Here is a 103099-nt window from a genome sequence, read left to right on the forward strand (position 1 = left end):
TAAAACGGATGGTGTATGTGCTTTGAAGCTCAGCCATATGGCTTTTTATCACAGAGAATTACTTTGACCAGAGGGTAAAAACTAGGCTTCTCTGGCTCTGCTGTGGCTTGATTCATTTGTGTTACTATTGTCATATTGCCCCTGCTGCGCATAATGTTAGATCATAGCAAACTAGCTTGTTATGACCTATACGTAAAATTATAGGTAATGTATCCTATATAATATAATATGTGCTTGTTCACAGAAAAATACAGCTAGAGTAGGTTTTCCATGCTTAAACCATCATGAAAGAATCAAGTTATAATTCTAAAGATAATTTAGATAATTTCTAGATTTACTGGATGAAGCATTGGATCATTACATTGATTGCCCTCAATAGCCATGATGCCCAAATCAAATTACTTTGTATCACTGGTTTGCAATAGTTTCACTACAGTACACTCACTGACAGCTTATAAAGTATAAAGCAGGCTGCAGACCGCAAAAGAAACGTTGCTACCTTAGTGCCCACTGGTCTCTTACTCTTAAGCTCATGCAGTATTAAGTGGGAGAGGGAACATATGTCTAGCCTCCAAGCTTTATTAAATAGAGCAAGCAGGTTACACCACAGCATCAGACCCTTGGCCCTTAAACACACTCATCTCTTAACATCAGGCCAAAGGTCAGTGTTGTTTTGCGCCAGTGTTCTCATAACTTGTGGGCAGAACTAAACAGAACTCAGTGACTCTCTGACCTTTGTCCAAGGAGAAGAAAGTCTCCTGAGAATGACATGTCTGTCATGTGGGATGACTCTTCTTCTTCTTCTTAATGACTAATTCTATAGAGTAGTCCTAGTTTGTCTCTGAGCCAGAAGCCACAGAATAACATATAACTAGAGAAGACCTTAATTTACTTCATTCACAGTGAATGTGTGCCAATGAAATAAAAACAAACAAACAAACAAACAAAATCTTTAAAAAATAATCCATTTAAAAAAACTAAATTAAAAAATCAGAGGGAAACCCTGATCGACAAATCAGGACAAAAATGCTTCACTCTCAGATAGAGTCTGACAAACATTAACATATGTGGTGATAAAGAACAGACTTCAATAAGCAATCTGAAGGCCATCTCAGCTGAGAGGGGCTGGTACTGCTGCCCATGTCTTCAATCTCAACTTGCAAGAAACCATCTGCTTATAGCCTCATGCATCTTGAGGGATTAGTGCACGGTGAATGGACTGCCTGTGTCCTGCCATTTCCAGATCTCTCCTGGATGACTGCTCCTCTTCTTATGCACTTTCACTAACCGCAATAGGTACTGCATGAATGGAACAGACCTCAGATAGCAGTCTCAACATGGAGGAGATACCCAGCACTACACTTTTGAACTGAAGTGGTCTGAGCTTATAATTGTCCAGACAAATTTCAATGCTTAGAACTGCTTCACAACCCCAATGAAGAAGAAGGTAGTCTGCCCTTTTCATTCCTACCAACACACAGATAACATGAAGATATAACATGGTAAGTGGTATTTTTTTTTTTTATGAAAGAAACTGATGTAAGGTTTGAACGTCCTTGAGCTTTGAAAAAAGATTGAAATAACACCACAACATCTGTTTCTTTCTCTATAAATATCTACAGGCATAAAATGGAATGACACAGCCCAAAGGTGAATCGGCAGCGGCAGTTGATGGTAGGCGATGGTATGTGATGAAGTGGTGGGGTTGTGGGGGAGGGTGCTCTGACCGTATTGTACTCCATGTGTCCTGGTGGTGCCTCTATTCAGCCCACTCTATACACTGTGCTGTTCACACATTAGAGCCACAGACCCAAAGACAGCTCAGGAGCTGCTCTCCTAGGGGCCCATACCCCTCACCACCTTGGTCTCCCCAAGCTTCTGCTGCCAAAAATGGGCATGGGAGTGTGGTGGGTGTGGTCCTCCTCTCTGGCTAAAAACGCCAAGCAGTTTGTCTCCATAGTCATGTACAATGCTCACCTTGGAATGCAATGCGGGAAACAGAGGTGTGAAGTTGTAGACGCAGTGGATGATGAAAGTTGTATTTCACAGTAGAGACAAGAGACTTCTGTTAAGCATCAGAAGGCAGATTTAGGAATGAAAGAAGGAACAAGAGTCAAACCTAATCATTAGGTGAGACAAAATTGCTGCTGGTTTATCCTTTCACTTGACAAGCAGACTTTTTAAAGTAAATTCTGAATAAATCAGATATGAAAGAACACAGGATAAGAGCATCTATATATATATATATATATATATATATATATATATATATATACAGTGATTCATAGACTCCTTCTCCAGCTTTTTCTGTATTGGTATTTTCCCATCTTTTAGAGAGTTCTTTTGAGGATTTAAATGAGTATCGAAAGGATCGTTCCCACCTTACGGAAACTGCACATCTGACAGAATCCCCTTGATAAATACTATTACATCCCCAGTCCTTTTTTATTTTGCACTGCCCTATCAATCAGATGCAATTCATGCATTATATGCCCCAAATAGAGTCACATGCAGTCTTCTCTGTCAACAAGAATGCTCATTCATGGCAAAAGCATTTTAACCAATACAGAAAAAATGCAACTGTAGTATGTGGCTGGTTTATAATAGAACCCATTACAAATCAAGCCCACAATACCAGTTTGTCTATAACCATATATACCACTTGTGTTGCAAATGAAAGTATGGTCTTGGTACATTTTATCTAGTAAAATACCTTTGCTTCCCTTAATGTTAATCACTGCCATTGTCTTGTGATGCAAATGTTTGTCGAAGGCCAGAGCATCTCTCTAGCAGAACACTGAAGGTGATTTGTGTCAAAGCATGGGACCACATTACTGTGCAAATGAAATGCAGAGAAATCAAAGATACAATTGTGCTCACAGGCAAGAGGGAAACAATGGCTTGATGCAGCATGACATTAGACAGCCATGCCTGTCAGTAGAGTTTGTCCTGAACAATTAAAACAAATGCATAGCTGAACCCAGAGTACATTCTCAAGTCAGTCTCACAGAGGCCAAATCAGGTCGCAAAATAACAGTAACCCAAGTGATAAACAAGTAATTAACACACAGCAGTTGTGGTGCTGGCTGAATGTCAGCCCCCAGGCAATTCGAACCTGCAGGCCTCCAAAAACGACATGGACATCATGCTCAACCACGGGAATGGCTTTAAACACTTATTAAATTAATAGTAAAGACATGGGCACCATGTGGTGAACAAGTTATGTGATGAGCCTGGAGCATAAAAATGCTCTCGAGTTCTTCAATATATTATTGCCTTTTTGTGTTATTAGACTGCAGCAGTTGTTAATTGACTGCTTCCTCATCTAATTTTCTTTTAAACCACTCCAGGCCAAATAACTGCAGCACTTGCATCATCTGTAGGCTTCAGGACTAAGGTTGCAGTATACTAGTAAAAAGCAGGAGTAACTTCACCGTGCTAATGATGAGAAACATTTGCAGTCTACAAGAAGTCCCTTCAGCTTCCTGATGTCACACTTTGTGAGGAGGAACTGGATTCTATGTCTGATTGGATAAAAGAAGGAGCTGAAACAGCATCCTGCTAAATTATTTTCTCAGACTGAACTGGAGGTGTGAATCCTAGCCAAAGTTTTGGTATTGAATGCATCTAGGGGTTTTATCTACTTATATGTAGTATGCTTTGTTTATAGAATACTGTATATTTTCTTATATATACTGTACATTTCTTATATATACTGTGTATTTCTCATCTATGTATAGCACTCTGGAACTAATTGAGGCCATTTCCCAATAAGCATCTTTAAATGTATTACATGTAAGTAATCCTAATGCAGTGACTCTTACGCACCTCATTCTACTTAATGAGGAGATGATTAGGTGGTCACCCAAACCAGATCTTACTGATTAAACAAAATAGTGGTATCAAGATGAATGGAGGCTGTGATTGAAAATTAGGGTTATTCCACCAAATATTGATGTCTCAACTCTTCCTAAGTTAAAACACAGTGTTGCTTAAAAGTGAATATGAACTTGTTTCTTTGCATTATTCAAGGTACATATATTAACACAGACACTAAAATGATTGGCACAAAAGGATCAATTATCATTACCCATTCCTCCTCATGCATCTCTGCAGGAGTTGTCTAATGTATTACTTGTAAGAGATGTAATCAGCTTTACATTGGAGAAACCAAAAGAAGGCTTGCTGATCAGTTTTTTGAACACCTTCACTCCATCAGAATTAAGGATTTGTAATTTTCAGTGGCAAGGCATTTTAATACTAATGGACACTGCATTAATGATGATTAATGATTTGTTTGCATTGTCAGGTGTTGCTATGGCAACAATGAAATTATGAAACTCATCTACACTCTTGGAACTTTACAACCCCATGGAATGAATATTATATATATATATATATATATATATATATATATATATATATATATATATATATATATATATATATATATTGTATAGAAAATAAAAAAATCCTTTGGTAAGTGGGTGATCATGTTTTTTGGGCCTGATTTGGGCCTTCTGCCAGAGATCTGGGAGTTTAAAGGTGTGATGCGTTGCAGTTTTGTCACTGTTCCTAGAATTTCATTCTGTTGAAACTGACATTGTTTTTAAGGGGGAACTATTGGAGCTACTCCTCCATCTTAGGGAATACAACCCAAGTGTGCTTATCACTACTGGGAGAACACTGGTGTTAACCTTCTCTCTATTTCTTCTTTCAGTGCTCGGTATTTTTCACTTTTCATATTTCTTCCTTTGGATGTATCCATCACCTGGGACTGATACATCTATTATAGCTGTTGTGTTCTGCATCTTGTCCACTATCATGATGTCTTGTTATTTTGCTACTTGTTTATGCTTGTTTATGTGTCTGGATCTGGAGGTCCAACAGGATCGTAACCTTGCTGTTCTCCACTTTATGATTACTCCCACTTGGTTTTGTCTCTCAGTGTGTCCTTTCCCTGCCAATAGCTACTAGGTTCTGGATTGTCTCAGAGGCTCCATTACATAGTCTGCATCTTGGGTCTTCTCTGGTGTGACACACCTCTGCTTTGATTGACCTTGTCCATAGTATTTGATCTTGTGCTGCCATGATTAGTGTTTCTCAAAAGTCTTTTAGTCCTGCCTTTTTCTAACTGTTGGTAGGATTTCTTTATGTCAGCCACCTCTGTTATGTCAGTGGTACATTCAATGGATGGACTTTTCCTGCCATGGCTTATCCTGCCATCATCTTTCCTGTATGCACCAACTTCATGTGTTTGTAACATTCAGGTAAAACATTACTGGAATATACTGAGGTTGCTAGGGAAAAAGGCAATATACCATCTTTCTTAAAGTGTACATAAATATCAAAGCTATGTTAATTAAAATTGCAAACTAATGCATGAAGCTTAACAGATCAGTGTACAATTACTGTACAATTATTGTATACGTTGAGGAGATTGTAATGGAAAAGTTTCCACTGCAGTGCAAGACTGTATAGTCCATACATAAGTTGAAAACTTTAGTGCTTTCCTACTGGGTACAAACCTGGATTGGAATTTACTGTAGAGAGTCAAGATTTATAAATAGGAAAGGAGAAATCAACTCATGTTAGCAAGTGACTAACAAGGTGATTTCACTGAGACACTAATTCAATTCCTATGTAGCCAGGCTGAAAGATTTTAAAAAGGCAGGAAATCTTGAAAAACCAGTGCTCAGAAGAAAAAAAAAACACTTAAATGTTATATGTGATGCAAGCATGTAATCATTTCTGGCTTTGAGGAAACAATAAGACACATGCAGCCTTGCTACACAGAAGATCAGTAGTCTCTATCAAACCCCACAACCACGTGCCTAAAAAGTTGAGTCCTGCTTAATGTATCTGCCATTAGAGCATGGTGGGACTGTGAATGATATGACTAAAAAGGAACTGTCTGTAATGATGAAATTAGGCCTTCTTTATTTTGGAAGAACAAAATATAATAAAAAAAGAAAAAGAAATGAGAAAATCCACAAGAAACAGATATGTAATGTCTACCACAGTAGATTGTGAAAAAACACATTTCATAATGCCACAAAGCATTCTTTGTGGTTCAAGATCCAAGCTGTAAATATTTTTATAGATTCTATATTTATATCCAAGTAATAGTCCAGTTGAGAATCTAAGTTTTTTTTTTTTTTTTTTCTGGGACCCTAAATATAAAAATAAAATATATAAACACATATAAAAATATATGTGACTGTATTTATACTGACTATTATTTAATATAATATTGATCAGGTGATGGAACAATGCACTGAACTTTCATACCACTGTGGTATTCATTGTATCCATTATTTTAGAGAGATTTAATTTTTTAAGAGGTTTTAAACATTGGCTATTTGCCTGATGTTAAAAGGTATGCAACCAGTGAATATGGTACAGTGTTTCCAACAGGATGTAATACTCCAGCGATTAGGATTTAATCTCTTCATTTAAAAAATAAAAAATAAAAAATTAGCAAAATTGTAGTTTGCCCCATTTTAAGGACATTTGGCTTCAAAATACTAACAAATTGAAGGGGAACAGTTAGCATAAGCTTATTTGCATAAAGCTAATCCCAGTGCACCTACTATATATATTTTTTCCTTTCTTTCTCTATTTTTTTTCTTCTAATGTTAACATTTTTTTTTTTTGCTGGGACATGCCAATTTTCCTGCAAACATAAGAAAGCTGTTTGAAAAATGGCTATATGATTGTGTGATGTATGATTGAGTTTGGTGTTTCAGCACATTGTGAAAAGGCACATGGCCCCCTCAGGCAATGGCATGAACAGATGTTACGCTAAATATATCATTTGATTTCACAGCAGGTACATAACCAACATCTTCTTTTGTGTCACACCAGTATGTCTTTTTCCCCAAATATTCCATAGTTAGCTGGCTATTCAAATGGATTGTTGTTTCAATTAGGGTAGGATTACTCCAACTGTTTAGATGTAAATTATTTCTGTTTACGTGCAATCACCTCATCTGTATACAGAAAGGCTCTTTGGTCCTGATTGAAGCCTGCTGTCAGAGGAATGTCAGAGTGTACCATGGGGTTCAAACACTTCTTGAGCCTAGCGTACTTTTCAGTCATAGGAGCTGGCCATAAGGAACAGAATGAATTTGACAAGCCTGCTGTGGATGAGGCTATGAAAGTTCTGAGCTAAATGCTCCCCACTGGGATGAACCATATAGGATCTGTAGGGTTTGTTGTTAGATGTCTCAAGACAGGGAATGGCTCAGTTGGGGAATAGCTTGTGCATTTCTGAGACACTTGGAAAATGCTACTCTCATTTCAGTATCTCTTAGATATGCACCATGGAGCCAGTCCCTGGCAGCATGACTCCTGAACCCCCGGACTGAAGACAGTAGTGATACATTTGAATGCGCCTCTGCTGTGAATGAAATTTTGGCGGCTCTTCTGGAGGTAAGCCGCCTTGAAAGAAAAAAGGCTACTTGCCAGCTCTGGGAGAGGTCAAGAGAGTGAGCAAGAGAGAGGTGGGGAGAGGGAGTGAGAGAGAGGGAGCAAGGGAGCAAGAGAGAAAAGAGAGAGAGAGAGAGAGAGAGAGAGAGAGAGAGAGAGAGAGAGAGAGAGAGAGAGAGAGAGAAGGGGGTGAGAGGAGAGAAGGCTGGCATAGATGACCATGAAGCACCTGATCTGCTCAGCAATCTGACAGGCAAGATGGGATGTGTAAAGGCCTGTCATGAGATGCCCTCTATTCCCTTCAGCCAGCATGAGTCATATCTCACCACAACCCCCCAATGCTTGGGCAGCTATCAAAAATCATGGCATTTGTAAGTCACTTCTTCCTTTTGCAAACACTACTAATATGTCTCAATGACCAAAAATGGTCTATGACCAAAAGCTTTTCAGGTGCATGAATGAGTGAACATGTATGCATATATTTCGACCCTAAAACATGACTGACAATCCTGCTTAATAGAACTCAGCAGATAATTCTGCATTAAGGCAAAAATTATTTATAGTACAAGTTGCATTTTATGCATGCATATTATTTGTAAAACAATGAGATTTTTGCAACCCTTTTAGACAAATGAGAGATTAATTTATCCAGTCATTACCAGCCTTTTGGCACAAAACAAATCTAGAGAGAGGGAACTCACAAAAGAGAGTTTTAATTTCCATGAGCGAATAGTGGCATCGACTTATTAGCATTCTCACACTTTCCAAATGAATGCAAACAATTATTTTTTAAAACCCAGCAGCAAATGGGCCCCCATGAATCAATTTGTTATTTAATGAAGCATGGTTAGTGTGTCAAGCTAATCTTCTTAGCAGGAATTAATAGATCGAGGTTAATAGACATGTCTGACCTTGATGAAAGCCTCGCCTTGGTCAGAGGCAGTGTTCACACCTTAGTGCTATCCTTTGATAAACAAAAGTTTCACTAGAGCTTCTCTGTTTTTTTGAAAGCAAAGTGTTCACCTGTGAGCACCAAGGGGCATTTATGTGGTTGCGCATGGGAGTGTGAGCACCTTGTCTAATGGCTGATCTGAATTGGCTTTTGGTGAGGGGAAATGAGGGTGTTGCAGGTAGCTGGATAGGAGAGATGTAATTAGGCCACTCATGGTCATGCAGTCGCCTCCGTAAGTGCGCCACTCGAGTGGAACTCGCCAGTCCCACCCAATTGAGAGCATAAGTCGCAACGCTCATGGTGATCTGGGGTCCTGAACTTCAACCTGTCATTTCAGTCTCCGGAAAACTGCTAAAGTTGCTCAGAGGTGAGTGGCTCACTGTGGTTTCCCAATCCTGTTATTTAAAATGGGGGACTATTCAAGGTCTGTGGAATGCAATTAAGTGCCATCAAAGCAGCATGAATGATTCCTTGTGAGGTCTCAGCTGAAAGTCTTCCAACCAAAACAATCACCATGCAGAAAACCTATGAATTATTTTTTAGCATGTTTGTCAGACAGAAAGCTGGATAAATCTCAGAAATACACATTTTTGTAGCAGTGTTCAAAATACATAATGTGAAGCAAACTCCAAACACAGAGGAGTTATAGGGATTTGGCATATACATTTAGACCCTATTGCTCACTGTAAGGCATGTCTAATTGTATTGGGGGAAAAGGCAGAAGAGGAGAGAATGACACAGGTATCTGTTTTCCTCCTCACACTCACAAACACATGCACTTCTTCTTACACACAAACACATGCACTTTTCCATCTGTTTTTCACCTCTGTATAGTGAGGTGGGAATCACTTTGACTATGGTCTGTGGGCGGATTGTGTCTGCTTGTTCCTACCAAGCATGGGCGGTGTCACAGAGGGTTCCGGAACCTGCTTCGTTGCTGGGGAGGGAAGAAGAGAAGCAGGGGGTGAGGCGTGGAAGGGGTGGTTGTGCTTTAAGAAGGGAGTGGGGTTCCTGGCAGGCTACACACAGACAGCTGCAGACTAGTGGGAGACCTGATGGGGAGGGCCCTAAATCTATGCCAGTGAATGGTAGATACTACTCGAAATGGAGTGGACCTGATCTGAAGAAGACTCTTCTCCTCTTTTCTCTAACCTTTCTCTCTCTCTCTCTCTCTCTCTCTCTCTCTCTCTCTCTCTCTCTCTCTCTCTCTATCTCAATCTCTTTCTCACTCTTAATGCAAGCCATCGCACATGTCTCATAATAGGCAGCAGCACTTGAGGTCATTAAAGAATAACATGCAATTTGAAAGTGCAAATGAATGTTTCATATTAATGGTAGTTTGGAAAGAGAGACGCATATCACTCCCATGCATTCTGGCTCTTTGGGTCATCCCTCTAAGCACATGCACGCAGCCACATACACGCCCCCCCCCCCACACACACATCATCAGCTTGGTGCACTTACCATGCCTTTGGCTTAATGATACCTGGCAAATATCTCATGAATAATGAATATGCTGCCATTTACCACACATGACTGTGATATAGAGGGCATTGCATAGATATTTACCACTAGCACCACTGTCCCATGTCAGCAATGCAACAGTAATGAGTGAGCTGTTTAGCTGCGGCTTACTGAGGGACTCTCCTCTGCGTCCTGCAGGTAGTGTGCGGGCAACAGTGTGCCAGCAGATAGGTGAGCGGATTGTTGACTGTATAAACAGGGGCTCTGGCAGGGATTCAAAGGCTCCCATGGTTTAGTAGGCCTTCTGCCAGTCTGGCACACGAAAGGTTTATTTCCCCCACAGCATTCGAATGCATTTGACCAGCAGGCACACACGACTGGCTTCTGAGGCTCCCTCTATTGCATGCTTAGCCCTCCCCTCTTGGATCCACTGATTCACCTTTGTGCTTGACACAATAGCCTTGAATGCTGATCACATGGCGGGGGTGATCACAAGCTTGCCACTGGGCTCTACATAAGCTCCTTGACCAAAGGGAGCTGGCCTGCAGGCTATTAATGCACCTCAAGTGCCCTGCCATGCTCCCTCTATGAAGATATTACCACTGAACTTGGCAATCCTTGCCTTGGTCACCCCCATGAAGACTTGGAATATGTAAATTTAAAGATCTGTATGAGGCAACAACAGCAGTATTGTGAACAGGATAAGCTCTGGTAGTATAAGGGATTACATGAGGTCCAAACATTTTTATGATCTTGACTCTTATGATGATAGAGAAGTGAAGAAGTGGTTGGAAAAAACAACACAAAACAAAACAACAACAACAACAACAACAACAACAACAAAACCTCTCAAGCTGGTCTGGCATACAGGCACTTGGCTGATTTTAATAATGTATGCCCAGCATTTGTTGTCAAAATAACCTCAATCCAAGGCAAATGCTATTCCCAGCTTTCAGCCTGCGTGGCCCCAGGGAGAGACCACCTGGGGCTCACCTTACAGAAAGCCAATAAAAACCCACACAAAGTCTTAACATTGGGCCTTTAGGTGGCCATGGTATTGCATTAAAAGATCTCCATCAATAGCTGTGGGTAAGCAGCAGCAACCTACGAGCACTGGACTGAAGGTAGCTCTTTTGTACAGGCTTTTGGTGAAGATGGTGTATTTTAGTCAGGAGCTAGGCAGAGCAGAGCCACCATAGGACCAGACTGTGGAGTAGGACTGGGTGTAAGCGGGGGGCAGCTGTCCCTCTTGAGGCCCCTTTCTTTCCTGCACAGCCATCCTTCTCTAGGCTCCTTCTCCAATAGGAAGGAGCAGGAATCCTGCCCTGATAGTAATGGAGAAAACATCCCCAGCCCTCAGTGCCTATTCACTGGGGTTTACAGCTGGTTTTTTTTTTTTTTTATTTTTTTTTATAAAGTACAGTTTCTCACTGTGATTGTACTTCAGAATTGTTTTGTGTTATTACAGCATCATTGATGCAACATCACTCTTTTCCACAGAAACCCTTATATTTCTAAATGTAGATTAACCCTCAGGATATTACTAGGAAACAAACATTTAGTTAGGCATAATCGCCACAGCAAGTGTACTCAGATTACCACAGCACCCAAAACAATAAGCACCTAGCTCTCTAGCTCCATTAAAGAGCTGTACTTGCCTGTTTCTAAGTGGAAACCCAAGCCCAGCAACTCCAGACAGCGTCCCCACATATTCAGATCTATACAAATGGAACTCCTACGTAATGAACTGCTGCCTCTCAGATGGTGAACCTGGTCCAACATAGCTCACAACCAAACATGTGTTTATGTAAAAGATTGAAGCTCTCATTCCCCAAAAGACTACTTTCAAAAGTTTGTTTGCATGCTGTCTGAAAAATGTACTCATTTAGATAGCAAACTCTTCATCTGTTCTGTTATTTGCTGGAGGCAGAATTCTTGCATTGCATCTACATTAGTGATAACTCAGTACAGCGGCTCTCAATCATGATGATCTGCACATGGCTTTAGTAAAAGCTTTATGGCAGGGTTAGTCATAAAACAGGAGCTGCTAGGAGGTATATGATTTAACCCAATTTAATAACAACTGGCAGAAGTACACAGTCCATAATACCCAGGCAAATTTAAAAGAACAGGCAAGGACCAAAAATAGAAGCAGGCAAAATAGGTAGACAAATCCAAAAGGTAATCTGAAGGGCAAAAACAAACAAAAAAAACCCAGTAATAACTGTATAGATAAAAAATAAATCAGAATGTTCAGAATTGCAAGGGAAAAGACATTTTGTGGTGAATGTGTTAGGAAGCAAATGAGAGTAGTTAGTAATCAGGAGTGCTAGATTGCAAAAAAGGTAGCGCTGGGTGTGGTCTGGGTAGGTGGATGCTGGGAGTTGGAGTTTGGTACATTGGCATGGGTGTGACATCACTCCCCAAAAGAGCCTGAGCTGGCAGCAGAATGCAGGTAAGTGTGAGGATGAATTCAATGACAACCTCTAGACAGTGGGGCAGGTCTAATGGGGTGGTTTGGAATAAGGTCAAAAATAAGGCCTGAGAATAAAATATCAATTGGCACCTGTGCACCATAACCCTTCCTATCTACAGGATATTGAAGTTTACTTCTCCAGTGATGAGAGTAGAGAATTCTATGAACAGCATAAGCAGAGGCTCCTCAACGTCAACAAAGGAGGAGTTTAGTCAGGAGGCATGCCAATAAATGATCCGGCTACACAGGGCTTTAAAAGTGACACATGAAATGAAGGAGCAATATGGTAATTGGAGTCTTTAGGTAGGTAAGCTTGTTAATCTCTTTCTCAACTAGAAATAGCCCCACATATCAAGTTTTCACTTGTAACAAAGGCTGAAGGCAGCCACCCTACCCAGGAATCAATACCCAGCTCTGACAGGAGGTAAACATGAGCTCTGACCACCAGACCAAAGAGCCAGCTCCCTGGCATAGCAGCCAGAGCACCCTTTTAGCCTTCCTAAGTGACAGTCTCCTTCACATACTTCGCTCCAGGACAGGTACATCCCATGAAGACAACCAGACCTCATCTCCTAAACAATAGACAGCCATGAGGTTGTGGTGTCTGCCTGTTGTTTTTGCTTGCATATGACAGCCTCCAGGTATTGATGGGTGTTCTCCTAAACCCATTCACTAGGCTTGATCCTGTCACTACCAGATGCATTGGTGGTAGAAGGATTACACAGAACAAAAGAACGATGGTAACACAGCATACACTAACCAGTGGATGAGTAGACTAGAATTTTGTGTGATCTCTTCACCTAGTTGGGCTTGACAGTAACTGCTAAGGAATTTGCACAGTTCTTGGTTGAATCTCTACTTGACCATTAGACTATGGGTGTTAACATGAGTTCAGAATGCCATTAACTTCTAGTTTATTTATGGAGTTGCAACAAACCTGGGATATAAACCACAGTCAGAAATAATATCCCCAGGGAAGCCGTATATATGAAGTTCAAGTAGGAATTAAAATTTAGTGGTAGAATAGGCAGAGGATAGTACAGGCAATGGAACAAACCTAACAGATTTAGAGAAATAATCTACAATGGTGAGGATGGTAGTGTTACTGTAGGAGGAGGGCAAATCAGTGATGAAGTCAATGTGATGAAGATTTGGAAGTTGAATCAGCTAAAAAGCAGTGACCTCCTGCCTGTCTGGGGTTCAAGTGTTTCACGCTCCTGAGATACTCAAGGTTCTTATGGTTGGTGAGGACCAAATGAGAGTGTGTTAAGGCCTTATGCCTCTATCCCTCAAGTGTAAACTTAGTTTGCTAAGAGTTCACAGTTACATATGCTGTAATTGCTCTCTGCCCAAGAGCAACTTGAGTGAGTGACCTAAATTTTGCAACAAAACAGGCCTTAACCAACTTCTGGCGCATTGACCTCAATCACAAATGGTTTCTAAGGGTCAGGGTACTTAAGAATGGGAAAGGATATGAAAGTTTTTTAGGACTGAGCCCTGGCATGAGGGTTTATTGCTAATTTCTTGCATCTTCCTTTGAGGAGTGACATGAGGGGGTAGACTATACTACTGAAACCCCTAATAAAATGATGACATAAACTGGCAAAACCTAGAAAACATTATAATTTCTTCACAGAGCTGGGCTGGGACTAGTTCCTATCACTTCTACCTTGTAGTCCTCTGTAGCAACCCCCTCTGGACCAATGATAAATAGAGAAAGAGGGCCTGGTGGTGGTACTTTCATTTTTCATAGTTAACATAGAGGCTATTCCCTGGAAGTTGATGAAGAACCTGACTTACATGTATTGTTTCTGGGATGGAGAGTAGATAATAATGTTGTCTATATAAATACATCATTAATAAAATATTGGAAGTCTGAAGGGCCATTAGATAATCCATGTGGCATAACCAGGTACTTATAGTGTCCAGAAGCAGTGATGAAGGCCGCTTTCCAGTTGTCCCTTTTAAAATGTAAACTAGATTAAAAATGGTCAGAAATATCTAGGTCAAGTTTGGTGAAGGAACTTGCTCCCTGAGGCTGCCCAACGGCTGGGGGGACTATGAGTGTTAAGGATACTTCAGAGAAATTGCATTCATATCATCATATTCTACGCATGGCTGGAGCCCACCACCCTTCTTCTCAACAAAGAAAATCCTGTTGAAGCCAGGGCACCAGTGAGTCTATTATATTCCAAAGACAATGCCTCTATGATGTATTCTTCCCTGGCCTTACTCTAAAAGCTTGATGAAACAGTAATAGAGACAATGCAAGGGAAGTGAGAAAATGTGCTGTTTACTAAAAACCTCTAACGAGTCATAATATTGACTAGGGACCTCTATGGAGGTTAGAATAAGTGGGCTCTCAACAGTTGGTAGCTAGAATTATCTGACTTAATCAAACAATTTTTGAAACAATGATCAGACTATGCAAGGGCCTTAGATTCCTCCGTGAAATTGCAGAGGTTGTGCTTGCATAACCAGAATAAGCCTACAACAATGGCATAGTGCAAGGAGCAAGCTACCAGCAGACACAGTTTCTCAGTTTGTACGGTACTAGACAGGAGCAGCAGTCCAGTGATGTTTGTGATGAGGATGGTTCTGATAGGTCTTCTGTTGAGAGCTTGCACATTAAGGCTGGGCTCTAAGGTTTCAATGGACAGTCCTAATTGGTCCAATAGTTGTTGATTGATGCTGAAAACTGCTGACCCCTCTCCTCTGCTATAATGTGACTGCTGTCAAGCTGCATGTTCAACACTGGCTTTTTCTTCACAAGTGTCAAAAAACACTTTAAAAGTTCTTAAAAAATTACTGTAGGTATTATTAACATTGCTGCCGAAAGTGCATTCAACCAGAGGGATTCCTGTCATTTTTGTCAGGAAGGACTAGTTAATAAGAAAGAGAAGTGTCAGAGGTTTCAGTCCTAGGTGGAATTACAGGACATACCTTGCTGTATTGAGTGAGTTCCACAAGTGCTGAACCTAACAAAGCAGGTTGCTGCACCTGGCAACTGCTCAACTATGGGAGCAAGGGATGCAAGCTTGTGTTTTAGTAGCTGTGCCTTGTACCCTGAAAGAATCCGTTAGGCTTCTGGATCCTGCAGGCTCCATTTGTGCCAAAGCCTTCTATCAGGATTAGTTATAAATGTGGAGCCACTTGCAATTGTATGATTTACCACAGTTTAATAACATCAGGCATATCACGGCAAAGAACATGCAGACAAAAAGAAAGAAAGGGAAGCAAATGTGAGTCTCCAACTGAAACGTTTAATGAAAGTAAAGAAAATGAAACTGAAGAAAAAAGTGCGCCATTACAAAGAAGCCAATGTAACATCAACAACAAATGGTAATAGAAACTAAGCAGGTTAAATAAGAAAAACATGACAACATATAATCATATAAATAACTTATAAACAACACACACCACATGAGGGAGATGTGGACAGATGGAACAGTAAAAGTGACAATTAACATAAGAGCAGTTTAAATAAAAGTCCTCATGCACTGCCGAATGCCAGTAGCTGTCAGCAGGAGGACTGCATCGTGACAAGGCACAAGTACAAAGTCCGTAATCTGTAGGCGAATCTAGAATAACAAACAAAGGTCAAAAACAAAAGCAGACAAAACAAGAAAACAAATCCAAAGAGTAATCTACAACCAGAACGCTCAGAAAAAAGAATGCAAAGGAAAAAAACACACAAAAATGATGAATAGATGGTTGTTAGGATACCTTCCCAGTACCAACATGAAATTACTCAGATCCAATGTTTTGTCTTAAAGTGATTCAAATCTAATTATTTCAAGGCTGTGTGGACACAAAAATCCACTGTTTTTAAATCAGATTTGAGTAGTCTTAAATCAGACTTGTTTGGTTCAGCAGGCACAACTGGGACAATTTAACTCTTTCAGTTACATCATCCACTTTGAGCTTGTAAAGTTCTGCTCATGTTATGGAATAGTATAGTTCTAAATGTTGCAATCATCCTAAATGCATATGCAAACTGTCCTACTATTGATCTCTTTGCATTAATTTAAAGAAGGGATGTAATAAAATGTCCATGATGATCTTTATATTTTGATCCTTATATTTTTTTGAATGCATTCTTTGATTTTCAGTAATATACAACACACACACACACACACACACACACACACACACACACACACACACACACACACACACACACACACACAATCATGCACATTCCAGAATTTTGAGGCAATATTCTGTTATTCAAAACATGAAACCAATTCAGTGAACTTTCCCTTCCTGGAATGTAAATTAGGTCCCATAGCATAAATACAATCCTCTAGCACAATCCTCTAAAGAAGGATTTGCATAATCTAATTTTGACTACAATACCATGGAAAAAGTAATAATAATAATAATAATAATAATAATAATAATAATAATAATAATAATAATAATTACACTGGGCTTTATGTTTTGAATTAAAGGCCATGGGTAATTGTTTTTCTTGCAGGTGGCTTTGAAGCATAATGGCCATTACTCCAATGGAGAAGAAACATGATGTAAAAGCCTGTGACCATAAAATTAAGCAAACATTGCAGAACAACAAGCCACCTGTTTGGAAGGATAAATGCAGAACTACTTAGGCCTATGTTCCTGAAATGCCACACCTCCACACCCCGACATGGGCCAATAAATAGGAAAAGGCTGTAGGCAACAAATACACATCCCAGATATTAAGATGAATCTGCTGCTCTCAAAGGTTCAAATGCACCATTGTATCCACTGTCACTTAATGTATCCTCCTCTGAATAGTAACCTGCTCCCCCTGCCTACACCACCTTCTCAGCTAACAGGCTTAGGCAAATTAATGGAGGATTTAAATAAATCACAATCAGCATAATACTTTGGCTGCTTTTGGTGTTCTGAAACTCTGTTTATGGACATTAGAGTTAATTTTGTCCTGCTATTGACAGCTGCTCAAAATATATAACCCAGGTATAGACAGCTTACCGCAAATATTTCCAAATGCCATATACCACTGGAAACTGAAAGGGAACAAATGGGCAATATATCAAAGTGCTTGGACTAAATCCCCTGTTTGCTGTACTGCAAACTGTACTTTTCTCAAGTTTGCTCATTAATAATGGTAAGCAGAACCTCGCTTTCTAAAACAACACAGGAATATTACACATCTGAAGTTCCAAATGAAACATGATACTCAATATATGCTTATTAACCAGTATCAGAAAATGATCTTAAAGTCTTCTACAGCAGGGCCAATGAAACACAGAAAATCAATGTTGAGAGCAATTTAATTCACCAAATGGTGGTGGTTTTGAAATCGAGTTATATTTCAGGATTTCAAGCAAGGCCAAAACCAGGATAACAATGCATGGCTTAATGGAACAGAGCCAGTAAGATCCTCAGAGCCTCCACTGACAGCTATATGAAGTAACTGAAGAATCAATGGCTCGTTAAAAAACCCCGCCCACCACTTAAATCAGTGCAAATGACTGACATTTATTATGCGCCTGGTGAGTTTTTAACCCTCTTGTTCCACGTCACACTCCCCTCCCTAACTAGGAAGTGAGCACTAGCAGTGGCTCTCTGTGGGTTGCCACTCCCACACCCACCCACCCCGCTGCGAGTCATCTGGAGGGAAACGTGGCTTGTGGCTAATGTGCCAGAGTCCCTGTGCCTGGCTCCAGACCGGTACCTGCTCTGCCCGCTCTGCTTGCTATGCCTGCCCTATCATGCTGTACTGCAGTAAGTCAGGCTGCACTGGCTCCACAGCACAACTCTTTCCTCTCAGCCAGGGCTACTTCTGCAGCCTTCCACTGGCTCTCTGCTGCAGCCCGGCATCGTGGGGGAGATGGAGGGGTCATAAATCAGCCCCAGGGAAACAGAGGGAGTGCTGGGTCTGAGGATAGCAGTGGGATGGCTTCCAATGCAACCCGAGCCCCCACCCCTCAAAGTTTACCAATCTGTAACTGTGATGGAGTGCAAGTGGAGGATAGAGCTGGTTTGTTGATTTTCAGATGTGTAGATATGGTACAGCATGATTGTACAGCTACAGTGATGCATACAGTCCATATGAAATAATACTAATAATTGTCATTTTTATTTTTATAGCATGCTTTTATGACAGTCTCACCTCAAGCTGCTTAATAAAATAGACATGTTTTGTTTTGTTAGTTGCTTTTGTCCAAACAAATCCGGTCAGTATATGACCAAATGTTTTTCATACAACATACGACAAATAAAACATTTTTATGCTGCCACTGGCAAATACAGATGTCTGAATATACATAAACCAGTGGTTTGCATCAATGGTTTGTATGCCCTGTAATTACTCAAGATAGATTAAAAAAAACCCCAACATTTTATGCATAGTTACCATAAAATCAAATTCCTATCACAAACTCGAAAACTAAGATATACAGACTGGTGTGTAAAGTCGCTTTTTGGGGTAACGGGTGCACACGTGCCACACAGTAACAGAGGTATTAACAATTACCCCCCAGCCTGGTGCGTTGAACTCATACCATTTATAGCAGAGCGGATACAAACAATCTTCTTATGAGATTTAACTTCAGCCGACGTGGACTTCTGGATCAGTGTGCTTTCGCAGAGTAGTGTTCCAGTCCGCGTCGTCACTAAAGTAACAAAACACTGAAAACGGTTAAAACGTTGTGTCACTGTCGTTATGGCAGACAAAATTGTACTGTAATGGTAGCGTAATGGAAAATCCTGCCTCGTGCTCTGTTCGGAATACGTAAAGGCGAGGAATGAAAGCGCTTTCAATAAGGGCTCTGCCTTGAATTAATCACTCACTGTTTAATGGATCTTTGCTGTTCGTGCTTGACGCAGTGAGGAACTGCAGCTCTTTGTATTCTGAGGCCAAGTGAAATCTCTGGATTTTGCGCCTAGTAACTGCTGCCTCCTTGAAAAAGTCTTGGGGTTCATGGTGACATAGGGACCCCAGTTTTGGTTCCGGTGAGACCTATAGGGTTCCTGCTCCGCTGTGTGAGGTAGGTAAGTAAAAATGTTTTGGAATGCAGCGTGAAATGAGACTCTCGGTATGTTAAAATGTCGCATCTACAGCAAAACATCGAAACGATTGCAAAAAAAAGCAAATGTTTTTGTTCTTTAAGTAATATGATAGTAGGTATATATCGAAGCGCAAGTGTACTCCTTGAATTTGGATTTTAGGTTTTGTTAGTTAGCTTTGCGCGTTCGATACATCCATACAATGGGCAACAAATAGCTCAAGGTCTCGTTTACTCAGGACTTGACAATCTTACGTGCTAATATTTTTGTGCTAAGTGGTATTGTAACACAGAAAAACTTACACATCAACAAGACGACAATATTTTGTGTGCTTGCGGGTAAACTGACAAGTAGGTAAAACTGTTGGTGAAGGAGGGCGTTGTGTGCGCGTTTCACACAAGGACCGTGAAATTATTTACATGTACTTTGTGCATTTAGTAGATCGCCACTTGTAGGTGAGGGCTTTGCTGTAGGTAGGGGTCGTCACAGCGTTGCGTTCCACAGAGATTCCACAGTTACGTGTTTTACGGGCTTTTAGTTCGTGCTCGTTTTCAGTAAGACAAGCGCAACGCAAACGGAGTGAGAACGCAAACATCTAGAGAATGTCGCCAAATGTTTCAGTACCTTGGACAGCAGACTGTTCCGCTAACCGCTAGAGTTCGCCTTCAACCATAAAAACTGTGACAGCTGATAGCCCTTTTCTTTTCTCAATTTCTGGGATTTTGGTCAGCAGCGTGAGTACTGTATGTTTCATTTTTGCATGGCAAATATATTTTGTGATAAAGAATGGAATGCGATGCAGGGCAAGCAATGCAATTGATATTCTAAATTTTATTAATCAGTGCCCTTTGGATTCTCGGATTTCGCTTATCAGAAACAGTTCAAGCATGGTGGCTGTTGTGTGAGCTAAATAGTATCGCAAAAAGTGGGGATATCTGTTGTGCTTAGGTTAAAAAAGGCTGAAACATTTCGCTACATGTTGAAATCAGATTCTCCGTAGAATTTGAATGGACCTCTAAAAAACCGATAAAGAATTTAAACTAAACTGGAATTTGATTTAAAGCTAACCTCATGTAACACTGACCATCATAACTAAAAGCTATGAGATTTCAGAAAAATTTCCCTGGCAAAAACAAAACAAACAAAGCACACACACACAAAAAAGCAAACTAATAAACAAAACAAAACAGGGATACGTTCCCTCCAACGTGGTTCAATTACAAGTTATTTTGCAGCGTTATACTTACTTTAACTGTAGGAGGTAATCCCACACTGTATATTGCATTGCGCACAAACTAGATTTTACCGTTAAGTAAACTTCCAGAAATGGTTTCAGGTACAGGATTAGGATTATAAAAATCAATATATAAATAAAAATGCCAAACTTTGCCATCCTGCATTTTGTGACTTTGTTCAAGGTTTACAGAAATGTCTTGCGGAAGCCGACAGACGAACCTCTTAAGAAATGCTGTTTTTAAGTCCATGTAATTTCTTGTTGCCTGCCAAGTCTGGTAGTTCATTTGAACTTTACACTTACATGACAAAGGTGACCTTAGTATCAAAAAGATTCCATCACTAATGTACTGGGGGTATTTATAAGACACGAGGCGACATAAGAGAGCATAGTGCTGTAATGACGTGCTATGTGCACCTTTGAACTATAATCTCAAATAAACTACTGGACACAAGAAACAGTAATCCTAGCCACAGTGTCACCAACTGCTTGTGTAAACGTCCATGCTGTATCTAGTATATTTTTCCTTACGTTCTAGCGTGAATTGCAGGTTTTGTACTTACTGCCTCGCGTATTGTATTGGTAGGCTGTTGACATTCATGTGCGCGGTGCAAATCCATAGAGACTAATTACAAGTCAAATATACAGCTTCCTTTCATCCGATGTCATTTTCTGTTCACTTAACCGGTACTTTGCTGTTGTTTTTAATTTTTTTGTTAATTTTCGAAATTGCTTGGTATCTATGATACTAATTCGTCCCACCGATTTCCATTCTAGCCCTTGCGTAATAAGCAGTTAGTGAATTCCACCCTTTAACTTGAACTGTATCGCCGGCATCGGTTCTTTTTTTTTTTTTTTCAGGAAAAAAAGCTACAATTCCTGCTATAGCAACTGATCTAAATGATGTTCGAGTTGAGCTACTCTTTACCCTCTCGCATTGGGATTCAGAGAGTGGCCGTTTAAACTGTCTATGGGCTACGTTGGTTTTGAAACGTTCGCGTCATTTGTTAACTGCTTGCGCGAACACCCGGCTTTTAGTGTGCGCGTCTTTCTCCCTTATCTTGATTATGCAGCTTGAAGATTGAGTCAGCTGTTTTGTATGCAAGTTGCCTGAGCAGGAGTCGTGGTGGAGGGAAGAGCAATCGTGCCGCGTATACTGAGAGACTCAGACTTACAGTCTCACAAGATGGGCAAGAAGAGCAGATATGAAACTGTTCTGCTTAGTTACATTTACTTTTGCATAATAAATGAATAAACCCACTAAACACAAATACAAGTTGTTGTAAGTCTGCGTTTTAATGCTGAAAACATCAGCAGTCGAATAATGGGATGGCCACGCTGTTAATGGTGCGACATTTAAGTGCATACACGGCACCAGGCGCGGCACTGAGGGGTGCAAGAAGTAAATCGCAAATGACGCAAATAATGATGGTTGAACTGAAAAGGCGGTACACTGACAATTTATAATCCCAAAGAAGATGAATGATCATTTACTTTAATATATTTTGGCGTGTAATGGGAGAAAACGCCCCCTTAAGGAAAAAAAATTCATATCTCAAAAGCGAAATGTTTCAAGGATTAAATTTATGCAAAATGCCGTCAAAGGACATACGGCGAAATGAAGATTCAACGTCAGTATAGGAGTACTAGACCATTTGAAGGATATCCTTTCTCCAAGTATGCATTTCAGAGAACACTTAAGGCAACTTTCTTACAGTGAAACGGGCCATTCGTTACTGTTTGATTACATAACATATTCTGACCAAGGTCTGCAAGTGAAATTTAAAAGTGCAGTATGTTTGGTGTATATAGAAACCTGGTTCCAGAAAATTAGTCAACTTCAGTAAGAACACTGCACTTAAAGAACGTTTTCACCATTATATGCATATTCTAGTCTCATGAAAATTTGGTATTATCCAGTTCAGGCCTAATTTATAAAAGTGTAGTATATGCTGCAAGCCACTGTCATATAATAGCCATGTACTGGATATTTGTGTTTTGTCTGTAGGATATCTAAGAACTAGTCAATTGACCAATTGTACTATATTTATCAGCACATGTGTGTAAGTAACACTAAGAAATTTTCTGTTTAGCTTGTATTTAACTGTTTAATGTATTTAAGGCAATGCTTCTATTGTCCCCTGCTTTATTTCATATTGATGTCCTACATTAAGATCTTGTACATGATAATGTAAAATGAGTATGCTACTCAACATGTGCAAGCCTGAACTGAATTACACAGAGTAAAAATATGTTTCCAGTTGAGACGAAAAGCCGTGGATTTGTGGAAAATATGCAATATTATGGCATGACTAGAGGCATATAAAGATGCCTAATATCCATTCATATGGCAGCAGTTTTTAGTGCAGACAGGGAATGCTGAATAGAGTTAAGATGGAGGGCTGTCTGTGGAGCTGAAAAGCCTTGCAGCAGCTATTGTGTTGAAGTGGCATATGGGCTTTGATTTCTCTGCCTCCTTGGGGAAAGGAAACATGCCTTTTATAGATGTTTCTACACACTTAGAAAGATGTCTTTTAAGACAGAATTGATGGAAAACATAGCATGCCACTAATTTGCATTGTGGTAATGTCCCAAATTTCTGCAACATATTGCCTTAATCACCAGTCCTATATCAGTTTTAAAGGGCCTTTACCAAAACTGAGCTTAAAAGGCTTAGAGCATGGACTTTCAAGCCCAGCTTTTGAAGTTTCCAGAGTGCAGTGCTTTCTGAGGGAAGTGCACCGTCCTGAGAACATGCGTTCCCCACCCCCACCCCCACCCCCGAATGGAAGGTGCCATCATCATTCATCAGATGGTGAACCTCAAGCCTCAGGACACCACGCAAATGGGCAGACGAGCCATTGACAGTGGCGGAAAAGCACTTGGAGAGAAAGGAGAAAATAAGGCTCCGGAGTACATTCTCAGAGCCACTCACTCTGCATTTCAAAAAAGCGCTGGCACTCGCAGATAAGGCTGAAATGACAAAGCCAATGTCCTCTGCCCTTCAGTCCTGCTTCGTTTCAATCTAGCAAAGCAAAGATGGCACAATTGCTGAGATGGTATCTCCTCAAGAGTGTACACATGGCATTAGTGGCGTTCCTCTTGAATAAGCAGCTCATGTAATTTAAGTGTGTGAGTTGAGATTACTGAGCTGTGGCCTGTTCAGACCCAGCCAGCTGTGTGGTAAAGTTTGGACATTTTACCTCAATGGCACTGATGACTCTGTCAATGTCAAGTGCATTTCAAGAGCCATCAGAACTCTTACTTTCCATGAGACCCAGGGGAGAAATGTTTAGCAATTAAAATTCAGATCTAAAGACATTTAAAATTGCAGATACTGGAGTTAAATACAAATACAATCTTATTTTGTCTTGTCTAAAGGAAGAATGTCAACCAGCCACTGGTTCATGATTACTCTTCTGGGCAAAAAATGAGTTCAAACAGGCAACAATATAACACCTATTCCCCCACCTCTCCACTATCGTCTGTGTAAAGTAATTAGTGGCTTGGAGTCTGGATTATAGAATAGCACGTCTTTGTATGTACAGGCCTCAGGCCTGTCTTGATGAATACACTGCGCATGAGAACCCATTAAAGCTGGCGACACATAACGGGTTTGTCAATGCTCACTTCAGAGCCTCTTTCATTGACTGGGTTTTTGAGTGAGTGCATGAGTACATGGAACAGCTTTCCCTCCAATCCCCTCTAAATACATAACCAGATAGATAGATAGATAGATAGATAGATAGATAGATAGATAGATAGATAGATAGATAGATAGATAGATAGATAGATAGATAGATAGATAGATAGATAGACAGATAGATAGATAGATAGATAGATGGATAAGAATGCCACAGACAGATTGCAGTTAGGATTTGAGGGTCAGTTGCTGCATAGAATATAATACATTACTTGTACAGTAATGTATTATATACTATGCAGCAACTGACCCTCAAATCCTAACTGCAATCTGTCTGTGGCATTCTTATCCTTGCCAGGAAATCAATGTAGAAAACAGAATGCAGAAGATGGACAGTATCGGTACCCATGTATCTATAGTACACCCATCATCAGTACTATTTCTGATTTATAATTAATTATAACATTTTATATTTTATAGCTCAACCACTACATTATAAAACTCAGAGTCAGATGTTACAGTAGGTTTAAAAGTTACTGTTAGACAGTGAGGCTAGTGGATACTTAGGAATATCTAAATGCTTGGATAGGGGATGACATGACAGGAACATACTGTACTGTACATCTTCAAATCTAACCAAGAAGCAGGTGCTTCTTTGAGTGTCCATAATAATAGCTGCAAAGAAATGCTGTTCTTTGTGCTGCAGGGATTTTCTATGCAGGGCAGTAATGTTTAGAGCTCAATGTGATTTGCAGTCGCTGCTATTTACTCATAATAAAGACTTATTTTTAGTTGTTATGTTCATGTCATCTTGAAACTAAAGTACACAACTATGATAGAATCAAATATTGGCTTGCTATAAAACAGCTAGGATGCAAGGATGAAATGATCAGTGACAAATGATTGGCTGATGCCAGTGGGCCATTTTGTACTAGATTTTAAAAACACACTCAATTTCTAGTTTCTATCATACATATTTTTGTGTATATGCATTACACTAGAAAAATATTTGGTTTTATTTAATATGTTTTCCCAGAAATGTATAGAGACTTAACAACAAACAAACAATAGATCAATTGACTTGTGTGCTGAAAATCTTGGAAGACAGACCAAAGCTCAACTGTCCTTGTCTTGCATTATATATGGAATAACACCTTTTAAAATATTTCCCAGACACTGATTAAGCCTTGAATTCATTTGAGGTACTAATGGTTAATTTACATTTGAATGTATTCCCTGTCATTCAAAGAGCCATTAGCTATGTATGCTCAGCATCCTGCAAATGGCCATTGATAACACAAAGACTTTGAATTTTTGCATGAGCCCATCCTAAGCAAAATGGGCTGGGTCTGAAAACAGCAGCCCAATAAAGCAGACATCACAATTGTTTAATAACAAATATTTCTACTTGTGATGACATCACATCATTGTCTTTATATACAATAGAATCAATGCCCTTTACCCCTGTGTATACCACACACCCAGGCAAATGCAGTAAATGCATACTGCTCAAGGAAACATGCATGTACTAGTCACTGTAATTAGTCCCAGTGGGAATAAACCCTAGGAGAGATTGTGAAACTCCAAATGAATCCTTTTTAGCCATTTCATGGATTTATTCATATTAATATTTCCATGAATGACAATACATTCTAGGATGTATCTCTCACATATTCATATTTTGTTTTGTTGTCAATTTGATTATTAAAACATCCATCTTTTCTGTAACAAAAATAAATTCATGGAATGGAAATTTTCAGTACTCAAACAGGAGGCTGACGATTTAAACCCTGATTTGAATGGTGACATCGGTGTGGCTGTTGATGTCCAAAAGAGCATAAACGACCCTGCTCTCTGGGTGGGAAAGATGGCATGTTTTCTCTCTGCTGTCGATCTACAGCCATGCTGGCCTTTCCTGGCTATTTGCCAGCTCATGTATACAAAACTACACAGTCAGCACTCTCCTCAAAGAGTGTTCACCTGCCCTGCAATGCTGCATGAGCAGCAATTTGAAGAGATATGGTTGTTCACTTCACATGTTCTGGACACGTTCAAGCACACGCTCACCTTCACTGATCCTGATTGGCTGGTGCTGTATGATAGCAAAAGTATAGACATAGACATAGTATAGAGGGTTTGAACTGCAAATGACTTACATTGGGGAAACAAAAAACAAGCAAACAAACAAAAAAGTCAAATATATGGAAAAAAAGAGCACTGAAAATTCAAGGTTAATCATGTGGTTTGTAATCTATTAAGAATGAAGAGGAAGGCTTCTTGCCCGTAGTTAGGCCCAGACTGGGAGAGAGAGCATTCAGATGCTAATCCTCTTTAACCATGATCAATATGTTATCTCACTCTGCATGTCAAGTCACTGCAGTTGCTCTACCAAGATGGCAATTCTATGCTGCCAAGGTCTAGTATGTAATGCTCTCTGTGAACAATGCATTAAAATAATTTGATGCCATTTCTAACAGTACAATATAGAAGTCATCTTTATCAATTTAAAATGTCAGTCTAAAATGGAGAAAAGTCAAACAAACTATGCAATTTTATTTAAGTAATTTAAGGATTAGTTCTATACAAGGCTTTAAAAAATGAAGCATTTCTGTGTGAGGCTTTTAAAAATCTTTCGATACACATGGGTGGCTTTCTTGCCATTCCCCAACTTTCAGTGTCTGCTAGAATGAGAGAGCATCTGGTTTTTAAACCACAGCTCACAGCAAAAGTTGGGAGAGTGCTGGCCGCTTTTGCCGGAATGGAGAGAGACTCTGCGAGGAGAAGTCTGCATGCGAGGACAGGTGTGGTTTGATGGAGGCAGCCAAACAGCCATCTGCTCCCAAAAGCTTCTAGCCCCTGGAAAGGAACTGTCTCATACTTGCAGATCTGATTAATGTCTTTGTCTGCTCACCAAAAGACAAATTCTGACAGATGTGGGTTGTAGGAGATTCCGTAGTGTTCTTGCAAATCATACAATTCTACGCAAATGTATGAAGTTATTATGAAAGGTGAAAAAATATTTTTGTTTCTTTACTGTGAATATGGTAATGAACAGGCAAAAAGTACATATTGTATGTCATTGTGTCAGCTGTGGAACTGTTTTCCTGCCACTAAGAAAAGCATCATTTACAAGCCCAATATTCCACTGTCATTTTATCCCAGCGTTCACGACAACACCACGTGCCAGCTGTATGGCTTGTTTCTAAACCTCCCTAGAGATTCTTAGCCAGGTAAACTGATACATGATACATGATGCAATCTCGCTTTGATTTCTTGACAGATTTATCTTGACTATAGCAGCAGATATGAAAGGGAATGTTTTGTTCAGGCAGGAACCAGGTGGAAAGAGCAGGTCAGTTCACTGGTCATTTTATTCAGATACATTGGGAAAAAGAGTGTAAAGAATCAGTTATCTTTTGAAAACAGGACATTTAATAGTATTTATCAAATCTTCCATGCCTCTTGTAGACTGCATGTACAACCCAGTACATTGACTATGTTGTGTTTTTTTCAAAGCAATCTAGATCGCCAAACGCCAAATTGCCAAATTGCACCAACTCTGTTTCCTAGACTGAAGGAGCAGTTAAATGCATATATACTTGCAAAGATTAATATCAGAGAAAGACAATAGCATGTTATACTCTACAGGTGGATGTACTTGTGCACAGTGGGTTAGTTCCCATAATGCAGAATTTCTATCTGTTACTGGGCCACAGTGGGGCTGTTGAAAGGATAGACAGCAGTGGTGCCTCATCTGTTACCTCACTGATATCTGGTTAACTATACCATCTGCTGAGACTGCAGGGGTCCAGCATTCTCAGCTGTTTGGTCTTCTTAAACATACAGTACACCCAGAAGAGCATTTCTTTCCTGTTCTTAGGTTATAGATGTGGAGGACATGGGATGCTATTGTGAATCCAGTTTAGAAATAGCTAATGTATAAAGTGATTATGATAACATTGTGTAACTAATATTACGATAACATTGTGTAATACCAAACACTCTGTTTAATTAAGAGTAATAAGACAAAATAACTCCCCCCCCCCAATAGGACTAAGGATTGGCAATGTCAATAAACCAGGGCATACACGGGTAACATGTCTACCTGACTGCTAATGTACAACATTGATCCCAGTTTTCCAGGGTACCATTAAGGACCCAAAGCGTCTCTTAAAGTTCAGCAGATAATTAAGCAAAATGTCTTTTAAATTCTATTGACTGCAGATTGCACCAGCTGCCAAGATGACTTTAATGCATTTTAAGATTTTAAAGGTCTCTAAGCATTTCTGTCATGATGGGGCATAAATTTTGGTTTTGGCAGGCCAAAAGCATTGTACTTACCCAAGTGAATGCATCAGACCATAATTAAAGTCTGGGGATTGTTTTAAATAATTCATCCAGTGTCTGTTTAAGAGGTCCTATACTTAAAAAGCATTACATGTATTAGCAGTCCTGGGGAAATCAACTGATACTTAGTGAAGGAAAAGCATTGTTACCATAGAAACTGCCTCCAAACTTGGAGAAAATATACTAGCATCTATTTATCAAAAATGTGCCAATATTCACACAGTTTGTTGGCTGCTGTGTATGCAAGAGCCTAATTAGAAGGTATCCATGCATGCTGGATTGGGTTCTTTCTTGTGTTACACTGGGGCTAAAACAACATATCAGCATAGTCTTTGGACTAATGTCAGATTAAAGTAAGTTTGTGTCTTACATGTTATATAGATCTTTTTAAAGATAGAAGCACACATAAGCTATGCAAATCCTATTACCATCCTGTAGCAACGATACAATCATGCTTTGTGAATAATAATGCACACAAAGCTTCTGAGAAAATTATAAAAATGCTTTAAAAACAAATAAATAAAGCACCGTTGATCAAAGCAGGTTGAGCTAGTAAGAAAGCACATATAAGAGTAAATTCACAGGTGCTGATTTACCTTGTTCATTTGAGTTCACTTTGACACTGCTTAAACCTCCTGTAGGTATGAATTTCTGTATATTTTAATTCAGCTCAGGTGGTTTCTGCTTTGTGATTGTACCTGTTGTTCATGGCTGACTGAGTGGAAAAGAGCAGAAAGAGAAATATTTTTCTATACATACTTTTTAAGTTGCCCAAAAGCCATCTAATGAGTACAATATTGTTTGCTGTTTTCTTCTTTTTATTTTCTTTTTTGGTCTGTTCTTCATGTGCTAAAAACAAGGCCTGACACGACTGGGGCTTTGAAATTTAGGTAGTTGGATAAATATAGAACATAAATTGGTGCTTTCATCCAAGGCCATCATAGAGGCAATGGTCTGGCTTTTGCTCAACTGATTTTCTTTCTTGTCAGATCAAGAGAAAGCTAATATATATACAACAGAATTCTTTTTGTATATTTTGAAGCCTATGTCGATCTGTCTGTCTGTCTATTGTTTCTCTGTGCATTGTCTTGAATGGTCACAGTCATGTAAAGCAATGTCTGGCCATTTCCAGCACACAGGGCTCTCCAATCATGATCGATTGCAGTGTAATGAAGCTGGACATGCCATCAGGGCTTGCAGGGCAATGGCTTCGCCCAGCTCCACAAACTGAATTAAATCAATTTAACTCACTATATTTGTGAGCCTTTGGCAGTAAGCCCCACCCTCCTCTGTCCCAAGTGTGGAGATAGCTTGCACCATAGTCCAGATTACATTCCATTCGTATCCCACTCTTAGTTTTTTTTCTCTCCTATTCATCCTCTGAAAAAAAACAAACAAACAAAAAAAGACTTTTGGATCTTTATCTGCACTGAATGTAATTCTCAAAGACCTCTTCTTTTACACAGTTGAGCATTCTGGAGAAACAAAATATATGAGTGTCTCCTAGCAGCCTTGCTCATTTGGAGCGGGGAGTGATTGCCGGGCCTGGGGTATTTTAATGATCACTGGGCAGACTCTGACAGCTGGCATGAACCAGCAGGACCAAGGGGGAGGGGGAGTGCTTCTCCCAGCCGAGGCACTTGGGCCTCGCGCTCCGCCTGCTTGCCTCCTTCACCACATGCCCTTTGCTGCTCGTTATGCTGGTTGGCTTTCGGGGCCAATCAGAGCGGCCCACTGATCAGCCACTGTGATTCCACATAGCAGGAGGCAGAAAGTGAGAGAGAGAGAGAGAGAGAGAGAAAGAGAGAGAGGGAGAATGAGGGGAGAGACAGAGAATGAGAGTGACAGAGACTGAGGTGGAGAAGGTGCTTCCTTGTTGAGGGTCGGCAGATTGTGAGTGCTGCAAGTTGTTATCCTGCCCACAGATATGGATATCAATGTAAACCCTGTGTGTCAATTATGGCATCTCACCTTAACACTAGATGGCTGAGCCTCAGGGTGCTGTCTCTTAAAGACTTGCCAGCACTTCCAGCCGGCTCCAGTGAGCAGGGAGAGTGCAGGCGTTTGATCAGTCTCTGCTGGGACGGTTCACCTCAGTGGATTCGTTGTACTCCACCGGAGCTTCTACAAGGTTTAACCCATCATCTGGATGATTTAAACATGAGGGGACAGGATCATTGTAATGATGTGGGGGCTTTATGAGGTTGTACACCAAAGTGAAATTGACAGCCCCTTCCCAGGAAACCTGGTGCCCTTAATTTGCAGAGAACTTGCTGGTCTTTTTTTTGAGTAGTGCTTTATGTATGCCATTTGACATACATTGGGGAGCTTCGGGAAACTGTCACTCCTGCTGTCTGTACACACCTTGTCTGGCATGTCCTTGCACTTCAGAGACACTCACATATCAGGACCTGGTCAAACGTTTCCTGCAAGATGTGCCTTAGTTCAGATCCTGCTAAGAGTTACGTCATGTTTGTTCTGGATCACCACACTGAGCAAACTCAACCGTTTCTTAATCGATACGGTTTCTGCCATAACATTATATCAGCCAAGCCACTGCAGCTGGGTCATGAGCTCCACCTCACTCCTCAGAGCACAGTGGGTGTTAACAAAAAAATAATCCCAGGATACAGAGGAGTTTATTGATTTCTGAAGCTCTTGGTATCATCACGGAGGTGAAGAGGCCAGGGAAACAAGTGTGCTGTAAAAATGTCCCACTTCTCTCAAAGCAAGATGAGATCAGATGGTGGGACAGAGTTCACAAAGACATGAATTAACCCTCCAGCAAATTGAGCTTTTCAAATGTTTTATTTATTTGTTTGTTTTTCCTCATGTACTTCAGGTCGATGATGGCAGAGTGGTGTCATGGCAGTGTGCAGAGTGTAAGGGGAGGGATAAGTAGGGTCTGTATCAGCACTCTCATGTGCAGCACCAGGTCATGCTTCTTGCATGGGTGAAGGCTCTCTCCTAAGTCCTAAACCACCAGCTCTCATTCCTGAATGTTGAGTCATAGCCATTGGTACATTTTAACTTAGGGTTTCCTAAACTAACATTTATGGCATTAGTTAACATTTACAAGCCTTGAAATCCAACTTTAATAAACCATAAATAATACTAAAAATGTTATCAATATCTGTCTTGCTGTATGTGCTTTGGCCTGCAAAAAAAAAAAAATCACTTATTATGCAGCAGGATAATTATGGGCCAAGTGTCTTATTTACTTTGTTAACATTTCTTATGGTTTATTAATGCTAGACTTCATGGTTTGTTAATGTTAACTAATTACATAATAAACATTAGTTAAGGATACCCTAAGAGTTTCCTGGCTGTTCGTTCATCTGTCGACTTCATTTGGTCGATCCTTGGTAATACTTCTCTTTCCACGGTATTTTTTAAGCATTGTAAGATGTTGGGTATAGTAACTTAACCCCCGACAGACAGTCAAGGAAAGAAAAATGAGTGTGAATGAATATGAATGTGAATGCAACCTAATTCAACATATACTATAGCCTTTAAATATATTAATCAAGTAATTTTCCATTTGTTATTAGAATGACTTGTATTGCTTGAATTAGGCTGTAAGAGCAAAGCTCACAGTTGGATTATACATGGTGGAGAACATGAGTCTTTAAAGCAGTGGCATAAAAATTAGACAGGACTCATTATTCATACTGCAAATGGCAGAAAATCCAATTATTTCTCTTTGAAATTTCAATAAGGTCTAGAATTGATTAAAAACTCTGATCTATTCTGACCATCATATAAATCCATATTACCCAGATTTTAAACAGGGGAACATTACACATGCATTTGGAGAGAGAGAGAGAGAGAGAGAGAGAGAGAGAGAGAGAGAGAGAATGTGTGTCTAACAGAAAGAGAGCAAGAGAGAGAGAGAGAGAGAGAGAGAGAGAATGTGTGTCTAACAGAAAGAGAGCAAGAGAGAGAGAGAGAGAAAGAGAGAATGTGTGTCTAACAGAAAGAGAGCAAGAGAGAGAGAGAGAGAGAGAGAGAGAGAGAGAGAGAGAGAGAGAGAGATTGAGATACAGAGGGCAAGAGTGATAAGAGAGGAGAGAGACAGGAGCGTTGTGAGTGTCTTCTTATTTGACTCTAGCCAAATAAATGTATCCTTGGCTGGCTTGTCGTATTTTCATGCTTAAGTGCTTATCTCTGGGAGTTCGTGCCTTTTCCCCACATGCTTCTAATTAGTGGTGCTTGGTCTTCCACCTCTCATTATTCAACACTGCACCAGGGACCTCCAGCATCTTTAGTTAGTTGTAGAGCACAGTGGTGGAAACTCCCACTGTCTTCAGCTTATAGCATTTACTTTTGAGTGAAACGTATTCATATCGGGGTCAGGGAGAAGGTAAACATTCTTTACTGGAGATAGTGAAAACATCAACCATTTTGTCAGTAGAACACACTTCTGGTTAAATATGAAAGATTGCACCAAAACATTTCCCAGAGGAGGACACAGACCTCTGGTTCCTCATGCAAAGCCTCCCCCCACCCAACACTTCTCTTCCCTGTGGGATGCAGCCGGCATCAGTACACACCAAGCTTCCTGCCTCTCTCTCATCATGGATTATGCCACCTGTGTTTAGGGGAATCCATGGACACCAATTAGCAGCTATGTAATGTGAGACATAAAAGTTTGATCACATCTCTTGCCACGCCAAGCCCTCAAGTACTCTCTTTCTTTCTTTGTGTCTCCCATCAGACTGTCACCATTTCAGATCTTAATAATAAATTAATCTTAACAAGATTATTCTGTCTGGTATTATACTGACACTTGTTACCCTTTCAAACTGTGTTATTACTAAGGAAAGTCACAAAGAAAATGTACTTTTTGATTGCCATATAGATCCTGAAATATAGTTGGAAACATTTATAAATTCGTGACCAGTCTATCATGATCCAGGATGCTTTTACAAAGCACATAAGATGTAGAGTTTCTTAAGACATCAATGTTTTAAGTTTTTCTGAAGTGTCATTTAATATTATTATTTGGATTGGAATAAACCGCTTTTCACCTAACACAGCCATATTATGATGGTTTATGCATTTTGAGAGACACTCTTATTCAGAGCAACCTACAATTTCAATCATGTTACAGAGGTGAAGGTGAATGTAGTGTTAGGAGTCTCGCCCAAGGACTCTTACTGGTATAGCGTGATGTACTTGCCCAGACAGGTGATGGAACCCCAGTCCTCCACAGGAGAGGCAGCGTTGTTATACACTACATTATACCAGATGTGGCAGTGGTTCTACAGGAAGTGACGGCGGCGGGAGTGGTTCTGCATTGCTGAGCAGCAAATTCACTACATGGTGAGAACACACTATTAGGTTCACCCATTATCCAGCTGTACCTAACAGATTGTCACTTTTCATTTTACAGTGGTATTCCACCACTGCTGGCACCACTGCTATACTGTACTGTACTCATCTGTAACTGGTACTCTTTGTGTCAACCTTTATTGGATTCTCTCATGAGTGACTTGTTTCTGACCAAAGGACAGTTGGTAGTCAGATCATTTTAATGTGTTTTCTAAATGCAGTTGTAGATAATATAATGTGTGTGTATGTTGTATTTGCAATTTTTATTATATATATATATATATATATATATATATATATATATATATATATATATATATATATATATATATAAAATAAAAAGTGCAAATACTATATATATATATATATATATATATATATATATATATAGTCACAAACATCACTTAACCTCTTTTCAGGTATTCATGACAGAGGCCATTGGAAACATGGCCAGAGAACAAGACCATCAATAGTCAATCCACTTCTGAACACACAGAATTGACTGAGAAATACTAGTAGCACAGTTATAGCATAGGTTCATCTAACTAAGTCAAGTGCGAACTAAGGCCATGGAACTGACAAAGTGATGAAGAACAGCTTTGTTTTAGTAAACAAAAGATGATAAAACAGCTTCAGTCAAGCCATGCCAGATACTGCCAGAATCATCACCCTGTTACTGTACTGTTTGTTGTCAAAGCTGTTTTTGTGGCAGTGCTATGTGGCCTGTGTGTTTGTGTATGTGTGTGCATGTTAGTCTGTGTGTGCATGTGTATTTGTGCTCGTGTGTGTATTTGTGTGCTCGGGTGTGTGTGTGTGTGTGTGTGTGTGTGTGTATGCGTGTGCACGTGCTTGTGTATGTGTGCATACATGTGTGTGTCTGATCAGAGTGTACATCTTGGCAGCAGGTCTGGCAGTGGTTAGGTGCACTGGCTTTATTTCCTCAGGCTGTGTGTGGCGTTTGCATCTGAAATGCTCCACGTTTGCCTCCGTTTCATTTTCTATCATCTCTACTCCCTCAGGTTAGAAGCAGTGCTCCAAACATCGTTTTCTCTCTCTCCTTTTGATTGGTCACAGGTAACCTTAACCTTGCGTGCTATGGGTCGAAATGGTGTGTGCTTTGCTTTGTACCCCCAATCCACTTCCTTTTATTTAGCCCACATGGACCATGAAGAGAAACATTCCGTGAGATCTGGATGAAAGCAATTTGTTTGGACACAGTGGCTGGAGGCCAGACAGCCTTCTGACAAACTGAGATATGAAACTAACGTAATTCCTTCTAAAGTTGAGGCAGAGGACTAGTTTTCCCATATACTATAATGGCTGTTCCGTATCCTCTGTGCACAAAAGAGAAACCTTAAATACAATCCTTTATACCACTGTGGTAAAACGGCATGTGAGCTTGATTGTAAGTCACACTGAGCTTTATTTTGCCAAGGGGTGTTGCAGGCCAACATTGTTGTACTAGACCTTTAGGCCATGCCTGCAGACAGCAATATGCTACAATTCCCCAAATTGTGTAGCCCTGTCTAGCTTAGAAAACATTGCAGGTCACAGCATGAATCATTGTCATCAATGATTTGTCATCACCAATTGTTCTTGAATTTTTACACATTTATATTTAATTTATCAGCGTTTGCCTATGAGATCTAGAAGTGCTTTGTAGGTTTTGGAAGCCTGTTTAAGAATTGATGATATTGAGTTGCGTGTTCTGTTGGGAGGGATCTGAGTAGGTGGTGCTGAACTGTGCTCTGTCGGTGCTGACTTGTGTTACAGTACAAGGAATCCTCCAAACCTGTCTCCACTTTCCTCATAAGGACCTGGAAGTGATGTGTTTTCACTCCAATACATTCTACCATATGTATTTGCATCAGCTAGACAACACAGTGAAGGAAAGAGTGTCTGCATAAGAGGGTGCCTCAGAGGAGGTGAACCAGAGGTGGCCATGGGGACCTGCCCAGACAGACATTGAGCGTATAGTTCCTATGGTACTGCGATCAGCTGCCCACCCATCTGTCGCCACCCTTTCAACCCCTTACTTGTACCCCACTCACCCCCCTACTCAGCCACCTCTCACCCTGCACTCAGCCCTCACTCACCCCACTTACTCATGCCCCACTCGCCCACTCAGCCTCCAATCATTCCCCACTTACCCACACTCAGCTCCCAGTCAACCCCTACTCACTCCTACACACCTCAACTCATCCTCTACTTATCCCCAACTTATCCCCCACTCATCCCCCACTTATCCCCCACTTATCCCCAGCTCACCCCCACTCAGTCCCCACTCACCCCACTACTGGCTGGCCTAGACACAGACAGTGCTGGGTGGGGGGACTCTGTTGTGATCCTTCTCCAAGCTTCCTCTCTTTACTCTTCCTGACATGTCTAGGTAATGCACTGGGGGCCAGTGGGATCTTCCATAGGGGAGAACTGCCTGGGTGGATGGGTATGAAAGTAAATGTGGGGCATTCAAATGGGATTCTGCTCCATCATTTCGTATTATTAGTAATCTCAATTGGCTCTTGTGGATCAATATGTGTTACATAATACTTGTTGTTGCTGCCTGCTCTGTGTACCTTTGATTAAATTGCTACAGGCACAGTTGAAATGAATGCATTTTTTGTGTGTGAGTGTGTGTGTGTGTGTGTGTGTGTGTGTCTGTGTGTGTATGTGCATGTGTAAGTTATGGGTGGCATGCTGCAGTACAGGCTGTAGGCGGTAAGCTCTCCCCTGCTCTCTCTGAATTAGCTGTCCACATCAATTAGAAGGCGTTGCTATGGATGGGATCTCTAATCTTCTTTGCCGTCATAATTAAGAGAAGCTCCTGTCTGCCTGTGTGCAGCACCACTGGTGACTCCCCTTGCATATGTGTGACAGAGGAGGGGTATGGGGTGGGGGCTGGGGTGATTGTTATTGGGGAGCTTTGCTGCTCTCCTGAATAACTCCCTGCCTGCTCTTCTACTTTCAGCCTCAAGCGGCTCTCTGCTCCCCTCTTGCTGCTCACACCTCAGAGCCTCTGGTTGAGCAATACACACTTCAATTCCATCGTGAACTGCTTTAAGAAAGAAGTGCCCCCCAGTGACTAAGGAAATTGGCCACCAGACACAAAAAAAGGTCAGAGAGAATTGAAAATGGTCAATTAGCATATAAGTGCATAATCTAATTTGCCACTAAGTACAAAACGTAATCCAGTTTTACAGCTCTCTTAGATTGCAGGCTTGAGAGCAAGCATTGCAGTGTTAATGCACACTACCTCTTCCTGGGCCTGATGTGTGGGTGTTGCCACAGTGCCCTTAATCGACCTAATCCATGTTCAAATGGTCACTGAGTGTGTTGTGCATGTTCGTGTTGGATGACAAAACCAGCATGACCATTAGATGAGATGAGACCAAATGAGTCAAGATGAAACTGCACTTTTGTTCATGGCAAGGTGGGAGGGTCTCTCCCTCCCAAGTGAAAAGAGCAGGCTGCTGGCAGTCCACTCCCTGTAACTCACTCAGACTCACTGGCATTCTACTCCTAAAGACTCACTCAGACTCTCTGGCAGTCAATTCCCAGAGACTCAGACTCACTGGCAGTCCACTCCCAGAGGCTCACTTAGCCAGCCTTTAACACTGGAAATAAAAATGGCCTCGCTGAGTGGCTCTGGCATCTCTCATCATTTCCTTATCCCCTGAATCATCCCATCATGGCAATCTCAGCCAATCCCAGACTGTTGGGGCCTGTCCTGTCTGACACTGGGGCACCCTGGCCTGCTCCGCCAACTGCCAAATGTCTCGTCTGCTCTTTCTATGAAGTCTGGTGCCAGCTCGTCCCTCCTGGATAACAGACCAACCCAGAGCAATGCATGTGGATTCAGAGAAAAAGGCACCCCTGGATTGGATTTGTTTGGTGACAGTCGTGGTCCTCTTCAATGCCATTTGCCATTTTCATGTTGTAGACTAATTTCTTAATTTGCATTTCATTTGCTCTTTTTCATCTTTCTCCATTGATGTATAGTAAATAATTTGAAAAAGACTCCTAGGCACATGGGAAGTGCACCATGTCCCAGGCAATCACCTGAGCACAGCAGCAGGTGACACATGCTCCCTGTCTCTCGGGACCAGGGCAGACATACGCACGACCATGCACATCCCCTTTATCTCTCTTCCACATGCACATACATCTAGGTCAGAAGCAGGTTCGAAACATGGCTTTTTTCATGTTTGCCTGTCTCTAATCCCTGTAATCCATTATTTGTCATGTTCAGAGTGCAGTGTAAGTATTTGAAGTTTAGAAGGAAAAGAGGATCAGGGCAGGTCTGAGATCAGCACCTGGCTCCTCCACCGCACACATTATTGGATCGCACAAGTTGAGACTGTTGCCCCAGGACTTTTATTGATCTGCCAACCTGTCCATGCCTGACATGTGATCAGATAAGGCTGATATCCGTGTCTGGTCTTGGTCTATGCTGATATTAGGAGATGGTAAGGCTTTTTCCTTACTTTACTGCTAAATGTCACTGCTCAGCCAGTTTTCCTAGGGCAGAGGTGGCAGTGGTGCAAATCACAAAGTATCTTCGAGGGGTGAGTGGCCAGGAAATTAGTCAAGTTCCCGCATCAGTCCTTTTAAATTAGATATTGATTCAGGCATTTAAAACGTGTAGCTGAAAGGGCCCTGTGTATGCTATAAATGATTATCTGAGGGTATGCCTTAGCACTCCCTGAGGTTTGATAGATTTACCCAGCAAGAGGTGTCTGGGACAAATAGAGGCAAGGGTTCTGTTTTGCGTGTGCTGGGTCTGAGAGTCTGGGCTTCCTGTGCCACTTCGTCTATGACTTCTGTCCCCTCCGGCACATACTCCTGTCAGCGGCTGAGTGGGTGAGCCTGACCTCAGCATGCGGCTCCTGATCTGAGAGTGTAAGTTGCAGCTGTCATCATTGGACCTTCAGCCTGCAGTATGTGTGCTGGGACCAGAATTTGGAGACAAATGTAGAAACAACACCCCAGAACCACAACTCAGTTCCTCCTGGCCTAGGCAGCTTCCATTGCTCAAGAAGGGAAGGGCACCCCCTTCAGGACCTCAGTGTAGGATGTCATACAGCACCAGAGCAAGAGTCAATCACTGTCACCCACTATCTGTGACCTTCTCTTTGAACTTCCTGCACTGACAGATGTATGACATCTAGCACCGTGACATATGAGGCTAATTTGATGTCTTACATCTCAGTGGTTTAAAGGAGTTCAGAGGCAGGAGGTCTTCACTAGCTGCACCCAGTGCATTTGGCAGTCTCCCAAAGCATCCTTGGCCCCCTACCTCTACAGAAACTCGGGAACAATACAGGCAAGTGTTCACTTAACCTCTTCCAAATGTAAACACAAGTATGTAGTTAGCAAAATTTCATTCAAAGAGTTTGTTTGCAGAGACACCTATCAGACCCTGCCGTCCTCACAACATTGGGCTCAAAAGGGGCATAATTGTGTTAAGCAGAAACATGAGCCTTGACTTTGTGAAGTTTCTGTGACTTTGTTTTGGGGGATAAAGAAATAGCTGAGGCAACAAATCTTTGCCTCATTCAAAGTGTGACGTCGCCTTTGTGACTTATCAACTGAAATGAGACATGTCCTTTGTTGTTCTGAAAGACTCACCTGTGCTACTCACAAACAAGAAAGGAGATCACACTAAAAGCAAGTTTTTCTTTTTCAGTGGGAACCAGTGAGCAAAACCAGAGTCTGTGCATTAGCCTGATCAGCATGAAGTGGGCAGTGGCTTTTCTGTTTCAACAAGAACATAGGGACACAATTTGTAATTTGTTATAATAGTGTTAAACCATCAAAGTACAAGCACTCGTTGTAAGGAAGGCTTGACTTTTTTCATATACTATCTCTGAAGACAGTAAATAGCTTGGCACAATAATTATGTTTTAAAAAACAAAAACAAACAAAAACAACCCACAATATTTCAACTGACCTATATGCTTGCCACAGAAAAACCCACTAAGCCCACCAACTCAACCAACCCCTGATATACTGAAACATCCAATCAAAGACTTAGTAATCACCATATAAGTTAAATGGACAGTGTGAGAACAGGGAAAACAGCGCCCATTGGCAGCCATCCAGGTATGAAATGATCTATGCATGCTTTATTCCATGAATGCTGATAGTTTGACCTGGTATTCTTTGGAGGGAGACATCAGTTTTTGCACACTGGAAGTGCAGAAAACCTCTTATACTTTCAATGAGATATTCCAAGGGTCATTAGTTGGGTAGGTAAATTTCAGGCTTACTTACTGATTGCAGGCATAGGAGAATAATTAAACGAAAGATTCCAGACAGGCATTCATTAGACAAGCCAGCCACATGTGTGTAAGTTCATACATGGGTGCATGTATGTGTGTGCGTGCGTGTGTGTATGTGTGTGCATGCGTGTGTGTATGTGTGTGCATGCGTGTGTGTGCATACATACGTATGTGTGTGCCTGTGTTTGTGTTTGTGTTTGTGTGTGTGTGTGTGTGTGTGTGTGTTTGCATGTGAGAGTGTGTGTGTATGTGTTTGTATGAGAGTGTGTGTGCATTCTGCTGGCTCTTACAGGAATAGCTCTCTTGTGAATTCATTGTTCTAATGAAGTTGGCACAGGCCATTTGGTGTCTGTGCAGTGACAAATCACTGTCAAGCTACCACTAAATAAAGCATTTCAATGCAAACAGTAAAAAGCAAAGTGTATGCATTACTGAGCAGACCTCCTTCTCATGGCTGTAATTACTTCTCTAAGAGAATAGGGCAAGAGAACGGTGCTAGGGGAAGAATTCTAGACCCTGGCCTGCCTAAGGAAAACACACAGGACCTCAGTGGCACTGTCTACTGATGTCAACACTCAAAAGCACAATTGTTCTGATGAACATCACTGTCATTAATGACAATACTCAATTACTTATTAGTATTAGTAATAACCCAGTGACATTTGAAGGGAATAATGAGGTGGTATAATTACAATTTGATTAAATGGTTTGAATGTACATTATTTTAAACTTGGCTACAGAGGTTTATGCCGTATGGTATTACATAAGAAAATAGTTCTTAGGCCCACAGCCGGCAGTGGAGAAGACATTATATGAAACCATGGCCTGCCACATATATTCACCATCAAAAGCTTTTCAGTTCCTCCAAAGCACAACACTTCTTCTGACAGAGATTGCATGCTACGTCGTGGTCCTATGTCTGGAAGCTGGAGTGGTTGACCTGTCCCCCACACACAAGTAATCAAAGTCCTCTTTCTTCCTCCTTCGTCTACATTATTCATGCTTTTTTTTCGCCTTTATGCATAAGCTGTCGTATTATGCAAGTTGGCACTGCAAGGTGTTTCCAACTGAATATAATTTCACGAGAACCTGCTCTCCTTTCATACCTCCACATTCACAATTGTACTGGCATACGTCTCTGACTTTAATTACTGATGCCATTTAAATGGCTCTCTTTGCAAACGGGACAAAAATCAATAGGAGGATTAAAACCTCAGAGCTGGACCATGGTGCAGAGTAGTTCGGAATGAGTGAAAGAGACAGCCTCCCCTACAAGACCCTATACTGACAAGCCACCATTCTGATGAGCCTGCACATCCTGACAGGGCTGGGTCCTGAGGAGCCTGCACATCCTGACGAGCCTGGGTCCTGATGAGCCTGCGTGCTGATGGGCCTGCATCCTGATGAGCCTGCATTCTGGTGAGACCCTGTCCTGATAAGCCTGCATCCTGATGAGCCTGAATCCTGGCAAGACTCTCTCCTGATGAGCGTGCATCTTGATGAGCCTCTGCATTCCATCCTGATGAGCATGGCAGCTCTCTCAGGCCTTATCTAAATCATCTCTGTCACCGGTAAGAGGCCGCACTGGCTCATTTTGGCTGCTGGCAAGGCTTGGCCAAAGGTCTGGAATGAGTCCAAGTGCTTCTGCAATGTTATCGAGCAGTGGAGTGATGGGAAATCCCCCAACACATGATGTCAGTGCTGTAGCTTGCTGGGTCCCAGGCGGGTGCACAAGTCCTAACTGCATGCTTCTGACAATGTGCAGGTGACACAGTCTCAGCTCCAACTTCCAATTGTACCAAAAATAATGCAATTGTTGCAAAAGGAAGTATTTGTGCTTCCTAAGAGTGAAGACAAATATATTTTATGTTCCATTTTATATTACTTACTTTAATAAATTATTCATTCTGGGATAAACAGCTTTTGTGGCAATGGTAGCAACTGATAGACCAAACTTTTGTTCTTGGCATTACCATAAGGAAATGTGCACCCTGAAAAATGCCTCTGTTTATAATGGATGCTGAAAAATTCACAACTAACTAGACTTGGATCCTCCACCTGAGAGAATAAAATATCTGCGATAATCTGTCTTTTGTAATGTTGTCAACAAATGAGCAGCAAGCGTTTATGTCACACGACTTCATGGCATCCTGTATCACAGCAGGAATGTGTCATGCAGGGTGGTATGAAATAGGAACACGTGTTTACATATATGAGAGCATGAGAGCAAACACAGGTGAGAAGTGAAAGAGACTGTGAGAGAGAAATGGAGATACACTTCATGCTTGCATGACAAATGGTTGCATGCAGATAGGAATGTTTAATGAGATGTCAATGGGCAAATGCCCTCTTAGTAAGTGTGGGCTGGGGGAGAAGACTATTCCACATATGTCTCTGTATAACAGTTGTCCAACCAGTTTAGCAGAGAAGCACTGAGAAAACTGTGTCATTCGTGCACTATACAGTGTTGTAGTTATCCTTGCTGTCGGATTACTACAAACATGCAGGTTTAGAGAAATATTGCATCTTTCACATCTTGGCTCTGCAGTGATTTCAAGTGATCTGTGGTTCATGACTGTTCGCCTAGGCAGGGACGCTGTTGCGCATTAGACAATGAAAATTATTAGCCAGAACAGCACTTGCACAGAATGACTTGGTAATATTTGAGACTCATTTAGTGAATGGATCTGGCCTTCCTCTTGGCTATGTCCAGCCAGCTGCCTTGCAACCATGGTCTTCGAGGCTGTGGCCAGCAGTGAGAGCGCCTCATCAGTCTCTCCCAGGCCATCGATTGGCGTCTCATTGGGCAAAGGTAGTGGAGGGCTCTCTCGGACCAGTGTGGCAGGAGTCCCTGTCTGGGTGATGCCTCCATCAGCTGCCTGTCTAACGAGGAGGGCACAGTGCACGCGCACGCAACGGATCTGGTGGGAGGAGACAGCCAGTGCAGGGGTGCAGGGAACTGTGCTGTCAACAACCAAACAAAGAATTGTGTGATTTGGAGGGGGACAAGCCTGCTGTTTTGTGGCACCCATGGAACAAGAGTGGTGGATCCACGTCAACACCGCAGCTGCTGCCTCGATCCCATGAGAACTCATCTTTTTTCAAAAAAACCCTCCAAACCAAAAGAAAACAAAAAAAAAAACAAGAATTAAAAAAAAAAAAAGATTTGATGTCTTTATATATTTTGCAGTGTTGATTACAGTGTTTTGTAGTTACTTTGTTGCTAAGGCACATAAAATGTGCACTGAGGGAAACTGAATTGATCTGGTTTAATGATGTGGAGCCATTAATGAAACCTATTACCCCAAAGGATGCACTTTCATATCATTCCACTAAACCTTGGTACATGTAAGCTTAATTGATGGTTGCTAATTGCTTCTCCACCTTTTGAATAGCTGAAAAATCATGCTCACTGTGGCAAAATCCATTTCAAGCAATTTGAACAATTTGAAAGCGAGGAAGTAGTGTAATGAAATGACTGCTGTCAACAATTATGGTTTATTAAGTCAACTGATGGAAAAATGGAAAATGCACTGATAAATATGCCTGTGCCAGGAATGTGGAAGGTATCAGGGAATGATCTTGTTCATCATGCACCAAAATGGTGTTTAATGTCACTCATTTGTCAATTTATTGGAACGTTGTAGGTGTAATGTTGACAGTCCATCTACTACCATGCACTAACTGTCTAAGCCACCTCTAGTGGTTTTTCTATAATGAGTTCCTGACCACAAGACCAGTGCTAGCTGAATATTTTTGGGCAGCAAAAATTACATATAACACAAATATCTTAACAGTGCAATGAAACTAAGATGTAGAAAGAAAGCAAGAAAAAAAGAAAGAAAGAAACTTAGCAATGCTGCTGTGCATGATAAACTTGTGATAAAATAATATAAGCAGGGATAGATATATACGTAATCAGGGTACAAAATGTAACTATTCTGATCCGATTAAAGAAAAATTGCAGTAACTGGATTACTGGTACATAATTATATATATATATAGGTTCTTGAGTAAACAGTTACAATCACAGTTGGCACACAGCAACTGTATCAGCATCAAATGCGGCCTGTGTTTATTTAAAGGTTGAAAATATGTACCATGCGTTCTGTTTCTGTTCCTACCCAGGGTGCTTTTACTTCATACCCTTGGAGTTTTTCTGGAAGCAAGTGTGCATTTTTAGTTCCTTCTGGTGCATTTCCTGTCTTTCTTTGCTTTTGATAATGCACATGGTACAGCATTAACAGGTTTGTTGATTTGAGCAGGGCATTTGTTTCATATGTACATGTGATGTGTTTATTCCTAAAATGGTATTTGTTCAATGTTAACATAAGATTGTTTTTCATGAATATAAAATTTGTTACATATGACTTTTTACATGCTAAGTAAAAGTATTCTTGATTAAATAATTTTCTTTTGTGTTTAGTTGACCATAAATTAGGCTACTGGAGTTCAAAGAGGCAGTCACTGACATCAACTTTTTCTCATTATCAGAATTTTATCAGATGATAAAGAACATTTAACACTATACTTACAAGGCGGCGCACGTGAAGAAAATGGATTAGGATCTGATTTTCAAGACACGTCCCCTTTTCAACTGAGTGCTATGCAATTACCATCTACACAGTACTATCTTCAGAAATATGTGAAAATAATGGATCCAGTGACTTAAAATTACGTGTCATGTTCAACAACTTTGCTCTTACCACTGCTAAAACCTTCAATAGCTGTGTGAGAAAGTTACACAGGTGGAGTTTGACAGGAGTGGAGGGACTGGGCATTCTGCTGTAAAATATGTGGACAACTTCTAAATGTCTGCTGAGTTGTTCCTGAGTCTGTACAGAGAACATACAGGAGCTTATGGGAGCTTGGTGGCCATACAGGCTGCCACTGTATGGGACTTTTGTTCTGAAACTCTTTGGCTGATAGGTTGGAGTAACTCAAAAATAATGAAACGTAATCACATTATATTACTTTAATAGAGTAATATTTTGAACAGATACATTTATGAAGGTTTTCAGTAATCTGTAACATAATACATTTTTAAAGTAATCCCCTCAACCTTGTTTATCCCTGGTCCCTCATCATCTCAAGACTGGACTACAACTCTTGACTGCAACTCACTCTTGGCTGGCCTCCCTGCACATGCTACTAGACCCTCACTGCTGATACAGAATGCAGCTATGTGACTCATATTCAACCTTCCCAAGTTCACACACATGACTATACTGCTGTATTCCTCCCTTGGCCTCCTGTATTCATTAGATTTTAATCTCTGACACTTGCTTAAAATAATAATATTGATAGTATTGTATGTATAAGTGGCTTTCAGGATGCCCAAGGACACTATATGTGAACACAGAGATAAAATGAACACAAAACCAAAATTCCTCCTGCCTGAAGCATTGTTTCACCTCGTACCATATCTTGCACACTTCATGCTTCTAGAACAGCAGGACTTGAACCACCACCTCTCGGGACATGCCGCAAGACTGTTTTCTGTACTAGCACCCAGATGGTGGAGTGCCACTGTCTGTCTGTACACTGGAGTCTCTTGCTGTCTTCAAACATTGTCTAAAGACCAACCTCTTCAATCAACACCTGGATGATCCATAGACGCTTCCAGTCACTTGAATAATTACCAATCCTCACCTTAGTTTGTACATTAAAAAATCTTTCATTGGGTATATGCCTTCTGGTAGATGATGTAGGTTTATACAATAGTAGACACTGAATGTATTTACAAGGTAAGTTTTGTTTTGTTTTGTTTTTAAAGTTGGCTGGTAAGTACATTCAACAATAAAACACCCAACATTTTCAGAGACCATTTTAATGGCTTAAGATCTCAAAACAGGCAAAATACAGTTAGAAATGGACTTTCTGAGCACATTAATACTTCCTTTAAATGCACTTCAGTCAACGTTGAGACAAGACAAGGTAAAAACACTGACATGAATGCATTCACTGTTGCTACAAGCATCTTTGCCTGCTTGTGTTAGCATATGTACATGTTTCTGATGGCATTTGGAATGTTACCATCTCTGGATGTTGATGTTTGTTGTCAAGTCAATGTTGTTGCTCCATCTGATCTACAAGTGCATTGCTAGTTCCTCTAAGTCTTTCTAATGAATCAGCTGTGGCGTGACCCATCAATACCCAAACGTTGACTAATGCAACCAGTGCAAACAAGCAGCTAGTGAATCTTTCCACTATTGAATGTTCTCCAAGTAAACAAGTGAAACCGACCGCATGAGAGCTGCATGCAATTACTCCCTTATTGATTTAGTAATTCTATCACACTTGGGCATTTTGGGCTTTTTAAGAGAAATGCCATAGTTTAGTGCAGTGACATGGCTTTACATTTCTGCTTGCCTGTCCCTTAGAAATAAGAGCAAAAATGATCTTCCCTCTGGCTCTTCTCAGAGGTGTGGTAATCATGCTATGGATTTTCCAAAATGACCTGTGTTGTTTTTAGATGGAGGTGGTGATGTCAGCCATACCTAGGTTTGCTGTGGGTTGGGTTTGTGGAATGGAATTCATAAAGCCACCATCCTGAAACATTTTCTATTGATGCTAACATGAACGTATGATTATCAATTCAAAAGCACCTTTTGCGGTGCCCTCTGACTCCTAGTAGTGAGCTTCTTGAATACGCATGGGTGTGGTAGCACATATCGCTGAATGACATGCTCTGGAGGTATACAAAAAGAGAGAGAGATAGAGATAGAGAGAGGGAGAGAGAGAAATAGAGATAGAGAGAGAAGTGCTAAAGGAAGCAGAACTGAATGACTTCTCAAGAGCACGGAAGTGTGGTTGCGTGTGATTACCGGTGCTCCTGTCAGCCGTTTAGCCGTACACGCTTTGACTGATATGCACTCATGGGGTTGGAGGGACTGCTTAATGAGCACACAGCGGATGAGAATCGGCACCGGGAAATTGATTTACCACCTTCATTAATGGGGGAATATCCAAATGGTTGCGAGTATAAGTGCAGGTGGGATGCTGAGCGCCTTACCTTCCCACTCTCGGACAGTCTTGAGTGTGCAGGTGAGTGTGCATATGCGTTAGGATGGCAAGGGAGTGGTTAAGAATGCTTAGAACACTCTGAAACACCCCAGAACACCTTGCTCTGCAGTGTTTCACTTTGAAGTGGCTCTTGAGGGGCCATTGACACTCGTTGCCTGTGACGGCAACTTTGTCGTCACGCTGCAGGCTTCCTGATTAATGTGCTCAATTTGTGCGCCACATTTGTTTTGTTTACAGATTTAGCAAGCATCCTGCTGTTCACTCTGCCTGTCTGACAGCCATGGAAAACATTTAGTGTGCATTAGCGTGCACTCGGAGACGTGAGCCCTGTTCCTCTCAGGACCCTGGCCTCTGGGTTTGCTGGGCAACTGGCATTAATGGATGTACCGTATCATCTCTTTAGCAGCAGACCATTTTGTTGGGAGCCCGCCACACACATTTTATCATTTGCATTTTAGCTCTTTTCCCTAGAAAAATACCTGGTAAGGCATGCTTGATCTATGACAATGAATACACAAGCTGTTAAATACTGCATGTAGCTTTTGTGGAAAATTTAATTTGTATTTTAAAGAGATATGATTATTCAGTCACCCTTGTGTTCATTCTGCTCTGAAACTGATAACATAAATGCCCTCCTGGACAGATAAAGCTTTCCTTATTGCTCTCCATAGCTGAACAATTGAGTCCAAGTAACCAAATCCTTATAGAATGAAGAGGCAGACTGAGTCAACAGAAATCTGGTGATCAAAGTTGATTATCTAGTGAATTACCTGAGATAAATTAGAAGCCAACTGCAATAAAATAGCCATGATGAAAACACTTATCATTGTCTATTCCTGACTGGCTTGCTGCATACTCTGCAAGCCTACCTGTCATTCTAAACTAGATATCATCAGCATGAGCTAATAAAGGTGAGCAGTAACAACCAATAGACTCATGCCACAGTTACTCTTTCTGGCAGTGCTGCAGGTTGGTTGCCTTTACTGCTTCTTCAAGAAGTAGCACAGGAGAAAATCTCAAGTGTGATACACAACAGCTGGCTGATCAGAAAAATTCTTATTTGATTTAAAATGGAGGTGGAGAGAATCTTTTAAAGCCATCACAGTGCTGGAGTGAACTGTGTTGAGAGCCATTAGTTGATGCTAATGGTGGAAACATCATTAGCAAATTCACACAGACATATACACATATCTAGGAGAGATTTTTTTTAATACTGTATGGTTTTATACTGTATGTATACACGTGCAGTTGCAAGCTAGTATGAATATAAGAAACATAAACTGTCTGATAGAAACATAAGTAGACAGAGTAGTCTAAGGCCCCATTTGAAAGCAATGTAATTGTTTCCTACTTCCTAATTTATGAACTCTGTTACTCTTCTTGCTTTTGGAATTGTAAAAGAGACTTGGAAGAACTTTTTTCACAGTGCATGGTAAATTCACATAAGAATCCATTTTTAATCGAGAACAAACTGAACATCAAACTTTGTTACAGAATAAAAATAGATATTATACTGTGTATAACATTAATAAAGTCTTCATGCTTATTTTCTCTTGGCAGGCACTGGTCATTTTATTGAAAAACATTTTATATGGTAATTTTAATACAACCTTCAATATATACTGTTTATAGGGATCTTTGATAAATGAATTCAGTGGTAAATCAAATTACTAGTGAACACTTTCTATTTATGTGGTGTTGAAAATTGCCATGCTATCACAATTCTTAAAAGAGCAACACTGTCATAGCCTAGATATGAAGCACACAGGTCGTAATACCAGCTGTTCAGCTTTGCTGTGTTTTTGACAGTGTGCCCAGCCATGATTTGCTGAAAGTACACATGGATGTGTTGGCCTGGTGCTCTCAGCACCTGAAAGAAGTCCTGCTTCCTGTAAGGCTCTTTTTCTTCCTGTGCTCCAGAAAAAAAAACAATCCTAGATTGTGCGTTTGTGTTGAATCCAGTGCATGATTTGGCAATGCGGCATGTGCTGGAGAGGGGCCAGAAGAGAAGGGGCACTCTTATCCGGATGCACACCTCTTCCCACCTTACATATTGAGTACAATAACTAATTACTGCCTGTGTCACTCAAGAACTCCTGCATTGACTGAGGACCAAAGTCATTACAACTCTTTTCAGAGCTGCGTAAGTGCAGTGTTGACAGCGATCCCTGAGAGGAAGCTGGGACACAGCATTCATTTCACTGTCGTGTTGTGGGATCCGAGGGCATTCTTTGGAACGTATTACCATTCAAATATGGCACTCGCCCACAAGACAGCGGAAAGCAGCTGATGAATGATGATTTAGCCTAAGCTGAGTATGCCACAAAGCTGAGGTAGAGAGCAACTTTCAGAGCAAAGTAAATGCTTTACTGCATTTTACAACACCCTGTTCTTTCTTGAGCTGTCTGTGGCCTCTCCCTGCCCCATTGTTCCATTAGCGTGCCTGTAACAAAATAGTGTGATTCCTTTCAGCATGAAAGATGGCCTTCTGTCAAAGCACACCATATGCTTTTACACATTATAACTTAAATGCACTAGTTTTAGATGCTGTAACATTCATGATGACATTTGTAATGGTTTGCTGAAGGTAGGCAATAATGTGATAACACGTAATGGTATTTGAACTGGCACACAGCCTACAAAATATAATGCAGACAAAATGCAGGTTACCGGGTGTTCATACGTGTGCTATTGCCATGTTGAAGATATGTTCCAGTGGCAAAAATACATGGGTTGTTTCCTGAAAGTACAAATCAGGTTAGGAAAGGATCCTAGTTATTGTAGTCTATTGTACTTCAGCCACATTTAATGTATACTAAGATGTTTTCCTGCTGAAGCCACAATCACAGGTTTCACAATTAAAACAAACATGGCCAGTAAATGGCAAGCTAAGCTAGTCTGGTCTTTCTTAAAACCTTTTCTTCTTAAAGAAAGAGGTTGGGAGTATGTTCTGGAGAACATTTGGTGCTCAGTAATATACAATAATAAACAGGCAATAATACCAGCAATTATATTTAAAGACAATGAATGGTCCACTTTGAATTGTATGTAATCAGTGGAATTAAAAAGAACAATTTTATTGAGTGTTTAACCGTTGTATATGGTGGGTCAACAAATTCAAGAATCAATGGGATTTGATGTTCAGTCATGTATCTGATATACAGAAGACAAGCCTTTAAACTTAAAAAAGAAAATAATTATTTCACAGAAGTAATAGGAAATATGGTCAGGAGGTTAACTTGCTGTTTCTGTGTGTCATTGCAAGCCATGTGTCCAGCCAGCTGACTAGAAGCAAGCCAGGAAAATGGTAGATTTAGTATAGCTGTAATTGCACATGGATTATGATATTATTCTATATTCAAATTCAGTAAAAAAAAAATAATAAAAAAAAAAAATAATAATAAAAAAAAAAAAAAAAAAAAAAAAATATATATATATATATATATATATATATATATATATATATATATAGTAAGTTTAGTGGTTTTATTGCTTAGATAGTTTGGTGTACAAGAGAATCATCTAGTCATTGTATATACTGGCAATGTTTTTATATTTCTTCTGACAAGAACTCTGGGATCTCTCATATAACAACAATATATTTCATAAAATCAAATATTCCTCCCTTCACCTCTCTTTCACTTTCTCTCACTTTCTTTTCTTCTCTTTCTTTACATACTTTTAATGCCAATGATATGTCCATGCAAAGCACTGAGAACCTGGTGAGTAAACCTTGCACTGAGAACCTGGAGAAAGAACATTTAGAAGGTGGCAAATCACAAAACTAAGAGAAGCTGTCTGTTGCAGCATATGGACATGCATCCTCTGTAATGTGTCACCATTATCCTGCTGCGACATCAAAGCCCCAAAGACCAATTAGGATGTGTAGAGCTTGGTGCCTGGTGTTACTAGTGTATGTGACACACACATTTCCTCTCCACCTGGCAGATTACTCATCATAGTTATTGGAGCTGCTATTAGAGGCTATGGCCATCATGCAGAGGTGTAGACCACTCTCATTTTCCATAATAATCGCTTACCTCTGGCAGATGGATGAGAGCAAATGTGAGACAAAGCGCTATGCGTAATAAACTGGACTTTCCACTAGATAGCATTTCACATTGATCAAATACTCTGTTTGAAGTCTATTCTTGTTGTGTAAAAAAAAACAAGTCTCAGACCTTTTTAAAAAATAGTTTTTGTTATGCTGATTGCTAAGTCACATAGGGCATGACATTTAATGGCCCTAAGTGACTAGCATTTACAGTTGGGAAACAAAAGACAATATATACAAAATGAAATGATAATGCAGCCTACATTAATTAAATTGGTTTTGAGTAGATTGAATTCCTGCCATTCAGCCCACTGCTCACTTGCAAACTTGGGCATTGGGCTGCTCATGGTTGATGGTAGATTTCATAGTTTGCTATTTTTAGGGTAAGTGTTGTTGGGGTTGTATTTTTCTGAGGCTCTTTACAGGACCAGCAGTGTGAGCTCTCTCTCTTTCTCTCTCACTCCCTGCCTCTCTCTTTCTCTCAGTGTGTGTGTGTATGTGTGTGTTTGTGTGTGTGTGTGTGTGTGTGTGTGTGTGTGTTTGTGTGTGTGTGTGTATGTGTACGTGTATGTCTCTCTTTGTGACTCTCATTGTGTCTCTCTGGGGGGAAGGTAGTAGTGTGGTTCTTTGCTTCTGTACCTCCAGGTCGGGTGGAGCGACTGACTCACTCAGTTGTGAAATCAACTTTACAGAGATTTCCTCTGTTTTACCCCTCTGCCTCCTAGTGCCAGACTTCAGCGCTCACAAATAAATAAACAAGTGACAGTGCTGCAGTTGACCCTGCCTCCCACCGTAATCTCCTTCCATCTTTCTCTGAGATGACCCCCACGGAGACAAAGCCATGTTATATTTCGCACCAACAACAGTATGGTACCATCACTTTCCTCCTTCCACAATCTAAGCCATGCAAACTATGCCAGTGAACTTTGCTTTGCTACTGAGCTGCATATAACAACTCCCTTTGGCCAGTATGCACAGAACCTTCCTTTGGCTGGCCCCCTGGCATTGTGAGGCAGGGACTGTATCCTGATGTGGGTTCAAATGTCAGAGTGCACCTGCATGGAGCATCATGGGGACGTTCAGAAATGTGCCGGAGAGGAAGTGCCCGAGGCGGCCACCAGGGCGGGGTCCACGGGCTACACCACTGCTAGCTGCTCTGCCTCTGTGGCCCACCAGCCTTGGGCTCCTTTCCTTGCTCTTTATCTGAATTCAATTCCTGTAGCATTTTATTACTGTTTATTACTATGCTCAGGATGCTTTTAGGGGTACATGGAAGAAGATGTTTTTGTACATACATTTTGTAAAGGTTTAAGAGCTTAACCAATTAAGTGGTTGTGGACTGAAGATGCCAGAGGATCAGATGATTTTTGTGTGATTATTCATAATGGGTGTGTTTCAAATTGTTTGGTATTTCTGCAAAGTTTGTAAGGCCAGACAACCTTGTTATCAGCCAAATAATTTATCTTATCTAATGTCTCCTGCTTAGCTCTGTACATGCATTTGCCATTTGCTAAAAGTCTCTGGTGGTATTGTCTTGTTTGCAATTGCTCAGAAACATTGTACAGTAATTAGTATCCTTCCTTTGTTGTCTACAGCTTTGAAGTTTCATATATAAAAGCCAGACTATCTATTGCTACGTGCTGGATTTCCCAATCAGCAGATGAGTAGCTCACTAGAGAAGTCAATAAAAACTCAATGCCATTGTGTGGACTCTCTATTGTTTGGTCTTGTCAAGTTCTTGTGGTGTACATATAGACAGATAGAATGACAGTGGCAGCCTCTTGTTGGAAAATTCTGAACAAACTGTTTCTTTCAAACCTTTATAGGATCTGAGACAAGGCTTTATTTAAATTGTAGAAATGTGAGCACAAGAATTTCATTATATTATATTATATTATATTATATTATATTATATTATATTATATTATATTATTTTCAAAGATTGTTTATATTGTGGATTTCAGTAAATCTTCTAAATTGCAAATCTTCTAATCTTCTAAATTATAAATTAAATTTTTATATAATGCTGGTTCACCTGCTTGTTCAGTCCTGAGTCACTAGGACAGTATCTGAGGCAGAGCTAGGAAGATATTCTATATAATCTGGAATTCTTTTCTTTATAATCTGGAATTCTGTTCTACATCATTTGGAATTCTAATAGAGGAATTGTGTGTTGCTTGGAAATTGAGTATATTTTACAATCTACAGCTGTGAGAAAACCTTTGCAAACACTTTGGAATCACATGAATTTCTGGATGTATTAAATGTCTTATTTAAAATGTATTTTACATAACTTTATCTTTATTAAACAAATGGCTTGATAAAAAAAAAGTATGTAAACCTATAAACGTATGTAAACCTATTACAATAATGACCCTTTTAACAGAGGGTGAATGGAGTCAGGTGGTTAAGTTAATTCAGGGCTTGGGTTGGTATGTGTCCTTCTGTCCTTCTGTATCAAGGGATATACTCTTTCTCTCTCTCTCTCTCTCTCTCTCTCTCTCTCTCTCTCTCTCTCACACACACACACACACACACACACACACACACACACACACACACACACACACATACACACACACATACACACACACTTTTGGTTAACTGTTCTTCTTCTGTGGTCTGATCTGAAGCAGGCTATTCAAATAAGACATCCCAAAAATAAGCATGGGCTATATACATAAAATAAAATCTAGATTAAAATAGACTAGAATCTCTCTTAACCACTGCTCATGAGTGATCAGAAGCTACAGGCAACACTGCGTTGACATCACCGCCAGTAAAGGAGGTACCACTAGTTACTAAAGAGAAGTATTAATATACCTTCTCATAATTTATTTTTATTATTTAACCAACGTATAAACCTAGTTATCATGACCCACAAGATGAAGCACACTGAGCACAATGTTTCTCTTTGCTAGCTTCAACCACTCTTGACCTATTAGGAACACTAGGTACTTGATAGAGGTGTACTGGGTACTGGATACCAGTGTGCTAGATTCTAGATAGAGGTGTATGGGACACTAGATACAGGTGGACTAGATACTAAGTACATAATAGATAGAGGTGTACTGGATACTGCTAGGTAATAGATAGAGGTGTACTGGATACTACATAGAGGTGTAGTCAACACTAGATTGAGGTGTTCTGAACACTAAAATGAGGTGTACTGGATACTAGATAGAGTACTTGTACTGGGACCTGGAATAGAACAAGGATTGCCAAGAATCAGGTCAAAAAACATTGATTTAATCCCTTTTCTCAATAAAGATATGACACTGTAAAATGTAGCTTTTATTATATGTCACTATGACTTGTTATGATTTGAAGCTCATAACACAATTTAGTAGTCATTCAGACAGACATCCAGACAATGGCAAATGGGTCAGAATAATTTTTTTAATCACAATTGCATATAAGCAGTTGTATATGTATTTGCTGCAAATGTGTAAAAGTAACACTCTTCCCAGCAATTAATCATTTAGCCTTTATGGAAGACTCGCTGTTAACAGACTGTTGTTTGTATGTAGGACAAGATGCATCATCAATGAGCCTTTCCCCTCTTGCACTAAATACTCCTCTAATTAAAGAGCAATTTTCAGATTTCAGATGTTCATCCAGTTTATAAAATGATATGTTTCTCAACATGTATGCTAGAAAGTGAGGGATTATTATTATTTTTTTACTTTAGTAGTGTTGAAAGCGAAGCAGACCGTACCGCAAAGCTATTTTTGTCTGCTGCTTCCCTGTGTGCCCGTGCTAAGCAGAGAGAGCCAGTTGCAGCGGAGCAGAAGCAAGTGCAGGCAGGCGAGAGCCAGGTAGCGTGGCAGCATCTGTGGTCAGTAGACCAGTGAGGTGTTCCTCAGGACCATACAGAGCCCGCAGCTCATCTTGGGCCTGCTTTTCAGCCCTCACTACATGCCCAACATGATTACATCACATGTAGAGCAGAGGCTTGACACAGCTTTGTCAAATCTACATGAGAAAAATAGATGTGGTCAGGGGTAAGAGAGAGTATAAGCAAGGAGCTGTAAATGAGATCCTGAGATTATGGGACACATATTATGTGCACTGTGGCAATCTTCTGTCTTTCCATCGCTTCCGATGAGCACCTTTAGAGCAGCCAGCACATACACAATTGTGTCGAAATGTTTTTATGTACAGCCCACAGTGGCTGTTTCTCAGTTAATTAAACTCCAATCTCTGCGAACGCAGGCAATGCTAGAGCTAGCCATGTGCTTCTGCTGCTCATTTAGTGTCAGCAACGTGTCTACAGGACACAGCCTGAGGGCCCCTTTGCTCCCGTCAGGTCTGGTGCAGTGGAGGGGTCTAAGAGGCAACGGAGGCCAGGGCAGCTGCGTGATCGACCCTGCCAAGGACGCCGTGCTTCCCAGGCCCACTCGCTGCCGTTAAATGGGTCATTGAGCAGCTAAATGGAGTCATTATAACGAGTAATTAAAAGAATAGCGCCCAAGCCTCCGAAGCGCTCCTCCGCCCGCCTCTGGGTTCCGTTGCGCTAGGGGCTGCGCAGAGTCTCGCTGTCCGCCAGCTGCCACAGGCACTTTCACTATCACTCCTTTCACCGGAATGCAAATCACATCGTTCCCAGCTAATTAAACTGCATTAATCGAGGCGTTTGCATTTATTGAAATTCTGACTGGGCCTTAGTTTTTTGTTTTTCCTTGGGAAACAAATTTGTTTTGGGAGTCGGACATCTAAAGAAATTTGTTGGTCGTTTTCACGGATGTGATAAGCATGAGCAATCAGTAACGCCAGTTTGGCAAATAACGCTGCATTCCCCTTGGCTGGCATACATTAAGTACATGCAGGCATTTCTGATGAGAACTAGATCACTTTCATAATTTTGCAAAGGGAGTTGAGTATATTTGCCTCTGAAATAGAAGAAATAAATGATTTTCTAAAAATGTCTCCAATACAGCAACACACTCTTTCAGAGTTTTTCACAAATGTTTAATGAGCATCTCTTACCCAAATCCTTTTCTTCTCTGCTGAAACTGATCCCAGTACAGACTAAGAGAGCAGCACTCCACATAGGATCAACAAAATGTGAAAAGCATAAATGCAATGCATCATCAGAGAGAGAAAACCACACAGTGTAACATCGTTCAGATACATCTGCATATTGAAAGCTTCATATGTCATTTTGTATTTTGTTTCAAAATGGATGTTCTGTTCTTTAGGAAGCTTTCATGGATTACTGGGTATTATTTCAGACAGAAAGAACAAGTCACTTCAAACAAGATTTAATGTAATTCCTGCATAATTCCTGCATGCCAGGTTATTATTCACCAGAATGTCAGAGCTGGTCTATTGCCGGAAAACGGTGGTTTGGCAGTTCATTTCACTTTGGCTATCCAGCCAGCAGTTCAACCCTTTGCACCTTGTCTATGCAGCACACAGGAGGATGCAAGGAAAAACACTTAAGTGAAAACTATGGAAAGGTACAGCACAAGGTACAACACACATTTCAATAAGGTGGTGCAGAGAGTTAAGTAGGGCCTAATTACTGGGTCTAGCTTGCCAAATGCGGAGGGAGGTTGGTCCTGTTAATTAAAGCATAGGCTGAATTAGCATCAGATCGATGACTGAGCGGTAAGGAAGGCTTGTGCATGTGATTGGCTGGGCTGTGACAGGAGACGCTCACTGGACCACCCAGCACTGGGTGGGCTGCATCGATCCTCTGCCATAGGCAGTGTTAAAGATAGAGCATGAGCATGCAGACAGGTGTAATTACCATACAGTGTGTGGGATGGGAGTGGGAGCACTGCAAACAGGAGAGAAGGAAGGCTGGCTGGAGTGGCTTCAGCTGATTGTATGTGTACAGTAGGTCCTCTCAGAAGCCCTGGATCTTCTTCAGGGATGCTGGAATGTGGGTGTGCATGTGTCAGGGAGAGTGTATGTGTGTGTAGGGCTTGTTGACAAAAGTGGCCTCTGACATAACTTGAAGCTGATACAGGGTGGAAGTGCTTTGCTCAGTGGCTGTAGAGCTAGTCCTTATGTTTTTGTTTTTTTTCGTTTTGTGTGTGTGTGTGTGTGTGTGTGTGTGTGTGTTTGTGTGTGTGTGTGTGTGTGTGTGTGTGTGAGCAAGCCAGGTTTATTCTTGCACATTCAGAAAAGCTGTTGTTTCATTACTCATTCTATAAAGTGTATAGATGGCAAAAATGTTCCACAGAATGAAAGTGGTGATGAGAATGAACTTCTTAGCCTTTAATATTATTTTTTGAGCAATGAATATTCATTTTAATGACAGGAACTGCACAATATAAACAGAAACTATTCATATTCGTGAATAAAACTCATTGCATCCTAGTATATTTGTAGATCTGTAGATCACATTGACATTCAAGTGTTTCTATGATACAAACAGAAAATAAACCATAAAATCATGAGGAATTTAACAGCTTCAGTGTGAAAGCATTTTGCTCAGCAAATTAAATTATTCTTTTGCTTTCTTACATTACTGCTTGAAAACTAAAGAGCACCCACTAGGTCAATGGCAGATTGCACTAATGAACAGCCATTTGTCTTCTCTTTTCAAAACCACTTGGGAGAAAAACAAATCTAACCCATGTGGTCTTTGTGTTTCTCAGGAGAGGAAGAAAGAGGGCCCAGCTGCTGATGAAGGAGCTCAGAGATGTGCATTCTCACTAGGGAATTTAACCTGAGTAGCCAGGGTAAGTTCTGCTTGGCACTACTCCATGACCCCTAACTCCAAGCACCAGCCATCTCCCTGACTGGTTCAACTCATCAGTGTGTGCAGATGGGAGCTGTCCTTGTGCTCAGGAGGAGTGCTCTACAAGACTTTTATAAGAGCAGAGCAGTGGCTGCCTTACTAGGGTAGTAGAGATGAGTTGAAGTTAAGAAGCACTGTATTTACTGATGAGTTTCTGACAAATATTGCCTGTGGGGTAGGCTTGTGTGGGCAAGAATCATGGTCAGATTTTCTCTTTCAAGAATTCATTACCTATCTGATCTGTTCTTTTGTATCCAAGTATATGAAACCTTACCAATTGTGCATTAGGGCACTTTTTGTGCTTTTTAGTAAAGGAAACCAAATAGACAAGAAAGAGTATTTTATCAAAGTACACACATTTCCCCTGACTAAAAAAGTTGGCGCTCAAATGACCCTGATAAGTGTTACATTGAATGTGTGACAACTGTGAAAACTTAGCCTACCTACATGCTGGACTCCGTTTGTTAAATATTTACTAGACCTGTTTGTTTTCTGTGTTTGTTTGTTTTACATACAACACTTAGAGATATTGGGCCTTGCTGCTTCATGTCATAAGGACACAAGGGTCCCGTTTTTGTTCATAAAAGTCCAGGCGATGGTTGGCCTGGCATACAGATGGAAGCTTTTAATGAGTGATTAGTATCTTTTCAGAAAACCACATTCACGTCTCACAAAAATAGATTTACTGGGCACAATGGCACAAGACAAAAATAGCACATCTGTGTTTCTCGCTATTTGTGCAGCTGTGAAAATGACACAGAACATGAGATTTGAATATGCATAACTCCCATTCTCCTTCCTTACATACGTCAGGTAGGGGTGGAGGTAGTTACGAATCATTGCATATATCCTACCATTAAATAGCCTAGGCTGTTGAGCTACATCATAAATGTCACCATTTCTATCATTCTCAGTAATTATATCCATCCACTGCTAAGCAGTATCATGACTATAATTATCAAGCACATTGGTTTGTGACCCATAGCAGTTGAAGTGCGTTTCCAACACACATTAAGTTTGTACCTGTTCCTGAAATCACCAGATGATCAACTGTAGCTGTGCACTTGGACACTCTCTGAGTTTACAAGTGGTTCTTGGGAGTTCTTCTGCAAGGACGTCCCTTTGATCAAAATGTGAAGTCTTATTTACATGGAACCCCCATTTCACCATTACAACCTTCCACCTGTACAGGGATGAGGGTGTATGGCACAAAACTGCCAAAGCATATAAACCGAGGGCCAGAAGGTGCCAATATGCTGTAACACTGCACCCAACTGTCCTAGGATACATGATATTCTGAGTTAGCATGTTTTTCTGAAGCATCTGCGCAGATGCTTCAGAACTCTCAGATGTTTTAATAACTGACCTGGAGTTATTGGTGATATATGCAACAGAATGAACACAGAGAACAAGACAAATGCAATTTTCTTTCCTGTTTTAATCATCTCCTTATATCTTAGTTTAATTAGCACTCCAAGTATAAGCCAAAATCTGAAATTTTTTGTCCCCTGCTATCCAAAAATGGACAATATCAATATCCATAGAAATTATTATGGCTGCTTAATTTCAGTCATAAGCAAGAAGTCTTTTGATAAGCAGATATAAATTATAGATAAGTGGCATATAGGAGAAAGCTTCAATATTTGATGATGCTGAGTAGTGTGGGTCAGTGTGATTCACTTCGATATTATAGCTAAGCTGGCAGGCTCACACTGGCAGTCGGGTGCCTCTGAGACCTCATGTGTATTGACTCCATGCCTATATCTGTCTTTAAGTCTCAGCATCTAAATTCTTTCTCCACCTAGCTGATGCAACCTGGTCTGTCTGTGGAGCAACTGCACAGAGATTAGCAGCTTTAGCCTACTGGTTTTTACAGAGTAATTTCAAGGAGGTCATCTCTCAAAACTTTAATGAAATATGCAAAAGATGCAAATTCCTTTAATGCCAATATAAGGTTGTGCATAACGGTAACTCACTGCATCACCTAGTAAAGTTTAATTGTAAAGTCCTTAAATTATTTTGGAGAATTTAGTTATTTGTTTAATGCTCCATTTATTCATAAAGTAAATAAAAAAAAAACACACTGAATGCTTGTTTCTGTCTTTTACAAATGCTATTTTATTTCTGTCTGAAAAAAAATAGTACTCCCATAATATTTCCTTATCCTTAGTCTAACAAAAGCTGGTAGCTGATCATAATCATATTAATGTAATAGCAATGAATTTGAGGAATTTTATATCCTGGTGATTAATATGTAACCTTGGAGAACTCAAAATATTTGGAAAAATAAACTTTACTTACCCGACACTAGTTTAAGTGTGCCAGGAAAAATAAAGATATACTGTTTTCAAAAGACAAAAAGTAAAATTGTCTAAGATCAATGACATAAACATTTAAATATAATTTTAAAAATTAAGTGTTTTCAGTGTCTATGTTGGTATTGACACCAATTTCATTCGTTCATATTACAAAAAACGTTTATATAACTTTTTAACCTCTGTATAATCAAAAATGTTTTTGACATGGATTTGAACAGAGTGCTATATCAGAAAGTGGTTGAGTTAAAAACCTGAAAGGCAAAAAAAATCAGATGAAGGATACAAATTGCAACAGGGATGAACAAAATAATGAAAAGGACTGTTTCTACCAATATGCCTATAAACAGCTCATGAGCATATGGCTTTACTGGCATTATAACTATGCCCTAAAGCCTAAACTATTCATGGGGAGAGAAAGACTTTAGACATGAAGCAATTAATAATCACAAATTTGATAGCCAGTGGACCTCATGCAGAGCCCCTGATAACCATGTTCTGTCTTTTTTATGGCATAAGAAAGAATGATTCTAGGTGCATGAGCGTAAGCATATCTCTGTTCAGTATAAGTGAGAAGGATTTTCTTACAACAAAACAACTGCATACAGATTAGAGTTGTAATGCACATGCTCAAATCCTGGCATTATATAATTTGGTTATTAGACTAATATAAGAATAGTGAAACACTTAACAAGGATCAGAGAAGATGATCAGAAATACAGAATCATAATGCTTAATTCTCACTGGTTAATGACCTTAATAATGTTTTTGTAATAGAACATCATTACAATGGTGTCTGGGTCAGAGCTTTGAGGAACTGTTTGGATGAAACAAATCCACAACAAATAAGTAAAGAATCTAGAAACTAGAAACTATGAACCAGTGGCCAAGACTGATTTCCTAGATGGGAGACAGCTATAGATCTAGCATCAAACATTAGAACAGCCTGCATTGTGCCAGGGACTAGGGGATACATCTTTAAACATTATACAACTCTGTCACTTTGAGTAGGCTTTCTCTCTTACTCAAAGCTTTTTAGCCAACACTGACTTCATCGCACTAGGACTGCCTGCATTTTAAGGCACCTGAAGGGAATGACAGATCCCTGTGATGGTCTGCAGGACATTGAGGTTCTAAGAGGAAGTGCATATAGACATGCTTTGATTTCCTCTACATTTCCAGTACAAGTCTTTCCTTTGTTCCACTGTCATTGTGAGCTGCTAAAGGAAATTGGCATCGGCTATAGGAATGAACCTGATGGAAATATGTCAAGAGAAACAAATCTCTCTATCCAACAAATGACTTTACCATCAATAGTCTGGTTGGGGAGATCTCATGTGCTGTCTCCAGACAGTAGAAGACCCCAGACCATCTTACCTGGATTTCAAACCTGAGACTTGATTATGTTTATTATCCTGGGCTTTTGGAAGAAATGATTCAAAACTTTCTCTGTCAAGGTGGATGAACATCCTCACCTGTCCTCACAGTACCTTTGTGGATTTCATGCTAGCATCCTTGACCCTCTGACGATGACCCTTCACACAACAGCACTCCTAGGGCTAGTTTTTGGCAGCTTTACTTTCCCCAAGTGGCTAGCATAAGCACCCAGTGCTTTAATGTATCACTTAATTGAAGTCTCCTCTGATCCAGGCAGGGAGCCTTCCTTCTAGCCTCATCGTCCTTACTACTCTCTAGTGATTCAGAGAACCTCAGCAGTCATCAATGCACCCCCCCACTCTCCCTCTCTCTCCCACTTTCTCAATATTTCTCTCTCTCCCATCTTTCTCTCACTCTCTCTGACTCTCTCCACACCTTTGTCTCCTATCCCTCTCTTTCTTCCTTCCCTCTCTCCAAAGCTCACCCTAGCTGCTAAAAGGTGAGAGAAAGAGACAGAGAGAGAGAAAAAAACTCTTGCATGATTTGCTGCACATTATTGCATCTTTAGGCACACACCAGTTTTTGGTATGAAACTCCACGGAATATAAGAGATCATCAGAACCCATGCACTGGGTGATTTTTCCAAGGGTTCCTAGTCTTTCTTCCTGAATAGGTAAATATGTTTTCATGGCCAAGCTAATGGTTTTCTCTCTGAAAATCAGCTGGTCACATTACCTAAATGCCATCATTTCTATTTCCAGCTGAGGAGTGGTGTCCCTCCTGCTGCTCTGGCTATTAGGTTGCCCATACAATCATCTTATCTATATGGGGCATGTAAAAGGTACATGACATGCTGTATAAGCGCCAAATGATTGTTCTTCCCTAATGACTTGTGTTTAGGAAGCAAGCCATGACACTTGCTAAAAGTGGAGGGTATTCCTACAAGCTAACTGCATCTCAAAAAATTGATGAGAACTGTGATAACCTAAATTTCTACATATAATCTCCACTTTCCATATGGGTGGGATATTTCATATCAGTCATGGGTCAATTAAGCCTGGACTGTACACAGTGCTGAGAAGTTTATCAATTCATAGATCAAATTGCTACTTTTTTTATTTTGCCTATTTTTAAAGCTTCTTTCTTCTTTTCCTGGCTGTCATGCATGCATGCTGTTATGCATGCTCTGAACATGCCTGCTCTCATAGTTATGGTGTCAACAGTTTCTCTGAGGCAGCAGTTCTGTCCTATTAGTGGTGAGAAAGTATATTTACAGAAGTCACTCAGGCACATTGATGACCTTGCAATTTTATATGAAGTGCCTTTATCACTTGCAGTAAACATTGGTATCCTTTACTTAGTACAGTCCTTTTCACCTGGAATTGGCTAGAATGAGAGGGACACAGAGATGGAAGGAGAAGAAGAGAGGGAGAGAGAGAGAGAGAGAAAGAGAGAGAGAGAGAGAGAGAGGAAAAGTGAGACAGGGGGAGGGAGAGGAATAGGGGAGAGGGAGAGGGAGAGATGGAAACAGAGAGGGAGAGGTTTAGGTTAATCAACAATCAGCACCACAGAGAATCAGTCAGTACAGTTCATTTTAAAAAGCAGCACCTTTTATATCCAGCCCCAATTCCAGGAAAAGCACCTTTTTAATATTCATACGAAAATATCCATGAATGCCACTGGCCAAGATCTGGTGTTTAATTAAATGGATTGATTCTGCTGCTTTATATACTGTAAGCTATTAGAAACTGACACTAAAATCTCCATGAAACTGAATTGCATTTAATTAACACAGCAATGGTGAGCCTGCTGAAGACAGGACAGTACTTTGGTAGTCCAGAACTGTTTTAAAGGACCCAGTACTCTTTCTGGGTTAACTCTTAATTAAGTGAATATAAGACTTATTTAAATGAATTTGCTTAAGCATGCAATATGGATTAGGCCATTAAACACTGACCTACACCCTGGTGAATTGCACTGTACATTTCCAAAAACCATAGATATCTCAATCTTCCATTTAGTTTTTGTGCATCCACACTCAAGACTATATAACATTTGGTGAAAGTTGGAGCAGTCTGTTGAAGAATCCACAGCATCTGTGAGTTTGCTGTTCCCCAACAGTAACCTTTGTTGAATAGCATGCCGAGCACTGCCAAGCACAGGCATCGCTGAGCTCTCACTCCTGCACTCTGCAGGCAAAGCTAATGATAATGTTGTGAAACTATCACTGTGCTAATGGTCCAAACACACAAATGACATCATTTACCCAGAGTCACTTATTTTTGTTCTTTCTTCTGCTTGACAAGATGGATGAAAGCCTCTTTTGTAGCCTTGTGTGGGGGCCCAGGTACTTGTTTAAAAAAGCACAAATTATTATTAAAGTATTTGGACCTCTCAATATTATTAATAATGGGATTGATTTAAGTTGTACTGGTGAGCTTGCTTGTTAATAGAGGCTCATGCAGGATGTGGAACACAGAATTATCTGAGAGAGAGAGGCAATGATGAAAAAACAGGTGAAAGTCAAGGCAGGGGCATGAGGCTCTGAGAGACAGCTGTCATGTATTTGTCCCAGTGAGTGTGTCTCTGACCCCATCAGCGACTGACACACTCAGAACCATACATTGTGAATCCTTGAGTTAGAGCTGAAGGATTCTGGGTCAAGCAATCTCCCGCTAGCTCCTGCTACACCGGTCTTCTTGGCAGTACTTGGCATCTTTGGTAATGTTTTGGAGGATGATGACCCCCAAAACTGCTAACAGGGAGTAACACCTTGCAGGATGGCCACATTTGCATAAAGCTAACTTATTAAATGTCATTAAAAGCAATGCTAACTCATAATGGTTGGAAACATGGAAGTGTTTCTTTAAACTGTATTTTTCCTGTCAGATAAAACTAGAATATGCATCTGACTTAAGTAAAAACACTATGAGATGAATTGTATAAAATCAAACCATAACTTCTTATAATTCCATAAAGTGACAAGTAACTTCTTTGGCATGTGTACATAAACATTTACCTTGTAGTTTGCAGGCAATGTAAGCTATCATGGTGTACTATAACTATATCATATTGTTGAGGTTAAATGACTGTAAGATGTGTCAGCGTAAATTTATCTAAAGATGAAAACCACATTTAACCACAGTTAAAGCAGAGGCAATTTTCAGGATGGGACTCAAAATGTTTATATCTACATTCTATCACAGGTTATATTATGATCTAACAGACTATACCAGTCAAATGGGCATTTATTCATGTAACACACGTTTTCATGGTATTCAGAAATAGTGTTAATGTCAGACACTCTAAGCTAACTGCTTCTGTAATAGTATCTGTGTGCTATTTGCTATTTGGTTGCTTGGATATTGATCAAAGTGCAGAATATATTTCGGCATTCCTGTCCCAGGAGCACTCTCTCCCAGACAGAAGCCGTGGTGGTAATAGCTGTACGACGCATCCACTGATCTGAGAGATAAAATGTAGGAGAGGTGTGAAAGAGGTATTTGTGAAGTGGAGAAAGCGCCATCTAGTGGCACTGTAGGACGGCACTCCCTGAAGGTTTGGCTGCCCAACACACAGGTCATCACTCTTGCCTTGAGAGAACTTGAGGTGTATCTCTCATGCTTTCCTTTACAGTGTCTTCTGGAGAACTCACAGCATCAGAGGAATGCGTAATCCATGACTGCTGGTGTTAAGTCTTTCATTTAAAAGGTCCATGATGAATGAAGTGAGATGATAAGAATCCTGGCTAAGGACTTCGGTTCTTTACATACAGATATTTACAGCATAAAGAACAGTCAGCTGATGATACACAAACCATTCAGACTCTTTTGAACTTGGTAACTTGGATGTCTAGCATTTTAACAGAAAAGGCAGTACTGTTTGCAGTACACCAGCTAAAACTACCTCAGCCAACAGTTCATTCCAACTGGCTGAATCTTTGGTGATAGAGAGATTATTGTGCACATCTAACAGCAGAGTATGGCTGTGAGACTGACTTTACTCTACCTCCAAATGAGATCGAAATAAAACCAAAATACATTTAAAGAACTTAATTGAGGCCTTAATTGATTTGGAAGCAAGCCACATCTTTCATAGTTCAGCGCTGATTGCCCATGGTAGGGCTAACTTTTCTACTGCTTCAGAATAAAAACAGTGCAGATTTTTTTAAATGACGCTGTTATATAAACGAGTTTCATACTGTCCCTTTAGAGGCCTTGACATTTTTTTTTTCATAGAGGAGAGACATTTCCTCTTTTCACAGGGGCTCAGAAGAATCACTGAGACAAAACGAATCACTGAGAGAGACTCTACACCTCGTCACACAATCCTCACAGAGCAGTCTCAATACAACATCAATACAAACCACACCCATGGGACTTAACACTCAGTTTCCCTTGAAAAGCACTCAAAGCATAAAAGGCTCAATCCCACCCAAAGGTTAAAAATCTGACATTTAAAACCCCTAAACGTTATCCATCAAATTTGTAGAGCCAGACCTTTTCTGTGGATATTAAACCAAGTCCCAAGATGACAAATTAAGCCAGACATCTGTCTGTCTATATGTCTTTCTTTATGAGCAAATCTTCTGTTTCTATTCAATTTTTCATCTATCCAGTGACCAGACAACATTTCTAAAGATCATCCAGGGACAATGCACTTAGCATAGTCTAGCTCCGTTGCTCACTCTTAGCTTGCCTCTCTCATGAGGTATGGTAAATAGCGAAGGCAGGAGTGGTTCGTTAGTTCGTGTGAGCAAACATAGCGCCTGTGGACTTAATAGTGTGAGCTTGGCTGGGCAGGAATGTGGGCTGAGGTCTCCTGGGGAAGCATGGAGGCTGTGGAACAGCTGCAGTCTTGGGAGGGGGTGGTTCAGATGGAGGGGGTGTTTGGCTGACTCATGCCTCTGCAGGAGGATGGAACCTGGGGATGGCTGCAGGGGGGTGAAGTGGGTCCTGCCGGTAGAAACTAACAAGAGCAATGTTGGCAGGTGTTCCAGCACAAAAACATAATGACAGTGGTAATGTCACAGGAGTGTTTTGTGCACTGTGAATAGATGGGAACTGCCATATTTTAGATTGAGCAATTTGTTGATTTTCAAGAGCTTGTCAAAGATTCTTTGTGTGTCGCCTCATCTTTAAAAACATTTTTCTCTCAGACTTTGTGTCTTTGAGAGCAACCAATGGCAATAAAAATGCAAATGTTATATTTTTGAGCTCAACTCAAAATATGTTGGGGCTGCTCATTTCTCTCTTATTCCTGTGCTTAACATTTCAAGGGGACTGATTTTCACATCTAACTTTTTCAGCCTCTGCACATTCACCACTGGTGTGCGTTATGATGACAAAAAGGCACACGGCTCTGCAGTTCTCCTCTGCCCCATCCAGTCGTGCTGTATAACTCATACCCTTCATTCCCTCGTATTCTCCCCTCTATGCTGTGCCCCCAGGAATATGCCATGTCAAATGATTTCATCTCGGAAAAAGAGAGGAAAAACAATCTTATTTCCCAAACCTACCATCTGGCAGGACAGCTTTCGACGTTTCCATTCAGCTCCGTCCAATACGACGCTCCCGTCTGTGCACCACGGCCCCCGTCCTTGGAGATAGATGGCATGCGCATGAGGGAGGGGGGGGGGGGGGGGTTGGAACATTCTGACAGGCCCAATGTCCTCACCGCCATGCCGTTCTCTGCATGATTGATTCCATTTCTCCCTCCAACATCCACTCCCCGAGCCTTCATCTCCTTCCTTTCCTCTCAGCCATCATTTGCTATTCATACAGTATCCCCGGATCCCTCTTCCACCCCCCACCCGCTGAATTTAAGTGAAACAGATCACATGCGACGCCAAAGGTGTTGGTGTCTAAAAGCTAGTGTTCACCTCCCACTTCTCTGCTGGAGCCATCTTTCAGCCACACAGGAAATGGAAATAGGGTTAAAAAAGAGAAAGACTGAATGGGACAATGAACAGGATGGCTTTTTGCTGTGTCTTTTGGCTGGCATCTGAATGCTGCTGGTGTACATTGAATGATTTTTTTTTAAATTCTTTTTTCTTTCTTTCTTTTTTTTATGGAAGCATAGCAGCTGCCAAGAGTGGCGCAGAGTTTGTGGTTGCATGGACCCAAAGAATCATTTAAGGGGTGGTTCGAATGCAAACACGGGGGACAAGGAGATGAATGTTGCAGAATTCTGTACAGCGGTCATGAATCATAAATCATGAATCATGGTAATATGAGCTCAACTTTTCAACATAAGAGTCCTCTTTTAATCATCTTTCTTTATCCCTGACAAGGCTGCCTTGGGGCTGGGGCACAGGGGATAGCTGCTCCAACAACACTGCATGCATGCAGCCATTACAATGGGGAGTGTAATCTAATCAGAGTTTAATCTATCTTGTGGAGATTAGAGGATTGCTTGAAAATGGCAGAAATCTAAGCAAAGCCCAAAGGCTGCGGTAAAGGTCCCTCTCTCATGCTGTAGAAAACTTCAGACATCTATTTTACTTTTATTGTGTGCTAATAACCAAATCCTAAGAATTTATTCTGGGTCTAATTGGAGTGACCTTCTTAAATTTTTTTAGAAAGAACATTTCTCATCACATTATTTAATTTCATAATGAATGTCATGAGCACATAATTGTAAATGGTGGGCCTGGCTTGTATGTCTTACCAAAAAAATTGAAAGAAAACAAAAGCAATGAATTTGATCAGTGAAGTCTCTATAATGAATCAACTGTTCTTACTGACAAGTTTATGAGAATGGACTATGGAACACTCAGCTCTTCTTCTCTTCAGCCTTTTTTTTGGCACCAAGAATATTCTAATTTCATATTTCATGTAGAATACAAAAAAAAAGTGAAAAAAGAATGAGCTGAACTGAATTTCTCATTGTACAGATTTTTAAATTTGGAATTAGTGAAAAACATTAACCAGGACCAGAAGACTTGATCATACCTCTTCTAAATGTGCTATTTATATTTCTTCTGTCTGTGCATTTACATTACACTTTGTCTCTGACATGGGTTCATTAAATACAACAAAAAGTTTGGAACAAAACAAGAGGCCAAATATCTTGTGAACAAATCATGCTGTTTTGAATTCTTTTATGCTTGCCGATAGGGATGTATAGACATTATTTAGAGAATGGAACTGAGTTGGATTGTGATCCAATCCCTGTTGTCAGTTGAGCTATAACTTTTGGCTCCTTATATGCAGGCATTGTGCCCAGAGCCAATTGAAGGATCAGTCATGAATATACAATGACTTTGCATGAGATTTTTCACAGTTACTGAACAATACTCTTGTAGTATTGCTGCGTCATGCTCTGCATAAATGGGAAACCTTAGGTGAGTCAGTCAATATATATACATATATATGTAGTTGCCTATACATACATATATTGGTGCAAGGCACAAATTTGTCAGCCACCCTTTATTCAGTTGATTACTAGTCAGTGTTTGACCAGAGGGCACAAGAACATTCTCAGCAGCCCTATAGTGTCACTGATATGACAGTGGCATGGTAGTAGGAGTTTGTGTCAGACACTGTCACCTAGGAGGGTTAAATGGGTGCTCTAGCTGCTATGCCAGGGAGCTAGCTCTGGTGCTGGAGCTGGCATGGGTGTGGCCCTGATGGAAAATACAGTGGTGTGCACAGAGACATTTGGAAAGTGTCACAAGCAGGAATGCTCCCCGAAGGCATTGTGATGGGGACTGTCAATCTCTGAAGGGGAGGATGGAATGATGGAGACTACCACTTATGGGTGCTCTGGCTGTTATAACAGGGAGCTGGCTCTTTGGTAAAGTGGTCACATGATTACCACCTGTTGGCCCTGGGTTTGAGACCCAAGTATGGTTTATGTTAGAGAGCTGCACTGGCAAGTGTGTATATGGCATAACACTGTTGCATGAGCTTTTATTAATGCCAGTGGATCTGTTGAGTTTTTTCACAGCATTTCTTTGGTCATTAATTTCCTACTGATGCAAGCATAGCAAACACAAATTTTGTATGGCAACATGTACCCATCAGCCATAACTTTAAACCACCTGCCTAAAATAAGGTTTTGATTCCCCTTGTACCACCAAAGTAGCTCTGACTGGTTGAGGCATGAACTCCATAAGATCTCTGAAGGTGGTATGTGGTATTTGGTGCCAACACATTATTAGCAGACTCTTTAAGTCCTCTAAGTTGTGAGATGAGGCCTTACTGGATCAGACTTGTTTTTCCAGCACATGCCATACATGCTCAATTGGATTGAGATCTGGGGAAATTGGAGGCAAAGTCAACAACTTGAACTCTTTGTCATGTTCCTCAAACCATCCTGAACTAATTTTTTCTGCATTGTGCATTTCCTGCTGAAAGAGACCAATGGTATTAAGTAACACCATTGCCATGAAGGGGTGTACTTGGTCTGCAACAATGATTAGATAGGTGGTATATATCAAAGTAAAATCCACATGAATGCCAGGACTCAAGGTTTCCCAGTAGAACATTGCCCAGAGCATCACACTGCCTCCACTGGTTAATCTTCTTCGCAGAGGTCATCCTGCGGCCAACTCTTCCCCATGCCACATGCATCTGGTCGTCTACATCATGTAAAATAAATATGTGATTCACCAGACCAAGCTGCCTTCTTCCATTACTTCATGGTCCAGTTCTGATGATTAAATGCCCATAGTAGGTGCCTTTGGCAGTGGACAGGGGTCAGTATGAGTATTCTGAATGGTCTGTGGTTGCACAGATGCACTGATGCACTGTGTGTATAAACACCTTTCTATCATAGCCAGTATTGACTTTTACAGCAAACAATAGTACTACAGTAGCTATCCTGTGGGACTGGATCAGATAGGCTAGCCTTCACTCCCCACATGCATCAGCGAACTTGTGGCACCTTGTCGCTGGTTCACTAATTGTCTTTCTTTGGACCACTTTTGATAGGTACTAACCATTGCATACCAGAAGAGCAATTTTGGAGATGCTCTGAACAAAACGTATAGCCATTGCAATTTGGCCCTTGTCAGAGTCTCTCAGATACTTACACTTGTCAATTGTTATACTTTCAGCACATCAATTTCAAGAACTGACTGTTCGCTTGCTGCATAATATATTCCACCCCATGCCACTGTATTCAGAAAATCAATGTTATTCACTTCAGTCAGTGGGTTTAATGTTAAAGCCGATCAATGTTTAATGGTTATCTCTAACTGTGTACTTACAAGGTGTTTCTAACATCTAACACCAGTGGTTGGTTACTTTATACATATATTCTGAATTGCTGATTGGTTTCATATTTATGTGAAGTAATAATGTGTTTGTGGATAGAGGTACCAAAGGGGAAAGTGCAGATGTGTCAAACACTGTCACATCTGTTAAATGAAGAGTTCACTTAAAAAAAAAATTCCACTCGCTGTCACCAATGAGTGCTATATCAATAAGCAGTAGTCAGGTATTACAAATGCTTGAGAACTTCATATACCTCATGACTTTTACATATTAAAAAATTCTTCAGAGGTGAGAATCCCCCACCAACAGTCCTAGCCCAAACATTAACATACTTGCTCACTTCATAGAAAGGCACAACCTGGCCATGTTCCAGTAACAACCACCCTGGATCAGTAGGCCAGGGACGGATTTGGCATGGGCCTGTTGAAAGGAGGGTCTCTGTTTATGCACACTGGGTGGGGCTGGAAGGGTGGGTTACCTATTTCTGAGTCAGCAGAGGAAGAGGCATCCATCCTCTTCCTCCTCCCACCACAGCTGCTCATAAGACAGGGACCCCAGAGCCAAGAACTGGGTTGATGGGCTGGAAAATTGCATTAAAAGCCGCAGGTCACTCTCCTCACCTCTGTTCTTTCTCACACATGCTGAACTGAATTAAAGCAGAGCTGCAGACTGATGTTGATCTGATGACAAAACAGGTGCAATGTAAACTGATCTGGCATTCTGGACTGAGTACAACCACTAGCTGGGATGAGGTTACTGACAAGTGGTCATGTGATCAACTGCTTTGTCATATCCACATGTAGTTACATATGAGATACTAGTACTGAGGTAGTATTGAAGCTCAGGATTACCTGTTTGCTAAGTATATTTTAAAACTGAAGAGAAAACTTCCTAGGTCATTCATAAGTAACTGGATAGTTCATAAGTACCTGGCCAATGATACAATGTACAATGAGTTGGTCCAAAATGACTCCTTTAATTCAAAGGTGTTTGCATTTATGGTCTACTGTGAAAAGAGAAATCACAGCCTTAGTATACTGCCTTATAATGAGGCATGGGTGTAACTTTGCTTTGAAAAGTGTTGGGTACAAGAATGCATACATTAATGTTGTATTCATTTCAGCTACCCCTCACATTCAGACATTCACCAAAAAGAAATCAGCATTAGGATTAAAAGGAAGAGGTTCATGAAAGGTATTATGGCTGCATTGAACGATACAAGAAGTATCAGGACTATGATTTAGAATGAATTTGCAGTATTGTTTTCTCTTCATTTTGATAAACAATTGTTTTGTTGGAACATTTGTTTTAATAGAAAAGTTCGATGACTGGGCTTTTTCATGGAGCTCACATTTTATTAGATGCATGTGCAGGCCAAACACTTTTATTTTCTTTTTTTTTTACCATCTGTTTGGACAGGTATCTGCAGTAAGCAGATGTTTATCTAAAATATTTTCAGAGTACAGAGTATATTTTCAGCCATTTTAGAAAGTGGTGGGGGTATGTCCTCAGCTTCCCTAGCATAAATTACTCTTATGTAATGATGTATTTAATCATTTAAAGTGCTGCTTATGTTTGGCTGATTAGATTTTCTTGAATTCTAAAAAAAAAAAAAAACACCAAGCAATTGCATATCTCAAAATATACTGTCATTTTTGGTGATATAGTGAATATTTAAATACAAGTTTGTTGTGAACTCTATGAAATTATATAAAAAAGTATATTGACTCAGTATTAACCAAACAGCATCAACAGAGGACTTTTTGATCATGCCTCTATTATAAAAATATAATAAATTCAGTTCAGTTTGGGGAAGTTTTGCTTCAACAGTGTGCTTGAATGTTTTGCTACAGTTCACACAATATTTACATGAGATCCAAGTCAGGAATCTACTTTGGCCATTCTAAAATATGGAACTACTTCTCTTTGAGCCACCTTTGTTGAGTTACACCTGTGTTTTGGCTTAATGCCATGTTACTTAATTCACTGTGTTGTGGGTTTTAGAATACAGACACCCTGACATACAGACACCCTGACATTCTGCTATAGAATTTCCAGGTAAATTGAATTTGCAAGTGTTTGCTAAGCAAATTTCATTCATTGGTCCATTAGTGATTGCTAGTCATCTAGGCCCTGCACCAGCAAAGCAACTTCCCTATTATACTGCCTCCACCTTGCTTCACAGCTAGTATGAGGTTTTGGTGTTGGTCTTGTTTCCAAACATAATGCTACATAGTGTTTTCTTGTTTCCAAACATAATGCTGCATAGAGTGTACCAAAAATCCATCACTTGTCATCTTCTGTCTTCTAATTTATCATAGTGGTAATGCAGTTATCCAGGTAATTATTTTTGTCATTCTTTTTATTGAGGTAGCAGAGCTTTCCTTTGAAGTAACATCACATGAACACCACTCTTTAGTGTTTTTAATGTTATGGGAGGGTTATGAACACATTTTGAAAGAACCCTACTAAAACTGCACAGGGAAAAAATCTGATACAACAGGCCCAAGCCTTACTTTTTTTTCTGTCCAAACTTAACACTATAACATCTCAATTCCTAAGGCCTGATCCAATTCCCAAATTGAACCACAGGCTCTGTGACACTATTTTGCCTCTCTCTTGTTGGATCTCTTCTCTATAATACACACTCTCACAAACTACAAATGAAAAAATGTGTGCTTATGTTCCTTTGCAACAGTAAACACAAATATGTAGTGAGCAAGCATGAATTTATATTTTGTTTCTATATAGTAAAAAAATAAATTGTAAACCACAATATAAGGATGTTTAAAGATCTATAAGGATAGTTTAGCAATCATGTACTTTATCCAACACACCCAAAGGTAACAGCATTACACATAGGCCTAGTTTTGTAAGGAGACTGGCTATTTAATAGAACACAGAGATAGAAATACCACCATCCAAAAGAGCTGAAATTTTCTGTGGAATTGTTTGTTATATTTGAAGCTCTTTAAATCTCTAATGTCTTTCTTTTCAGTAAGTGTTGTAGTGATTCCTTTTAGAATAAGTCTCAAGTTACAACTTTCAAGTTGAAGTAATACAAATTAAAGTTGAAGTAATTACTAAAGCTGTGATTCCAGTGATGTACTGTGCCAGTGGACAGAGAAAGCAGGTCACAGTTCAACAGGAGTAAACAAGTAAGCAGGGGCAAGTCCATGATTGAAGAGGGCACTCAGAAATCCAGGCTAAACTATTAACTGGAAGATTAACTCTATTTAAGACACTTTTAAGCTTTTCTGCACATTTTCTTCTATTGTTACAAACATTTCTATGAAATCAGACTTATACAAAATCTGCTTGCAATATGTGCATGCACAATTCACCATAACAAGATATAAAATGATTTATAAACACAAAAATCTAATATTTTGTAAAAGATGTTCACAGTGTGCATATTTAAGAGGCTAAAATAAAAACATAAGCTGCAACTCACTATGGCATTTCACCATACACACTGCATGGCCCTCAGTGTGTAATTCTGAGATGTTTCAAGCACATACACAGACTGGGATCCCAGTGTTGTTTTAGGATACACATTGCATCTGATACTTTATGTGTTGAGCATAATTCTCTCTACAGCCCATGAGTATGTTTTAATTTGCATAACAATTAACTATTAACCTTTTGTCCTCTTGTCCTTTTAATGTTTTGCCAATGAAATATGACTATTTTAAACCAGTGCCATGGCCAGCTAATTAGTTTGTAAGAATAACAAGCCTTAATGAGATAGCGACAAAAAATGTTATATTTTCCTTATTTATACAAACTATTCTAAAATAAAATATGTCATCAGAACAGCTGAACATCAAAACAGGAATCCAAGTAAAAGACCCCTGAAACCTAAAAGACAAAATCTAAAGTAAGACATGTATTCACATTATGTATTCTCATTATATACAGAAATCTTAAAGCATATAAAAATATATTCAAGGATTTTATGACAGGACCTACATCTAAATATATTATTACATATCTGCAGAAAATAGCCTAAACTATTTTCAAATGATCAGATAGATGGACAACCTGGCTTCTCTCAATTTCATTCCAAAACTAATCCTCTCATGGGCAAAAGTATGACGCCATTGTTGACCACTCCATTGAGTAGATATGACTTCCACAAGGTCACACCAGAATGTGCCAGAGGGAAAGTGACAATTGTTCAAACTTTCATTTATAGAGGCTTTCCACAATGATATAAAAGGCTTTGTCTGATAAACAAATTAATTCAAAGCACACTGAGCAGAGCACAATACCTTTCACTTATCAGAGAGCTAAAGTTAGATAAAGATAATTAGTGCGTTGTACCCTGTGGCTGTCCATGCTCTTGACAAAGGAGTCCCAGCACAACCTAGCGTGGCTGGAAAAACAGGTTTCGAATGACACAAACTGCAGCCTTGCAGGTGAGCAACTTCATCAGGCCGGGAACATTGACCCTTACTTTTAGCCTTACTTTTCCTCCAACTGAGCACCAGCTGAGACAAGTGGAACATGCTTCCCAATGCTTTCTGATTTTCTCTCACTCCAGAAGATCTCAGTGATGGTTGAATGTAACAAATGAGACCCCCTTTCTACTGGAGTTTCAGCTTTGTTAGAACTTTTTCGGCATCTGTGAGCCCAATCTATGCAGTAACGCACCACACGCCACCGGTATGTGCCTCCACATGGCTCCTGATGAATGGGGTGGACATCATGATGGCACGATTTCAGACATATACATAGCAGCTTTGACCTACAGCAGGAGAATGGGTGTGAGAAGAAAAGATGGCAGAGAGAGAGAGAGGGAACGACAGGGAGGAATAGAAACAGATGACTCAGGAAGCTGTCTCTGAACTGAGTATTAAGATAATTGGTTGGGCAGAGAGAGGGAGGATACTAAGATCTGAAGCAGGCAGGGAGAAGGAGGAGGCCAGAGGACAATGCAACCAGCTGGACGGGGAGATAGTCACAGTAGTCAGAGAATCTGTTTTATCCTGGAGGTTTGGAGGCGGTTCTGTCTGGTCTCTGCTCCAAGTGCCAGTTATCATGGCAGGGCCCGTCAGCCCACCAGCCCCTTTCTTGACTACGGACAGAGCCAGAGCGACAGTGGCCGCTTGAGAAGCTCTTTGCCACCAGTCCAGGCAGCACACTGGCACGGCACACCACTGCTTCCCTGGTGAAACAGCTGAACACCTGCATCTGCTCTCCATTTGACTCACATCTACGCAATGCCAAAGGCAATCTAAGCATTTAGGGCCTATTCCCGCTCACACTTTCAGCCCCGGCTGAATTGGTAGCTGTGTTTATGACTGTTCTCAGTCCCGGTGTGAACCAGTTAACACTTGTGCAGAATGTGGGCAGAGAATACCTCAGACAGGAATATGATGTCGCACCTACGTGGAGTGCAGTGAAGAGGTCGGGCTGCTGTGTAGAGGACATGTTGTTATGACAACAATTCTTCTGCCACTGGTATTCCATTGAAAAGCATATTCTCAAACTCTCTGAAGAATGTGACAGTGTTGAGGACACTAATCCATATTTAGCATGCGAATGAACATAAAATGTTAGCAAGAACTTGTTAGTGAGATCTTAAGTCATTAAAGTCTGTAATGTGCTGCACACCTTATTCAGAAACTGCCAGTATTATGAGTGAATGGATATTCCCTGATAAAGATAAAGGCAACAAAATAGTGCATGGACCCATGGACTACATTATAAGCGCTCTTATCATTCTCATTAGTTTATCCAGTGGGATAGAGAACAAACCCATCACCACACCACAAATGACCAGGCCAAAACGACACCCAGGCTGGGCAGCCACTGCACTAAGCTGTAGGAATGGAGCCTGGCTCTGGAACCCTGACTGCTCTAGCCTGCAGTGTCCATAGCCTCCATTGGACCATGGAGATGGAGGCTATTAGTGAAGGATCGCCTGAAGACAGTCTAAAAGACCTGGAACAATCTGGAACTGCAGTGCCCACACAAAGTTCTCCTGCTGGGCCAACAAATTCCTCTTTTTAGAAGGGGTGAGGGGCATTTTCCATATACTGAATATGCTTGTTCTGTGTTGTTTATGGTATAATTGTAATACCCAGAGTAGATGGCAAAGCTAAGCAGCATTGTAAAGGACAAGGTATGAATATAAACAATGGCTTATTTGGTTGATCTCATTTATACTTCCCAACCATCACAACACACAACTACACTTTCTTTAACAAGGCAAATAGTGCGCTGTCATTTATATTGACGTTTTGTGGTAAAATCAGTGCCTAGCTCAATAAAGTGACATCAAATATTAATCACAGGCTGGTTAAACAGATTTCTAAATTCATGCAGTTAACACTTAAGGGGTCTGTCCTCCATGCTGTGCAGATGTTTTGGTATGATGGCTACTCTTAGCCTTTCTGTTTATTCTAAAATTCACAGACCAGGGGATATGAACACCATCCGTGTTTTTATTTCCCCTTTCAAGGTAATTCGATGCTCCAGTGCACATTTTCCAGCAGTTTCTGGATTTCTCATATTAATGCTCTCATATTAATTTCATGGACATTTGAGTCCGTTAACAGAAGTTTTTGTAATGGATAGAGGAGAATATGGCCAGAATCTGCCTTTTTAATTTTCATGCTCAGTTGGGAGCAAAGTCACATGAGAAACCTCTTCACTTTAACTTCCCCTGCAGCATCCCAGAGGGAGCCATCTGCAGAGCCTTCTTCTGCTTTTAGATTTCTGAGGTGATGTATTTGTTATTGATGTCCTAAACAAAGATAACCACTGTGAAGTAAATTATACTGTCTACCTTCTCTTGGGTAGCAGTTTGTTGATGTTTAGTCCCATTTGTTTCATGTCATTTTCAGTAAGCCTATCACATGTACATCAGCTGGCATCCATAACAGTTCAGTTGTCATTTACAGGTCTTGGTTGGCTCTGTAACGTTTTCGCTGCCCGAGTGCCGGTGGGCGTGGAGCAGGAGGCACAGACTTCCTCGATAGGGACGAACATTTATTACATAAATGACAGCGGCACTCACACGTATTACAAACGATAAACATGAACAGGAAACGAGTGACATTTAAACAAACACGATGAACACGCATACGCTTTCACAATCACGAAGAAACATTAACACGTTACATCGACAAGTTACATCGACCACGCCGCACACCCTGACTTGAGTTTAAATACACACAGACAAAACGAAGTACATGTGTGTGCAGGCGTGGCCACAAATGAAAGTCCTCCCACTGCACGTGGCTGGCCAATCCACGCGCCTCGCAGGAGGCGAACGTTCCGTGACAGGTTCGCTGAGGTAGAATTTAGAGCTGTTCACATTAAAGTGACATTCATAGTGGACTTCTTTTTTAAAATCACATTATTAAATCCATATGGAATTATTCAGTTATTAAATAAAAGACAACAAAATATAAACTGCTCCACTTCACTTGTATTACAGATCAAGTTGTTATCCAAAACTTGTTTACATTTTGCTCATATATTGGTTTACAATCCAAATTGCTCAAATATTGCTTTATTTGCCCATATATGTTTGTCGAAGATAATTCAGTAAACCAAACTGTAGCTTCTAGCTTGGCTAGAGAGCAGTGCCTGATAAAGAGAGAGGCATGAAAGCCCTGTGCCTGTCCCAGAGTGCTGGATTACTGATGTGAGAGCCACAGAGGCCTGTGGGCCAGTGCCACATCCGCCTTGCACCCAGTGCCAGGAATCTCCCAGTATGCTGCTGCCTGTGCTTCTCCTTGGGGACTGTGGCACCATACTTCATTTCTATAACCCTGCCCAATGGCTGCAGCACGCAGGACATTTGGAGAGACATTAATATGGATGGTCAAAACAGCGAATGAGACTGTAGTGAGGTCAGGACTGTGAGGTACGGCGGTAGCAGCCCGTTGGACACCAGGTTTTTTGAGGTTACTAAAGAGGTGTCCACAGTTTCTCCTGGGTGCACAATGTAAGAGCAAGTTGGCATTGGCAGGGTTGCGAATCTGGCTATCTCTCCCATAGGCCTTGTTCCTCTCCTAGCAAAAGTAAACTGTGCTACACAGTGCTGCACTGCTGCACTGCTTTGTATTATCGAACCCAGACAGACATAGCACCCCAACACAGCCATGTGCTGTTTTCACATAGTCCATTTTTATGACAACCAGTGAACACAATGGTATTCAAGTCTTGTGTGCCACATATTGAGAGTTGTTACAGTGCATTGCTCTGAATTCTAACTGCAGACATGCTGTAGTTATTAATTTTATTAAAGATTAATGTGTCAATGAGGGTTTGGGCAAACACGGATGACTGGTGTTTGTGACTGGTTAATGACTCTTAGTGTAATTAATATTTAATGGTATATCTTAAAAGCCCTGGACATTCATAGTTAAAATCTTTTCCATAATCTCTATGCCACTAAATATTTTTGAACCACTTTATAAAGTAGCAGCTAGCTAGAATATTCTGAATAAAAACATCAGTGGTCAAAAACCAAGTGATACATTTTTCTTAAAAAAACATTCCATTCCACACAGTAGCTGGTAAACAGAGGTCATCTCAGGTTTAAGGCAAATCCCATTAATTTCTGCCTTTATTTCATTACTTTGATAGACTTATGTTCACCTTTTCACATCTATCTTTGTGAAAAAGCAGGGAAAACTGTGTTCAGACTCATTATGTACAGCAGTAGGCAGTACATACAGCAGGCCATGTAAGAAAAACCACTGTCAGTAGTTAAAAAACCATCCCTTGATCATTAGGGTGCATTCTACTGTTGCTACTGTTTGGCCCGGTTCACAGTTCACATGATCATACACTGTCCTGAGGATCTTTTTTAATGTGGTCTAAGTATGGGTCTTATACAAGCCTGTTCCCTGTTTTCCCTCCAGAAGTCCTATATGCTTCTCTACTAGGACACCCAGTCTTCCTACTTGAAGAATAGGGAATCTATCTTATCAGACACAGCTTGCAGGAAGTTAGTAGCCCATGGCTTTGGATTAAATCATTCAAAATGCCATCCAACCTAATTAACCTGCCCATCAGTCTTCAGACCACCTGCCCTCTCCCCTTCCTTAACAATCATAGCAAATTATTACCCTGTCCCACAACTTCATATGCGTCACCACATTATGAAGTAGCAGAGCTCAGATAACAAAAATAGCAAAGCATATTGTGTAGTGGGGCGGTTCTCACTGTTTTGAAAATGAGGCCTTTGTTACTGTTATCCATGCATGACATCATACAAAAGAGCCACATTTTCCTTGATTTACCCAAATGTACTGTTTCCACATCAGGTTTCTCTGGCACAATGATGTAACATCACATATTATTGAAGGCTAAGGCATAAACAAATCTGTAATATAAAAGAACATTCACAAATTTCCTCTTAATGGAACTGCAGGGAGAAATATCTAATAGACTCTCTTTAGCTCATGGTGTGTCAGTGTCCACTTTCTGTGTCTGTATCTCTTGTGTATATTGCAGAATATTGAATTTTAGCTAAGAGGAAATTAATAAATTGTACTGTCCAATCTAATTTTGAAATACAGTTAACAGATTGGGAAATGCAGGAAAAAAAGAAATGAGGGGGGATGAATGTGACTAGAAAGATCTGCCCTGGAGTCAGGTAGACAGATAATGCAAACCCTTTGTTACAGCTGGAAGAACTGGAAATATGGGCAATAGAAGCATTCCGCATCTAACAGGCATGGATGTCAGGGCACAGAAAGAATATGCAGGCATCTTGCTATTTCTCACCATGACAACATGAATTTCATAAACACATCAACACCTTTTGTGTGAGTTCTTTTCTTCTTTCTTTTCCATGAGTTTTGCATTTTACATATTCTTGCCATTGAAAACAGATCTATAAAAAACAGACTTGCTGTGTAAATTGATATGTTTCTCAATCGTTAGCACAAGGTGGGTGGAACAGCATGCTACCATGTGATCCTTTGACTCCAGACATGTCATTTGTTGTTTAAACCTGAGAGTGAGCACTTTAATCCTGCCATTTTCCAAGTGCTAGCCCAGTGAGAGACCATCTAATCCTTACAGCACAGTAAATCTGGTACTTTTCCAAAATATAGATCTTCCAGTACATGTGAAGTGAATATAATCGCCTTGATCCACCGCTGACCTTATGAAAACACACCTTGTATAATGCACTTTTGGATGGCTTGTGTAAAATGTAAATCAACCACACCATGATGGCCCCTCTCTCTCTCTCTCTCTCTCTCTCTCTCTCTCTCTCTCTCTTGTTCTCTCTCTTTCTCTTTCTCTGATCTGCAGTAGAAGTAGAAAAGTGTGAGAGCATGGCTCATATTATCAAGTGCAATTAGTGTAGGCATTGGATCCCATGGCAAATCTTTGTTCATAAATCCAAGTTTGGGCATATCAAGGCCTCTCACCAACTTGGAAAAGGCATTATATAGTAATGAAGGCATTTCTTATAACGCCTTGGTTTTCTAAAATCTATTTGATGTAATATCACAATTTTGTTTAGTTTTCTTTGGGGAGATCATCCAACATTACATCAGGGAAACAGAAAAAGATCACCACAGGCCATGCCGATGTAGCTTTGCTGGTACTTTGAAGTCCCAGTCCGAAAAACCCGCAGTTTGGGGTACTGCAACAAGAGACAATTTAGACTGCATTAGAACTACACACCAAGTAGCATAAAATGTATTTACGGTGCTGCACCTATGTAAGGTCTGAAATCTCTTCTAAAGAAAGTTAATTTTTCTGGCAGCTTGTTACAGTGCAATGTCAAGATGGGTGAAGGCTGTGATTAGAATAATAATGAGGAAGCTGAATTCTTAATTTAAAAAAAGCCAATATGTTCTTACTTTTATCCACTGTTTATTTTTTACACTGACATACATTATATATAAATATAGTTCAGAAAGCTATTTTAAAGAATTTTGTACAAACACTGAAACTAGTTTGGATAAGGTGTTATATATAAATTCTTGTGTAATTATATACAATTTTATATAAGTATTATATAAAATACTTGTGTAATTCCCAAGGGAGTCATTGTTCAGTGTTTTTACACAAGGGCAATACTCTTTATTACATAAATGAACATTTGAAAAGTGTTTTACAACCTAGCTACAGCACATCAATAACTATAGGCAAATATTTAGATTTAGTTAACTTTTTTTTGCTTTTGTATTTACTAGAAATCAGATTTAGATCTAATTGAAATTATATTAGATATTGCTAGTTACCAATATGTAACTAGTTACCACTGTGCACAGCATATTACATAAAAATACTTAATTAAGCAAAAAAGCCATATTTTGTTACATTTCTGCAGAAGATGACTACATTGCTATTCAGAGATATGTATTTTTTCCAGATTATAATTATTTACCTGTTTCCAGACTGAATTTATATGGACCAGGAAAAATGAACAGACGTTTATGCTGCTCACTTGTCATCTAGTGCCATGAAAACTCTTAGATTGGCCATGAGAGCATGCGTGGGAATGAAGCATTGTGTATGTATCTCATATAAATTGCATGTGCAAATGTTTTTATGTGCACTAAAGGTTTTCAATGGCTGATTAATAAAATGGACACAAAAGAAACACACAGGAACACACAAAGACATAACAAATCCCTCTTAAATAAACTACTCTAACTTACTCTAAGGCTCATGCTATCAAGTGTCATAATATAAAGCACAAAGAATATCCTCAGCTTTAGAAAGTTCTAGCCTGTAAATACAAGATCCATTCAGCAGCAAAACAAACATTTTAACCAACAGTCCAATTGATTTAAAGATACAATATAATAATAATAATAATAATAATAATAATAATAATAACAATAATAATAATAACAATAATACCATGACAAAGGTGATGATAATAATAATAATAATAATAATAATAATAATAATAATAATAATAATAATAATAATATACACAACAATTTTAGCAGGATTTGTGTGTGGCAGGATGAATGAAAATCTTTATTTTCATACCAGTGCTCTTCCCATCTGAATTCCCCAAACATGCCGTACATCTAGTGGAGCTCCCACCTGCCTCAATGTTGTTTCAAAGCATGCTAGGGAAGCCTGGGTGCTGATCCATGGTCTTACCCTCCTGAGAGATGCTCTGACAAGCCCCTACCTGCATTTTGTAGGGCCATGATTTTTTTTTCTTCTTGGTGAACTTTTTCTTTCTTTCTTCTTGGTTTTATTCCTTATTTTCTTGACTGGTTATGTATTGTGTAAGGAAGTTGGTGGTTCATAAGAGTTAGGAATGCAGTGAGGCCTATGCTAACAAATACAGCTTAAATGGTATGGCCATGGCCAATAAACAATTAAAAGCACTTGTAAACTTGTAAGATGATCTGGACCTTTTAGGCATATTTTGTGTTGTTTTACTTTTGAGTCCTGAAGCTGGTCTCCTTTGATATCACAGTAAATTTCTTCTTGGAAGATTTAACAACCTTTTCCAAATATGTTGGTATTTCCTGTGAAAACTTGAAATTGATTAACTAGCTTCAGAAGCCACTGGCTGTTTCCACGGAGCCATTTTACAAGGTGCAGTGTAATTGATCTGATGCTGCACATAAACATTGGTTTGTCTGAGTCTGACAGTCTCACAGTTAACGGGGTGAAAATAGGGACACTGTGTTTTCCCTAACCTGTCAAGTGGTAATTGGCCAACAGTTTCCTATAATAGCAATATGCCACTGGGACTGCACCTTTTAAATCATGTACAAAATAATTGGATGCCCATACAACAAAATAAAGAGATGTGTGTGTTTCATAAGACTCTATAAAGATTAAATATTAGGGTATTAAAATTGCACATATATTTTCCAAAGAAGCAAGAGACATACACAGAGAATAAATAACAATGTACTGAATTTGTAATGTTAGCCACATATATTGAATATGGAGCATATTACAAACACAAACGTTTGTCACAGTACTACAATATTTTAACTTCAAAACTTCTGTTTTTTTCTACACCCAAATATGCATGTGTTCTTACAAGCAGTTGATATGTGTTTTTTTTTTCTTTTTCATAGGGTGTCCCTCTGGATCCATAAATGACACTAAAGTGATGGGAGAGAGGTAAACACTGGGGGATGAGAGCCATCAACAATGTTATCTCCAGAGAAAATAGGCACAAGCTAGTCTGAGGTGGTAAAAGACTACAACTCTAACGCTTCCCCACAGGAAACTCCTCTGTAAGTGTATATGTTGCACCAGTATGGCATGATAACAGGCTGAAGTAATATATCTAGCTGATGTGAAAAATCCTTTTCTGGATTGGACCCGGGGCATCTATTGCACCTTCATACACACAAAAAAGCTAACTATCCTGCCAAAATACTGTGAGGCTCAATACAGCCTATTACAATCTACAAGTGACGTCTTCAGCTGTTAGCTGCCAGCTTTGTTCATGGCTTCCAGGAAGGCATCAGTGGTTTGTAGTGGTGGCATGGTGATGAGTGCCTTCTTCTGGACTATGGCCATAACCTACCTGACTTACATAGGTGGAGTGAATGGGGACTGCTGGCTCATTGAAGGGGAAAAGGGCTTTGTTTGGCTGGCAATCTGCAGCCAAAACCAGCCACCTTATGAGGCCATCCCTCAGCATATTAACAGCACCATTGTGGATCTTCGCTTGAATGAAAATAAGATCAAAAGTATCCATTATTCTGCCCTTAGCCGCTTTGCCAACCTAACATACCTGAACCTGACAAAAAATGAAATTAGTTATATAGAGGATGGTGCTTTTTCAGCCCAGTTCAACTTGCAGGTACTTCAGTTGGGTTTCAATAAACTGCGCAACTTAACAGAGGGGATTCTCAGGGGGTTGGGCAAGCTGCAGTATCTCTACCTCCAGGCCAACTTGATCGAGACTGTGACACCCAATGCCTTCTGGGAGTGCCCAAACTTAGAAAATATAGACCTCTCCATGAATCGCATTCAGGTACTAGATGGGTCCACCTTCACCAGCCTGACTAAGCTGACAACTTGTGAACTTTACACCAACCCCTTCAACTGCTCCTGTGAGCTGCTGGGCTTTGTTAAGTGGCTATCAGTCTTCCCCAATAGGACGAATGAACGTATGGTGTGTGATTCTCCTGCGGGCTTCTCTGGCTACAGCCTCCTGAGCCAGAATCCAAACAATCCCACTCAACGCAATGCACTGCATGTGCTGTCCACTGTGTGCACGGAGTATGATGTCACTCCATATGGCCCTGTGCCTCCTGAGACCACCACTTGCCCTCCAGACCCATGCGGGCTTGAGGACTGCCCCTCTGGCACTGAGCCAGATGAGATAAGCATCAGCCCCACCTATCCAGACCTGGATGTGAACCCGGTCATGAAGCTAAAACAAATCTCTCACACAAATGCAATCATCACTGTTCAGATCCCCCAACCTTACAAGAAAATGTATATCCTTGTTCTGTATAATAACAGCTTCTTTACGGATATTCAGAATCTGAAACGGCAAAAGGAGGACATTGAACTCAAAAACCTGAAACCCCACACTGATTATACCTACTGTGTGGCTTCTATACGCAATTCTTTGCGCTTCAACCACACCTGCCTAACATTATCCACAGGTCCCAGAAGTGGGAGAGTGAGAGAGCCTAATAATGCAACAGCAACTCACTACATCATGACCATCCTAGGATGCCTTTTCAGCATGGTAATCGTGCTAGGGGTGGTCTACTACTGCTTACGAAAGAAAAGACATGAAGATGAAAAGCACAAAAAGGCAGGTAGTATGAAGAAGAACATAATAGAACTCAAATACGGAGGTGAGCTGGAGGGAGGGACTATATCCAGGATGTCTCAAAAGCAAATGATGGCAGGTGAAAGTATGTCGCGCATGCCATATTTACCTTCTGTGAGTGAGCTGGATCAGTACAAACTTCAGGACATTGTTGACACACCAAAAATGTCAAAAGGAAACTACATGGAGGTGAGAACTGGGGAGCACCCAGACCGCAGAGAATGTGATATGTCTATGCCAAGCAATAGCCAAGGCTCTGTTGCTGAGATCTCCACAATTGCAAAAGAGGTGGATAAAGTTAATCAGATCATTAACAACTGCATAGATGCTCTGAAGTCAGAGTCAACTTCTTTCCAAGGGGTGAAATCTGGGGCTGTTTCCACAGCAGAGCCCCAGTTAGTTTTGATCTCAGAGCAACCACAGAGCAAGGGTGGTTTCCTGTCCCCTGTCTACAAAGATAGCTACCACCACTCTTTACAGAGACACCACTCCTCAGATTCCTCACCAAAGAGGCCCAGCACGGCCACTGGTGGTCCCATGCGTAGTCCGAGGCCTTACCACTCTGAGGGGCCATACAAGTCAGAGTCGAAGTACATAGAGAAGACCTCACCAACAGGTGAGACCATCATGACCATTACTCCAGCAGCTGCCATACTAAGGGCAGAAGCAGATAAGATCCGTCAGTACAGTGAGCATCGGCACTCTTACCCTGATGCCCAGATCGAAGAGCTGGAGGGACCAGAGAGTCGCAAGACATCCATTCTGGAACCCCTGACGCGGCCTCGGCCCAGAGACCTGGCTTATTCCCAACTCTCTCCACAATACCACAACCTCAGCTACACCTCTAGCCCTGAGTACTACTGCAAGCCAACGAACAGCATCTGGGAGCGCTTCAAGCTTCATCGCAAACGTCATAAAGACGAAGAATACATGGCAGCAGGCCATGCCCTGCGTAAAAAAGTGCAGTTTGCTAAGGATGAGGACCTGCATGACATTCTAGATTATTGGAAAGGTGTGTCAGCCCAACATAAATCTTAATCTGACAGTGTTTGTTCAAGTTTTTTTTTTTTTTTTGCTGTTGGATTGCAAGAACTGATCAAAAGTGATAGAAACTACTGAAATCACATTTTAATGGAAAAATACTACAACACAGCCAACTTTGACTTAAGGGGGAAGTCAAATTGGGAATACAATCTTAGTTTTGTGAGTTCACTGAAATTAAAGAACATACTTTAAAGGACAAGACAAAACTGCAAATTTAAAAATATATATGTTCAAGTGGATTATAAGTATTTGGTTTCGCATGGCCAAGTCCTGTGACAATGGATTTGATATTGTGTATGGTGAGAAATAAAAAAAAAAAAAAAAAAAAAAAAAAAAATCTAACAAAAAAAGTCATCCTACAATGAGACATCTTCTGACAACTTTGTATTTCTTCTGTCTGTATACTAATGAACAGTTCTCTCTATATATTTGAGTTATAAATACAAAGGGACTAATGTACAGATAGTGTTTCTATATTTGCAAGGTTTGCTGGTTAAAAGTAAAGAAAAATACATGACATGATTCGGGTTTAGACCATGGATTTTTGAATAAGCTCCTGTGATATTTGATGATATTTGATAATGAATGTTTAAGCGCCCTATTAGATAAACATTCACTGGATACTGGAATGGTATATCTCCCTTCAAACTACAGTCTACTATATTCTGCTTTCTCATTTTCTTTTTTCTTTATTCACATCACAAAACAAAATGCGCAGTATGATAATATTATTAAAGGCCAGTTAATTTGTGTAATTTATAACAATGAAAAAGATCAGTTGGATGGAAAATCTGAAACACCTGCATAACTGATAGTTGATAGTGTCACAGTGGGGAAAATCTACAGTAGGGATGAAAAGATGGTATCAATGAAAACCCTTCTCAGTGGAACTCAATTTGGACACTTTGCATTTGTGATTTGTCTTTTGGTTATTTTGCTCCCAGATGCCTACCTTTGCTTCAAACTTACTATGCCTGCTGTAGTAAAGATTCCAGTGTTCCATGGTATCTGATGGACAGCCAAAATGCATGAGTAGCAGCGCATTCCATTTCTTGCAGAGATTTCCTCTGTTCTCTAACCCTGAGGATGAATGTATTACATACAGTACATAATGCAGCTCTTTTCAGCTGCATGTTGTGTTACTCATACATCTTTTCTTTACTTCCCAATTCTCTTTCAATAGTACTAAGAAAAACAACTTTTAAAAAACATTTTAGTGGTTTTCTACTGTTTGGCAAACACAAATGCTTTTGTAATTGTTGAAAGTCATTAAATGGAAAAGGAGAAATAGCTACACTACTGATCAGGAGCACCACCTGTCCAAGAAGAAAGACTAACTTACTCCTATCCAGACCTATTGCCACTGGATTTGTACATCACTAGAACAGTGTTACACTGGAAGTTACTGGGACATTGGATTTCTCTTTTCAACAGCCTTACACTTCTGGAATATATGTATAACTGTATTTTTTCTTTCTTTAAGTGTTGATGTTTTGCAAAGTCTTCATTTGTTGTCTATTTTTTTTAATAGCATTTCAATAGATTCCAAGTGCTGTCCAATTTATAGGTAATCTAGCAAGTAAATTACATGTTTTTATATTGCATATTGTAGCACTCCTATATCTCATAAAAGTTAGAAATATTTGGACAATATGAATGGAAGCAGATGTTACTGACATACACCAAGAGACAAACAAGAGCACAATAAGGTGTTATTTTTATTTCTTATTACTATGTTATCTGCTTTCAGACAACTACTGTGAAATAAAGGAAAGGGAACACTCTTACATTCTAAACCTTCATTACAACATTATTTTCACTGTGCTGACCAGTGGTATACTTTCCTTTATAGCATGAACTGTGACAATAGTGAACTTAATCAAGACCATCTTAAAGAGCTCTGAATTTGATGATCCTCATTAGTTCAAATGTAATCAAAATCAAGTATTTAATTTGTGATAATCTGAAACAATATTCTATTCACAGCCATATAAAAAATATTACAGCCCATTCATGGTCAAGTACATTTACCTAATTGATTTCCTTATCAAGAAGTTAGCTAAGAACTGAAGCAAAGATGAATCATCTATACACATTTTAGTTTGCAATTCATGACCTAAGATGAAAGGCAAGCAATAAGATAAAAACTGTACTTCCAGTTTCCAGCAATCATGACTTGACATCAAGGAAAAAAAACAACAAATCTCTAAATATGATTTTGCTCAAGTGAGGAACCATTCACTTGCCCAGCTGGATGTGGATTTTGCTTGGCCAGGTGAAACCCAGAAAGCAGAAACTTCACTACAAGGTGTCTATCCTTAAAAAAAAAGATCTGGAGACAGATTTTTGTGATCGTAGCGACGGCACAGAGGAAGCCAGAGGTGAGGTCGAGCTAAAGAGCTCTTTATTTTCCATGGTCAAATGAACAAACACTCACAAAATGCACACAAAAATAAGTATTGTTGATATGATATTGTTGATATTGATTTGACCATGACACAGCCCTCCCCTAAAGGGCATGTGGCCAACCCGGCCGCCATGGAGCCAGTATCCGCAGGTAACCCCTGTGGAAGGAGGCGGTGAGGTCGGGGTCTAACACCTGGGAAGCTGGTATACAGCAACATTCCTCCAGCCAATACCCCTCCCAGTCCACTAGGTATTGCAACTGTTTGCCTCTCCTTCAAGAATCGAGCAAAGACCTTACCTTGTACGCCAGGCCACCCCCAATCTCCAAAGGTGGTGGTGGGGGCCCCAACAAATCGCTTCCCTCCACGAGGGGACCCGCTACCACAGGCATCAGGACCAACACATGAAACGCCCAGGACACCTAACTGCCTCCCGGAAGACCGAACTTGTACGTGACGCCATTAACGCTCCATGTGATGGCATAGGGACACTCGTACTTCACAGCCAGCTTTCTGGTAAAGCTTGCCCTGCCGTGTTTTGTGGCTACCCACACCTTTTGTCCTATCACATACTGGGGAGTCTCTCCCCGTCGCCTATCGGCTTTTCGCTTGTAAGCGGCAATTGCCTTGCACAGATGCTGGTGCGTCTCTGCTCACACTTGTTCACTGCATTGGCACCACTGTTCTACTGCTGGCTGATCCAAGATAGGGGGGTTTCAAGGCTAGAGTGGCGGTTGGTACTCTAACACACACTCAAATGGGGTTAAACCAGTTCCTGTATGCCGCAGAGAATTGTGCACATATTCTGCCCAGGCAAGGTAAGTACTCCACATTTCAGGGTGTTGCTGACTATACACTCAGAGGAACCCAATTCCTGGTTAGCTCTCTCCGCCTGACCGTTGGCCTGGGGATGATAGCCAGATATCACGCTAACCGTTATGTTCAGACATAAACTGGTCCTCTGTCAGAAATGATGTCTTCTGGCAGGCCAAACTGTCTGAAGATATGACGAAAGAGTAAATTTGCTGTTGCCCATGCTGTGGATAGACATGCCAAGGGAACAAATCGAACCATCTTCCAAAAGCGATCCACTATAGTGAGTATTATGGTATTACCCTCAGATACAGGCAAATTCGAAATGAAGTCCACAATGAGATGGGACCACGGACACAGGTGGGTAGACAAGGGGAGCAGCTTACCTGCGAGAGGAGTACGTGGCATTTTGCTACATGCACAATCTGCACACGAAGCCATGAACCTCACCATGTCCTTATTCAGGGCTGGCCACCAGTAGCATGCACCTAGTAACTGGGCAGTACGTGTGGACCCCAGATGACCAGTTCCCATTGAGGTATGGGCCCACACGAAGAGGGAGTCATGGAGTTTGGGTGGCATTTATAGGTGATTGGGCGGACATTGTGGATGAGGGTTAGCCACTTCAATTCACTTGCGATCTCCCAGCTTAGTGATGCCAGGAAGCAAGAGGAGGGAAGAACAGGTTCTAAATAAGTCACTTGCACCTCAGCACTGTATAGGTGTGAGAATGTGTCTGCTCTTTGTTCCTCTCCTCTGGTCTATAGGTAACTCGGAAATTGAAACATAAAATGAAGAGCGACCACAGAGCCTGCCCGAAATTCATCCTTTTGGTGTTCTGGAGGTATTTGAGATTATGTGATCAGTTATCACTGTAAAGAGGTGGCAGGCTCCCTCTAGCCAGTGCCTCCACTCCTCAAATGCAAGTTTCGTGGCTAGCAATTTGTGGTCACCAACTCCAAAAGTAGGCTATGGGGTGTCATTTACCTCCTTGTTCCTGTTGTTGCAACAGCACAACTCCCACACCTACATTTGACACATCCACCTCCAGCGCGAAAGGTTTTCTTGGATCGGGTTGTCCTAGGACTGGTGCAGAGGAGAAGGCAACTTTTAGCTCCTCAAAGGACCTCTCTGTCCTGGGATTCCAGGTCAGTCATTTGTTCTGACCCCAGAGTAGATCCGTGAGGGGCTGAGCTAGGGTGCCAAAAGATTTAACAAAGCGTCTGTAGAAATTAGCGAACCCCAGAAAATGCTGTAAGGCTCTACGTGTATGGGGTCTCGGCCAGGCCTTAACTGCCTCTTCCTTACCTGATTGCATATGAACACTACCTTCTTGAATAACATAGCCCAGGAAGGTTATCTCTTTCTTGTGGAATTCACATTTTTCCACCTTGCAATATAGGAAATTCCTCATCAGAGTCTGAAGAACGTGTTGGTACCAGGAGGTGGAATAAATCAGAATGTCATCATTGTAAGCGACAAGGGATCTACCCAAGAACTCCTCTTTGGACCTCTTTAATGTATGCTTGGAACACAGAGGGGGCTGTGGCCAGATGGTAGGCCAGACCATAGACCGTCTTCCACTCGTCTTGCTCTTTAATCCTTATGAGATTATACACACTGTGTAAATCGAGTTTAGTGAAGTACCTAGCTCCCCTTAGTTGTTCCAGTGTGGCAGAAACTAGGGGAAAGGGATATGGGTACTGTATAAGCAGCTTATTGAGGCCCCAATAGTCCAAACAGGGTCTTAGACCCCCATCTTTCTTCTTCACAAAGAAAATGCTGGCTGAGCCCAGAGATGTAGAGGGAAGTATATATCCCTGTTCTCGGGCCTCTTTTACATACTGTCCCATTGCATGCTTCTCCACCAGGGAGAGAGGATAGACTTGGCACCTGGGAGGTACTGCCCCCTCTTTCAGCAGAATGGCACAATCCCAGTCACGATTGGGGGGAACTGTGTGGCCTTGGTGGTACTGAACACCTGCACGAGATCCTCATACTCTCGGGGAACCATGACCTGCTTGTCAGCCTCCAGGCTCTCCATGGAAGTAGCCTGGAGACACACTCTCTGATGTGGAAAGCATTGCCCCTCGCAAGACAACACCCACTGCAGGACTGCAGGTTCTCGTTCCACAATAGGTGCAGGTTATGGTGATGCAAACTATGGTAAACCCAGCGTAATAGAGTGAGCGGGGGAGGATATGAGGTAGAATGCCATTTGATCAACGTGCCCCTCACTGGTCTCAAGGCTCACCCGAGGAGTGATGTGAGTAAGGTCCTCCATCAACTGTCTGAATGCAAAGGGGAGAAGGTAAGGCTATGGCTCTTATTCCTAATCATTTCACAAAACCCCAGTCCATAATGCCCTCAGCGGCCCCAGAATCGACCAGTGCAAGGGTTGAAAGCACACCTCTCTTGTGGGTTACCTTAACTGGTATCCTACACAGTGATAGGTTCGGAGAGTAACTCACTGCATTGCTGCTCCTCCTTTATTCTCCTGGCCTGCGTCTTACCCCTGCCACACCCAGTTGCGTAGGCTCCTCTGGAACCAAAACCTGACTGGGCATTGGGGTCTCTCTCTGAGGTGAAAACCCCCGATGGAGGTGACACCTTCATTCCTGTAGGAGGCGGTCGTAGGTGATTATGTGGTGGATAATCTCATTCAGCTTGGTAGTCTCCTGCTTTCAGGCCAACTTCGCTTGCAGTTCTGCCCTCAAACCGCCGAGGAACACATCCACCTGAGCCGGTTAATTCCAATGCGTTCCCACGGCTAGTGTCCAGAACTCCATCGCATATTCTGCAGCAGACCTCATTCCCTGCTTCAAACGAAGTAGCACTTGCCCACATAGTCTTCCTTGTCGCGGGTGGTAAAACACTACTTTCAGCTCCTGTACAAATCCGTGGTAATCGTTCATCAGGGGACATGAGTTAACCACTAAAGCTGATCCTCAAACACGAGCCTTACCCATGAGCCGGGAAATCATAAATGCCACTCGAGCGTGGTCTGGTAATTGGGGCTGATAACCAAAAAAAAGTTTGCACTGGACGATAAAGCCCTCACAGCCCCATAAGCCTGGGGAGTCGTGATCATACACCTCACTCCCTCCTGATTAGGAGGGGTGACGAGAGAGGTCGCTCGCTGCTCGGAACTCATAGTCAGGTGATTCACGCACTGACCGAGAGTCTGCACTATTGACCGGATCTCTCTGATATCCTGCCTCTGCTGATTCAGAGCCACCATCTGTATTGCAAGCAGGTGAGCCCAGTCGGGGTTACTTGCTTTGCTTCCTGGTGGATGCACATTCTTTGACAGTAGTGATGGCACAGAGGAAGCAAGAGGCGAGGTCGCGCTAAAGTGCTCTTTATTTTCCATGGTCAAATGAACAAACACTCATGAAATGCACACAACAATATCTATTGTTGATATAAGGATCCTGGGGAAGTGATGCATGGGATGAGTCTCCTGTCTGGCTTAGTCCACTAATGTGCAGCGTCTTCTCCAGAGACCTGTAGGTTTAAATAGCACAGACACTTATTCACAGGTGTAATTGATTAAAATTCCAGTGATCGGGAATGATCACTGTAGGACTGTCCCTATCTAAAATAGGTGTGTCCTCTCTGGGGAATGACCAGCCAACTGTAACAATTTCTTTTTAAAGGCACCTCTCTCACAAACGCATGAGTGTCACCCATGTTTCACTTTCTGAATTTGCTGAAGCATCACAGCACTGACAGTATGTCTTATTTTTTCCTGACTTCCCCAGGCATTCAAAACACAGTGCAAGCATGTCTTATACAAACCTCATATTTGCAGTGATAAGCCATAATTTCCTTTGACATGTTACTCCTGGATACCCTTAAAACCTACAAAGTACAGTTCTACACTTAAGATAATACTTAGGCTCAGTTCAATACAGACAAATGTTCAGAATCCAGTTTCTGGATGACAGAAAAGAAATGACAAACCTTTGACCCCTATATCAAATCAAACTTTTTTAAAACTAAAAATGAATTGTCAATTCATTGGCAAAAGCGACCAGTAGCCTGAAATATAGTTCATAAGAAATGATAGCGATGATGTTATAGGTTATTACAGTAAATTAAATGTTGACATTATGCTAATATAGTTTACATGTTAGATAATTATTCAATAAATAACACTCAAAAGCATGTGATGTTGAAAAAAAATGGTGGAACATCATAAATACTCACTTCATATTTCTTTACTGCTGGCAACCTGCAATAGGAAAAATAACATTTCAAAACATATTTCTTCAGCATTACCCTCACTGGCTGATGGGTGAGTTTATAGTGTCTTTACTGAATTCCACACAGACATTTAATTTTATTGGCCAAAGGCTAGAGAAAGAATGGAAGAGAAAGCTATTCAATCTTGGGATGGTCAAAAAACAGTTTAAGGAAACCACACCAGGAAAGCCAGATGATAGGATGCTGTCTGGGAAAAAGTCATGCGCTTTCATGCTGCAATATCACGTGCAGCTTATGTTTCTTGTCTATGTTTCACTCTCACCTGCTAAATCTTGGAATGCTTGCACTGGTGAGGTGCAAGCAGCCTAAGACAGCAGCACAGAGAAGAGGGGGTAGATGCAAATGAAGCTATGAGTGTTAAGATTCATGGTTTCCCCTTTTTTACCCAGAGAGATAAGCAAACATCCATCCATCTTGTCAAAAGCCCGAGGAATATTTGGCTTAGAATGAGCTGTTTTCCCTCTACTCTACCAACCAAACCAAATGACTTCTAATGTCTTCAGAGGTTTGGGTCTCCACATAAGTAAAATAAAAACTGCTTTATCGATAGAACTATCATGATTTGATAAGATGTCATTAAATACTATATTGATCAAACATAAAATTGTTTCACATACCTCATAAGTATTATACCAATATGGGTTAAAAATCATATCCGCATTTATTCTATCCTAGAAATCAAATTTTGTTCCATCAGGCAAATCAGCTGAGTGACATAAAAACACAACTCCAATGGATTTAAATTAAATTTCAATTAGGTGGGTGTCCTTTGGCCTACCTTTACAATTCTGCATTTAGTAAATATAGCAAATAAACTTCTACACAATTATTGGTAAAAAAGTTACTTCACACTAATCTCTCCTTAAATTTATAAGGGAATCACCAGAGTTGAGAAACACCACAAGATTATACTTCTCCCCATATTTAGAGATTTTATTCATTGGCAATTTCCATTGTAGCAAGTTTCTCTCCTATCATATAACCGCAGCACCAGTTTTGGAAGACAAGGGCACATACACACCTTATCTGATGTATGCCAGGTTGACTCTCAAGACTCATCTTACAAGACTGTTGATCACTTCAGAAGAGTTGCTCAAAGAACAATAACCAAGTTAACATCCACGCTTTCACACTGACATACAATGGAAAGAGATGCACATGCGTCTTCCCCTTCCAACCAGAATTAACAGTGAAAAAATTAGCGAAGGCTGGTACAAGATCACAAAAAAAATAACATTTAAAAAACTGCTATATTTTGAGTAATTAGATAATATATTAGATAATCATATTAATTATACATTACAAAATCCCTATTTAGTGACAAATTAGGAGATTGTTTATATGGTCTCTTATTTCTCTAAGTATAAAGCAATTCCAGCAATCCTTTGTTCACAAGTAATCCCAGCAGTAAGAAAAAAAACCCACACAATTATTAACTAATATCCAAGGCAGCCAATATATTACACATCATTAAGATGTGGCCTGTTGTGCAAGGGAATGTAATATAGAATCAAATAAGGGTCATTAATATTATGAGCTTGTGAAATGATGTTCAGATATAAAATATTAACAACCCTTATTTGATTCTGAAATGTCAATTTTCCAGTAGTTCAGTACTGTGATGTATTCGAAGCAGAAGCAAGGTGTGACTGGAGAGACACTAAAAATTTTATAATAGAATAAACAACAGAAAATAATGTTCAAAAGCAGAAGTTGAAAAGGAGCTTGCAAGTCTCTTGGACATATAGCATCAGGGACCATCACTATGGAGCACTGAACCTGAGCACCTATGGGGTACAAATAAAGTAGCAGAAATAGGCTGCAGGTGTGTGCAAAGATTAGTAAATTGGAGATTGTGAACAGGAGAGTGGTAGAAAGTAATGATTGGTGTGTGCTGTGATGATGTCCTGTGATTGGTGTGTGCTGTTGTGGTGCCTGTGATTTGTATGTGCTGCGTTCATGTCCTGTGATTGGTGTGTGATGTAGTGATGTCATGGCTGGGTACTGGCCAGTGTGTTACAAATACATTGACTTGAGACTAATCCAAACAGCTCAGACCTCTTACCTATACACAGAAGTGTGATGTTCAAACAGTTTGGAATCAGATGAAAGGCCTTAGACCAACCACCAGAAGATCTCATTTCTGTTGTTCACAGGAATGTTTTTAATTTCTTTGTTAATAGATAATTTTATTACAGACTTTGGAGGAAGACCTCATCATGGCAGTTTAATTTTGATTAAAATATAAGGCAACAGTCATTTTATATATGGAGATGTCTTTTTCATTGGATATTTGGACACAAATTAAACTAAACACTCTTAAAAACTGCAATCAACCTTTTGATTTGTGATACAAATGTATGCAAAAATACATATGTGAACAAATACTTCCATAAAAATACAAAAGAAACACTTAAGATTTAATTACAGTCAGGAGTAAATGAGTGGTGTGCCAAAACCCCTTGAAATAAAGACTTGCACCTAGTAGTTGCAATTAGCTCATCTAATTAAAAGTAAATTATATTGAAAATGTGAATAATATAGAATGATGGGTTATGATCACTCAATCACAGGCTAATTAAGTTGAGCTGATAAGTATTCAGTAGCCAGAAGCACAGGAAAAGAGGTGTGGGTAAAAATATATCTAATATGGATGGAAGGGGGAAAATGCTGTGTGACCCAGGATAATAGGCGCACTTCACTTACTAGCTGACAGTCACCATGCATCAGGAGTGACCACATTTCTAAGAAATGTCGACTTCAATACATTCAGTGACATACTGTATATTCTTTTTTAGGCCAAAGAAATAAAGAGTGTGTAGTGCCACTGCAGATTATTCAGGAAAGAACTGATAAGGGTGTGACAGTCTGCTCCAGGGCTTTATGGAAAATAAGATAAACTGGAGCCCTCATTTGAAAGCATCCAAGCATCAGTTTCACGCTGTCTTTAATCTAGGCTGACTCTGGGCTTCCTGATGGAATATGAGAAGAGAGAGAGAGAGAGAGAGAGAGAGAGAGAGAGAGAGAGAGAGAGAGAGAGAGAGAGAGAGAGAAAGAAAGAAAGAAAGAAAGAAAGAAAGAAAGAGAGGGGTACGGCAGAAGGGGAGCAGACTCATGGTGAGCCTTGGGTTTGTGCATGGGGAAAACTATGCCTACACTCCAGCACTCGTTTCCTGGGGAGATGAGACACCAAAGTGACATGAGCGAGGCTGAGGGAAGGGAAATGGGGAATGTGTGATTACATGCGATGCAGTCATAAGGATAGCGATGGTTAGCAGTTATAGGACATAATATAAAAATAATATTACTGTTATACAAATCTCTGAGGTTCTTCAATTTGATAATCACTCAAATCTCAGATGGGCTCAAATGCCACTTGCCTATAAGAATTATGGATTTTATGTCCATTTTAGAAAGGCATAGTCAGTGTCTTGCCGACATTAAGCATGCTTCATGAATGAGTCCTTTTAGTAATACCAAACCTGTGGTAATACAGAATACAGGGTGTTACAAACAATATGGCTTTATCCGTGTCACCCAACCGAGGCCTGTTATCAGTGCAGCAGTGAGTATATATAAAATACATCTAATCCACCAGTTTTTCTTCTTTCAGACCCAGGACTTGGCTGAAGACCTGACCTGATGTCTGCAAACATACCTGCCCTTGATCAGTGCAAAGCTTTACTGGGCTTTTAGAAAACCTGAGACATCTGCATGTTTGATCCAGTCTCTACACATCCTACATTGAGCTGTGTTATGGTCTGCCTTACTGGAACACATCTTTTTTGTACTACTGGAAGCGAAAAAGGGGAAAATGTTCAATATTGGGTATTATCAATATTAGCATTGGATGAAGGCATTGTGCTGAATAAACACAGTATTATATTACGCTGTAGATGTACCAAACAGGCTTCCATCCACTTTAAAGTAAATGCACTTATAATACTGCTTAGGCAAACACCTATGAATGCAGGATAAACATATATATATATATATATATATATATATATATATATATATATATATATATATATATATATATATATATATATTTATTTATTTATTTATTTATTTTGTTGTATATACCCACAATATTACAGATCTACTGTAAGGATTGATTTCTGTGCTGTTTTTTAAGACAACACTGGTGCACTGTGATCCTGATGATCCAAAGAGTGCTTGATCAGACTACAGACCTCATATGTCATGGCTGTCACAATCAAGTAAGGAGGAGTAAGGCCAGTGGATACAGCAGAAGAGCATGAGGACCAGCTTTATTGAGGAAGCAGCACAGCCATTACATTGCCCACCCGCCACACTGCTGCATAGTTAATCATAGGGCGTCATTACATAAGCATGCTTTCACTGTCTATCAATCTATTTGTAACAATTAATGGCTTCTTTCTGGCAAAACTTGCAATAGCCATTAAAATCATATGGAGCAGGTCCATGAGGAATTATGAGTCACATCAATTAGCTAACACTAACTACTGCAGTCAGTTATGCAGGAACAGTGACAGGGGTGCTTCATATGCATGAATGGCAGTTCATGTGTATTTTATGTGTGTGTGTGTGTGTGTGTGTGTGTGTTGTAAATGAGGCAGAGAGTCAAGACAGCTGACATTTAAAAGTGAGTTACAACAAGTTATAGATGGTGTTCAGAAAAAAAATACCATTTTGATGAATGAATCATGTCATTCAGATGTCTATATGAATTAGTGGTCTTTACTGAGCCAGTAAGTGGAAGACTTCTGCCCACATACACCTACTGTGGTCTTATGCAACAGCACTTTATTTTTCACAGGTCCATCAGGCATAATTCATTTCAGTAGAAAATGGATGGATAGAAATGGATGGATGGAGATGGATATTCTTGCTTTTAAATTTAAAAATAGATTTCATTAATAATTAAAGACTTTGGCTAATCTGCATTATTGGAATCATTATCTCCAGTGACACTCATGTAAGTTTCCACAAAGTACATAGGCTTAAATTAGTTTAAAAAAAAAGCTTCCCTCTATGGATTTCTATGTTGACAACAATATATGGCAAATATTTTTAATTAACAGATTTCACCCCCGTGATGTTCCAGCATACCTGAAATTCCCCATGAAATGACTCTCTCGCTATCTCTCTTTCTCTCTTTTTCTCTCTGTGTGGGAGGAAAATACATATGCAATAAAAAGACATTTCCACTGCACTAAGAATGAATGCACAATCAATAAATTCCAATTTCAGATGAAAATAAGGAGCAATGCATGAATGAACACAGCTTGTATTAGAGTACAGTGTTTCTGCCTTGTGTGTTGGTCTACAGTGCAGTTTGATGAACTGGCCTCAGTCTGCCCACGTCCAGCCCACCACCCCCCTGACCTTCTCTTTCCCATGTTAAGCCTCTCTGGTCTCCATGCCGAACTGTTTGGAGGTGGAGTCCAATGAGCTTTGCTCTCCGCACAGTGTGAAGAGCATTAATCAGCTGTCTATAGAGCGTGACTACAGCTCAGAGAAACAGGTTGACAAAGTGCCGCAGAGAGAGAGCAAGAGAGAGAGAGAGAGAGAGAGAGAGAGAGAGAGAGAGAGAGAGAGAGAGAGAGAGAGAGAGAGAGAGAGAGAGAGACAGTTGGTAAAAAGTTTGCTGGAGTTTTCCAAGACATCGTTTAATTGGATATGGGTGATTTGCTTGGTCTGTTCTTGGTCAAAAATGAAATTGAACTGATGTTATTTTTCTACAATTCTAAGATTCTTCTTAAAGGAAGCTATGTGTACCTTGAGATAGAATGGCTAGAATTAATCATTTCACTTTAATCTTTCTTGATAAGGAAAGCAGCTGCAGTTGTGAATAGCATTTTATTGTATTATCATGTGTCAATGGACTGGCATTAACAGCCAGTACAAAAAATAAATAAATATATAAAAACAAACATGTTAATCAGCTCATAAAGCTCAACTCTAACATATGAGTATAAAGGGCAGAATGTTACACTTATTTAAAACTTTACTGCATATAACCTTAATCTCTCATCATATTTAGATTTTTTATTTCCTTTGTGTTATTTAGATCTTAATTATTAGTAAAGTGAAAATATGATCCTCATGGCTTTTGCAAAATCTGACATTAACTGTTTCAACTATGCTTACTTCAAATGATACAGTGAACGAAGTTGTGACCTTTCAAAAATGTTTCTTTTAAAGCATATGCCTTCTGATTTAACTGCACAGAAGTAGATGGAAACAGCAACATTCTGATTAGGTAAAAGCACCAACGGATAATTAGTCATTAGCATAAATATGTTTGAACAAAACATTTTGGAAAAAGAAGCGAAAAAAATGGTCATTACCTGTTGCTCTTTATGTTCAACATACTTTGACTATTTTTACAGTTTTGGCAAGAATAAAAAACAATTTAACCACAGCAATGGTTTTATTCATAGGAACGTGATATCTTTCTGCACCTGATTTAAAAAAAAACAACATTTTGATGATTCAGTAGTATAAAATAGGTAATTTACAGCAAGATGTGTGGTTTCTGATAAACCTCATCTGAAAGAGGTTTCATTGACCTTTTCAGTGTGCTCAATGTAAAAATAGACACCCGGTATAGCATAGCTGGTCATGCAAAACCACTTGATAATTGAAGTGTCAGAATGATAAATCAGTGATGTATTAAGAGGATGCTGTTCAGCAAAGACAAGTGCAAATACTACATTGGGTGGAGGTAAATGGGCAAACATCTTGTATCAGTCATGAGTGATGAACTACCTGCTCCACACAAAGGAGCAGACCTATGAATGATTCCATTATTACTATGGGATTCATCAGGAAGTGATGTACAAGAGGCAGAGTCTTATTCCTTTGGAACCCTCCACTCGCAGTACTGTATGGATGGATGTCTGTCGGTGGATCCAAGGTCTGGAGCTGAAGAATGTATATTGTTCATTATGATATGAATGAGTGTGCATATCAAAGAGTTGTCATGACAATGAACATGACTTTTAGTTCCATGAACCTTTGCCGCCAGTGATAATGAGTTTGGTTGTCGCCATTCCCCATCATAGTCCTTCCTTTGATTTTCTTCCCAGCAAACAAAGACTTTTCTGATCATAGTGAAGTACAAATGAGAAAGCTAGGATGAAAAAAGATCAATGTCACCATTCTTCAAAAAGATAAAAAGCTTCAACTCTTTAATTATGTTCTCATTGTAGCTGTATCAGTTTACTTACCACTGTACACAAAGAGGTGAGAGCTTCCTAATGGCTACCCAGGACACTAAATGCATTCCCTCTTAACATTTGTGCTAAAGGATTTGTGTGTTTGCAAAAGGGGCTCTTACCACTGAAGTGCACTGATATGGAGTAATATTTTCTTCTCACTCACACCTGTATGCCCTTGTAAAAACAGCACCTTGCAACCTTGAAGAACAGATGCCTTATTGGCACTAACAACATCATTTAGCTCTTGACAACAAGGGAAAAATGAGAAAAAGCAGCAATCCTATGGGTTTGACAATAAATACACCAGGAAATAATCTAGAAAGGTTTCATGGAAAAGTACTATTGGTGCATCAGTTCCACCCTGTCCATGTTGGCAAGAATCCTTTAATTGAACTAACATGGCTGAGATAATTATCAAGATTCTACAAGAAACAATGAATAGATACAAATTACTTTGTACTATTGATTCAGCTACATTATCGGGCAAAATCTAATCACTCAGAAAACACAATCCTCAGTGTAATGAGCAGTCATGGACATCGTATTGCTCTAGTGTGTTTGTAATAATATATAAAATCTTACAATCACTATCTTGATTTGGCCAAAAGGGACTCATTTGGTGATTGCTCCGGCATTTCATTCTCTCACAGTTGGGCGACTTTCTGATGTGTTGTTCAGAGACTGCTCTCATGACCTGCCTCACAATCATGCTGTCTGAGAGGCCCAGGCTGCCTGTGATTGTCACTGTCTATGATTAGGTGAACTTTCAAGCCTTCTAGGTAAGAGATGCTTTTCACTGTCAAAAAGTGATTTTCTCAGACAAGGGACATATTTATCAATACAACACGATCATAAAAGTGCCTGCTCAATGATTTACCAATCATCTTTCAAATCCATCACCACATCTGATATTTTTCATGGCGTGTTAGATGTTTTTATTTTATGTCACATTTCACTAAAACAAGAAATACCACTTGATAACTACAATTTCTATGATTTATTTGGGTGCATATGGACAATTTTCTTAGTAATCTTATCAAGTATAGAAACATAATATCATAAACTAGTATGACAGGACTAGTAGTAGCACAAGCATCAGACACAGTTGTTCTTGTGCCTGACATCTGTGCCTGATGTGAGCAAGGTTTAATTCTGCTAATCCAGTTTAGGCTTTGCACTTGATCTTACACTTTGCACCACTGTCTTCCTGTAAGGCTGCAGTACTAAAGGCTTATAAAGGTGCAATTATCATATCTTGCTAACGTCATCGGTAAGACTGTTTTATCATGTAAATTGGGCAGTGCTGTAGTGAATCTAACCAAGCAAACTTCAGTGCAGCTGCGTAAACTGACATGCAAATGAAGCATTCAGACAAAAGTCAAAGAATGGAAGACACGCTTTCCAAATCTTCAATGTCAATCCATACAGACGCCTTGTCTGCAAAGTCTAGTCTTGAAGAATGGGCACATAGGTTGTGAATAAAAAGTAATAACTGCAATTCATCATGAATAGATCTCAATCTCCAGAGCAGTGTGCAGTACATAATAAAAGCATGAATGAATCTGCATCTAAAGCCAAATCAAACTAAATAGATGGAGGAGCTATTTACATAGTAAAAGCCCTTCTTCCTCCCTGCCAGGCGCATTCATGCACTATGG

At 40.4% G+C, this 103099-nt stretch overlaps 1 protein-coding gene across 2 annotated transcripts; it reads left to right on the forward strand.

The window, feature by feature from the left end:
• Nucleotides 1-19218: 19218 nt before the first annotated feature.
• Nucleotides 19219-98197, forward strand: elfn1a (extracellular leucine-rich repeat and fibronectin type III domain containing 1a). 2 transcript variants are annotated; one of them, XR_003409910.3, is made up of 4 exons: nt 19219-19324; nt 57874-57957; nt 83976-84137; nt 97844-98197. XR_003409910.3 is itself a non-coding variant. In XM_026999007.3 (3 exons), exon 3 carries the CDS (start codon nt 84353-84355, stop codon nt 86735-86737), a length of 2385 nt encoding a protein of 794 aa, XP_026854808.2. In that variant the 5' UTR covers nt 19219-19324; nt 57874-57957; nt 83976-84352; the 3' UTR covers nt 86738-87043. The 2 variants fall into 2 exon arrangements, 1 of the variants encoding a protein (XP_026854808.2); XM_026999007.3 differs by lacking the exon at nt 97844-98197 and having other exon boundaries at nt 83976-87043.
• The last annotated feature ends 4902 nt before the right edge of the window (nt 98198-103099 follow it).

Source organism: Electrophorus electricus, chromosome 2 (assembly GCF_041902795.1).
Source record: "Electrophorus electricus isolate QZ-2024a chromosome 2, ASM4190279v1, whole genome shotgun sequence".
NCBI classification, from domain to species: Eukaryota; Metazoa; Chordata; class Actinopteri; order Gymnotiformes; family Gymnotidae; genus Electrophorus; species Electrophorus electricus.

Bases quoted from the DNA above. Each gene is read 5' to 3' on its own strand.
- elfn1a (XM_026999007.3), top strand. From the start codon at position 84,353: ATGGCTTCCAGGAAGGCATCAGTGGTTTGTAGTGGTGGCATGGTGATG.